Below are 144,179 nucleotides of genomic sequence, written 5' to 3'. Positions count from 1 at the left end.
ACAGATGTTACAAGGACTTTTTTTTGAGAGAGAGAGAGCACAAGCAGGGCAGAGGGAGAGGGAGAGAGAGAATCTTAAGCAGGCTCCATGTTCAGTGCGGAGCCCAACCCAGGGCTCGATCTGAAGCCCCTGAGATCATGACCTGAGCAAAATCAAGAGTTGGTCACTTAATCGACTGAGCCACCCAGGTGCCCGAAGGCCTTTCTTAATATAATGACTTTAAGTTTCTCAGAGATGGAAACATGAGAGCAATTTAAGACTACCATCGTTTTCCTTCTCAATGTTGTGTTAGAGACCTTGATGTGCAGAGATGGAGGAACAATGAGACTAAATAAACAACATCTCACCACAGCAGGAAAGGAAAAAAAAAATAAACAAATGAAAAAAGAAAAAAAAAAAGAAAGAAAAAAACCTCCAAAATTACAAAAGGAAAGGCAAGATATGGGGACTCAGAAGGCAGGAGCGGTGAGAAGCTACAAGCACAGATCCTGATTTGTGCTGAAGAAGATTACAGTTTGCTTGGGGCTTGCTCGGGGACAACAAAAAGTAACCACGTTGAAAGGAAATCACTGAACATATACAAAGCAATGGAAAACATTGAAGTGGTGAGGTGACACCAACGTAAAGGAAAAGAGGCTGCATATGATGGAAAGCATCAGGAGTCCTTGCTCACCGACCCCACGGCTGCTCCCTACCCACCAGATCACGAAGGCTGTCCGGCTGAAGCTATGCAGCTGATATGGTGAACATGTCAACGTGTGAAGTGCCACGTAGCTACAGCACTGGCCACAAATGTGTCTGACTAAAAGAGTGAATATATGAGTGAAGTTTGAAAGCTATCCATCCCGTGGATATTTTCTCACTTCTCAAGGCAGAGATCTTAACTTACGTAGAAACTGAGTTCCTAAGCTTCAGACTAAAGCCTTAGGACCCTAGCAGAGCCCAGACATCCCAAATTAGGGATCTTCTTTCTTCTAAACTACACAAAGCTGTAGGAAGGAGAATGCAAGGAGAAACGGCAAGCAGGGCCCAGGATGGGGAAGCGAACAGAACATCTCCTTCACTTACACTTAGGTGTAAATCCAACAAAATATGTAAGGGCATATATAAAGAAAACTACAAAATGCTGTTGAAAGAAATAAAAAAATGTAAAAAAAAAATAGAAGGGACATACTGTATTCATGGATTGGAAGACTCAACATAACAAAGATACTGGTTCTCTCCAAATTGATCTGTATGTATCGATGGATAGATCTAATGCAATTCCTATCAAAATTCTACCAAGGATTTTGGTAAACATAGAAAAGCTTATTCTAAAATTCACATAACAAAAAAAACAGGAACTAGGATATCTCAAAGAATTTTGGAAAAAAAAAAAGTAGGAAGACTCACTCTACCTGATATTATGGTTTCCTTATATGGCTGTGGTAATCAGGACTGCAGTACTGGCTGAGGGACAAACACATAGATCCCAGAATAGAGAACAAAGTGATGCCTACACAAGACCAACCAACTGGTTTCTGACAAAGATTAAAAAGCAATTCGATGGACGAAAGGAGAGTCTTTTCAAACAAATGGTGTTGGAGTAACTAGACGTCCATGGACAAAAACCCAAAAACCTTGACTTAACCCCTTTTACAAAAATTGACTTAAAATGGATCATAGATTTTAAAGTGAAGTGTAAAACTGTAGAACATTTAGAAGAAAACAGCAGAAAATCTTCAGGGCCTGGGCTTGTTGAACAGTTTGTGGATATGACACCAAAAACACTACTCATAAAAGAAAAAAAATCAATCAACTGGATTTCATAAAACCTTTGTCTCTATGAAAGGTCCTCTTAAGAGGATAAAAGTACGAGCTACAGACTGGGAGAAAATGTTTGTAGAACACATATCTGATAAAGAGCTCATTTCTAATATATATAAGGAGTTCTCAAACTTAATGGTAAGAAACAAACAATCCAATTAGAATATGGCCAAAATGCATGAATAAACATTTCATTGAAGAGGATATATGGAAGGAAAACAAGCACATGAAAAGATGTTCAATGTCACTTGCATTAGACACATTAAGATCACACTGAGATGCTCTTACAAACCTACCAGGACGGCTGAAATAAAAAGTAGTGGTCATACAAAATGCTGGCGAGGATGCAGAGAAAATGGGATGGCTCACACATTTGCTCATGGGAATGTAAAATTGTACGACCACTTTGGAAATAGTTTAGCAGTTTCTTTTTTTTTTTAAGATTATTTATTTATTTATTTGAGAGAGAGAGAGAAAGAGAGAACACAAGAAGGGAGTAGCAGAGGGAGAGGGAGAAGCAGGCTCTCTGCAGAGCAGGGAGCCCGATGCGTGGCTCAATCCCAGGACCATGGAACCCTGAGCCAAAGGTAGACACTTAACCGACTGAACCACCCAGGTGCCCCAGTTTGGCAGCTTCTTAACCCTGTGTCCCAACAATTACACCACTGGACATTTCTGCTGGAGAAACGAAAACTTATGTCTTCATGAAAACCGTTACACGATTGCCCATAGCCACTTTATTCATACTAGCGTGAAACTATGAACAGCTCAGACGTCCTTCAGCGGGTGAATGGTGAAAGAAACTGTGATAGGTCTATACTGTGAAATACTACTCAGCAGGAAAAACGAACAAACCAGTGATAAACACACCCACCTGTATGGAGCTCGAGGAGCAGCAGCTTTGTGGCCCCGTGCTGTGAGGTGCCCAAGGAGCACAGCTCTCCAGCCTCTGCTTAGGTCCGCTCAGCTTCACTCTCCCCTGCATGGACGGGATGGAACTCAGGCCAGGCCTCTCATCCTCCTCGTCCCAGGAGTGGCTCAAGCATGACCGCATGACCCAGTTCAGGCCAAAGACAGTTGCTGAGCAAGAGTCACAGCTCGCCTTTCTCCTGGCACTGCTGACTGGTGTCTTGGCTTCACGTAGCACATGACCTGGGGCAGCTGGAAAGGAACCACACTGGTTATACTGTTTGAGCCTCTGAAAGAGTCCATGCCTGAAGCTAAAACTACCCCAGACTCATGTGATAACTTCTATCTTCTATTAAAAGAACAAACTATAAAGAGTCCCTGGAACAATTCAAATACCAGGAGACAACAAGATGCCTCTACTCTGAATGAGGGAGTTGCTGAACTCCCAAAGTCTAAAGGAAGGGGGAGTATATTAGGGAAAAATGATCCTGTGTTACCTAAGCCCCGTCTTCCACCTCAACAAAAATGGGAGATCCCTAAATAAGTCAGAAGCTGCCCCTTTTTCTAACCTTCTTTTGTGTCAGTCTCATTAAGGAGTAACTTTTTAGTTCCAGCAGTGGAGCCAGAATAAAAAAAATTCTTTTTCCCCTAAAGAGAAAGCTCACAAAATACAGGTAACACACAACAATGTGTAATGCTTCCTCCCTTCCCTAGAAGCCACTGGGGGAAAGAAGTAGCGGGGGCGGGTCGCCAGCCCAAGAGAGGTTATAGTTTCTCACATTCCAAACAGAGCTCACTGGAGAAGCGACATGAATATTGTCTTAGCAGCTTCAAGGAAACTGGTCCTTCTTTACCAGCTCGGCATTTCTATTCGCAGACACCAAAGAAGTGGCAGGCTCCAGGGGCCCGGCTGTTGTTCCTGTCTGAGGGGCTGGCCATTGTGCCCTCATGTGACAGCTCACCTCATCTGGTCCAGGCTCTTAACAAGAAGAGTGAGACATTGAGGACATGGGGCCGGAATAAAGCACAAAGAACCCACCAATCACCTGGGCTGAAAGTCAATTCCCTTTATCCATGTGAAACTTAGTACTGGCTCCACATCCAAACTACTGTGTTATAACGAGCTGCATTAGCCAACTTTATAATTAAGGCCCATAGACTTCAACTACTCCAGCAGAAAATTTCTGCCAAATTCTCATTACAAAGTGACACTTTCTGTGAGATATTTCAGGAACCTCGGCAGAAAGAAGAAAGTGCCCCAAGATATCCTAACTAAATGCCTTTCGAATAATTGTAAAGGAAGTGCTTTTTCAAAAATACAGACTACATGAATTCCTTTATAACCACAGAAGTGCCATCGATTGAATGTTTGTGTCCCCCCAAAATTCGTATGTTGAAACCTAACCCTCAGCGTGACGGTATTAGGAGGTGAGGCCTTGGGGAGGTGATTAGGTCATGAGGGTGGAGCCCCTGTGAATGGGATTAGTGCCCTTATCAAAGGGACCTCACAGGGCTCCCTCACCCCTTCTCCCGCGTGAGGACACAGCGAGAAGACAGCTGTTGATGAGCCAGGAAACGAACCCTTACTAGACATCGATCTGTTGGTGCCTTGATCTTGGACTCCCAGCCTCCAGAGCCGTGAGGAGTCAGTGTTGTGTTTCTGAAGCCCCTCGGTCTGTGGGGTTCTGTTACAGCAGCCCGAACAAACGGAGACAAGAGGCAGGATTGAAGATATGCCTCAGCATGTACTTGTTTATCAGTTCATTTATTTACTCAATGAAAAGGCTTTTTCTTTTTCTTAAAAGATTTTATTTATTTATTTGACAGAGAGAGACATAGCAAGAGAGGGAACACAAGCAGGGGGAGAGGGAGAGGGAGAAGCAGGCTTCCTGCGGAGCAGGGAGCCCGATGCGGGGCTCGATCCCAGGACCCTGGGATCATGACCTGAGCCGAAGGCAGATGCTTAACGACTGAGCCACCCAGGCGCCCCTATTTTATTTATTTTTTATTATTTATTTATTAAAAAAAATTTTTTTTAAAGATTTTATTTATTTATTTGACAGAGAGAGACACAGCGAGAGAGGGAACACAAGCAGGGGGAGTGGGAGAGGGAGAAGCAGGCTTCCTGCGGAGCAGGGAGCCCAATGAGGGGCTTGATCCCAGGACCCTGGGACCATGACCTGAGCCGAAGGCAGGTGCTTAACGACTGAGCCACCCAGGCGCCCTGAAAAGGCTTTTTCTTAAGTTGTGAACATGGTAACTTAATTTTTTACTTTAATTTCTCTAATAATATACTGGTTTTGGTATTATTGCCACTGTCTTCTTTCAAGGTTGAATTCGATTTTTACCTTTCTTTCAAACCTATTCCACTAATCAAACTAATATTGTATCTCTATTCTCTCAGCTCCAATAGCACTTCACAGTTTAGCACTTAATTACCTATTATCTTCCATTGCTTTCAATTTATTTCATGTGTGCCAGGCCTGTCCTCACAATTAGATTTTTAAAAACTGTGGTAAAGGGGCACCTGGGTGGCTCAGTCGTTAAGCGTCTGCCTTCGGCTCAGGTCATGATCCCAGGGTCCTGGGATCGAGTCCCACATCGGGCTCCCTGCTCAGCAGGAAGTCTGCTTCTCCCTCTCCCACTCCCCCTGCTTGTGCTATCTCCCTCCCTCTCTCTCTCTCTCTCTCTCTCTGTCAAATAAATAAATAAAATCTTTAAAAAGAACACATAACATAAAATGGGCCATTTTAACCATTTTGAAGTGTACAGTTCAGTGATATTAATTACATTCATAATGTTGTGCCGCAGATCTGAGAAGTTTTTCATCTTGCAAAACTGAAACTCTGTACTCCCCACTGTCTCCTCCAGGAGCCCCTGGCTACCACCATTCTATTTGCTGTCTCTCTGAATTTGACAGCTCTAAGTCCCTAATATAAATGGAGTCGTGCAATATTTATCTTTTTGTGACTGGCTCATTCTCTTAGCATGAAGTCCTCTAGGTTCATCCATATTGTGACATGTTAGGATCTCCTTCCATCTTAAGGCTGAACAGCATTGTACTGTTTGTGTACAGCTAATGGGTGCAGCCAAGTCTGGCCTTACAGTGTGCGTGATTTCCCAGTGAACACACATAGTGGAGCTCTTCAAAGACCTTCTGACACCTGACTGGGGAGATGGAAAGGTCTCATTGGCACAACTCATGGACTGAGCTAGGAGTGGAAAACTCAAATGAAATATGATAACCTTCACTGTGGAAAATCAAAAGTAAAAACAAACTAGCAACTCTTAATTACTATTTGGTATAATAAGAAATACATATTTGATCTTTGTCCCCAGTTCCTGGCACAGAGCTCCTAAAGCCCTTAGGATTTCCTAGGAGATAAGAGATGTAAGAGTGCTTTTGTTTGTAATAAACCTCTTTCAACCATACCTGAGCTTTTTTTTTTTTTTTTTTTAAAGATTTTATTTATTTGACAGAGAGAGACACAGCGAGAGAGGGAACACAAGCAGGGAGAGTGAGAGAGGGAGAAGCAGGCTCCCAGATGAGCAGGGAGTCTGACGCGGGGCTCAATCCCAGGACCCTGGGATCATGACCTGAGCCGAAGGCAGCCGCTCAACCGACTGAGCCACCCAGGCGCCCCGCTTATTTTTAAAAAATTTTAAAAAGATTTTATTTATTTATTTGAGAGCGAGCACAAGTGGTGGGCAGGGGAGTAGGAGAAGCAGGCTCCCCACTGAGAAGGGAGCCAAACACAGGGCTCGATCCCAGGACCCTGAGATTATGACCTGAGCTGAAGGCAGACACTTAACCAACTGAGCCACCCAGGCAGCCTGACCATGCCTGAGTTTATGCTAACGAGGTGGCCCTTGGAGGCCAAGGATGGCTTCGGGAAGCAGTTGGTTGCCAGGGGAAACACCGCATGATTAGATGGTTGGAACTTAGAGCTCCCGACCTCTGGGGCAGGGAGAGGGGCTGGGGATTGAATTTGATCACCAATGGCCAATGATTTAATCAATCATACCTGTGTGATGGGATCCCTATAAAAATCTCTAAGCAGCAGGTTCTGGAAGCTTCCCAATCCATGAACACAGTGAGGTGCGGCGAGGGAGAAGGTATGGATGTTCCATAATAGCTCCAAATACCTTTAGGCTATTCCTGAGTTGTATACATCTCTTCCATTTGACTGGTCCTGAATTGTATCCTTCATAATAAGCTAGTAAACTAAAGTGTTTTCCTGGGCGCCTGGGTGGCTCAGTTGGTTAAGCGACTGCCTTCGGCTCGGGTCATGATCCTGGAGTCCCGGGATCGAGTCCCGCATCGGGCTCCCTCCTCAGCGGGGAGTCTGCTTCTCTCCCTGACCCTCCCCCCTCTCATGGTCTCTTGCTCCCATTCTCTCTCTCAAATAAATAAATAAATAAAATCTAAAAAAAAAAAAGTGTTTTTCTGAGTTCTGTGAGTCATTCTAGCCAAGTATTGAACCTGAGGAGGGGGTCATGGGGCCCCTGATCTGTAGCTTCTCCATCAGAAGTATGGGTGGCCGGGACTTGCAATTGGCATCTGCAGTGGGGGTAGTCCTGTGGAAGTGAATCCTTAAAACTGTGGGGTCTGCTGCTAACTCTGGGTAGTTAGTGTCAGAACTGAATTGAATGGAACTGTTGGACATCCAGGTGGTGTCAGAGAGAATCCAAGAGTTGATGCTAGAACCATAATGACAGGCAGGCATTTTCTCTGGCTCCCAAACGAGGCATATGTGGGAAAGGAGCCTAGGCAAGCAAGCATGCTCAGTGCATCTGGTGCATATTAGGAACTCAGCACCTGTAGAAGAAATGCTTATTTAAAATGAATATTACTGACATGCCTTGCAATATGGGGACATCTGGGGTATTCTAGTAAAAGTTATGGGACATTTACTAAAGATTCTGATTTGAAGTTTATTTATTTATTTATTTTTAGTAATCTCTACACCTAATGTGGAGCTCGAGCTCACAACCTCTAGATCAAGAGTCGCAATCTCCACCAACTGAGCCAGACAGGAGCTCCTGAAAATTCTGATTTGAAATCATTATTCTATGCTCTTCACTTTGAAGTTAGTCCCACATGCCAGGAAAGGTCCAGCTTCCCAATCTCACTCTGTGTTTGTGAAGTATAAAACCTGTATTAAGAAAAATGCTGTTTCCTCAATTATTTGCAACCCTCTCCAAATCATACACAAAAATCCTCATGCAACCTGCATGGAGAGAAGTGTGTTAGCCAGAGAGAGGGTGAAGAAGTAGGAGGAAGGTAAAGAAGACAGCTCAGAACAGGCTGTCTCTGCTTGATGGCTTTTCCACCTAGTGCAGTGAATATCATCAAGGAAAGTTCTCCATCCTAGACCCACTCCGTCAGTGACTCCTGGACAGGATCTGGAATCTCTAGCAACACATTCCCCAGGGGATTCTAAAGCCACCAAAGTTTGAGAAGCATTGGTTTCTTGTATGGACTGAATTGTGTGTCTCCCCCACCCCCCAAATTCATATGTTGAAGCTCTAACCCCCAATGTGACTATATAGAGAGCTTATAGAGATAGGGTCTTTAGGACACAATTAAGGTTAAATGAGATCATAAGGGTGGGGCACGTCTGCAAGCATGAAGAGAGCTCCCAGGAACAAAATTGGTTGACGCCTTGATCTTGGACTTCAAGCCTCCAAAGCCGTGAGAAATAAATTTCTGTTCTTCAAGCTGCCCAGTTTTTGGGGTACTTTGTTACGGCAGGCTGAGCTGGCTAAGGCCGCTTCAGGGGTCAAAAATGACCAGTCTATTGTCAGCTCCAAAGAAGGGACCCTCGCTCTAGACCTGGAATCTCTGGTGTGAAGAGCCAGGTGTGTGGTTATCCTGGGCTGGAGGCCCGGATCAGTGGCGGAGAGGGGGCACGAGGGCGCTCCTGAAATATTGGCAACGCTCTGTTTCTTGGTTAGGGTGTGATCACACAGAAGGGCGCACTTTGTGAATCCCTATTAGGCTGGATACTTAGGATCTGTGTACTTTACTGTATGTATTTCTACTTAAAAAAAAAAATGACAGTATTCAAATAAAAAGTTCAAAGTTTTACCTCTTAGAACTGTGAGGATTAAGAGATCACAGATGTAAGGCGCCTGACCGTTTTTTAGCACGCAGGACACACTCATTAGTTATTTCCAGCTTTTGTCAGCTCATTAGGTGAAAGGCCAAATGAATATGCAAATGACCAAACTGGGTGAGGACAGAAAGACTCAGCAGTCCACCACCGCCACCGAGAGAGCAGAAGAGGGCAAGGAGAAACGCACAGATGTGGGGTTTGCGTTTCGGCTTCTCCACCTCCTGAGCAGGTCCCTTAACGTCTCTGAGGCTCAGCCTCCCAACTGGCCGACAGGTGTGCCGCCAAGATCAAACGTCGTCGTATGCAAAGGCCCTGTCCTCACGTTCTGCCTGTATGCACCGCAGAGCTCAGTGAGTGCTAAGCATGATGCCGATGACCCAGGAGCTGGGATGTGGCCACGTCCCCACGCTCCTGCAGTCTGAATCTCGGACAGGCAGGAGGATCAGCAGGCAGCTTTAAATACAGGTTCTCCAGTGGCCATTAACCCCTAAGCATCTGTAGACGAAAGCTTTCGATGTTGCTCTCGAAAGTTAAACTTTCCAAGAAACGCTGTTCACAATTTACCTTCAAGGAAATCATTTGCAGTTCCACATTAAGCTTATTGCTGGGAATGACTGAGCCAGACAGTGGTGCCAAATACAGCCTTCCTGAGTGACCTTAAAAAAATTAAGCTAATGGCGATTTGTTTTATGGAAGCTCTTCCTGCCTACTAACTGCCAACAAGAGCCAATCCTGGTGTCCTGTGCCTACATCTCAGCCTGGACATTTCAGGAAACTCAGCAGGAAATGATATCAGTGCAGATTAAGATGCCTCTTAGCTGTACTGTGAAGTTTAGGAGATAAAGCCATACAACTAAGTGCTTGTGGAAACATGATTTATTTTTTTAAAGATTTTATCTATTTATCTGTCAGAGAGAGAGAGAGCACAAGCAGGGGAAGGGGCAGAGGCAGAGGGAGAAGCAGGCTTCCCGCTGAGCAAGGAGCCCGATGCGGGGCTCGATCCCAGGACCCTGGGATCATGACCTGAGCCGAAGGCAGACGCTTAACCGACTGAGCCACTCAGGCGTCCCTGGAAATAATGATTTTAAAATTATATTAACATGCATGGTAATGATCGCTAACCCCTACTCAGGCCCTGCTGATGTGATGGCAGCCATAATCACATGTTACGTCAACAACAAGTCCCAGTATTTACTTACTCATCAGAGGTGAGGAGGGGCATCATCTCCTACAGTCCCTATTCTCTCTCCTGCCACGTTGGCCCTGCAAAGGCTTAAAGGCCACACGTTATAGTTTTCTAGGTATACAGGGTCCTTATAATACACTCATAGAATATATACATCAGAGATCAAGAATAAGCAGACGCATCTAAAGCCTAGAGCCAGACAAATGTGCTGCAGAGGAAGTGACATTTGAGCAAATACCTGCGTTCTGCCTCAGCAGACCTGCTCTTCTGAAAGCAGGAGAGCCTGTGGACAAGAAGAAATTTGTGCTTCCTACACAGAAAGGGGGAAAGAAAGGTGCTCAGAAGGAGTGGCTTTCTGCCACTGTGCACAAGGTAGGTTCAGAGTAATTGCTCCTGAATGTTCTGGGGGAAACACTTGTTTGGCTAACCTCAAGGCCCATGCTAACTTGTATGAATATTTCATATCCAGGCATAAGAGAACTTAATATTTAAAAAAGAGGGCAAATTAGGAGCTCAGTGTTTTGTTTTTCTTGATATGAGATGATAACATTAAGGTATTAGTAAATGGTTGCTAACATGATGGTGAACAAAAGGGAAGTAGCAGTGAAATTGTTAGGAAAACCAGGCTAAAGGGAAACCGAGTGATAATCAAAAGGCTAACTAACATCCACGATGGTGATAGCCTAATTGCAAATCGATAAGAAAGACCAAAAAAAAAAAAAAAACCCCAAAGAAAAGTCGACCATAATAAATAGGCAATGCATAGCATACATAATACAAATGGCTAATAAACACAAACTAAAATGATCAGTTCTACTGGCAATTAGGAAAATGTAAGTTAGAACATGTTTCCATCATTAGGCCGGTAAAATGTAAAAATTATTGACCCTTTCCAGTGTAAGTGAGTATGGAGAAGCAGGGACGGTGCTACAGCCTTTTGGGAAGGCGACTTGGCAGCACCTATCAAAGTCCAAAATCCAACCTCAGTCTTGCTTTTTTACCATATAGACACTGAGATATATTTCTATGCGTGTGTGTGTTTCTCTGTGTGCTTCTCTATCTTCATGCCACAGCCGGGAAGAAAGACTGGAAGGATACATAGCAACGGTCGGCGGTTTCCTCTGGAGAGCTGCCGTTTGTCAGAGCCCTGTTTCTAGGTACCAGGCACATGGGCACAAAAACACAAACGCAAGGGTGTGCAGCATTCTTTATGAAGAAAACAGAATGTCTGCTACTAATTTCATCATTAGGAAGGATGAATCCAGAATGCACTATAAGTGAGTTCATATAATAAAAAACATGCAGCTGGGGGTGTGCCTGGCTGGCTCGGTCAGTAGAGCATGCGACTCTTGATCTCAGGGTCATGAGTTCGAGCCCCATGTTGGGGGTAGAGATTATTTAAAAAAAATAATAAAAAATTTAAAAACCAAACCGCACCAACTAACCAAACAAAAAACCATGCAGCTGGGAAAAATTGCCTGATGGAGATCTATGCCCAATAAAGAAAACTCTCTAGGGGTGCCTGGGTGGCTCAGTTGGTTGAGAGTCAGGCTTTTGATTTTTGCTGGACTCTTGATTTCAGCTGGGGTGGTGATCTCAGGGTCGTGGGATAGAGCCCTAGGGAGGGCTGCGCACTCAGCAGGGAATCTGCTTCTCCCCCTCCGTCCCTACCCCGCTCACATGTGCACATGCACTCTCACTCTCTAAGATGAATAAATAAATCTTAAAAATAAAAAAAAGAAAAAGAAAACTCTCTAAGGAATTATGAAGTGAAAAAGCCACCGACCTAAAAATCACTGTGATAGGTCTCTGAATATGCTTATCTGTCTGCATGTCACTCTGTGGAAAAGAAGATGGGAAGGGTACACACAACGGTTAACAGTAGTTTCTTATGCAGAGCAGAGGGGGAGGTGGAAGGGCAGGAGGAGAGGTGAACGTGGCTCTTGTTTTCTTTCCTTCTGGAGACTCACCTGAAAGGTGGGGTGGACAAACGTGGATTCCTCACATCAGTGGGAAGCCCACTCTTAGGGACCTATTAGCCAATGCTGCTTTGAAAGCGTTTACCCTTTAATAAGATAAAATTAAATACTACTAGTATAGGGGCACCGGGGTGGCTCAGTCGGTTAAGGATCTGCCTTTGGCTCAGGTCATGATCTCGGGGGTCCTGGGATCCAGCCTGGAGTCAGGCTCCCTGCTCAGCGGAGAGTTGGCTTCTCCCTCCCCTTCTGCCCCTCCCCCTCCCCTCCCCTCCCCCTGCTCGTGAGTACAAGTTCTTGCTCTCTCTCTCAAATAAATAAATAAGTGAAATATTGCTAGTATAAATTAATGTATACAATTTAAATAAAATATTTAGAATTGATACTAATTTTTATTAAATTAAAGAAATAAAAAGATTTATAAAAGGAGAGAGGGAAACTCAAAGCTCAAATATCGGTCTTGTTGGCCATAACCACACACATCTGTATCTATTACAGAAAGAAACTCTAATCCAGGGGCGCCTGGGTGGCTCAGTGGGTTAAGTGTCTGCCTTCGGCTCAGGTCGTGATCCCAGGGTCCTGGGATCGAGCCCCGCATCGGGCTCCCTGCTCAGTGGGGAGCCTGCTTCTCCCTCTGCCTGCCGCTTCCCCTGCTTGTGCTCTCTCTCACTCATGGTCAAATAAATACATAAAATCTTAAAAAAAAAAAGATTCTCTCCTTCTCCATCTGTCCCTCCCCCCTCCCCCCCCAGCAGGCTCTTTCTCTGTCTCTGTCTCTAAAAAATAAATAAATAAAATAAAGTGTACAATTCATGGGACACCTGTCTGGCTCAGTCAGTAGAGGCTACAACTCCCTAGGTTGGATGTAGAGATTGCTTAGAAATAAAATCTTTAAAAAAGTGTACAATTCAGTGGTTCAGAGTTGTACAACCATCACAATTGATTTTAGAACATTTTCATCACTCCAAAAAGAAACCCCATACTGGTTAGCAGCCCCTTCTCATTCCTCCTTCCCCCAGGCCCTGGTGACCACTAAGCTACTTTCCATCTCTAATGGATTTTCCTCTTCTGGAGAGTTCATACGAATGCAATGATACAACGTGTGGTCTTTGTGACTGGCTTCTTTCACTGGGGATCATGTTTTCAATGTCCCTCCCTGCGGGAGCATGTATCAATTCTGCCCTTTTTATGGCAGAATAACAATCCACTGTGTGGATATAATGCATTATGTTTGTCCACTCACCAGTTGACGGACACTGGAAGTGTTTCCACTTTTCAACTATTATGAATAATGCTGCTGTAGCATTTGTGTACAAGTATTTTTGTGTACATTTGTTTTCATTTCTCTTGGCTGTCTACTGAGCAGTGGGTTTGCTGGGTCATGTGGTAAGTCTAGCTTTAACATTGTGAGGAACCGCCGGATTGTTTTCCAGATTGGCTGCAGCATCTTACGTTCCCACCAGCCATGGAAGAGGGTTCCAGTTACTCCACATCTTTGACAGTACTTGTTATTGTCCGTCTTTTTACCTTGTGGCCGTCCTACTGGGTGTGAAGTGCGATCTCACTGTGGTTTTGATTTGCATTTTCCTAATATCTTCTAATGTGTATGTCCTTGATTTGTGTGTGTGTATATATGTATATTTAGCAATATCAAAATCAAGTCCTTTGTCCATGCTTTAATAGGGTTGTCCTTTTTATTATTGGGTTATAAATATTCTTTATATACTCTGGATACAAGTCAGATACATGATTTGCAAATATTCTCTCCCAGTCTGTGGGTTGTATGTGTCCTTTTTGTAGCTGGAAGTTGCTTGGCACCACACTTTTCCTCACAAAATGGGTTTGGCAGTTAGCTGCAGTTTAATACTTGAGATATTATTTCTATCTCTCACCCTAAAGTGCTGGTAGAGCTACAGGTAGTGTTCAATTACTGACGAAAAAAAAAAAAAATCCAAAGGGGGCACCTGTATGGCTCACTTGGTTGAGCATCTGCCTTTGGCTCAGGTCATGATCTCGGGGTCCTGGGATTGAGCCCTGCATCATCTCATCGGGGTTCCTGCTCAGCGGGATGTCTGCTTCTCCCTCTCCCTCAGCCCCTCCCTTCCCGCTGCTTGTGCTTTCTCTCTCTTTCTAATAAATAAATAAATAAATAAATAAATAAATAATCTTTTTCAAAAAAATCCAGAGTTCTCAGTTTTGAGAAAGAAATGGGGCATGTATGAATGTGTCCTGTCATAGTTGATAGGATACATTCTTCCTTTTGTTCTCACTCTTAAAGGAAATAAAGGTCTCATAAAGGCCAAGCTAACGAGGATAATTCTGGTAGGAATAGCCCCACTTGGGGAATGGGAGTAAACTCCTTTATGCCTAACCCACAAATATGGCTTTTCTATCGTAAGTCTCATCCGTAAGCACAGAACAAGTTAATGAGAATGGGCAGGTTTCCGAGTCACGTGAATGCCCTAATTGCTGTATGCATAGCAGTCCCCAATCAGGACGGGTTTTCAGTTTCAAATGACAAAAATCCACTTTGGCTGCTTTAGGGAAATAAAGAACTTATGGAAAAACATGGACATCTTTGGAGAGCTGGTGAAGCAGGTTGGCTACCAGGCTGTGCAGGAAAACCACAGTCACCACAGGTCCTGTGAGGACAGCAAGGCTGTCACTGACCAGTACAAGATCTGAAGCTAACCCCCAGACACAGTGCTGCTGGCATTAGCATCCCAGGAGGGGCGGTCTATTTTGCAATGGCTAGAGGCGGAAGACTCTCTACCATTCCGGACCTTTTGCATCTTAGAGATGTACTTCAAGTCCAAGGAAGGCAGATCTGACTGACCGAGCCACGTCGTTTGCCATGGTTGATCCTTCTAGAACTTGCCCACACCCAGTCCTCCTTTCCTGCCAGGGACATTACACTTTACATTTTCTTATCCCCTTGCAGTTAAGACAGGGCAATGGGCTGTGAGTCAGATGGGCTAGCCAAATGGGTGTGAGTTAAAGTGACAAGTCTTACGTCTGGGCTGAAGCATTTTATTGCCCAGTGATCACCCTCCAGCAGTCTATTCCCCTAGGGTGTTGACATGAGGGCCAGGTATTTCCAGGGCTGCAGCTACAAGATGGTGAAGCTCTGTCGGTCTAGGGCTCAAGGTGAGTGTGTAGCACAGAGCCCTGGGACAACCAGTGTTAGATATATAACCTAAGCAAGGAATAAACTTGTGCTGTTGAGCCAACAGATTTTGGAGTTGTTCGTTCCTGTAAAACAGTCTAACCTAGAGCCATACTGACTATGTCAAAAAACATGTATATAGAAAACAAACTCAAAAGGCAGAAGGAAGGGAAGAGGAAAGTAGTTTAATATTTTTCTCCTCATCTCTGAAAGAAAGGACTCAATTTTCTTTCTTTGTTTATAACATTTACATTCTATTCAAACCATATTTTTCCTATTGTTTTATCTTGGTTCTATATTTAAGTTGATTCACTTTTCACTTCCAATTCTTTTACCTTCACCTCTCTGGCGTCACATTCTTTAGTTGGACTCTTTCTTGTTTGGCTAGATTTCACCCTTGTGTACCTTTTTCAGCAGTCTGTCTGTTTCTTTTGTATTTGAATAGACATTTTGACTGTGTGTAAAAGTTTTAGGGCAGTCTTTCCCTTAGAGTTTAGACATTGCCTTATAGTCACTGAATTTGGCACAGTGAAGTCAGGTGAGTCTTATTTTTGAGGTCTTGAAGAAACTTTTTTTTTTTAAATAGCTTTACTGAGATATAATTTACATGCCATAAAATTCACCTGTTAAAAGTGTATAACTTAATGAATTTCCGTATATTTACAGAGTTTTGCAACCACCACCATACTCTAATTTTGGAACATTTTTATCACCCCAAAGAGAAACCTCCTATCCGCTCCCCAATGTCTCCTCCCTCCAGCCCTTGGCAACCATTGATCTATGAATTTGGCTGTTCTAGATATTTTGGTATATATGGAATCATGCAATGTTTGGTCTTTTGTGTCTGGCTTCTTTCACTCAGCATGTTTTCCAGGCTCATTCATGTCATAGCATATATCAGTAATTCATCCCATTTTATGGTCAGGTAATATTCCACTGTATCACATTTTGTTTACACAGTCAACAATTGATGGATATTTGAGTTGTTTCCACTTTTATTTTTATTTTTTATTTTTTTAAGATTTATTTATTTGAGAGAGAGAGAGAGCACTTAAGCGAGGGGAGGGGCAGAGGGAGAGAATCTTCAAGCAGACTCCTTGCTGAGTGCAGATCTTGTTTCAGGGCTCCATCCCACACCCTATGAGATCATGACTTGGGCCAAAACCAAGAGCTGGACGCTTTACTGACTGAGCCACCCAGGCGCCCCAGATTGTTCCCACTTCTAGGCTATTATGAAAGTTCATGATCAAGTTTTTGGGTGGACATACGTTTCAATTCTAATTGCTGGATCACATGGTAACACTATGTTTAACATTCTGATGAACTGTCTGTTTTCCAGAGTGGCTGCACCATTTCACATTCCAACTTGGAGTGTATGAAGGTTCCAGTTTCTCCACATTGTGAACAGCACCTGTTAATTATCTTATTTATCACAGTAATGCTAATTGGTATCTTCTTATGTTTATTTGCATAATTAATGATGTTAAGCATCATTTCAGGCACTTAACTGGTCATTTACACATCTTCTTTGAACAAATGTTTATTCAGATCCTTTGCCCAAAAAAAAAAATTGGGTTGTCTTGGGGCGCCTGGGTGGCTCAGTTGGTTAAGCGACTGCCTTCGGCTCAGGTCATGATCCTGGAGTCCCGGGATCGAGTCCCGCATCGGGCTCCCTGCTCAGCGGGGAGTCTGCTTCTCCCTCTGACCCTCCTCCCTCTCATGCTCTCTGTCTCTCATTGTCTCTCTTGCAAATAAATAAAATCTTAAAAAAAAAAAAAAAAAAAATTAAAAAAAAAAAAATTGGGTTGTCTTATTATTGAGTTGCAAGAGTTCTTTAAGTATTCTAGATACAAGTCCTAAGCAGATACAAGATTTATAAATATATTCTCCCATTCTGTGGATTGCCTTTTCATTTTTTTAGTGATGTCATTTGAAGTACAAAAGCTTTACATTTTGATAAAGTCCAACTTATTTTTTTCTATTGTCACTTATGCATGGTTTTATAGCTAAGGAATTATTGCCTAACTAAATATACTGTTTTCTTCTCAGAGTTCTATGATTTTAGCTCTTACATATAGGTTTTTTTGCCATTTGGATCCAATTTTCACATACAGTATGAGGTAAGGATCCAAAACCATCCTTTTGCATGTGGATATCCAATTGCCCTAGTATCATATGTTGAAGACTATTCTTTCCCCATGGAATTGTCTTTGAATAGAGGCTTGCTATTTACGCTTAGATGTCTGAAAGAATGTTTATCCTAACAGTTCAGAAACATAACCAAATAGGGTCTTTTTTTTTTAAAGATTTTATTTTTAAGTAATCCCTACACTCCACATGGGTCTGGAACCTACAACCCTGAGATCAAGAGTTGCATGCTCTACCAACTGAGCCAGCCAGGCACCCCAAGTAGGGTCTTTATGGTAATTGTTCTATATCACTTTTTCTTTGTGCCTGTCTCTGTGATGTGCGATTTAAGTATGTTCACTTCAGGGAAAACCATACTATATAGGTATACCGTGGAAATATTGCAGGCTTGGTTCCAGACCACTGCAATAAAGTAAATATTGCAATAAGAGGGCCAATGAATTTTTTGGTTTCCCAGTGCATATAAAAGTTATGTTTACACTATACTGTAGACTACTAAGTGCGAAATAGCATTATGTCTAAAAAACTATGTACATAATTTAAAAAACAGTTGATTGCTAAAAAATGCAAACCATTATTTGAGCTTTCAGTGAGTCATAATCTTTTTGCTCGTGGAGGGTTTTGTCTCAATGTTTATGGCTGCTGACCAGGGTGGTGGTTGCTGAAAGAGGGGGTTGCTGTGGTAATTTGTTAAAGTAAGACAACAATGAAATCTGTGCCATCAATGGATTCTTCCTTTCATGAATGATTTCTCTGCTGATATGCGATGTTGTTTAATAATATTTTACCCACAGTAGAACTTCTTTTAAATTGGAATCAATCTTCTCAAACCCGGCCACTGCTTTATTGACTAAGTTTATGTGATATTCTAAATCCTTTGTTGTTATGTCAACAATCTTCACAGCATCTTCACCTGGAGCAGATTCCATCTCAGGAAACCACTTTCTTTGCTCATCCATAAGAAGCCACTCCTCATCTGTTCAAGTTTTATCATGAGATTGCAGCAATTCAGTCCCATCTTCAGGCTCCATTTATTTTTTTTAAGATTTTATTTATTTATTTGAGAGAGAGACAGAGAGACAGCATGAGCAGGGGGAGGGGGGAGGAGCAAAGGGACAAGCAGACTCTCCGCTGAGTGCAGAGCCCTACGTGGAGCTCAATCCCAGGACCCCAACATCATGACCCGAGCTGAGGTCAGACACTTAACCGACTGAGCCACCCAAGTGCCCCTTCAGGCTCCACTTCTGATTCTACTTCTCTTGCTATTTCTACCACATCTGCAGTCCCTTCTTCCACTGACGTCTGGAACCCCTCAAAGTCATCCACGAGGGCTGGAATCACCTTCTTCCAAACTCCAGTTAATGTTGATATTTTAAGCTCTTCCCATGAATCATAAATGTTTTTAATGGCATCTGGAATGGTGAATCCTTTCCAGAAGGTTTTCAATGAACTTTCCCCAGGTCCATCAGAGGAATCACTATGGCAGTTATATCCACGAAATGAAATAATAAGACTTTAAAATTAAAATTACTCCTTGATCCATGGGCTGCAAAATGGATGTTGTGTTAGCAGACATGAAAACAACATTAATCTCATTGCACATACCCATCAGAGCTCTTGGGTGACCAGGTGCATTGTCAATGAACAGTAATACTTTTTTTTAAAGATTTTATTTATTTATTTGAGAGAGAGAGAGAGAAAGAAAACCGGGGTGGGGGGAGGGGCAAAGGGAGAGGGAGAAGCAGACTCCCCACTGAGCAGGGAGCCCGATGCAGGGCTTGATCCCAGGACCCTGAGATCATGACATGAACTGAAGGTGCCACTAGGTGTCTCTGAGCAGTAGTATTTTGAAAGAGATATTAATTTCTGAGCAGTAGGTCTCAACAATGGGCTTAAAATACTCAGTAAACCATGTTATAAATAGATGTACTGTCATCCAGGCTTTGTTTTTCCCATTATAGAGCACAGGCAGATTACATTTAAACATAATTCTTAAGGGCTCTAGGATTTTCAGAATGGTTGTGAGCATTGGGGTCAACTTAAAGTCACCAGCTGCATTAGCTCCTACTAAGAGAGTCAGCCTGTCCTTTGAAGCTTTGAAGCCAGGCATTGACATCTTCTCTCCAGCTGTGGAAGTCCAGGATGGCATCCTCTTCCAATAGAAGGTTGTTTTGTCTACACTGATAGTCTGTTGTTTAGTTTAGCCATCTGCACTAATGATCTTAGGTGGATCTTTTGGAGAACTCGGTGCAGCTTCTACATCAGCACGTGCTGCTTCACCTTGCAGTTTGATACTATAGATTCAGCTTCTTTTCTTAAACCTTGTGAACCAACCTCTGCTAGCTTCAGACTCTTTTCCTACAGCTTCCTCACCTCTCTCACCCTTCAGAGAATTGAAGAGCATTAGGGTCTTGCTTTGGATTAGGCTATGGTTAATGAAATGTTGTAGCAAGTTAGATCTATCCAGACCACTCAAACTTTCTCCATATCAGCAATAAGGCTGTTTCATTTTCTTATCATTCATGTGTTCTCTGGAGTAGCTCTTTTAATTTCCTCTAAGAACTTTTTCTTTGCACTCACATCTTGGCTGACTGTTTGGTGTAAGAGGCTTAGCTTTTGGCCCGTATTGGCTCCTGACATATCTTCCTCACTAAGCTTAATCATTTCTAGTTTCTTATTTAAAGTGAGAGATGTGCGACTCTTCCTTTCACTTGACCACTTAGACACCACTGTAGGGTTATTGTCCTAATTTCAGCATTGTTGCATCTCAGGGAATAGGGAAGCCTGAGCAGAGGGAGGGAGACAGGGGGACGGCTGGTCAGTGGGGCAGTCAGAACACACACATTTATCCATTAAGTTAATCATCTTACATGGATGTGGTTTGTGGCACTCAAAAACAATGACAATAGTAACATCAAAGATCACTGATCACAGATCGCTGTAACAAATATAATAATAATGAAAAAGTTTGAGATACTGCAAGAATTAGCAAAATGTGACACAGAGACACGAAGTGAGCAGATGCTATTGGGAAAATAATGCCAAGAGACTTGCCCAATGCAGGGTTGCAACAAATCTTCAATCTGTAAAAAATGCAGTATCTGTGAAGCACAATAAAGCTAAGGGCAATAAAACGAGGTTTGCTTGTATACTAGAAGAGTGTAGGGGAGGAAAACTTCTCCTTCTTCTCTTCTAGTTTCTTTGGCTGTCTTAATAATTAAACTGACATAAGACAGATTAACAAGAGAAAAACAAATTTAATTATACATGTACAGGAGCCTTATGTGAATACGAGGTGCATAGGCAGTCAGGCAATTAAGACATACGCTGTCCTGAGCAGAAGAGAAGGGGTAGGGGCCTGGGACTTCAAAGGTGGGGAAGAAGAAAATGTATGGGAAAACAGGAAGAGCAGATGTTTGGTAAACATGTTTGGCATGCTGGGCGCCTGGGTGGCTCAGTTGGTTAAGCGACTGCCCTCGGCTCAGGTCATGATCCTGGAGTCCCGGAATCGAGTCCCGCATCGGGCTCCCTGCTCAGCGGGGAGTCTGTTTCTCCCTCTCCCACTCCCCTCTCTTGTGCTCTCTCTCTCTCTCTCTCTCTCATTCTCTCTCTCAAATAAAAAAAAAAATCTTTAAAAAAAAAACATGTTTGGCATGCTTTGTGAAGACAGTGGGACACAGAGGAATTTGATCTCCAGTGTCCCCCGCCAGTTTACCATGCCTACTCCATATTCTTTGTAGTTATTTCTGGTGATAGTTTAAATAGACCAGACCCTCTATCTAAATTCTTTCAGGCAGTTAAAGGGGAGGTAAAAAGCTTTTCCTGAGTCTTCTGGATCTTGATTGACCTCAGCTCACAATAATCCACATGCCAAAGTGGTAGATTAGCATATTCTGCTCCCCTTCAAGGGGGAGTTTCAAAAAAGAATTAACATCTCTTGTACCAAAACTCAGTAATTCCCTCTATTTCGTTTTAGTTTTTTGGTCTTTAAATTTAAGCAAAACAAAATTTAATGCTGTCATATGCAACAATATGGATAAATCTTGAGGACATTATACTAAGTGAAATAAGCCAGTCACAGAAGAAAAAATACTGCGAGTCTACTTGTATGAGGTATCTGAAATGGTCAAACTCATAGAAGCATAGAGCAGAAGAGTGGTTGCCAGGAGCAGGTGGGTAGGGGAAATGGGGAGTTGCTAGTCAACAGGTATAAAGTTTTAGTAACACAAGAGGAAAAAGTTCTAGAAATCTGCTGTACAACGTTGTGCCTATAGTTACCACTATTGCTTTGTACAATTGAAAATCCATAAAAAGGGTAGATCTTATGTTAAGACTTACCAAAATAAAATTAAAATTAAAAAGAAAAAAGTATAAGTCATGACTTCAAAAATTTACCATCTTAAATTTTTCAAACACCTTTCAAAGCAATTTCATTCCTTAATATCACTGCAATGTTGCACTTTATTTTTTTTAAGATTTTTATTTATTTGTTTGACAGAGAGAGAGACAGCAAGAGCAGGAACACAAGCAGGGGGAGTGGGAGAGGGAGAAGCAGGCTTCCCGCAGAGCAGGGAGCCCGATGCGGGGCTTGATCCCAGGACCCTGGGATCATGACCTGAGCAGACGCTTAACGACTGAGCCACCCAGGCGCCCCTATCACTGCAGTATTGCTCTTTAATCATCTTTTCCCCCTAGATTTATAGAGATATGACTGAAATATAAAATTGTGTTAGTTTTGTGAATACAATGTAATGGTTTGATATATGTCTATACTGCAAAATCATGAGCACAAAAACTCTAGTTAAATCCATCATTTCACAGTTATAATTTTTTTCCTTGTGATGAGTACTTTTAAGATCTCTCTTAGCAACTTTCAAATTTCAAAAAATTCAAATAGTGTTGTTAACTGCAGTCACTTTGCTACACATTACATCTCCAGGACTTATTATTTTTTTCTTTTTTTAAAATTTATTTGACAGAGAGATAGCACAAGTAGGCAGAGCGGCAGGCAGAGGGAAAGGGAGAAGCAGGCTCTCTGCTGAGCAGGGAGCCCGATGTGGGGCTCGATCCCAGGAGCCTGGGATCATGGCCTGAGCTGAAGGCAGACGCTTAACCGACTGAGCCACCCAGGCGCCCCATCCAGGACTTATTTATCTTATAACTGGAAGTTTGTACCTTTTGGCCACCCTCACCCATTCCTCCCTCCCCACTTCAACACTTTACTCATTTCTAGAGATCCCTCACTTCTGATATTCATCACTGTCTGAATGCCGGCCCCATGGTGCTGTCTTAAAAAAGGCTTCACACAGAATGTTCCATTCAACCATCTCATCAACACCTCAGAAATAGGAGCTATTATTACCCCAGTTTAACAGATGTGGCAACTGAGGCTTCGGGATATTCATGAGCTCACCCCAGGGGACTTGAATAAGTGCCGGGGGGGTGGTGGCGGGGAATCCTAGTTGGTGCCTTTAGTGTCCTCCACTTCCTCTCCAAGCCCCTTATAGTATTCTCAGGACTCTCAAGGTTATGTCACAGTTATGTAGCAAGACATACAAGGCCCCAAGACTTGGTCTCTGGCACATGTTTGTCATGATCTCTCTCTTTCGTTCTTCCTCTCACACCCTGCCTTGTCGTTTCTTTTTTTTTTTTAAGATTTTATTTATTTATTTGTGAGAGAATGAGAGAGAGAGAGAGAGAGAGAGCACAAGAGGGGGGAGGGTCAGAGGGAGAAGCAGACTCCCCGCTGAGCAGGGAGCCCAACACGGGACTCGATCCCGGCACTCCAGGATCATGACCTGAGCCGAAAGCAGTCGCTCAACCAACTGAGCCACCCAGGTGCTCTGCCTTGTCATTTCTTGTCTTTCCCTTCTTCTGCAAAGATATTTTTTTTTTTTTTTAAGATTTATTTATTTGTCCGAGAGAGAGCGCACAAGCAGGGGGAATGGCAGGCAGAGGGAGAAGCAGGCTCCCCACTGAGCAAGGAGCCCGATGCCGGACTCAATCCCAGGACCCTGGGATCATGACCTGACCTGAAGGCAGATGCTTAACTGACTGAGCCACCCAGGTGTCCCTGCAAAGATATTTTAAACCTCAGTTACCTGGCAGACTCCTATTTATCCTTTAAAATTTATGGGATTTCTCTCTTCTGTATTCTTTCTTCAATGCACCAACATTTTCCCCCAAAGATTTATTTATTTATTTGAGAGAGAGAGCACATGCACGGGTGGGGGAGGGGCAGAGGGAGAGAAAATCTCAAGCAGACTTCCTGCTGAGAATGGAGCCCCACAAGGGGCTCAAATCTCATGACCCTGAGATCACAACCTGAGCTGAAATCAAGAGTAGGACACTTAACCGAGCCTCCCAGGCACCCCAGTGCACCAACTTTTTAATCTGCCCACATTTGTTTGGCTCAGGGTTGTTTCTCCCACCAGACCGTACATTCCTGGAAGGCAGAGACCGTTTGATTCATCTTTCTGGCCCCATAGTGTCACATAGGGCTTAATAAATGTTTGCTCAATTCCATGATCAATTTCAAGATCCAGTTCATTTGCTAACCCCCTCTGTCACTCCTCTCCTGTGATCATTTCCTTCTCTAAACCTGAAAGCACTTTTATTTTATACTTCTGGTTTACTGCTTAACACATCTGCTGTCTATTGCCACCTTTCCGCTTTATGTACACAGTCTACAATAAAACAGCCAGGAAAGTACAAACCATGCTTTGCTTGTCTGTCCTCAGACTTAGCCTAGGCCTTGTTCACATCAGACATTCAAGGCATGATGATGTTGAAGTCAGAAGAGAAAGCGGCATGTTTTCCAAAATATAATTATGTTACACACTTAAAAACAACTGCTCTTGGGGCACCTGGGTGGCTCAGTCAGTTGAGTGTCCGACTCTTGATTTTGGCTCAGGTCATGACCTTGGGGATGGGAGATCGAGCCCCGCATCGGGCTCCACACTCAGTAGGGAGTCTGCTTGAGATTCTCTCTCTCCCTCTCCCCCTCACTGCCCCCTGCCACTCCCTCTCTTTCTCTCTCTCTAAAATAAGTAAATAAGTATTTTTTAAAAACCTGCTCTTAAATCCACCTATAGTAGGCAGAAGTCTAAGATGACCCTCAAGATTCCTGCCCTTGGTGTACATGGTCTCTATAATCTACACTCTGAGTGTGGGTGGGAATGTGGATACGATAGGATTTCACTTCCATGATTTGGTTTCGTCATATGGCAAAGCTGAAGGGATTTTGCAGATGTGATTAAGGTCTATAATGGGTCAGCTTTAAGTTAATTAAAAGAGAGAACTTAAGGGAAGGGGAGGGAGGGGCGGGCACCTGGGTGGCTCAGTCGGTTAAGCGGCTGCCTTCAGCTCAGGTCGTGATCCCAGGGTCCTGGGATCAAGTCCCGCATCAGGCTCCTTGCTCGGCAGGGAGCCTGCTTCTCCCTCTGCCTGCAGCTCCCCCTGCTTGTACTCTCGCTCACTCTCTCTCGCCTATGCTCTCTCTAGCAAATAAATAAATAAAATCTAAAAAAAAAAAAAAAAAGAGGAGAGGAAACAAAGATATTTTCTTAATATATATATTATATATTTTTATATGTGTTTATGTATATAAACACAAGTGTATTCAATACAAAATAAGGAGGAAATACTCATAGCAATTACAGTCCTCATTTCTGTAACTGGCCATGTGGTCGCAGCTGGTATTTATAACCACCTTCTTCTACTAACCATTTTGTATTCACTTTGCCTTCAGTTGGTACCTCAGCTGGTCGTGGTTCTTTACCTGGTGGGGTGACTCAAACCTCCATTTCTGAAGGGTCTGGGTCATTACTAGTCCTGCCTGGATTACATTAGACTGCTTCCATCATGGAAGGGACAGTGTTTTGTTCTTACTGGAATAGACACTCTGGATATGGATTTGCCTTCCATGCATGCAATGCTTTTGCCAAAACTACCATCCGTAGAATTACAGAATGCCTGTTCCACCATCATGGTATCAACCTTAATAACAGGACATGGAAATACTAAGAGACAGCCTGAGGGTGTCCTGAATTCCAGATATGCTCTTCTTTTCCTCCATCATGGAGTACTTCAATTTCCCCTTGGTAGTCAGGACCAATCACCCCAGTAACCCCCTTCCTTGCCTGTTGATATTGAGGCATGAGGAGCCCAAAGTAGCTGGGTGGCAGTCTTCACTTCCATTTCAATGGAATCTTTGTTGTGTCTCCTGGTAGAAGCATCCCTTCCTTTGGAACTAAGATTTCTAGGCCAGGAAGAGTATAAAGTCATAGGAATAGGAAGCAAACATTTTGCTTGTGGATAACAGTGAGTGGTGTCACTCCCATTTCTACCCCTTGATTCCTAGACCCCTGAATCCTGGCTCGGGGAGGAATAGCTCCATATATTAGTTGCTGTTTTACAGCATATACAGCCTTTTGGAGAACCTTGCCCCAGTCCTGCAAGGTACTGCCACCAAGCTGGGGCTGTAACTGAGTTTCCAAAGCCAGCTACTTCAGGATGGTGGGGACCTGGTAAGAGTGAATTCCACGAGCATGAGCCCATTGCTTCACTTCTTTTGCTGTGAAGTGAATTTCTTAAACTGTGGCAATGCTGTGCGGAATACCATGATGGAGGATAAGGCATTCTGTAGTTCTACGGGTGGTATTTTTGGCAAAAGCATTGCATGCATGGAAGGCATATCCATATCCAGAGTGTCTATTCCAGTAAGAACAAAACACTGTCCCTTCCCTGATGGAAGCTGTCTAATGTAATCAACTTGCCACCAGGTAGCTGGCTGATCACCCTGGGGAATGGTGCCATATTGGGGGCTCAGTGTCGGTCCCTGCTGCTGGCAGTTTGGGCACTCAGCAGTGGTCACAGCCAGGTCAGCCTTGCTGAGTGGAAGGCCATGTTGCTGAGCCCATGCATAACCTACATTTCTGCCATCATGGCCTCTTCGTTTATGAGCCAGTTAGACGACACCAGGGGTGCCTGGGGAAAGGCTGACTGATACCCATAAAATGGGTCATCCTATCCACTTGATTATTAACATCCTCTTCTGCTAAGGTCATTCTTTGGTGAGCATTCACATAGGACACAAATATATTCACGTTTTTTTTTTTACCCAGAGATGTTCTTTTCACATACCTGTTCCCCAAATTTCTTTGTCGCCAATTTTCCAATCATATTCCAGGTCTTTGATCATTGAACCAAATCATTGGCTCAGACATGAATCAGTGTATAATTGCACATCTTGCCACTTCTTCCAAGAAAAGTGAACAAGCTGGTGTACTATCTGAAGTTCTTCCCACTAGGAGGATTTCCCTTCACCACTGTTTTTGAGGGATGTCTCAGAAAGGGGCTGCAGGGCTATCACTGCCCACTTCCGGGTGGTGCTTGTATATCATGCAGAACCATGTGTAAACCCAGGCCTGAGTCTTTTCTTCCTCTGTTAGTTTATCATAGATAACTCCCCATGAGGTAACAGGTGCAGGATGGAGGCAAGAAGGCCATGTAGTAGGAGTGAGGACCATGGGCATTGGGCCACTTCCTCATGTAATTTACTTGCATCTCAGGGCCTGCCTGGGTTTGATCACATATATACCACTTTCATTTGGTGCTGGAGTGTTGCTGTGCATGCCCAACTTTACGGCTTGGTGGGTCAAGTAACACTCAGTTCATGACGGGCAGCTGAGGTCACACATAATTTGGTGGCCCATAGTCAAGCCTTCAGTCTCTTCTAGGGCCCAGAAGCAGGCCAAGAGCTATTTCTTGAAAGGAGAGTAGCTATCTGTAGAGGATGGCAGGGCCTTATTCCAAAATCCTAAAGACGTGCAATGCAATAAACCTATAGGGGCCTGGGGCGCCTGGGTGGCTCAGTCGTTAAGCGTCTGCCTTCAGCTCGGGTCATGATCCCAGGGTCCTGGGATCGAGCCCCACATCGGGCTCTCTGCTAAGTGGGAAGCCTGCTTCTCCCTCTCCCACTCCCCCTGCTTGTGTTCCCTCTCTCGCTGTGTGTCTCTGTCAAATAAATAAAATCTTAAAACAAAAACAAAAACCTGTAGGGGCCTGTGAAAGGCTCCAGGCAGCATCCCTATCTGCTGCTGCCACTTCAAGCACCACTGGACCTGGGGGTCATATGGCCCACGTGGCAGAGCAGCTTGCACAGCAACCTGGACTGTTGCAGAACCTTCTCTTGTTCTGGGCCCCAGGAAAAACTTGCAGCATTTTGGGTCACTTGGTAAATGGGCCAGAGTAACACACCCAAATGAGGAGTATGTTGCCTCCAAAATCCAAAGAGGTTGGAGAGTTGATATCCTCCTAAGATAGGACAGTGCAGGTGTATTGCTGGTCTTGCCAGCTGAAGGCTGGCTCTGGTGGGCTTTATGGGCAGGTATGGAGAAAAAATCATTTGCCTGATCAATAGCTGCATACCAGGCACAGGGGATGTTAATTTGCACAATGATGAAGCCACAGCTGGTACAGGAGCTTCACCCGGAGTTACCACCTGGTTTCGCTTGTGATCATCTGATGTTATTTCCTAAGACCCATCCATCTTCTGCATAGCAGAGCACAATGGGTCCCTCCAGGAATGCCGAATGCTTTTGATATGCTATTTTCCTAGGTTTGTACAGTTATAATGGTTTCCACTTGGCCTTTCCCACCGTAATAGACCTCACTGCACAGGTTGGAGAACAAATATGGGGATTCTGTCAGCTGCAAGTTATGTCTACTCCAATTATGCATTCTGGAACTGGGGAAATAACCACAAGATGGGCTTGGGGGACCCACTGGGCTCACAAATGAGATGGACCGGAGTTAAAACTCCATTGATCACCTGGCTCCCTTGAGCCCCTACTCTGACCAGAGGGCCACCATGACATTTTGGATCTCCTGGAGTCAATGCCTATTCACAGCCAGTGTCCAGTAGTCCCTGAGAAGTCTGATCATTTCCTTCTCCCCACTGCAGTTATCCTGGTAAATGGCAGTAGGTCCTTTTGGAGAAGGCCGGGAGAAAGATTAAGAGTATAAATTTTGGTAGAATACTGGGGTCCTTCCTCAAAGGGACCCATTTCCCCTGTTCATTCCAGGGGTTTCTGATCTGTGAACTGGCTCAAGTCTGGGAATTGATTGAGGGGCTGTGACTCTCTATTTTATGATTTCAATTAGACTTTTGTTCCCTTGACCTAGAACTTTTCTGCTTATATAGATCAAGTAAGAATTTGGTAGGCTTCTTATTGATTTCATTTCTAGGAGCACCATCATTAACCAGCTAGTGCCATAGGTCCGTGCCAGTCAGACTGTTCTACTTGCTTTGATCTGCTGTCCTTTGTGGTAACTACACCCACCTTCCCTTTGATGTTGTAAAGCCAGAAAAGCACTCCTTGGGCCTTGAAAAGGCAAGTAACCTTGAGTTCAATAGGAAATGAATCCTGCCAAAAACCTGTGAGCCTGGAGGAGGACTCAGATGAGCTCCCAGCCCTGGCTGATACCATGAGTGCAACCTTGTGAGACCCTGATTAAGGCTGTAGCTATGTTATACTGGACTCCTGAAGCATGGAAACTGGAATGATAAATGTTTTAACCTAAGTTTTTTTTTTTTTTAAGATTTATTTATTTATTTTAGAGAGGAGAGAGAGAAAAAGAGGGAAAGACAGCGTACATGAGTGGGGGGAGGGGCAAAGGGAGAGGGGGAGAATCTCAAGCAGACTCCCTGCTGAACATGGGTTCAATCCCATGACCCTGAGATCATGACCTGAGCAGAAATCAAGAGTCAGATGCTTAATCGAATGAGCCACTCAGGCACCCCTTAACTTGCTAAGTTTCTGGTAATTTGTTACACAGCTTGGAAAACGAACAATGAAAATACGGATAGATGTAATGAGAAGAAAAAGCAGGAATGATTCACATCCCAAATGCAATAATTGCAGCAACCTGCTACCCAAAAATCCGTGAGTGCTTTAAAAATACCAATCCCGTGGGCGCCTGGGTGGCTCAGTTGGTTAAGCGACTGCCTTCGGCTCAGGTCATGATCCTGGAGTCCCTGGATCGAGTCCTGCATCGGGCTCCCTGCTTGGCAGCGAGTCTGCTTCTCCCTCTGACCCTAACCCTTCTCATGTGCTCTTTCTCATTCTCTCTCTCAAATAAATAAATAAAATCTTTAAAAAAAAAAATACCAATCCCATGCTACTGAAATGATAAAAGTTAATATATGTGAGACTTTTAAAACACTTGTGTGCCAGTTTGAATGAAAAACATATATATACAATTTTTGGGCAAAGTATCTATTTTGTTTCTTGTAAAATAAAAAGGTAAACTATATGTGAATCAAGAATTTTATTAAAGTCAGTCAAGCTGAGAGTCAACTATGAAAGGTGTGGGCAGACCATTAGTGATACACTAGAACTGAAATAATATTGTATCACTGAGGCCTTCTTGAGAAATCTACCAGAGAGCAAGTTCCAGACAACAAAATGACTAAGGCACTGACATAAGGACTGGTGGTGAGCATTAAATACACAGTTTTTTTCTAGAAATTAACACTAATTGAAGGTTAACAGGGAGAGTATGCTACCTACTGTCAATATGCTCTGGTATTGTAGGTATAGCACAACTATTTAAAAAATGGGGGGCCCCTGAAGGAGGTGGAGCTTAATTCCCCACCCCCTGAATGTGAGCCATATTTTGTGATTATAGAAAGGAGGGAGGGAGGGGTAACTTTACAGTGGACAAACCTGGTATGTCTGTGTATCTATCTACTAAAGAGTCCTAGCAACAATTACAAACCCAAAAAGCAATGACCATGCCCCACTGCCTAGATTGTGCTATTAAAATACTACTTCCCAGTAAATAAAACCAGGGATTCTTGGAGAAATGACCAAAGAGCAGGAAACATATAAGATGTGTCTAGAATATTCTTGCCATACCGGATAGCAAAATCATATCAAAAAGAATCAAGAGCCAGCCTAAGGATGCTCCTACAAAAAGATACAATCAACCAATAAGTAACTCCTAATGAAAGAACACGATACCATAAGTAGTCTTCCAAAATAAAAAAAAGTCAAATATGAGCTAAGCAAGACTCTGAATCCAGAGGACAGAGAATCATGTTTGAACTATAGTATTAAGTACAATCAGCAAAAAATCAGACTGCAGGAAACTTCAAGTTAAAGGATTGAGTGTCTTTACAAATAAGTTGTAAGAAAAAAACAAGGGCCACCTACAGACTAAAGATTTTTTTTATTTTTTATTTTTATTTATTTATTTTTTTAAGATTTTATTTATTTGACAGAGAGAGACACAGCAAGAGAGGGAACACAAGCAGGGGGAGTGGGAGAGGGAGAAGCAGGCTTTCCGCAGAGTAGGGAGCCCGATGTGGGGCTCGATCCCAGGACCCTGGGATCATGACCCGAGCTGAAGGCAGACGCTTAACGACTGAGCCACCCAGGTGCCCCTAAAGATTTTTTTTTTTAAGATTTTTTATTATTTATTTGAGAGAGAGAGAGAGAGCATGAGAGGGGGGAGGGTTAGAGGGAGAAGCAGACTCCCTGTTGAGCAGGGAGCCCGATGCGGGACTTGATCCCGGGACTCCAGGATCATGACCTGAGCTGAAGGCAGTCACTTAACCAACTGAGCCACCCAGGTGCCCTAGACTAAAGATTTAAAAGGTGTATCAAAGACAATAAGAAAACAGGCAAGATAAACTGTAATGTTAAGAGAAATACACTTGGTTCTTAAAACTATAGAGAAATTTTAAAATGTGATTACTATAAATGTCAGGATAGGGACTTCCATTAATGGCAGAGTAGCTTTACTAAGATAAATCACATTCTGGGCCATAAAATACATCTTAACAAATTTAATACTAAAGAAATTAGTAACAGAAAGATAGCTGGAAAATCCCCAAATACTTGGAGATTAAACCACACACTTTTAAATAGCATATGGGTCAAAGAAGAAGTCTTAAGAGAAGGTAAACATTTTGAACTAAATGAAAATGAAATACAAAGTTCCAAATTTGTGGAATTCAGTGAAAGCAATGTTTAGAAGGGAATTCATGGCCCTAAACACATATAGTAGAAAAAAAAAAGATCTAAGAATAAAATAAAGTAAGCTTCCACTTTAGGAAACCAGAGAAAGAATAGCAATTTCAGCCTAGAGCGAGGAGTAGAAATAATTAAAATCACAATGGAAATAAATGAAATTGACAATAGGAAATCAATGGAGAAAATCGATAAAACCAAAAGTTGATTCTTCTTTTTTTTAACAGTGCAGGTTTTTTAAAAAGATTTTATTTATTTATTCGAAAGAGAGAGAGAGAAACAGCACAGTCTGGGGGAAGGACAGAGGGAAAGGGAGAGGCGGACTCCCCACTGAGCAGGGAGCCTGATGCAAAGCTAGATCCCAGAACCCCAAGATCATGACCTGAGCTGAAGGCAAATGCTTAACCAACTGAGCCACGAAGGTGTCCCCAAAAGTTGGTTCTTTATTTTTTAAAGATTTATTTATTTCAGAGAGAGAGAGAGAGAGAGAGAGAGGGAGAGAAAAGGTGGGGGGATAGAGGGAAAGAGAGAGAGAATCTCAAGCAGACTCCCTGCTGAGTGCAGAGCCTGACAATGTGCAGCTCAATCTCACAACCCTAAGATCATGACCTGATCAAACGAAGAGTCAGATGCTTAACCAACTGAGCCACCCAGGCACCCCAAAAGTTAGTTCTTTAAAAATATCAATCGGGGCACCTGGGTGGCTCAGTCGTTAAGCGTCTGCCTTCGGATCAGGTCATGATCCCAGAGTCCTGGGATCGAGCCCCACATCGGGCTCCCTGCTCGGCGGGAAGCCTGCTTCTCCCTCTCCCACTCCCCCTGCTTGTGTTCCCTCTCTCGCTGTGTCTCTCTCTGTCAAATAAATAAAATATTAAAAAAAAAAATCAATCAAGGGGCGCCTGGGTGGCTCAGTTGTTAAGCGTCTGCCTTCAGCTCAGGTCATGATCCCAGGGTCCTGGGATTGAACCCCACATCGGGCTCCCTGCTCCACGGGAAGCCTGCTTCTCCCTCTCCCACTCCCCCTGCTTGTGTTCCCTCTCTCGCTGTCTCTCTCTCTGTCAAATAAATAAATAAAATCTTAAAAAGAAAAAATCAATCAGGTGTGCCTGGGTGGCTCAGTTGGTTAAGCAACTGCCTTTGGCTCAGGTCATGATCCTGGAGTCCTGGGATGGAGTCCCTCATCGGGTTCCTGGCTCAGTGGGGAGCCTGCTTCTCCCTCTGACCCTCTCCCCTCTCATTCTGTTTCTCAATCTCTCTCTCTCAAATAAATAAATAAATAAATAATATCTTTAAAAAATAAAAATATCAATCAGATTGGTAAAACTATAACTAGGCTAACAAAGGAAAAAATAGAAATCACAAATTACTATTATCAGAAATTAAAGAGGGGACATTAAACTATCAACACTACAGAACTAAAAAAGAATCATAAGGGAATACTAGAAACAACTTTAAGCTAGAAAATTAGATAACGTAGATGAAATGGATGAATTTTTAGAAAGACACAAACCATCAACACTGACTCAAGAAGAAACAGATCTGAATAGATCTATAGTAATTAAACAGATTGAGATAGAAATAAAAAAAAGTTCCCACAAAGAAGATCCCAGGATCAGATGACTTCACTGATGAATTCTGAGGCATTACCCTGATACCAAAATGGAGAAAGATACCACACACACACACACACACACACACACACACGTACAGAGCAGTATCTTTCATGGCTATATACAAAAACAAACAAATAAACAAAAAAACCTAAAAACAAAAATTAGCAAATGAAATCCATTTATAAATAAAAAGGAGTATATATGATCATCAATGGGATATATCCAAAGGAATGCAATGCTGATTTAACATCTGAAAATCAATTAATATATCACATTAATAGGATAAAGAACAAAATCCACATGGTCATCTCAATAGATGAAGAAAAAGCATTTGACAAAATGCAATATCCTTACATGATAAAAACACTCAACAAAAGAGAAGGGAACTTACTGGATTCATAAAGGATATCTATGAAAAACCCACATCTAACACCACCCTTAATGGTGAAATACTAAAGGTCTTTCCCCTAAGTTCAGGAAAAAGACAAGGATGTCCTCAATACTTTTATTCAATATTTACTAAAAGTTATAGCTAGAATAATTAGACAAGAAAATGAAATAAAATGTGTCCAGACTGGAAAAGAAAAAGCAAAACTCTCTCTTTGTAGATGACATGGTCTTATATATAGAAAAATCCTAAGGAATCCATTAAAAAAACATTAGAATTCATAAACAAGTTTTGCAAGTTTACAGGACCCAAGATGAATATACAAAAATCCACTGTAGTGACATCAGGGAAGATGGCTAAGTAGGAAGATTGGCAGGAAATTGCCTGAAAAATTAGACACTGGTAACTCTGGAGTATGTGAAACATTTGCAGCATCCAGCAGAGAGTTTGATGAGGAGGCTGGCAAATTTTCTCAATTGCAACTTTGGTGAGAAAGGGGATACCATTTCCCATCCTCCAGCCCTGGAGCAAGCAGCTATAGGGTCAGCAGCCCATGGTCCTGGTGTGGCTTGTTGGAGCTAGAGTGGGCAGGAACAAGTTTGTTCTCCAAAAGTCAGGGTTGTGCATTCTGATTCTATTAATGATCAGTGTGTGGCAGGCATGGAAGTTGGTGGTTGTTTCAACTCCCATGAGCTGAAGTGCCTCCCAGCCATGAAAGAATTTAAAGACAGGATGTATTTCTCTCTCTCTCTCGGGAGTCACATTTAAGGAAATCTTTGTCAGGTCACTGGATGACTATAGAGACAACAGAAGGGAAACGTCAATGAACACATACAACAAAAAATACACACTTTGCAATACCATATGGAAAAGCCACAAAGGATCGTTTCAGCCATCAACAAGCAAAACCCAGCAATCCCTGATAAATGGGAGAATTAGATTTCCAGAATTACCACAACATGATGCTCAGAATGTCCACTTCTCAACAGAAAATTACAACACATACAAAGAAATAGAAAAGTATGTTCCATCCACAGAAAATAGAGTTTGACAGAAATGATCCCTGGAGAAGCCCAGGAATTAGAATTATTAGTCAAAGATGTTACATCAACAGTCTTAAATGTGTTTGATGAGCTCAAGGAAACCATGGATAAAGAACTGAAGGAAATCAGTAAGATGATGTCTGAACAAAATGAGAATATCAGTAAAGAAAGAGAAATTATAAAGAGCAACCAAAAACAAAAATTCTGGAGCTGAACATCACAATAACTGAAACGAAAAACTCACTAGTTGGATTCAATAGTAGATTTGAGCAAGTAGAATAAAGGATCACTGAACTTGAAGATTAGACATTAATTATCCAGAAGAGCAGAAAGAAAAACAAAATGAAGAAAGTGAATAGTCTAAGGAGCTGAGAGATACCACCAAGCATACCAACATATCCATTATAGGAATCCCAAGAGAAGAGAAAGAGAAAGGGGCAGAAAAAATATTTGAAAATATAATGGTTCCAAACTTCCCAGGTCTGATGAAAGACACATCCAAGAAGCTCAACAAACTCCAAATAAGATAAATTCACAGGGATCCACACTGAGATACATGACAGTCAAGTTGCTGAAACTCAAAGACAAAGGGAGAATCTTGAAAGCAGCTAGAGAAATAACTCCTCAGGTACAGGGGATCCTCAACAAGGTTAACAGCAGATTTCACATTAGAAGCCATGAAGGCCAGAAGGCAGTGGGATGACATTCTTAAAGTGCTAACATAAAACATGTCACCCAAAAATTCTATATCTAGCAAAACTTCAAGAATGATGGAGAAATTAAGACACTTCCAGATAAACAAATGCTGAGGGAGTTCATTATAGTGTAGCAGCCCTATAAGAAATGCTAAAATGAATTCTTCAGGCTGAGATTATAGGACACTAGAAAGCAACTCAAAAACATCAGAAAATATTGAAGAACACTAGTAAAGGTAATTTCATAGGTAAATATAAAAGCCAGTTATTATTGTACTTTTGGTTTGGTTTATGTCTCCCTTTTTCCTGTATGATTTAAAAGGAAAATGCATGAAACAGTTAGAAATCTATGATAATGGTATACAATGTATAAAGATGTAATCAGTGACCGTGACAGCATAAAGAGGGAAGGATGGAGATGTGCAGGAGCAGAATGCTTATATACTAATGGAACACACTGATATTATCCAAAGCATATGTTCATAAATTTAGGCTGTTAATTGTAATACCTAAGGCTACTCCTAAGAAAATAACCTAATATATACAGAAACTGAAAGAAGGTGGGAATCAAAATGGTACACTACAAAAAATCAACTAAGTACAGAAAAGGGCAGTAACCAAGGAACTAAAGGAACACAAACCATAGAACACACACAAATAAAATAGCTAACTAACAGAAGTAAATCCTTCCTTAACAGTAATCACATTAAATATAAGTGGATTAAACTCTCCTATTAAAAGATAGTGTTTGGCAGATTGGATTAAAAGACAGAATCCATCTGTATGCTATCTATAAGACACTTACTTTAGGTATAAAGAAACACAGGTTGAAAGTAAAAGGATAGAAAAAGATATTCCATAAAAATAGCCAGCAAGAAAGTTGGGGGGGGGGTGCTATATTATAGTCAGACAAAAATAGACTGTAAATGAAAAAGGATGAGAAGAGACACAGGAGGAACATTTCATATTGATAAAACTTTCAATACAGCAATAAGACATAACAATTACAAATATATCCATACCTAAGGAGCTCCAAAATATATGAAGCAAAAATAGACAGAATTGAAGAGGAAAATAGACAGTTCAACAATAACAGTTGGAGACTTCAATACCCACTCTCAACAATGGATAGAAACAACCAGACAGATGAATAAGAAAATAGAGAATGTGAACATCATAAACTGATTAGATCTAATAGACAGAACATTTAGCAACAGAATACACATTCTTCTCCAGTACATATGGAACATTCTCCAGAATAGTCCATATGTTAGATCACAAAACAAGTCTCAATATATTTAAGTAGATTGAAACCACAAACAGTATCTTTTTCTTTTCTTTTCTTTGTAAAGATTTATTCATTTTAGAGAGAGAGCACACAAGAGAGTGAGCACGAGTGTGTGTGTGGGGGGGATAGAGGCAGAGGGAGAGGGAGAATCTCAAGCAGACTCCCTGCTGAGTACAGACCTGAGATTATGACCTAAGCCGAAATCAAGAGTTGGATATTTAACTGATTGAGCCACCCAGGTGCCTCCACAGTATCTTTTTCAATCACAATAGAATGAAACTGGAAATGAAAACAGAAAGAAAACCAGACATTTTACAAATAGGTGGGAATTAAAGAAACACTCTTAACCAACCAGAAGAAGAAATAACAAGGGAAATTCAAAAGTACTTTGAGACAAATGAAAACATAACATAGCAGAACTTAAGGAATGCAGCAAAAGCAGGGCTCAGTGGGAAAGTTATAGCTGTAAATGTATATGTTGAAAAAAGGAATATCTCAAATCAGTAACTTTCATTGTACATCTTAAGGAGCTAGAAAAAGAAAAGCAAACTAAACCCAAAGCTAGCAGAAAGAAGTAACAGAACAGAGATAAATAAAATAGAAAATAGCAACTCAATGAAATTCAAAGCTGGTTCTTTGAAAACATCAACAAAATTGACAAACCTTTATCTAGATTGACTCAGAATAAAAGAAGATTCAAATTACTAAAATCAGAAATGAATGTAGGGACATTACTATCAATTTTACAGAAATAAAAAGATATTCTACCAAAAGTAATGCAAGAAGAAATGGAGATATGCAAGGGTTGCCATGAGAGTGAGAAGGTAGTGTTGAGGCCTGCTGGGGGAGAAGGCACCCGACACAATTCTATGGCTGGGTATAGACACTCCTATCCTTTTAAGGTAAAAACTTCAGTGGGAACCTTTGTCTGTAAAGATGGAAACAGTGTGGCCCTCTGAACAGACACTAAAAATAGCTCTCATCTCAAAGAACCCAGCACTTGTGTAACAATATGAGAACTTAGATGCTGGGGAACAGCATTTGGTGAATGAATCCTTCCAGCCAGAGAGAGTTCTCTCTTTGGACTCATCACCTCGCATTTGTAATCAGATTGGATCACCTCCCATCATGACGCCCCTGACAAGAGTTCTTCAATGAACCTTATAGTAAGACACCTTCCCCAAAGAAATGCAGTATCCATATACAGTCCATTGGTATATACTGGATCTTCAGGGAACACTACCATTACTAGTGAAGAATATATTAAATGGCTCAAGGGTTACTATGGAGCATTTTTCTATGGCTTCACAGTAAAACTCCTAGAACCACTTCCTGTTTCTGCAACTAGGTGTTCCTTTAGAGTCAATGATAATGCACAAAATCCACAAATGTATGCAAGGCACATCCTGAAGGTTTAAACAAAAAGAAACCTGAAGATGTGTTCTGTTGCGGGGATAACGACAATTGATCTTTTTCTTTGGACAGGCCTCTTTGATAGATGGTATGGAAATATTCAGCTTTGCCAGGTTTCACAGTGATTTTTTTATAGCTCATGATATGAAGAACAAATAGGCTCCAGAAAACATCTTCCAGTGACCATCCAATTTCTGATAACTATTGTATCCCTAAAATGACTAGTATTTTGCTGCTTCAATCTTATTAAGACTTTAGCCAATGAGAATGAACACATATTAAGACTGCAACACTGCCAGGAGCTTATATGGCTAATGTGAGGCTCCAACTACTTAGAAAAAGCCAACTACTGCCTTCTAAATCTTTGCCCCATCAATTTACCCAAGTTGCAGTGCGCTGGCTTCAACATATTGTAAAAAGATGCAAAGTGCTGGTGAGGTGGATTGATGGTGAATCTACTCACATGCCTGGATTCACTCCAAAACATAGTCATGAGGATAATGTGAATTTGCCAAAACTTGTGGAAACCTTTAAGGGATGGAAAGAGTAGGTAATAAAATGCCTTGCAGTCCTCCAAAACTAAGGACCTTCAAGTAGGAGTAATTAACCAAATACTTGCACATAAATAGAAACTCCGAATAGACTTATGCTATAGACTTGATGTTTCTGTCCCCTCAAAGTTCATATGTTAAAATCCTAGCCCTTAATGTGATGATAATAGGAGGTGGGGCCTTTGGGAGGTGATTAGGTCATTAGGGTGAACCTCCTGAACAAGATTAGTGTCCTTACAAGATGAGACACCAGAGAGCTTATGTCCTCTCTCTCTCTGTTCTCCCCCATGTGAGGATACAACAAGAAGACCGTCATCTGCAAACAAGAAAGAGTGGTCTCATCAGACGTCGGATATGCTAGCACCTTGATTGTACTTCTCAGCCTCCAGAACTGTGAGAAATAAATGTTTATTCTGTGGTATTCTTGTACAGCAGCCTGAACTAAGATACCTGTAAGTGGTGAGATTGAAGTGGTGATGAAAAATCTCACAACAAAGAAAATCCTAGAACCAGGTGGCTTCACTGGTGAATTCTGCTGAATGTTGACATAAGAATCATTACCACTTATTTGCAAACTCTTTCAACAAACTAAAGAGGAGGGAATACTTCCAAACTTACTCTATGAGGCCAGCATTACCCCGATACCAAAACTCTACAAAGGCACTACAAGAAACTAGACAAAAATTCTCTATGAATATAGATGCAAATACTCAAGAAGATACTAGCAAATCAAATTCAGCAGCACACAAAAAGGCCATCCCATGACCAAGTGGGATTTGTTCCTAAAATGCAAGGATGGTGTGACATATTAAAAAACAATCAATGCAGTAAATCACATTAATGAATGGAATAAAAGCAACAATCTTCTTGATGCAGAAAAAGCATTTGATAAAATATATAAAAACACTCAATAATCCTGGCATAGTAGGGAAATTCTTCAACATGACAAAAGCCCTGAATGAAAACCCAGCAGTTAACATCATACTCACTGATGAAAGACTGAAAGCTTTCCCTCCAAGGTCAGGAATAAAGCAAGTGCCAGCTTTCACCACTCTTATTCAACGTAGTTCTGGAAGTTCAAAACCAGAGCAATAAAGTAAGAGAAATAGAAGGCATCCAAATTGGAAAGGAAGATGTAAAGTTATCTCTGTACATAGATGACATGGCTTTACATGTAGAAAAACCTCATGATTCCACAAAAAACTGTTGGAGCTAATAAATGAATTCAGCAAACCTGCAGCATACAAAATCAACACACAAAAATCACTTGTATTTCTGTGCCCTTGCAATGAACAAGTCAAATGCAAATTTAGAAAACAACTCCAGGGTGCCTGGGTGGCTCAGTCAGTTGAGTGTCTGACTCTTGATTTGGGCTCAGGTTATGATCTCAGGGTCATAGGCTCTGTGCTCAGCAGGGAGTCTCTTTGAGAGTCTCTCCTTCTCCAGACTCTGCCCCTTCCTCCACTCGCATGAGCATGCACTTTCTCTCTCTAAAATAAATTAATAAATCTTAAAAAAAACCAAAATTCCATTTATAATAGCATCAAAAGAATAAAATACCTAGCAATGTAAAATGGTATAGTTGCTATGGAAAATAGTTTGGTTGTTCTCAGAAAGCTAAACACAGAATTATCATATGATTCAGAAAGCCCACTCCTAATATATATCCAAAATGAAGTAAGGTACTTGAACAGATACTGGTATGCCAATGTTCATTAAAATATTATTTGCAATCCAAAAGGTGGAAACAATCCGAGTATCCATCAGCAGGTAAATGGATAAAATGTGATATATACATATAACAGAATATTACTCAGACATAAAAAGAAATGAAGTTTTGATGCATGTTACAACCTCACTGAACCCTGAAAAGCTTATGCTAAGTGAAATAATCCACACACAAAGGACAAATATTGTATGAATCCATTTACATGAGGTACCTAAAATAGGCAAATCCATAGAGAGAAATAGTTTAGAGACCACCAGGGGTTGGGGCAGGGGGAATGAGGAGTTTTTGCTTAATGGTTACAAAGGGGTAATGAAAACATTTTGGAAACAGATGGTGGTGTTTATATACTGTTAATGTAATTAATGCCACTGAATTGTATATTCAAAATGGTTAAAGTGGCAACTTTTATGTTTATATATTTACTGTAATTAAGAGATAACGTAACATATAAAAAACCACTGAATTGTATACTTTAAATGGGTCAAACTTATGGTATGTGAACTATATTTCAGTCAAGCTGTTTCAAAATAAATAAAAACCATATTTAGGGCACCTGGGTGGCTCAGTCAGTTAAGCGTCTACCTTCAGCTCAGGTCATGATCCTGGGGTCCCGGGATCCAGCCCCACTTCGGGCTCCCTGCTCATCGGGAGTCTGCTTCTCCCTTTGCCCCTCCCCACTGCTCATGTTCTCTCTTTCTCAAATAAATAAAATCTTAAAAAAAAAAAAAAGTATCTGAGTTTAACAAATGAAAAATTTTGAATACTATAGAACACTGTTGAAAGAAATTAAATTAGAACTAAATAAATGGAGGGGCGCCTGGGTGGCTCAGTCGTTAAGCGTCTGCTTTCGGCTCAGGTCATGATCCCAGCGTCCTGGGATCGAGCCCCGCATCGGGCTCCCTGCTCCGCGGGAAGCCTGCTTCTCCCTCTCCCACTCCCCCTGCTTGTGTTCCCTCTCTTGCTATGTCTCTCTCTGTCAAATAAATAAATAAAATCTTAAAAAAAAAAAAGAACTAAATAAATGGAAAGACGTCCATGTTCACAGATCAGAAAATTTATTTTTTGCAGAAAATTTAATATTAAGGTGGCAAAATTTCTCAAAATTATATAGATTCAACATAATACCCATCAAAATCCCAGATGATTTATTTGCAGAAACTGACAGGCATCTTAACATTGACGTGGAAATTCAAAGGACCCAGCACAGCCAGAAAAATCTTGAAAAAGAACAAAAGAGAACTCACACTTTCCAAATTCAAAACTTACTAAAAAGTTTAGGTAAGATAAGACAGTGTGACCTAAGTTTAGACATATAGATCAATGGAATAGAATTGAGAATTCAGGGGCTCCTGACTGGCTGAGTCAGTAAAGCATGTAACTCTTGATCTCGGGGTTATAAGTTCAAGCCCCACATTGGGTGTAGAGATAAGTTAAAAATAAAAATATATATATTTTTAAATTTTATTTATTTGACAGAGAGAGGGAACACAAGCAGGGGGAGTGGGAGAGGGAGAAGAAGGCTTCCGGAAGAGCAGGGAGCCTGATGTGGGGCTCGATCCCAGGACCCTGGGATCATGACCCGAGCCGAAGGCATACGCTCAATGACTGCGCCACCCAGGTGCCCCCAAAATAAAAATCTTACAAAAAAATTAGAGTTCAGAAGTAATTCTTCACATAGTTATATATCAGATATATATATATATATATATATATCTTTGACAAAGATTTATATCAGATATATATATACACCTTTGACAAATTTCCAGGACAATTCCATAGTGAACTAATAGTCTTTTTAACACTTTTTAACACATCACAGCATATAAGGTTAATAGTATATAAATTTTGCCTGCTTTCCTATATACTACCAGTGAACAATTGGAATTTGAAATTAAAAACACAGTACCATTTACTTTATTTTATTTATTTTTAAAAGATTTTATTTATTTGTCAGAGAGAGAGAGAGAACACACAAGCAGGGGGAGGGGCAGACAGAGGGTGAAGCAGGCTCCCTGCTGATCGGGAGCTGGATGCGGGACTCAATCCCAGGACCCTGAGATCATGACCTGAGCCGAAGGCAGACGCTTAACCGACTGAGCCACCCAGGTGTCCCACACAGTACCATTAACAATAGCATACACACAAAATGAAATACTTAGGTATAAATCTAATGAAATATGTACAAAATGTATATGAGGAAAATTACAAAACTCTTTTGAAAAAATAAAACACCTAAATAAATGGAGGTATCCAGATTTATGGACTAGAACACTCAATATCATTAAGTCAATTCTTTCCCAATTTACTATAGATTCTATGTAATCCTAATCCAAATTCCAGGAGGGTTTTTCATAGCTATTAACAGATTCTAAAATTTATATGAAGAGTATAGCTAACACAACAGTGAAGAACAAAGTTGGAGAACCTATACTGCTCAACTTCAAGACTTCCTATAAAGCTAGTGATTGAAACGGATTGGTAGTGGTGAAAGAATAAACAAGTATATCAAGAGAACAGAATAGAGAACCCAGACATAGTGCCACACAAATACAGTTAACTCATCTTTGACAAATGATGCAAAGGTAACTTAATGGAGATAGTCTTTTCAACAAATCGTGCTGGAATAATTGGAAACACACACACACACACACATACACACACAAACATGTACACAGACCTTACCACTGTCATAAAAATTATCTCAAAACCAATCACAGACCTAAATGTAAAACACAAAAAACTTCTATAACAAGACAGGAGAAAATTTAGATGATGTTGGGGTTGGCAATGAGTCTTTAGATATAATCCAAAAGCACAATCCACACACAAAAAGATATTGATGTTGTACTTTATTAAAATTGAAAACTTCTGCTCTTCAAAAGGCACTATTAAGTAAATGGAAAGATATGCCGCAGACAGCAAGAAAGCATTTGCAAAACGCTTATCTTTCTGAAAAAGGACTGGTATTCTAAATATACCAAGAACTCTTAAAACTCAGTCAGAAGGGTGCCTGGGTGGCTCAGTCGGTTAAGCGTCTGGCTTCGGCTAGGGTTGTGATCCAAGGGTCCTGGGATCGAGTCCGCATTGGGCTCCCTGCTCTCCCCCTCCCTCTGCCCCTCCCCCCGCTCGGGCTCTCTCTTAAATAAAATCTTAAAAAAAAAAAACTCAATCAGAAAACAACCTAATTAACATATGAGCAAAGATCTGAATAGACACCTTACCAAAAATGATATAAAGATGTCATATGAGCATATGAAAAGTGCTCAGCATCATGTCATTAGGGAACTGCAAATAAAAGGGAGATACCACTACCTACCTATTAGAATGGCTAAAATCCAGAATGTGAACTAAACTTTGGAGAGCATGTGGAGCAACAAGAACTGTCATTCATTGTTAGTGGGAATGTAAAATGGTACAGCCACTTTGGAAGACAGTTTGGAAGTTTTTTTGGTAGTGTTTTGTTTTTAAAGATTTTATTTATTTGACAGAGAGAGAAGACAAACAGGGGGAGCCTAAACAAAGGGAGAGGGAGAAATACTGCTGAGCAGGGAGACCGATGCAGGACTGGATCCCAGGACCCTGGGACCATGACCTGAGCCGAAGGCAGTCGCTTAACTGACTGAGCCACCCAGGGGCCCCAGTTTGGAAGTTTCTTACAAAACTAAACATAATTTTACCTTATGAGCCAGCAATCACATTCCTTGGTTTCTATACAACAGATTTGAAAATTTATTTCCACATAAAATCTGCATGCAAATGTTTATAGCAGCTTTATTCACAATGGTCAAAAACCAGAAGCAAGCAAGATGTCCTTCAATAGGAAAATGAATAATCTTGCCATTCACACAGTAGACTACCACTCAGCAGTAAAAGGGAACAATTTGATACATACAACAAATGGATGAATCTCAAATTAAGACACAAATAAGTATGTACTCTATGATTCCATTTATATGAAGTTCAAGAACAGACAAAACTAATCTGTGATAATAGACAGATCAGTGTTTACCTTGGTAGGGGGCAGAGGGGGGTTGACTACAAAGGAGCACTCTTTCTAGGGTTATGGTAATCTTACATATATCTTTATTTGGATGTCAGCTAAGGGTGTATGTATTTGTCAAAAAGCATAAAGCTATTAAGATTTGGGTATTTTGCTCTACGTAATTGTATCACAATAAAACTGGTTATTTGAAAGAGAAAGTCAAAATAGTGGCTATTTTGGGGAAGGTAGAGTTGTGATTGGGATGGAGCAGTTGTGGGGCTTCTGAGGTGATTGTTTAACAAAGTTCTATTTTTCACCCTGGGTGGTAATTTCAAAGTTGTTCTTTTAAAAAGTTATGAAGCTATACATTTTTTCCATGTAGTTTTCTGTATCTGTGCTGCAATTTACAATAAAAAAGTACAAAAAAAATACATCCTTTCAAAGGTGTCCATTTTTTCAGATTGAACTGTATAATCTTTAACTTTTAATCTCTAAAATTGTGTGATTCTATATTATTACTGTAATAAAATCACTGAAAATGAAAATACTATAAGGTATTTCCCTATTTAATGAAGTTTTGAAATATCCAGGTTTTAAAATATATATATATGAAAGATTTTCTAGACAAAGCAGATGGGTTAAAACTGTTTTTCTCCCAGATTTATGTTTGATTTTCCACTGTAGAGAAAAGAAGCCAAATCCAAGTCTTACCTCAAATATATTTCCAATTCTTTCTAATCTTTAAGTTTATGAATGATACTTTTCTGGACCAAAAGTCAGTTGGTCTCTGGACTATCTCCTGTTTATAAATCACTGGAAAGCACAATGTAATATCAGCAATTAAAAAGTTATGTACAAATACACGTCCATATAAAGAACATAAACGTACAAAAGAGTTATTATCTGTAATAACCCAAACCTGCTAACAGCCTGAATGTCTTTCTACAGGTGAACGGATAAACAACTTGTGGAACATCCATGCAGTGGAGAGCTTGGTACTCAGCAACAAAAAGCAATTAACTCTACAAATGGATAAATCTCAGGATAAATTTCCATTATGCTGAGTAAAAGAAAGCACATTCCCTCTCAAAGAATACATTGTATGACTTCACTAAAATACAATTCCAAAAAATGCAAACTAATCTAGTGACAGAAAGCAGACCAATGTTTGTCTGAAGGTGGGGGGCAGGTAGGGGCGAGAAGGAAGAAATCAGAAGCACCAGGAGAAACTTGGTTCTGATGGCGATGTTCATGACCTTGACCACGGTGATGGTGAAATGGCCATGCATGTATGTCAAATCTTATCAAATTGTATACTTTGAGATGTTTAGTTTATTGTAGGTTAGTCCTCAATAAAGCTGTTTTAAAACAACATAGTATACACAGACAAGACTCTCCCAACTTCTGACTGTGTAAGGCAAGGAAATACTGAAAACGCTATTGTTCCAACCTGCACTGACAAGCTTCCTTTGATGAGTTGTCTAAGTTTTGTTCAAATTGTGGTGACAATACTTTTGGAGAGAACAGGTCTGTAATGTAGGATCCCAAGTACCTGAATCATAGCTAGCACACCACGAGATCACTGGGGCAGTATGTGCACAGGAGAAACTGAGGCAAAGGAATGTTCTTCTAACACAGTCTAGCAAACTATACTGGTGTCTAGCAAACAACCAATAATACCTTTTAAAGTTGGTTCCATGAAGCAGCGGTGATTATTCTGAGGACTTCTTAGCCCAGGCTACACAGGCCTATGTGGCCTAAGCAGAAGCCTGCTTTGCCTCTTCTCCAGTGCTATTCCAGATGAGAGCTTACCATTTCAACTGGAGGAAGCCTGTTGCAGGTGAGGCAGAGCGTTGGTCCCAAAGACCTGGTCAGAACTGGCACAGACTCCCTGTCTTAAATCTGTTCAGGTCAGGGCAAAGAGGAGAGCTCCAGGCCCACGCTGGCAACGCAGGTCCTCAGGAAAGAGAACATCCAGCTAGAAGGGAGAGAGATGCTTGCTTGTATTCAAAGGAAGCAAGCCTAACTACTATACCATTCAGGCGGCTCAGAGGAAGCAAGAGCAACCTTGTGAAGAAAATCCACCTTCCATGCCAGTTCCATCCCAACTCCTAATTATTCTATAATTTGACAAATTTATACCTGCAATGGGACAAAATATAGTCTTGTATTTAAGATAACCAAGAGCCAACAGACTTTACCATGGTGACATCTTCAAAATACCAGAATAGGTGGAACCCATTTATGTGGAGTAAAACTTTAGCAGAGTAGACTCTCAACATTGTGTAAGAAATTACAGTGGGACACACACTCACGTGGTGATCAGCATGGCACTGACTTACTTTATAAAAAGATGCAAACTGCTCATGTACAAAAACCTCTTTGAGTCCTTTATTAACATTTGGAGATGTGCGGTACATACAATTAACAGCATCACACCAGCTACAGAAGTACAAATAACCGAGAACGTACTTCAGAACAAGGATCTCAGAGCAACTTCAGATGTTGCCTGCTCTGAACCTCCACAAAAACCCAACTCTGACACACGCGGGACAGACACTATAACAATTTCACTTTGAAATGGTTCTTTAAAAAAAGGACAAGAATTAATAGTTCAAACCCTTTAGAGTGTGAGATGTGGCAAGTCTCTTGGTGCCATGGCACTGCTGTAAAAGGCCGGCTCAGGCATCTGAAGGTCAGACAGAGTAAGACCCGGCTGGGATGAGGGGAAGAGGTTTGATTTTCAGTGTAGAGCGATAACAGATGGTCCAAGTGGATACTTTCAGTCCAGGCTCAGTATGGGTCCTGCAGGACTCCACCAGATAAATACAGTTTATAAACCAGAAGGCTGAAAACTGCCAGCCGTTCATTTGTGTCACTGATTCTAACTGGCAGACACTGATGCATCAGGAGTCATTTATGACACAGCAAGTTTAAGAGGGATATGCCTGAAAGAGAGAATGGAGTTCACTGCGTCAGAATAGCTCTGATCCATTTGTGCCACTGGGTACCATGGGTCCCTCTGCTTTCTTGTGTGAATTAAGGAACACTTCCTTTATTTCAATGTTCCACTTTGAAAATAACCAAAACCCTCCCCCCACCCCACCATCATTCTTCATAAATTCTGTTTCCAAAGTCCTGATTCTTCTGGGTCTAGACTTTTTCCTTTCGCTTCAATTTTGACACCTTCTTGACAGTCCCGTTCTTGTTTAGAAGCTTCAGGACACGGTCTTTATGATCTAAAACCTTAAGCATGGAGTCTCTGGCCTCACTGATCTGGTCCATCACAAGTTTACACCGCTGCATATTTCCCTGCAACAGAAGACATCATCAACAATCAGTAATCGGGAAACCACCAGGCTTTCAAATAACTTTTCACCTATGGACAGGCCATTTTGAGGCTTCCACATAGAAAAAATGTTTTAGTCTTTCTTGGTAATGCACGCTAAAGTAAATAGGTTTTTCTTTTTTTAAGATTTATTAATTTATTTGAAAGAGAGCGTGTGCGAGTGGGGGTGGGGTGGGGTGGTAGGAGGAGCAGAGGGGGAGGGAGAGAGTCTTAAGCAGACTTCCTGCCGAGCACGGAGCCCAACGTGGGGATTGATCCCATGACCCGTGAGACTGTGACCTGAACTGAAACCAAGAATTGGACGCTCAACCAATGAGCCACCCATGCGCCCCAAAGAGTAGGTTTTTACTACAGATATTAGTGAAAGAGGGAGGGAAATGGGAGAAGTAAGACTGTCTAGTGACAACCCCATAAACTGGATGATCAGAGGGAAAGGGCTATGTCAAACCTGTATCAGTTCATTTATTCGGTGTAGATCATCATCAGTTGCTGCTTTTTTCTTTGGGATAATCCCTTCCTGTAGGTTGGTGAGTCTTTCATAAACATCATGTTCTAGATTTGTCTGCAACACACAAGAGGATGGGCATCATGGCCTCAGAGATACTTTTCCTTGGTAACCTCAGGCAAATGCACCCACCTTGAATCACTTCTGTAAACTGGGATGAGAGCTGTTTGGGTGATAGAATCCTTTCTCCCGAGGACTAGGGCACTAATGTACAGCAAGGGAAATTGATCAACAACGATTAATAGGACAATCTGTCATAATTTAGGGCCCATCTTCAAGGATAACTTTTAAATACTGCCCTGAATTCACAACTGCTCTAAAAAAAGTCTAAAGGTTTCACAGAAACATGCTTTTCTAAATAACAAAAAGTAGCCATGGAACTACTTTTTTTTTTAAGATACTCATAATAGACATTGTTCTTCAGATCACAGCTACTCCAAAGATGGGAAAACTTCATGAGGTTGTTGTTTTGATTGCCCCCCGCCCCTTCACCTCCTTGGTGAAGGAAGGATTCCCGCCCTAGGGTTATGGAGACGGACAAGTAACACCCGCCAACACTGGACACAGGAGATCAATAGCAGTTTACTAGTCAATATACTCACAGCCCAGGGGAGGAGGACACCACACACCACGCAGGGCCACGCAGGGGCTGCACTCAGGAACAGAGTGAACAAGCAGGGGCTGTAGGAGGCAGGCTTTGTAGTATCGAGAGGGAGAGGTGTTCCCTGGTTACCATGGGGATTGTGACAGCTTATTTGAACAATATTGCAAACTGGCAGGGAACTAAAGCCCACTGATCAGGAAGAAGTGGGAGTTGAGCCTGGTCCCTCTGATAAGGAGCGTTGTGGGGAGCAAGGACTTACAGTTAGGCCATTTGAAGCTGTTTCAGATTCACAGCAACACAAAATATGGAACCTTAACTGTAGGTCTTATACACAGTTGTTCAGTGTATTTTGGTTCTTGGTACCAGACTAAGATATGTTCGAATTATATCTTTGGGATAAATATAGTAATTACAATATTATATCATATATTATACATAAAAATTCTGCATGACCCATGCTAATTGGGAATGCTTCAGAATTACTCAAAAGGAAACACTCTATGAACTCAGATGCCTCCAGCATCTGTTCCTCTCTTCAGCAGGACGTAACAACTACTAGAACTCTACCCACCAGCTGTAGCAACTGAGCAGCACAGAGGTGAACTTTCCAGCCTTGAGCACGACAGGATACCCCTTTCTGGTTAGCTATTTCCTGCAGCATAGCTTTCTTCTCTTCTGGAACCATAAAAAAATAAAAATAAAAAGTATATTTCAATTTTTATAAAGTTAAAATAATTTGGGTTCAAGCTACCGATGCACTACTATTTTATCAAGAATTTCTTTACTTAGGGGCGCCTGGGTGGCTCAGTTGGTTAAGCGACTGCCTTCGGCTCAGGTCATGATCCTGGAGTCCCTGGATCGAGTCCCGCATCGGGCTCCCTGCTCGGCGGGGGGTCTGCTTCTCCCTCTGACCCTCCTCCCTCTCATGTGCTCTCTCTCATTCTCTCTCTCTCAAATAAATAAATAAAATCTAAAAAAAAAAAAAAAAATAGAGCCCGCTTTTTTAAAAAAAAAAAAAAAAAAAAAAGAATTTCTTTACTTAAATATCTTTAAATAATTAGGAACAGAGGTCACAACATGAATAAAAGTTTCTCCTTTTGTTCACCCCAAAAGAATGCTGTAAAGACGTACTCTGCTAATCTAGTGAGTTTGAAAGAGAGCGAATTAATATTCTAATCTCTTAAAGGAAGGGAAATGGTCTCTGGTGGTCTGGAGCCTTGCTCATGTGTGATGTTTGCAAGCATGTGGAGAATTGGGCATGAAGTTTTAGAAGCTTTTTGGTGTTATCTAGATCTTGGAGAAATGAAAGGAATCAAATTTGAATAGCATTTCACATTTGGATAGAAAAGTCCAGCAACCAGAAGTGTAGTAAAATAAATATGAAACGTATCATTTGGATTGGGGAGAGGGAAAGTAGGATTGAAGGGTACTTGTCAAAGGTGAGTTGAGCTGTGTATCTGAGGTTTTAACTACTGTTTAACTACAACTTAAAATGTATTTATAGGGGCACCTTGGTGGCTCAGTCAGTTAAACGTCTCCCTTTGGCTAAGGTCATGATCCCAGGGTCCTGGGATTGAGCCCCGCGTTGGGCTCCCTGCTCCTCGGGAAGTCTGCTGCTCCCTCTGCTTGTGCTCTCTAATAAATAAATAAAATCTTAAAAAAATGTATTTATACATTAATTAAAAATTTAAATAATAAAGATTATTTAAAAATATTTTTAAAATTTTACTTTATTTAAAAATTTATTCTTGAAAAGACTATATATTTGTCAAAACGCACAGAATGTAGAACACCAAGACTGAGCACTAATGTAAGTGATGAACTTTGGGTGATAATGATGTGTTGGTGTAGGTTCATCAAATGTACCAAATGTACCACTGTGGTGGGGTGTTGATAGCTGTGCATGTGTGGGGATTGGGGGTACATGCGAAATCCCTGTACCTTCTATTCAATTTTGTTGTGAAACTAAAACTGCTCTAAGAAGTTCATCAATTAAAAAAAAACCCAACCCCTTCTAGTAGGCAAATATTAGCGTGCATATGATTTAAAGATAACTTCTGAGGTAATTGGAAATTCACATACAGTTAGCTGTAGGAAAGAACACAGAGATCCTAAGTACCCCCCCTTTTTTAAAAAGATTTTATTTATTCATTCGAGACACAGAGATACAGAGAGAGAGCACGAACAGGGGGAGAGGCAGAAGGAGAAGCAGGCTCCCTGCTGAGTCAGAAGCCGGACGTGGGGCTCAATCCCAGGACCCTGGGATCATGACCTGAGCCGAAGGCAGATGCTTAACCATCTGAGCCACCCAGGTGCCCCAATCCTAAGTACTCTTTACCTGACTTCCGCCAATGGCAGCATCTTGTAAAACTACAGTACAATACCACAACCATGATGATGATGCAGTCTGACTATTCAGATTTCACCAGTTTCAGATGTACTTGTGCATTTCATTTTAAACATTTGAAAAAACGTTTTAGTTTGACATAACGATAGATTCAGAAGATGTTGCAAAGATGGTATAAGGATATATCTGATAAGAGACTAACAAATGAAAAATTCCTATAGCTCAATAATAAAAAGAAACCAATTAAAAAGGGCAAAGGATCTGAACAGATATTTCTCCAAAAAAGATATACAAATGGCCAATAAGTATGTTCCAGTTTCTGCCTATTCCAAAAAAAGTTTCTATGACCAGCTGTGTACAGATTTTTGTGGGGACACAGGTTTTGATTTTTCTGGGATAAATGCCCAGGAGTATAACTGTTAGGTCATATGGTAAGTGTATGTTCTGGTTTTTTATGAAACTGCCAAACTGTTTTCCAGAGCAGCTAGCTCAGCAAAGTACGAGAGACAACTGACCTGTGGCATGACAGCGCTCTGCTAACCTGCTCTCCAGTGAAACTGGTGAAAATTTTAAAAATAACTATTTAGACCTATGGAAAGGCTCCTAAGGGGAAATAGAAAATCTATTCATGCAATATCTATTCAAGCAAATCTGTGGTAAGAACAGTGAGTCCAGGGCGCCTGGGTGGCTCAGTCGTTAAGCGTCTGCCTTCGGCTCAGGTCATGATCCCAGGGTCCTGGGATCAAGTCCCACATCGGGCTCCCTGCTCAGCGGGAAGCCTGCTTCTCCCTTTCCCACTCTCCCTGCTTGTGTTCCCTCTCTCGCTGTTAAAAAATAAATAAAATCTTTAAAAAAAAAAAAAAAAAAAAAAAGAACAGTGAGTCCATGGTATCTGAACCAAGACCACTCCCTCTTTTCCTCTCCCAGCTCAGTGAGGTGGATCTCCACGCAGACTGCTGCAGCCCAGAACATGGCGTTCCCTCTCCTCCAGCTGCCAAGTGGAAGGCTATCTTCCCAGGAGGAGCAAGTCATCAGCATTTCCCATCCTGCTCCCCCCTACTCAGGCTAAGTCCTAGGTGAGTACAACTGAGATGCAGGGGCTCTCTTCTGTTCGATCCCTAGTCTAGAATGGAGACTGTACCTTAGGGCAAGGTGTGCGGAGAACACTGTGAAACTTTGTGAAGTGGTGGTTTTATGCTAGGAGAGGCAAGCCAAGAGGACCCCATGCTGCTCACTCCTCTTCCCCTCCACTTGATGCTCACATCCTAGAGTAGGGTGTTACTTAGAGAGAAGGCTGCCATTGTCCTCACCCCACCTCCAGAGGCTAGCTCAGAGATTCTGCCTGGGGGAGAAACAGCCCATATAACAGGTAGCTTCTAATCCTTTCCTAAAGGAACTGACTCCATTTGCCACAGACTATGAAGCTGAAACCTAAAGGTGCTCCTAAGGAACAGTGGAGGTTGTAGTGAAAGGCAATTGGGAGATTTGCAGATCAAATGAAGATACAGCCGGGCGCCTGGGTGGCTCAGTTGGTTAAGCGACTGCCTTCGGCTCAGGTCATGATCCTGGAGTCCCCGGATCGAGTCCCGCATCGGGCTCCCTGCTCAGCGGGGAGTCTGCTTCTCCCTCTGACCCTCCCCCCTCTCATGTGCTCTCTCTCTTTCTCTCTCTCAAATAAATAAATAAAATCTTTAAAAAAAAAAAAAAGAAGATACAGCCTAGACTGTGGGCTGACTAGTTTGTAGGAGAGAACAAAGAGTATGATGGCTGAGAGGAGTCCTCTTGGGGGCAGAACAAATATCAAACAATGACTTCAGTAACTACTCTGAAAGGAGCTATGATTTGACTGGAATAGTTTGCAGAGGAATGTAATTTGTGTTCCAGAGCACATTCCGGTACTGTGTTCTGGTACAGCAAACAGCACGCAATTAGCAGGGCTAATTAGCTGGGTGTGGTCAGGAAAAGAGCGGGTGAGAGCTCTCCCAGTGCCACAGTCATCCCAGGATGACTGCCGGCATACCTGGAGCTATGCCTCCCTAAGGAACAACATCAAAGGCTCAACACTCCTGGTGGTGGTGGTGATGAGACTTCACTAAAATAATCTAACCAGTCACTACACAAATAAACAAGCAAATAACAATAACAAGCCTGGGGTGGGGTGTGGAAAGACTAGTATCCAGAGTTATCTAGAATGTCTAGTTTCCAACAAAAAATTATGAGGCATGCAAAGAAATAAAGAAGTGTGACCCATACATGGGGGGAAGAAAGCAGGCAACAGAAAGAGCAACCAGATGTCAAATTTACCAGAAAAAGATTTCAAAGCAGCCATTATAAAGAAATACACTGAATGGAAGGGATGTAGGAGTGAAGAAGGAAGGTATGATGATCATGTCAAGTTAAGTAGAGAAATCAATAAAGAGACAGAAATTATAAAAAGAAAGGAACCAAATGGAAATTCTGGAGTTAAAAAGTAAAATAAAATACTTATAAAAAATTCACTTAGAGGAACACAACAGTAGACGGGAACTGGTACAAAAGAGAATTAGTCAAGTTGAAGACAGACTGATAGAGATTATGCAGGCTGAAGAACAGAGTAAAAAGAATGAGAAAAATAAGCAGGGCCTCAGAGAAATGTGAGACACTATTAAAAGCCTCAACACACAGGTAATGGGAGTACCAGAAGAAGAGAGAAAGAAATACTCAAAGAAAAAACATGGCTATGTCCCCAATTTACTGAAAAACAATAACCCAAATATCCAAGAAAGTCCAGGAACTCCAAGTATGAGAAATGCAACCATCTCAGAGAATCAACAGTTGACTTTTAAGGAGAAATGAGGGAGGCCAGAAGGCAGTGTGACTACAGGTTCAAAGTGCTTAAAGGAATGTACAAGAAATCTAGTTTCTCTGCATCCTCACCAGCATTTAGCATTATCAGTATTTTTGTTTCAGCTGTTTTGATAGGTGTGTAGTGACACCTCAATTTCAATTTCTTTAATGGCTAGTGATGTTGAACATTTTCTAAAAAATAAATTTTATGGTCCAGGACCCAACGAAAATAAATACAGTACATTTTACTTGTTATGTCTCCTCCGACAACTCTTGGCTTGATGGTTTCTCAGATGGTCCTTGCTTCTGATGACCTTGACAGTTTTGAAGACTACTGGTCAAGTAATTTTGCAGGCTGCCATTCTATTTGGATTTGCCTGATGTTTCTCTCAGGATTAGAGTGTAGTTATGAGAGGAGACACAGAGGGAAAGTGCCAAAGTGGGTATATACTATTTTTTAAAAAAATTCCAGTGTACATATTAGTTTCAGGTGTATGATATAGTGATTCAACAACTCTATACATTACTCAGTGCTCATCATAACAAGTGCACTCTTAATCTTGTTCACCTATTTCACCTCTGGCCCCCACCCACCTCCCCTCTGGTAACTATCAGTTTCATCAGTTCATTCTCTAACTATAGTTAAGAGTCTATTTCTTGGTTTGTCCCCCTTTTTTCCTTGTTTTTATAACTCCACATGAGTGAAATCATATGGTATTTGTCTTTCTCTGACTTATTTCACTTAGCGTTATACCCTCTAGATCCATCCAGGTTGTTGCAAATGGCAAGACTTTCATTCATTTTTATGGCTGAGTAATATTCCCTTGTGTATATATATCACATCTTCTTTATCCATTCACCTGCCAATGGACCCTTGCGTTGCTTCCATAGTTTGGCTATTGTAAATAACACTGAAATAAACAAAGGGGTGCATACAGCTTCTCAAATTAGTGTTTTCAAATTCTTTGGGTAAATACCCAGTCGTGGAATTACTAGATCATATGGTCATTCCATTTTTAATATTTTAAGGAGCCTCCATACTGTTTTTCACAATGGCTGCACCAGTTTGCATTTCTATCAATAGTGTGTGAGAGTTCTTTTTTCTTCACATCCTTGCCAACACCTGTCGTTTCTTGTGTTTTTGATTTCAGCCATTCTGACAGGTGTGAGGTGCTATCTCATTGTGGTTTTGGTTTGCATTTCCCTGAGGAGTGATGCTGAGCATTTTTTCATGTGTCTGTTGACCATCTGGATGTCTTCTTTTGAGAAATGCCTCTTCATGTCTTCTGCCCATTTTTAAATTGGATTTTGGGGTTTTCTGGTGTTGAGTTTGAGAAGTTCTTTTTTTTTTTTTTTTTTAAGATTTATTTATTTGACAGAAAGAGAGAGAGCACAAGTAGGCAGAGCAGGAGGGAGAGGGAGAAGCAGGCTCCCTGTTGAGCAGGGAGCCCGATGCGGAGCTCTATCCCAGGAACCTGGGATCATGACCTGAGCCAAAGGCAGATGCTTAACTGACTGAGCCTCCCAGGCGCCCAAGTTATGGAAGTTCTTTATGTATTTTGGATACTAACCCTTTATCAGACAGGTCATTTGCAAATATCTCCTACCGTTCAGTAGGCTTTTAGTTTTGTTGATTGTTTCCTTTGCTGTGCAGAAATTTTTATACTGATGAAGTCCCAATAGCTTATTTTTGCTTTTGTGTCCCTCGCCTTAGGAGACATAAATAGAAAAATGTGGCTGCAGCTGATGTCGGAGAAATTACCGCCTGTTCTCCTCTGGGATTTTTATGGTCTCAGGTCTCATATTTAGGTCCTTAATTCATTTTGAGTTTACTTTTGTGTATGGTCTAAGAATGTGGTCCAGTTTCGTTCTTTTGCATGTTGCTGTCCAGTTTTCCCAATACCATTTGTTGAAGGGACTTTTTCCCAATGCATATTCTTGCCTCCTTTTGTCAAAGATTAAGTGACCATATAATCGTGTTTATGTATGGGCTCTCTATTCTGTTCCAATGATCTGTGTCTGTTTTTGTGACAGTACCATACCGTTTTGATTACTACAGTTTTGTACTGTATCTTGAAATTTGGAATTGTGACATTGTGACACCTCTAGTTTTTCTTTTTCAAGATTGCAATGGCTATTCAGGGTTATTTGTGGTTCTGAACAAATTTTAGGATTATTCATTCTAGTTGTGTGAAAAATGCTGTTGGCATTTTGAAAGGGATTACATGAAATCTGTAGATTGCCCTGGGTAGTAATGACATTTTAACAATATTTGTTCTTCCAATCCATGAGCACGTAGTATCTTTCCATTTGTGTCATATTCAATTTCTTTCATCAATATTTTATGGTTTTCAGAGCATAGGTCTTTCATCTCCTTGGTTAAGTTTATTCCTAGGTATCTTACTATTTTTGGTGTACTTGTAAAAGGGACTGTTTTCTTAATTTCTCTTTCTGCTATTTCATTAATAAGTATATAGAAACACAACAGATTTCTGTATATTGATTTTGTATCCTGCAACCTCACTGAATTGCATTCATTTATCAGTTCTAGTAGTTTTTAGTGGACTCTTTCAGGTTTTCTATATATAGTATCATATCATCTACAAATAGTGAAAGTTTTCCTTCTTCCTTCCCAATTTGGATGCCTTTTATTTCTTTTTCATGTCTGACTGCTGTGGCTAGGACTTCCAGTATTATGTTGAATAAAAGTGGTGAAAGTGGACATCCTTGTCTTATTCCTGATCTTTACGGAAAAGTTCCCAGTTTTTTACCATTGAGTATGATATTAGCTGTGGGTTTTTCAGATATGGCCTTTATTATACTGAGGTATGTTTCCTCCAAACCTATATTGTTTAAAGTTTTTTTTTATCATGAATGATGTTGTACTTTGTCAAATGTTTTTTCTGCACCTACTGAAATGATTGTATGGCTTTTTTCCTTTCTCTTGTTGATGTGATGTATTATGTTGATTGATTTGTGAATACTGAACCACCCTTGCATCCCAGGAATAAATCCCATTTGATTGTGGCAAATGATTTTTTTAAACATATTGTTGGATTGTTTGTTAATATTTCGTCAAGGATTTTTGCCTCTATGTTCATCAGAGATATTGGCCTGTAGTTCTTTTTTTGTGGTGTCTTTATCTTGTTTTAGTATCAGCGTAATGCTGGCCTCAGAATGAATTTGGAAGCTTTCCTTCCTCTTCTATTTTTGGAATAGTTTGAGAAGAATAGGTATGAACTCTTCTTTAAATTCACCTGTGGAGCTGTCTGGTCCTAGACTTTTGTTTGACGGAAGTTTTCTGATTACTGATTCAATTTCATTGCTGGTAATTGGTCTGCTCAAATTTTCTATTTCTTCCTGATTCAGTATTGGGAAGTTATGTTTCTAGGAATTTATCCATTTCTTCTAGGTTGTCCAATTTGTTGGCATATTTTTCATAATATTCTCTTGTATTCCTTTTTATTTCTGTGGTGTCAGTTGTTCTTTCTCCTGTTTCATTTCTGTTTGAGTCTTCTCTTTTTCTTTTGATGAGTCTGGTTAAAGGTTTATGAATTTTGTTGATGTTTTCAAAGAACAAGCTCCTCGTTTCATCGATTTGTTCTATTAAGTTTCTATCTCATTTCTTTTTTTTTTTTTTAAAGATTTATTTATTCATTTGAGAGAGAGAGAGAGAGAGCAAGCAAGAGCATGAGCAGGGGGGAGGGGCAGAGGGAGAAGCAGGTTCCGATGCGGGACTCGATCCTAGGACCCTGGGATCATGACCTGAGCTGAAGGCAGACGCTTAACTGACTGAGCCACCCAGGCACCCCTCTATCTCATTTATTTCTGCTCTAATCTTTATTTCCTTCCTTGTACTGGTTTGGGGTTTGTGTTAGGTTGTTTACTTCAGATTTTTCTTGCTTCTTGAGGTTGGCCTGTATTGTTACAAGCTTCCCTCTTAGAATACCTTTTGATGCATCCCAAAGATTTTGGGTCACTGTGTTTTTTCAGTTGTCTCCATGTATTTTTTGATTTCCTCTTTGATTTCTTGGTTGACCCATTCATTGTTTACTAGCATGTTATTGAATGTCCATGTATTTGTGTTTTTTCCAGATTTTTTCATGTGGTTGATTTCTAGTTTCATAGCACTGTAGTCAGAAAAGATGCATGGCTGTTTTCCCGTAGCCAATTGAGCAGTTCTATTAATGACAAGACTAGTTATAAGGACAAAGTTTCCATGTTTCTTTTTCTTATAAAATTGGAACCATCAGCTGGTGGCCTCTTAGGGAGCAAAACCAGGATACCTAGCTATTATGTAATGTGTCTAGAAGGTGACATGAACAAAAATCAGAAGCACAGCCACTTGCATTTTATGAACCATTCATATGACAAATATCATATTTTGCTATAACTTTTGACTAAATTGAAGAAAAGATGGATTTAATGAGACAAATGAAAAGTTATTTCACATACACGTTAGAACATTATACGCTGTTATGCTTTGGTGCTTATTCTCTAGCACTTGGTCCTCATAGTAGATTCAGGTATATTTTTAAAAGTCTGTAACCTTTTCCTAACAATGGTCTTAATAAATATTGTTCTTGATAAAAAAAAAAATAAGAAAAAATGCATGGTATGACTTCAATCTTTTTTAATTTATTAAGACTTGTTTTGTGACCTAACAGGTGATCTATTCTGGAGAATGTTCCATGTGCACTTGAAAAGAATGTGAATTCTGCTGTTTTGGGATAGAATGTTCTGAATATATCCGTTAGATACATTTGGTCCACTGTGTCATTCAAAGCCACTGTTTCCTTGTTGATTTTCTGTTTGGATGATTTATCCATTGATGTAAGTGGGGTATTAAAGTCCTCTACTATTATTGTATTACTATTGACTATTTCTTTTGTTTGTTATTAGCTGCTTTATGTATTTGCATGCTCCCATGTAGGGTGCATAAATATTTACAATTGTTACATCTTCTTGTTGGGTTGCTCCCTTTATGATTATATAGTGTCCTTCTTTGTCTCTTTGTTACAGTCTTAGTTTTAAAGTCTATTTTGTCTGATATAAATATTGCTACTCTGGCTTTCTTTTCACTTCCATTTGCATGATAAATGCCTTTCCATCCCTTCACCTTCCATCTACATGTGTCTTTAGGTTTGAAATGAGTCTCTTGTAGGCAGCATACAGATAGGTCTTGCTTTTTTTTTTTTTATAAAGATTTTGTTTATTTATTTGTCAGAGAGAGAGAGAGAGAGCGCGCACAAGCAGGGGGAGCAGCAGAGGGAGAGGGAGAAGCAGGCTTCTGGCTGAGCAAGGAGCCCGATGTGGGACTTGATCCCAGGACGCTGGGATCATGATCTGAGCCAAAGGCATATGCTTAACCAACTGAGCCACCCAGGCATCCCTAGGTTTTGCTTTTTTATCCATTCTGTTATCCTATGTCTTTTGGTTGGAATGTTTAGTCCATTTACATTCAAAGTAATTACTGATAGGTATCAATTTGCCATTTTGTTAGCTTATTTTTTTTCCCAGAGAGTGAAAGCATGCACACGAGGAGGGTGGTGGGAAAGGAGGGGCAGAGGAAGAGGAAGAATCGCACGAAGGCTTGATCTCATGACCCTGAGATCATGACCTGAGCCAAAATCAAGAGTTTCACACTCAGCCGACTGAGCCACCCAGGTACCCGCTGTTACTTGTTTTATGGTTGTTTTTGTGGTTTTTCTCTGTTCCTTTCTTCTCTTGCTCTCTTCTCTCATGGTTCGCTGGCTTTCTTTAGTGATATACTTGGATTACTTTCTCTTTATTTATTGCGTATCTATTACCAGTTCTTGATTTGTAGTTATTATCAGGTTTATATATAAAACACCTTACACACATAGCAGTATATACTGACAGTTGCTTAAGTTTGAACAGAAGGGTATACTATTAAACATGATCTTTCACTATTCATATTGACCTTGAACACCTGGCTGAGGTGGTGTTTTGTCAGGTATATCCATTATAAAGTTACTCCTTCACCCACCAAATTAAACTCTGTAAGAAAGTCTATGTGCAGACCACACTTAAGGCCTGGAAATTTCTATTCCCTTGAACATCTTGTGCATGTCATCCAAGTTATCCTCTTTGGTGAAATGTCTTTTCATGCCTTTTTGTCCATTTTCTAATTGGATTATTGTTTTTATTTACTGTTAAGTATTGAAAGTTCCTAATACATATATTCTAGATATGAGCCCTTTATGAGATATGTGGTTTGGTAATACTTTCTCCCAGTCTATAGTTTGTCTTTCCATCTTCCTAACAGGATCTTTCAGAGATAAAAAGTTTTTATTAAGTCCAGTTTATTTTCCTTTCCTTTTGTGGACAGTGTTTTTGGTGTCATGTCTAGGAACTGTTCACCATGCCCTAGGTCGTGAAGACTTTATCTTAGGTTTTCTTCTAAAAGTTTAGTAGTTTTACATTTCATATTTAAATCTATTATCTGTTTTAAAGATTTTATTATTTATTTGACAGAGAGAGATAGCGAGAGCAGGAACACAAGCAGGGGGGGAGTGGGAGAGAGAGAAGCAGGCTTCCCGCCAAGCAGGGAACCCGATGTGGGGCTCGATCCCGGGACCCTGGGATCATGACCTGAGCTGAAGGCAGACGCTTAACGACTGAGCCACCCAGGCACCCCTCTATTATCCATTTTAAGTTAACTTCTGTATAAGGTGTGAGGATTAAGTTAGGGTCTTTGGCTCTCTTTTTTTTAAACTTATGGATATCCAGCACCATTTGTTGAAAATAAGACTCTCCTTCCTCCACTGAATTTTTTTTTCATTGGGTCAAAAATCAGTTGAGCATATTTGTCTGGGTCTATTTCTGCATTTTCCATTCCACTCCAGTCATTTATATGTAAATCCCTCTGCAAATACCACCCTGTTTAAACTACTGTAGATAAACTATGCTTTAATATCAGAAAAAATGATTTCTCTTGTTTTTCAAGGTTATTTTAACTATTCTACTTTCTATATAAAGTTTAGAATAAGATTTACTATGTCTACAAAAACCTTTCTGTGAGTCTGGTAGAACTGTATTAAACCTATTGATCAATCTAGGGAAAACTTACATCTTTATGTTGAGTTTCAAATCCTTGAACATTGCATGTCTCTTCATTTATTCAGATCTCTTTTATCAGCATTTTGTAGTTTATAGCAAACACATCCTGTAATGTTTTGCTAGATTTATACCTAAATAGGTCATTTCTGGAGGATCAACTGCAAATGCCATTATGTTTTCAGTATCAGTTTGCACAAGTTCATCCCAAATATCTAAAATTAAAATTGATTTTTGTGTGCTGACATTGTATCCTGTGACCTTGCTGAACTCATTTATTAGTTCCAGGAGTTTTTTTTTTTTTTTTTTTTTGTGGAATCCTGGAGATTTGTATGTAGACAGTGATGTCATCTGCAAATAGAGACAGTTTTATTTATTCCTTCCCAACCCATATAGTCCTTTATCTCTTTCTTGACTTAACGTGGTGTCTAGAACTTCCAGTACTAACGCTGAGTAAGAGTAGTGAGAGAGAGATCAGAGGACAGCCTAGTCTTTTGGCTAATCTCAGGTAGAAAGCATTCGGTCTTTCACTGTTAAGTATAATGTTAGTTGTAGGTGTGCTGCAGACTTTTTATCAAGTTAAGGAAGTCTTCTTTCCCTGTTTTTGAGAGATTATGAAAAAGTATTGAATTTTGTCAAATAATTTTTCTGCATCAGTTGATATGATTATGTTTATTTTTCTTCTTTAGCTTTTGCTATGGGTTGAACTGTGTCCCCTCAAAAGACATGCTGAAGTCCTAACCCTTGTACCTATAGAGGTGACCTTATTTGGGAAAAGGGCCTTTGCAAATGTAATCGAGTCAAGAAGAAGTCATACTGAATTAGAGGAGGCCCTAAATGAATGACAGATGTCCTTGTAAAGAGACAGAGAAAGAGATGAGACACAGAAAAGAACGCTATCTGAAGATAGAGGCAGAAACTGGAATGATGTAGTGACAAGACAAATAATACTAAGGATTGCTGGCAACCAGCAGAAGCTAAAATGAGGCAAGGAAGGATTCTCTTCTACAGCCCTCAGAGAGCGCATGATTCTGCTAACACCTTGATTTTGGATGTCTAGCCTCCGGAACTCTGAGAGAATAAATGTGTAATTTTAGACCATTGAGTTTGTGGTACTCTGTTATGGCAGCCCTAGGAAATTAATACAGCTTGTTAATAATGGTGAATCACTGATTTTCAAATGGTGACCCAGCCTTGCATAACTGGCACAAACCCCACTCAATCAAGGTATAAAATGCTATTTATATGTTGCTGTATTTAATTTACTAACATTTTGTTAAAAGATTTTTGCATCTATATTCATGAAGAATACTGATAATTAGTTTTCTATATTTGTACTCTCCTTGTCTGATTTTTGTGTCAGGAAAATACTGGCTTCATAAAATTAATATGGAAATGCTTCCTCCTATATTTTAGAAGAGATTATAGAAACTGGTGTTGATTCCTCTTTAAAAGTTTAGTGGAATTTCCCAGTTAAAGTATCTGAAAATAGAGATTTCTGTTTGGAAGCTTCAAAACTATGGGTACAACTTATTCATTGGTTATGACTAACCAGATTGTCTATTTGCTTCTGGTTGAGTTTTGGCAGTTTGTGTGTTCAAGGAATTTTTCTGTTATCTTTCTCTTACTGGTTTTTAGTTTGATTCCATTCTGGTCAATGAAGATACCCTGTATGATTTCAATTCTTTTAAATTTGTTGAAGTTTATATTTTATGATCCAGGATATGATTTATCTTTGTTTTGTAGGCACCTGATACAACGTGTATTCTGCTGCTGTTGGGAGTGTATTAAAGGTCTGTTAGATGTGGTGGTGTGTAGTCCTTGCTGATTTTTTGTCAAGTAGTTTTACTAGTTGCTGAGAGCAGGGTGTTGAAGTTCTAACTACCACTGCTCATTTGCCTACTTCTCCTTTTAGCTGTCCTATTCTTGCTTCATATATTCTGAAGCTCTTCATTTCTGTTCAGTACTTTATTAGTATGTCCTTCTTTGTCTCTAGTAATTTTCTCTCCTCTGAAGTCTACCTGATTTGACATTAACACAGCCACTCTTGCTTTATTTTTGCATTCTATGTATCATTTCCATCCTGTTACTGTCAATCTACTTGTCACTGAATCTGAAGTGGGTTTCTTAAAGACAGAATGGAGCTGGATCATTTTGTGGATCCACTCTGCCAACTGGCGTTTTAATTGGTATGTTCAGACTATTTAAGGTAATTACTGATATGTAAAGCTAAGTCTGCCATATTATTATCTGCTTTCTGTTTATTTCCTGTATTTTTTGTTCTTCCGTTTCTCTTTTCTTTCCTTCTTATGAAATTACCTAACCAATTTTTACTATTCCATCTTGATTTATATGAACATGATTTTAAAGCTTGGGCAAAGCAGATCAATAAAGTTTAATAGTCGGGGCACTTGGGTGGCTCAGTCGTTAAACGTCTGCCTTCAGCTTAGGTCATGATCCCAGGGTCCTGGGATCCAGCCCTGCATCGGGCTCCCTGCTCCACGGGAAGCCTGCTTCTCCCTCTCCCTCCCCCTGCTTGTGTTCCCTCTCTCTCGCTGTGTCTCCCTCTGTCAAATAAATAAAATCTTTAACAAAAAAATAATAAAGTCTAATAGTCAAGAGCCTATTTGTATCAATACTTTCAGCTGTCATATTACCTTTCCTGAGATAGTTTTTGAAGAGTGAGTCCCAGAAAGCCGTAACAATCTTTCAGAATGGCTTAAAATGTTACCAGGCAATACTTTAAAACACTTTCCCGGTATGATATGGAATTCTTGTGATGTGAAGAGACGTTTAGTAGCCCATGTCCTTCTTCCATTAAAGGCCACCACTCCCTGACCTTTGGAAATCTAGCTTGTTTTCAGAGCTCAAGGTATTTCATGAGGAAGAACTGCTGCAAGGGCAGCCACCTTGGTACTTCCATTCAGAGACTAAATTGTCAGAACCCTCACTCCCCCTTGCAGACATTAGACAATGCCATCCAACTCTGAGTCATCTTGAGGCTTCAAGGAAACCCTCAGAGAAATTTCCAAGTAGAATTTATGCGAGGGAGTGGGGAATGTGACCAATTCTCTGAAAACTTACACTTCTCTGTGCAATTACATTTGAGATTAATGATGCTTAAAGCCTATCAGTAGAAATATTTGTAGATATTTGCAAAGGACGATCAGCTATTTTTACTATATGTGGGTTTATTAAAATGTAATTCTCTGGGGAGCCTGGGCTGCTCAGTCGTTAAGCGTCTGCCTTTGGCTCAGGTCATGATCCCAGGGTCCTGGGATCGAGCTCCGCATCAGGCTCCCTGCTGTGCAGGAAGCCTGCTTCTCCCTCTCCCACTTCCCTTGCTTGTGTTCCCTCTCTCGCTGTGTCTCTCTGTCAAATAAATAAATAAAATCTTAAAAAAAAAAAAATTTAATTCTCAAGCACAACAACAAAACCATTTACTGAGTGTTTGCCCTGGACTATTTCAAGAGCTTCACATATGTGAAACAAAAGGTCTTTTCGAAAATAAACTTCCTGGGGCTTACAATGTATGTACATCTGACATCCTCGGGACCAGTGTGGACTATGTCAAATAATAATCTAGCACAGCTCTTCCACAACTACCCTGGGTGCTAAAGAGGTCATCCTGTCACCACTTGGGTTTTTGGAAACTAGAAAATTATAATTCTAGCTTCCTATTCTACTGTGATTATAGTCAAATGAAAGACCAATTTCATGCAACTAACCTTTAACCCGGACATCACTGTACCGCTGAAAGTGGTGGTAAGCAGCCTTCCAGGGGTTCCGATAGTGACGGAGCAAAGTAATGGGAGGTCTTGGACGCACTGGGACATACCTCACACCTTCTTCATCTATTCAGAAGAAAAGAAAAGAAGATACTAAATAACTTATCATATATTGTCAAGAATCCTCCCAGTATAACTCCAAGAAGTGATCCCTAAGTGAAACCCAATTATGTAAACAGCCTCAGCGATAGACTCCTGACTTAAGTGGGAAAGCCTCACACGATAATAGCTAGCCCAAGTGACCATTACCAATATACTCCTTGGGTGGAGACTTGCGTTTCTCAGCCTTGACCAAAAGACTCTTGGCCGTGGACTTCTCATCATCAGTGCTGTTTGTCTCCATCATATCCCCTTCTTCTGTTGAAATCACGTGCTGTTGCTTTCGAGGCTTCTTCCTTGGGGAGGCACCAGGTGGTAGGTCACTTGTAGGCATGGACAGGTTGTTAGCCAGCAACGCAAGAGATGGAGACACAGTGCTGGTAGCCAGGGGAGGAACTGCTGTCATAGGAAAAAGAGTACATACATGTATGAGAATCCCAAAATAATGGAAAGCTTCACTTGATTTCCAACCAATGAGAATGGTTAAGAAGACAGAAAAGAGAACTACCACTTACTGAGTCTTCCTATGTGCCTGGCACTGTGCTAAGCACTCTACTTAGGGCAGAGGGTGCCAACTGCTTTCTAAGATACCACAACTTCACCATCCTTAGAATGAGGACCCTCACATTTGGAGATGGACACACTGCCATTCAGCTGAAAGACTCTATTTACCTGCCTCCTTTACAGATAGGTGCGGCCATATGAAAACGGAAGTGTGTTGTGGCACTTTTACTAAGTTACCTTAAAAGAAGGTGTGACCTTCTGTTCCTTGTCTTGTCACCCTGGAACTCAGATATGATAGCTAGAGTTCTAGCAGCTATCCTGAATCAAAAGCATGAGGGTCAAACTAGGGGTGGTAGGAGCCTGGATCCCTAATGATTTTATGAAGTCCACATCCCTGGACTGTCTACCTGAACTGTCTTTGCTATTCTGAGCATACTAGGCATGCTCCTGAGGCCTGGAATGTTCTTGTTCCAGATATCCTAATGACTAGCACTTCATCTTTTTTAATGTCTCTATTCAAAGATCACTTCCTCAGTGAGGCCCTCCCTTTAAAGCTCTTCTTAAAATCACAGCCCCAGCCCTAACTTTCCCTTATAGAGCCATACCTCACTTGATTGTGCTTCGCTTCACTGCACCTCGCAGATATTGCATTTTTCAAAAACTGGAGGTTCGTAGCCACCCTGTGTTAAACAAGTCTATCAGCACCATTTTCCCAATAGCATTTTCTCATTTCATGTCTCTGTATCACATTTTGGTAATTCTCTCACTATTTCACATTTTTTCATTATTATTATACTTGTTATGGTGGTTGTGATCAGTGATTATGACTCACTGAAAGCTCAGATGATGGTTAGCAATTTTTAGCAATAAACTTTTTTCAGTAAAGTATGTACATTGTTTTTAAAGACATAATGCTATTGTACACTCAGTGGACTGCAGTATTGTGTAAACATAACTTTTTTATGTACTGGGACATCAACAAATTCATTTGACTTGCTTTATTGTGATATTCACTTTATTGCAATACTTGCTTTATTGTGGTGATCTGGAAATGAACCCACAATCTCCCTGAGGTATACCTGTATTTTGTCACTGCTTTATTTGGCGGTTTCTCTCCCTTGGTAAAATGTAAGCTGCAAGATGATGGAGATGTACTTGTTTTGTATAAGGCTGTATCATCAATACCTGGCGTAGAGCCTACAGTTTAAGGTGTGATTACTGACAACTTCCTAGCACAGAGAGGTTAAGAGGCTATTGAAATCAAGAGAGAAGAACAGTAAAATTGAAAACATTTCATTTCCCCTCCTGGGTTATCCGTGGTGTCTTTCAACGAAGTGCTGAGGCTAAATATGGGTAAGATAGAAGAATATTTCAGGGCATAATGAATGAAAACAAACAGCAGGTTTAACAACTGCAGACACAGCACCACCACACCTCTTACTGAACAAACAGCACGGGGTATGGTAAGAGGGCAGTGCCGGCTAAAATGACTTGCCTTCCACTTTGGCCTTATCTGTATTTCATAAATTTTGTTCATTAAATGCTATTTTTGTAGTCAGGGGAAGGAACATTTCTCAATAAATTACTAACATATAAACAAACAAAAAGAAAACCTCCAAAGCGACCTGCATTTTACACACTGGAAGTTTAGAATTGAGGAGAGGAGGGAAAGAAAGCAGTGAGGAGTTTTACGATTTTACTAATCACATGTAAGTTTATGAAGTTTCAACAACATAAATCTTGCTTCACTGTGTAACAGGGCAACAAAACTTGGCAGGGAATAAATCGTAAATAATCAGCACTTAGCTATGATCTTATTTTGACCCTTTTTTCTATTTTTAATTTTTTTTATACTCTAAATGCTTATAATAAATACAGAAAAAAGTTCAAATAAACAACTTAACATTATACCACAAAGAACTAGAAAAAAAAGAAACTTAAATGAAATTTAGTAGAGGAAGGAAATAACAATGAAAAATCAGAAAGAGAGACCAGAATAAACAATAACGTAACACTGAAAGTAATAACCAGTTTTTCCAAAACGAAGCAAAACAGGGAATGCTTTAACTATATTAACTAAGAAAAAAAGAAGACTCAAAACCAAAATGAGAAATAGAAAACAATATAACCACAGAAGCTTTATTTAAGGATATTCTTGGGGAAATGTTAATCTCTTTTATGATTTTGGTAAGAAATAAAATTGATACTAAAAGGGCAGCAAAAATGGTTTTAGTTTCCAAAGGAGCCTAGCAGTCCCCTTCTTAAAATGAACGACATGCAAATTTACAACGGGCACTAAAGGGTCAGGCTTCACAACTGAGGGTCACGCAAGAGTCTGGCCCTCGAGGAGAGTCGGGTAAAGAGGAAGCAGCACGTGCCAATGAAGAGAACTCCATGAATGAACCTACCAGAGACCGGCCTCATGATGTCCATTGGTTCCACTTCCTCTTTAACTTTTATCTCAGGTACCGGAGGGCCCAACACAGAAGAGAGACTGCCAGCTACAGCAGCTGATGGCGGAGGGGCAGCCGCAATGGTAGTGACGGGGGGAGTGACGGGGACCGCTCCCGGAATGGTTGAGAGGGCGACAGCTGGCTGTGATGGGGGGCTTGTGGCTGCGATCATGGTTGGGATGGTCGGTGGAGGCTGCTGAGCCGTGGGAGGGACTGCAATGGTGGGCTGATCATTATTTTGACTGGACACAGTTTCCATGGACACAGTAACTGGAGTGGCCATCGATACGTGGATCTCTGACTTAGGCTTGGCACTGAAACACAAAAGCAAAGATAATGCAGCAAACATCTCAGAGGGCGGGTGTTTGTCCAGGTCTTTTTGTACAATGTGTAGCACAACTTAGACTCTACTACTTGATTCTAGAAGTTGAACTTTAAGGTAAGCTTTAAAGGAAATTTAAGTTTTAAAAATATCCCTTCCTTGTGCCACCCCCACCAAATTTTATAAGCAGTAATAAAATTAACTTAGAAAATAACATTTTAACGAATTCACTCAAAGTCACGTCATCAAAAGGCAACCAATTTTCACTGTGATAGTGTCTTTTTTTCTCCCAGAATTCCTTAATGCATATGTTGTCTTAGGAAATTTATTATTTTTTAAAATCACAATTGTATTTACACTCTGTAGTTTCTCGTAAACCTATTTCTTATAGAAGAGGAAACTCACATACATGGCAAAGACCAAAAGAAAATAAACTGAAAATAATTTTTCTCCACTTTACACACCCAGCCCTCTACCCAGAGGCATCGGTCTTACAACCTTCCAGTGTATTTTACCAGAATACTCTAGGTATCTAAAGTAGCTACAAATTTAATTTTAAAACTGTATATCTGGGGCACCTGGGTGGCTCAGTTGGTTAAGCGGCTACCTTCGGCTCAGGTCATGATCCCAGAGTCCTGGGATCGAGCCCCATGTCGGGCTCCCTGCTCAGTGGAGAGCCTGCTTCTCCCTCTCCCTCTGCCTGCCTCTCTGCCTAGTTGTGCTCTCTCGCTCTGTCAAATAAATAAATAAAATCTTTAAAAAAAAAACCCAAAAAACTGTATATCCTTTTTTTTTAGTTTTATTGGAAGTATTCACTCATGTCATTATAAATTATTCTTAAACCTTTTTTTCAGTAAAACATATATATGTATATATATGTATATATATGTATATATTTTTAAAGGTTTTATTTTTGTGGCACGTGGGTGGTTCAGTCAGTTAAGTGTCAGACTCTTGGTTCTGGCTCAAGTCATGATCTCATGGGTTGTGAGATTGAGCCCTGGTTCGGGAATCTGTGCTCAGTGGGGAGTCTGCTTTAAGATTCTCTCCCTCTGCCCCTCCCCCCACCTGCACACTGCACCCCCATGCGTGTGCATGCACTTTCTCTAATAAATCTTTTTTTTAATAAAGATTTTATTTATTTGAGAGAGAGAGAGTGTGCGCAAGAGCATGAGTGGGGGATGGGCCAGAGGGAGAAGCAGACTCCCACTGAGCAGGGAGCCTGCCGTGGGGTTCCATCCCAGGACCCTGAGATCATGACCTGAGCCAAAGGCAGCCGCCCAACTGACTGAGCCACCCAGGCACAGCCTCAAATAAATAAATCTTAAAAAAAAAAAAAATTTTATTTTTAAGTAGTTTCTATACCCAACGTGGGGCTTGAACTCATGACCCTGAGATCAAGAGTCACATGCTCTACTGCCAGGCAGGCACCCCAGTAAAATATTTCACTTAATAGCTGTAAAGGCTTACCTACTTATAGCACGGATTAGTAATCCTAAAAATTCAGGATAGGAAAAGCAATACAAAACAGTACCCCTCAAGTTCAAGGCCAAGAACAACTGGATTTCCATAGGCAAAAAATTCAACATCAAACCAAACCTCACACCACACACAAAAATGAATTCAACACAGGTCATAAATCTGAGTGTAAAATGTAGAACTATAAAAGTTTTATAAAAAATACAAAAAACCCGTAGGACTATGTAAAGAGATCTTAGACATGATACCAAAAGCACAATCTAAAAGAAAAAAAAATGATAAATTGGGTTTTATCAAATTAAAAACTTTTGCTTTGCTAAAGACAATTTCAAGAGGTTGAAAAGACAAGGCGCAGATTGAAAAAAAAAATTTGTGAACACATTGTTAGTTCCATTTATATGAGGTACCCAGAATAGCCAAATTCATTGAAAAAGAAAGTAGAATAGTAGCTCCCAGGGGCTGGGGGTAGGGAAAATGGGAGTGGTTGAATAATGGGTAGAGCTGCAGTTCTGCAAGATCAAAAAGATCTGGAGATGGTTGCACAGTAGTGAGAATATGCTTAACACCAATGAAATGTACACTTAAAGATGTTTAAGACAAACATACAAACCAAAACATATATATATGATAAAAGAATTATATTCACAACACATAAACAACTCTGTAAACTCAATACTAGAAAACATACAATCTCGTCAGAAAATGAGCAAGAAACATGAACAATGAACAGACACTTCAATAAAGAAATATCCAGGAGACAAACAGGCACATGAAAAGATTTTCAAGGGGGTGCCTGGGTGACTCAGTCGTTAAGTGTCTGCCTTCGGCTCAGGTCACGATCCCAAGGTCCTGGGATCGAGCCCCGCATCGGGCTCCCTGCTCCACGGGAAGCCTGCTTCTCCCTCTCCCATTCCCCCTGCTTCTGTTCCCTCTCTTGCTGTGTCTCTCTCTGTCAAATAAATAAATAAAATCTTTAAAAAAAAAAAAAAGAAAAGAAAAGATATTCAATACCAGTAGCCATTAGAGACATGCAAATTAAAGCCTCAATGATTTGCTACCATACCCCTATCAGAATAGTGAAAAGAAAATTTAAAAACTTCGTAACAGCAAGCATAGGAAAGGATGTGGAGGAACTTGATCTACAAAAAACTCCTAGCACTAATAAACGAGTTTAGCAAGGTTTTAGAATAAAAGGATCTCACATGCTGCAGGTGGGAATTTAAAATGGTACAGCCACTTCTGCAAAAACGGTTTGGAAGTTTCTTACAAAATAAAAAATATATGTAACTTAGCAACTGCACTCTTGGGATTTTTATCCCAGAGAAATGAAAATGTATGTCTATCAAGAAAGTTGTACATGACTGTTCGTAGCAGCTTTATTTGTAATAACCTCAAACCAGAAATAACCCCCATGAACTTCAATAAACAAATGGATAAGCAATTCTGGTACATCCATATGATGTATCATTACCCACTCTAAAAAGAACAAACTACTGATACACGCTATAATTTGGATGGATCTCAAAAGTACTATGTTGGGTGAAAATAAGCCAGCATCATTAGGTCACTGTGTAAGAAATATGTATTTATATAATTACAAATAATTATATAAATAAGTAACTCATGAGATTCCATTTACACAAAAGTCTCAAAATGACAAAATTCTAGTGGTGGCACAGCTAAATGACAAGGTGTTAGGTTTGGGGGAAGGGTATTTTTTTTTTTTTTTAAAGATTTTATTTATTTATTTGATAGAGAGACACAGTGAGAGAGGGAACAAAAGCCGGGGGAGTGGGAGAGGGAGAAGCAGGCTTCCCGCTGAGCAGGGAGCCCGATGTGGGGCTCCATCCCAGGACTCTGGGACCATGACCTGAGCCCAAGGCAGAAGCTTAATGACTGAGCCACTCAGGTGCCCCTGGGGGAAGGGTATGGTTGTAAATAAGGGAATGTCTTTGTGGTAACAGAACAGATTCACATTCTGATTATGATAATGGTTACATAAATCTATTCATAGGTGAAATTTCAAAGTAGTGTACACGAAAGGAAAAAAAACTGGTGACATTTTAATAAGATTTATGGTTAGTCAATAGCATTGTATTAATGCCAATTTTTTCTTTTTAATAATTTTAGTTGAGAGAGTGCGCACGTATGTGCGCATACACACACACACACACACACACACACACACACACACACACACACACACAAAGCAGGGGGAGGGGCAAAGGGAGAGGGAGAAGCAGATTCCCCGCTGTGCAGGGAGCCCACATGGGGCTCCTTCCCAGGACCCTCGATCCCAGGACCCTGAGATCACAACCTGAGCTGAAGGCAGATGCTTAACCAACTGAGCCGCCCAGGCGCCCCGCCAATTTTTTCATTTTGAAAAAGTACAAGGGTTATGTAAGATGTAATCATTGGGGGGAAGCTGGGTAAAGGGTACATGGGAACTTTCTGTATTACTTTTATAACTTCTGCGAGTCTTAAATTATTTCAAAATAAGTAAATAGGGGTTGGGTACAGGTTAGGATTATTCTGGAATTAAAGAGAATTAAACGATAAAACAACCAGAAATATTAGCAAAAATGCGGCAGTAACAATCTCTGAAAATTCTCTTTCATAAAAGCAAAACGGACAAAAATGCCAGAAGCAATGTTTTCAGAACTCTGGAAATTAATAATCTGGCAAAATTAATCAAGAAAATTAGCTGAACCTCAGTAAGACCAGTAAACTCTGAGGGTTATAACTTGCTCTATTTCTGTTCCTTCATCTCTACCACCATGATAGGCATGCAAACCAAGAGTCCATGCTCACAGTGAAAACCAGCAGCCTGGCAGCTACCAGAGGGATTAGAGCCCCTGCAAACCCTCTTTACCAGAGAACTATCATTATATAACCTGTCTGGTTGTTTCCATTTGCAAGACTGTCTTATTTGACCTGGCCTGTCCAGTGTAAACAGCTTTTTCCTTACAATTTGCTGGTACCTAACTGATCAGTTTCCCAACTGACTGATAGGATGGTAATAGGTAGGGCAAATAATAAGCTACCCAAAAAGCTTTAAAAGAAAAATTGGAGAATGAAATGTCCACAGGTGCTTTGAAAAGCTCCAATGTATTTCTGGCAATTTAGGAAGCAACATATACTTGTAGGACTATGTGTATACCCTGGACTGTACTTATGCCCAGAAAAGAACTGAGAGGGACCCAAGTTCTTACTTCTGGCTGAGTGTGAGGCTCTGTGCAAGCAGGAAGAAAAAAAGTTAAGACAGAGATGTAAAACTGCCTGCCTCAGTGTTGATGGGCCATCCCAAGACACACACAGAGGCCCTTGGCAAACATGGGAGACTTGGGGCACCTGGGTGGCTCAGTCATTAAGCGTCTGCCTTCGGCTCAGGTCATGATCTCAGGGTCCTGGAATCGAGCCCCGCATCGGGCTCCCTGCTCAGTGGGAGCCTGCTTCTCCCTCTCCCACTCCCCCTGCTTGCGTTCCCTCTCTCACTGTGTCTCTGTCAAATAAATAAATAAAACCTTTAAAAAAACAAAACAAAACATGGGAGACTTATTGGTTCCAGACATTCAAGGAAATCTGTTCAATCATTAGCTGACTACAAAACTAAGAGAATTCAGTGGTCACGCTAGACAAAGATAACGATTTTAAAGAATTATTTTATAAAAGTCCCTAAACAAACAACCACAACTACAAGCAGCAACAAAAAACCTGGGGGGGGGGGGGTGGGAATCTGATTTTCAGAGCTGCTACATTATACTGTTCAAAATGCCCAGTTTTCAACAATAATTCCTAGGTATGTAAAGAAACAAGAATGCACTGTTCAAACACGGGGAAAAAAAGCAAGCAATAGAACTGTCACCGAGGATGCAGAGATGTCAGACTTAGTAGTCAAAGAATTTAAGTCAGCTATTATAAATATGTTTAAAGAACTAAAGAAGATCATGGCTAAAGAACAGCATAAAAATGATGTCTCAGCAAATAGATTAATAAAGAGATAGAAATTATTAAAAAAAAAAAAAAAAAAGACCAAAAAGGAATTCTGCATTTGAAAAGTTAAGAGCAGAAAGGAAAAAAAAACTGGACTCAAAAGTATATTTCAGGAGCGCCCAGCTGCCTTCCTTAGTCGGTAGAGCACCCAACTCTTGATCTTGGGGTACTCTGAGCCCCACATTGGGTATAGAGATTACTTAAAAAAAATATGGCAGTTTAAAAAAAAATGTGTATTCCAGCAATCTTAGAAGGAATCAATAAATTCAAAGATAGGTCAATTGAGATTATCCAGTCTGAGAAACTAAAAAAAAGAGGGGGCGAGGTGTACAGGAAGAAAAATAAACAGAGCCTCAGAGATCTATGCGATAGCAGTAAGTGTACCAACATACACATAATGGGAGTCTCAGAAGCAAAGGAGAGAGAGGGGCAGGAAGAATATCTGAAGAAATATTGGCCAAAAACTCCCTAAATTTGATTAAAAACTTCAGTCTGTTTATCTAAAAGTTCAACCAACTCAAGTAGGAAAAATTGGAAGAACCTACACCTAGAATACATCGTAATTAAATTGTCAAAATGCACAAGAAAGTATTTAAACGTAAAATTCTGTAACTTAATTACACCAAAAAAGGTAATATATGGCAAAATATTAAAAATTAAATCTAGTTGAATACTGTTTCCTCTATTTTGCTATACATTTACAGGTTTTCATATTAAGAACTTCAGAAGAGAATGCTCTAAGATAAAGTTGAAGATATCACCTACAAAGAAAAAGAGATTTTTAAAAATTAAGAGAGAGAGAGAGTGAGTGAGCATGAGCAGGGAAGGGTAGAGGGAGAGGAAGAGAGAGAGAATCTCAAGCAGACTCTGCACTGAGCCCAAAGTGGGGCTCAATCTCACAACCCTGAGATCCTGACCTGAGCTGAAATCAAGAGTTAGACCTTTAATGGACTGAGCCCACCCAGGCACCCTGAAAAAGAGATTTTCAATTTCAACTTCTCCCAGCCATTGTATTATTTGTGTAGGTAGGAATTTTATTTATGGAAAGATGGCACAGACCTACTTTTTCCTGTTCTTTCTGCTAAGTATCGCTGAAAATCATGAGTATTATATATAAAACAAACAAAACAGCTGTTGAACGAAGACAGACTGGCTAGGGACCTCAGGACCAAAGGAATGACACAGCAGGGAATTCCTTGGGTTTCCTTTTTGCCTCATGTGTTCCAGACTGGGTCCTGGAGAACCACAATACAGAAATGTCAAAGGGCACAGACAAAAGTCCTAAGAAAAGTCTGCTCAAAGAACCAAGACAGGAGCAGCTCAGCAAGATGGAAAACTTTTAAACAGTAACTGCTCTGCCCCGGAGAAACACCACAGAAGCAATCATGGTCTCATCTCCATTCTCTCTTGCAAATGCTGTGGAGACCCCAGGCGTCCACACTTGCCAGGCTATAATGGGGCACCTCAATCTTCTCTCTACCATCTCACCACTGAAGTGGTGTCAAAAGAGGCCAAGCAGGGAACCTGGACTTCAGTCCCCCACTTGGCAGTAAGGAGGCAATGCTTTCTCTTCCTTAACTGGGGTCGTCTGTGAGGAGAACTGCTAAAACATTAGGCTATAAATAAATTCCAGGGTCTTCTAAGACCATAAATGTTCAGGTCCAAACAGAAAACCACTCATCTAATCAAGAGCCAGGAAAATCACAACTTGAATAGGAGATGAATGATGAAGGTATTATCAGATAAGGACACAGATATCATAAAAGTGCTTCAACAAGCAATGACAGATTCACTTGAAATAGATGAAAAAATAGAAAAATCTGAGCAAAGAAATCAAAGTTATAAAAAGAACCAAATGTAAGTTATAGAACTGAAAAATACAATTGACCAAATAAACTCACTGGATATTGTCAGTAGTAGAGTGGAGACAGAATCAGTAGGGTCGAGGACAAATCAATATAATTTACCCAATCTCAGCAACAGAGAGAGAGTGGACTTAAGAGTGAATGCACTCCACAGTGTTTGAGCTTGGAGTTGAGGCTACTGATCGATGAACTCACAAGTGTAGGTAGTGTGCTACCTGAGGGGCAAGTCTTTCACTAACACCGCAAGGGTCTCTGGCTCAATGAGTGGAGTTTGATAGTAATTCTTGCTATAAGTAAAGAGTGAGGGCAGAATAAAGCCATTATCTGATATGCAAAAAAACCCTGACATCTTATGTACTCCTTCTCTGCCACAAAAGACATGCTCTAACAAATCAGAGAGTAAACCAAGGAAAAGGAAGTATACAGGCACCAGGGATGAGTTGAAGGGAATTCAGAGAATGATGGACAAAGGAAACACCAGGGATAATAGCTGGGCACCAAGTCCAGAGAGTAACCAGTGCAGACTGGAGTAGGTAGAAGCAAGGCTTCAAGGAGGGAGGGATATAATCAAGAAAAAAATGGAACCGAGAGATCTGACAGATCTGCCTGTATTTGGAGGATTTCTTTTAAGTTTGGTGGGGAGTATGAGGATGAATTAGTGACTGACAGAAAACACCTAAGCATACATAAATAATAGCCTTGTAGTATTATGTGACTTCTTTTAAAATTCAATTTTTAAATTTATTTGAACAGTTTTTGGATTTACTTCCTAAATCTATTTTGTTTTATAATATTTTAACTTTCCTTATTCTTTTGGCTTTGAATTAGTAATATATTCATGTTTCAAAAGATACACTGAGAAGTCTCCCGCCCTCCCTTTACCAACCCCCTACTATCTCCAAACAACACCACTCAACTTCAGTATTTCACTGAATCTAAGCTGCCAGTAATTATACACCAAATTTTGTGTACCACTTAAAAATACATTAATGATAATATTAATGTGTCCTCAATTTTAAATCACATATTGGTTTCTGAGATGCTGACATGTGTATGTTAGATCTTACTTGTATCATAGTATGTTCTACATGGTTTTTACTTCTTTTTAAAATTTTGCTCACTTTTTTCATTTCTATCCTCTATGTCTATACTGTTTTCTATTTTAATTTTACCTTCATTTTGTGGTTTCTTCTAGGTCTTTACTGAGTTCTGTCCCTTCACGTGTCACCCCTTTATGTTCTGTCATTTAGTCTTGGGAGTCTGCATTTCATCTTTGTGTGTTTTCCTTCACTGAGGTGGTGCTGACTTCATTAAGTAATTTGAATTCACAGTCAGATTTTTAAAATAAGTTTCATCTGTCCTGCTTTTCTGGTAAGTGTTCTTACTGAACAAATGAGTATATTTTGTTGCTCTTTTTCTACTTTTTAATTTTAGTTGTCTTCCCACGAATATCCTTTTATTACTCATCAGTGAATGAGTTGGGCTATTGCTAAAAACAGCAATTTACATGAGATTCCTTTCACTTGGGCGTGGGAGTGTGGGGAGACTGCTCTGATTTCAGCTAGTTATTTATCACAGTCCAAATGCTCTCTTCTTTCAGGTGCCACAGAAACAGACTGCCAACTGCAAGTAAGGCCAGCTGGGTGCCTGCCTGTGCAGGGCCCTACCTCCACAACCTACCTTGGAACCATACCCAGTCCAGGGAAGACTCTGCAAATAGCCCCTCCTCACCCACGTTTCTGCACATATTGCTGCTTACAAGGAATATACTTTTGTACTTCACAGAGTGCTCCTCACCTTCAGGAACCCTATTTTTTCCTAGCACCTTAAAAGTAACTCTAGTGCTACTTAAAAACAAAACAAAAAAAACAACATTTAGCAATGAAAGGTAATGTATTAAATTTATAAAATTTATTATCTAATGTTGGCAACAATGTGGAGAAATTGGGAACACATTTCATGAGGATATAAACAGGTACAGTGATTGGATATCAGAATTTAAACTCTACATGTAATTTGACCCAGTAACGCTACTTCCAGAAACATATTCCAGAGAAATGTTTGCAAAGGGGCTCAATGATAAAAAGATCCACTGCATTACTTGTTTATTATAGTGATAAATGGAAATACCTTAAGTGTTCACTAATGGAGGACTAATTATGGCACCAACACATCTGGGAACATCACATAGTATAGGAATACAGTCTCCTTTTCTAGTTTTTCATTTTCTTGATCTCCTAAAATGACATATCCTAAGGCATGGTCTTTGTACCACTTTGTACCACTTCTACTATTTATACTATCAGTGGACTTTCTTCCACTCCCATGGTGTTAAAAAACATATATCTGCTTGTAATTCCTAAAACTTAATCCCCAGCATAACAGATCTCTATCTTCAATTCTAGAAATGTACCTACTCTGGAATTTTTTAGGCAGCTATACACTTGACATCTCCACTTGGCTGTGTCTAACCACTTGGAGATCCCAAAAGTAAAATATTTAAAACTAAACTCTTATATTTTTTTTCCCCTTGTTATTCCCATAGGCTTCCTTACTTCAGAAAGGATAATCTCTATCTACAGTTGCTCATGCAAAACCTCTCAGCTATCACTGGCTTCCTTCCCTTCTCTCTTATCAGAAAATTCTGTCAGCTGTACCTTCGATACATATCCAGAATCTTAACTCTTTTTATGACTTTTACTACCTCCATTCTGGTCCAAGCCTCTACGATAGTCTAAGGTTCCATCATCTCTCACTTGGTCTCCCTGCTTCCACTTTTGCTTTCTTGCAGTTTTATTCCTAGCATGGTAGCCAGAGTAATCCTTTTAAAAATAAGTCAAATCATGTCACTCCTATGGCTGAACCCTCTGACAGCATTCAGTCTCACCCAGAATAAAATCCAAAGGATTCTGAATGGCCCACAAAGCCCTACATCATCTGGCCCTCAGTTATATCTCTGAACCATGTTGTGCAACTCTCCCCTTGTTCTAGGTTGGTTTCTCTTGCTGTTCCTTCCTTGTGTGTTCCTAACATATAGGCAGTCCTGACTTTGTAGATCCTGATATGTGTGAATTCTACTATAGTGTATAACTGTATTACACTAGTCCCCCACCAACTCTGTTCAAATTTCAGTTACCACTGTACATTAACTGTGAGTAGTTACATAAACTTTATGCAACTTTATGCAAACTTTGCTGCTAGCTTCTCAGTCCACAAATCACTATGTAACTAATAGCTATGCATCATGATCTATGACCAATCACATCATTTCCTTTGAAGTATGTCCGTGAGTGGTCAATGCATATCTGTTATTCAGTTTATGCAGACGGCAAACTGTGGAGCTGTACTGTCTCTTGTTTCTCAACTGATAAACCCAGGTGAAATTTTACAACAATGGATGAAAGAGTGAGAACTGGCCAACAAAAACAAAAATGCAGGAAAAAACAGTAATTCTGGAAGTAAAATTGGATGTAATTAAAAGACTTGGAACAAGCAACAGCAAAGACAGGATGAGCCCTAGGCTTGTGTGAAGATATGGAATGGACCATGTAGAGAGAATCCAATGAATATTTAAAAAGATGGTAAAGTCATCTCATATCATCTTTTAGTTGAGACTGCACTAGGAACACAAAGCCACTATGGTGAAATGTATTTACTTCTCCTTTGGATTGATGACTATTGAATGAATGAATGAATGAATGAATAAATCCCAGTCATTCAGGCCAAAGTGTTAAAGCTAGCTGCCACACTGAAAGGAAATGGCCACTTACAAGGAGAATGAAAAACAACAACAAATCCTTTTCTGGCCAATAAAGACTGGTTTATTTCAAAAGTTAATAAATTAACTTTGATAAATGGATGTTAAGCTATCTGGTGAAGCTACTAGCACAGTTAAAAGATGCTGCGTGAAAGGGGTACGTGCACCCCAATGTTTATAGCAGCAATGTCCACAACAGCCAAACTATGGGAAGAGCCAAGATGTCCATCGACAGATGAATGGATAAAGAAGATGTGGTATAGATATACAATGGAATATTATGCAGCCATCAAAAGGAATGAAATCTTGCCATTTGCAATGACGTGGATGGAACTGGAGGGTATTATGCTGAGCGAAATAAGTCAAACAGAGAAAGACATGTATCATATGACCTCACTGATATGAGGAATTCTTAATCTCAGGAAACAAACTGAGGATTGCTGGAGTGGTGGGGGGTGGGAGGGATGGGGTGGCTGGGTGATAGACATTGGGGAGGGTATGTGCTATGGTGAGCGCTGTGAATTGTGTGAGACTGTTGAATCACAGATCTGTACCTCTGAAACAAATAATACAGTGTATGTTTAAAAAAAAGAAAAAAGAAGATAACAGGAAGGGAAAAATGAAAGGGGGGAAATCGGAGGGGGAGACGAACCATGAGAGACTATGGACTCTGAGAAACAAACTGAGGGTTCTTGAGGGGAGGGGGTTGGGGGGATGGGTTAGCCTGGTGATGGGTATTAAAGTGGGCACGTACTGCATGGAGCACTGGGTGTTATATGCAAACAATGAACCATGGAACACTGCATCAAAAACTAATGATGTAATGTATGGTAATTAACATAATAAAAAATTTTGAAAAAAAAAAAGACTGTCTGGATAAACAGGTTATGTAGACCTACCTACTTTCAGAGATGTTTTTCTTTTCCTTAACTTTTGCTTAATAGGTCCAAATATTTCACCTAGAATTATAAAGACTTGTTTGCACAACCCAGCATATTCTTTCTATGCTGGTAACCAATCAAAAATGAAAACAGTGAGATGTTACCTACCATATAGACAAAACATCTGGAAGAATGGTCACATTATTTTTATCCAAAAAGCCTGAATCAAGCAAAATATGCACTGTGACACTTAGTTTTAGTGTATTATTTTCAGGTTGGATAGAAACATTTTTCGAACAGAGCAGATTCCTTCAGATTGTAAATGCAATTAAGTTTCCACTTGGAATGATGTAATGTATGGTGATTAACATAACAACAACAACAAAAAGATGCTGCGTGAAATGTGCACCCGGATTCCACGCATTAGTTAGGGCAGAGGGTTTTGATGAAAAGGATGAAGATGTCCTTAGAAGTGATGCTGGCAAAAAGTTTCACATTAAAGGAACTCTTGGAGATAATTTGCCACCATTGAAAAGACAAAGGATAAAATGTCAGAAGCAGATCCAAACTTAGAAAGGAGCATGACAATTCAACAATGCATGGAAGGACTATTGTGCTCTTCATCATTGAATTATACAATGTGAAGGCAGCGAGCACTGTTCCAACTCCTCTTTTTATTTTTTTTTTTTAAGATTTTATTTATTTGACAGAGAGAGAGATAGCGAGAGCAGGAACACAAGCAGGGGGAGTGGGAGAGGGAGAAGCAGGCTTCCCGCTGAGCAGGGAGCCCGATGTGGGGCTCGATCCCAGGACCCTGGGATCATGACCTGAGCCGAAGGCAGACGTGAAACGACTGAGCCACCCAGGCACCCCTGTTCCAACTCCTCTTGATTAGTTTTTAGAAAGAAATAAAACTTTAATTCTCAGTGTTTCTCATGTTTAAATTACAGTGCACCAAATAAATATTAATTTTACTACTTTTTTCACTTCTCTATATATGGTAACTGACGATAAGAGAGTTTTGAGTATTTTCATAATGTTTTAAAGGTCAGAAAATAAGCACAACCCCCACCCCCTAAAATTAAGATCATTTTTCACAGCTTCCCCTTGCATGGTTATTTTTACTTTTCTGCACTAATGTGCAAAGTAACGACTGCATGTCCTCCTACATCAAATTCTTGGCCCCTGCTCTTTCCTCGGCCTGATGCAGTTGGACGTCAGGAAGCATGTGGCTGTTCCTTTGTGCTCTTAAACCTCTGCTCAGAGAAGGCTTTCTAGACAGCATCATCTCTTCCTCCTATTGCCTTACATTCCTTTCACACTGCCTTCTTTTTCTTCACATATTGATTTCTCTACATCTACTAGAAAATAAGCTTAAGGAGAATGGACACTTCGTCTTAGTCACTCTCCTATATTCCCAGATTCTAAAACGTTACCTAGCCCACACAGGGCAATCATAATTTTTTCTTGAATGAAGTTTTATGATGGAGTTGATAAATACATCATACCATGGCAAGCTATTACCAATATAAGTAAAAACTGCAAGATGTAGAACAATCTAATCAGCAAGATCCTGTTTTTAAGACTCAGTCTACATGTGTACATAGAGAAAGACGTGTGGAAAGATACTTAACAAAACTGTTACCAATCAATATGATTCTGGCTAGGGAGACTGGCAAGGTGGATAGAGAACAGGATAAAGATTTTCACTTTACACTTTAAATATTTTTCTATTGTCTCTCTCTTTCCCAAAATAACATTACTTGTGGAATTAAAAAGAATAAAGAAAACAGCATATATTACCTACTGTCATGATGCCATTTTTTTTTTTTTAAAGATTTTATTTATTTGAGAGAGAGAGCATGAGCAGGGGGAGGAGGAGAGGGGGAAAGAATCTCAAGGAGACTCCGTGCTCAGCGCAGAGTCCAATGCAGGGCTCGATCTCACGACTCTGAGGTCATGACCTGAGCCGAAACCAAGAGTCGGTCACTTAACTGACCAACTGAGCCAGCCAGGAGCCCCATGATGCCATTTTTGATAGCAATAATAACTGGGGATTACTGTGAGGCAGGCTCTGTCCTCTTTAAATGCATCATTTCATTTAAATACATAAGAATTCTATGAAGCAGATGTTATAAGTATGGCTGTTTCATAAATAATAATCAGAGAGGCTGAGTAATGTCCAGGTCACACAGCTAGAAAGTGGATGTAAAAAGATGCACATAGGCAAATTATCTAAGATTTGTCACATGTGTTAGGCTTTTTCCTCCCCAATAACGTGCAGTTGGAAGCAAGAGTGATAACATTTATGTGCTCACCCTGCAGGCCTAGGTGACCCGGATGTACTTCGCATAGAGCTCTCCACTCGAGGGCTAGCCACTTCAGGAGGCTGAGGAGGAATGAGGGTTTTCCGAACTGCCATTCTGAAAGAGACCAGACAAACCCAGAAAACAACAGTCCGAGGGCATTAAAGGATAGGAAGTACATAGTTGCTAGGCATACCTATGGCAAAATAAAAGCACTACATTGGCTAAGCCATTTTTTAAGTGGATTTCAAATTTTATCAAAGTAATATAGATAGATTATTGAAAATGCCAAATCGCACTAAAAAGCTTTTAACAAAATACAGCAGGTCCCCACCCCAGCCCTCCCCATTTCCTGCCCATCTCTCTCCAGGAAGCAACCGCTATGACTCTTTTAGCTGATGCTTCTAGTATGCCACATCTCCTTTCTACTCATTATCAAACCTGAAATCCATATTACGTGTTCATGATTATTATTATGTCTATATATGTATGTATGTATTTAAAGATTTTATTTATTTGACAGAGAAAGAGACAGAGAGAGAGGGAACACAAGCAGAGGGAGTGGGAGAGGGAGAAGCAGGCTTCCCGCTGAGCAGGGAGCCCGATGTGGGGCTTGATCCCAGGACCCTGGGATCATGACCTGAGCCGAAGGCAGACGTGAAACGACTGAGCCACCCAGGCGCCCCTATGTCTATGTATTTATATTGACCTGAGAAAGTTCCTGGAAGTCAAATGAGAAAAGTTGATCAAGTTAGTTAGTGTCAACTGTGCCATGCAGTAGAGGCCACATACAGCTCAGACTGAGAACCACTGGGCTCAGCAATGTGGAAGCAGTGAGTAATCGTGACATGTTTAGTTTTGGCAGAGTGGTGGGAGCAAATGCTAGACAAGAGTGGGTCGAGAGAAAATGGCTAGAATCAGAATATACCATTTTGCAAAGCCTAATTAATGGATCTAGATAGTAATCATCAAGTCTGCTAGCATCTCAAAAAGGGTGACCACGAAACATCATTTTAATTTATAAAGTGCTCTTGCCAAAAAAAAAAAAAAAAAAAAAAAGATACACGAATCTAATCAAGCTTTAGATTCAAGTAACAACTTAAGAAAAAATGTGTGGAGGAGACAAGAACAGCAAAACTTCACTACAGGGGTAGTGGGCTGAACTGTGGTCCCTAAAAAGATATACAAGTCCTAATCCCTGTATCTGTGAATGTAAAAAAAATAGGGTCTTTGTGAAAGTAACAAGTTAGAGATCTCAAAGTAAGATCCTTCTAGCTTTGGTAGGCCTTAAATCCAATGACTGGTATCCTTATCACAGAAAGGAGAGGGAGATTTGAGACACAGAGACACAGAAGAACATGTGAATATGGAAGCAGAGATTGGAGTGATGTGTCCACAAGCCAAAGGTTTGTCAAGAGCCACTGGATGCTAGGAAAGAGGCATGGAATGGATTCTCGCTGGGTGCATTCAGAAGGAACCAACTCTGTTGACATCTTGATTTCAGAACTTCAAGCCATCAGAACTGTGAGAATAAATTTTTTTTTTTTAAAGATTTTATCTTTAAGCAATTTCTATACCCAACATGGGGCTCGGCAGAGTCACAATCCCGAGATCAAGAGTCATACGCTCTGCCGACTAAGTCAGCCAGGCACCTCTGTGAGAATAAATTTCTGTTGTTTTATGCCACCAGATTTGTGGTAATTTGTTATGGCAGCTCTAGGAAACTAATAAAATGTGGATGCAGTTGAAAAAAATCCAGGGAGGGAGAGGGAAAAGTCTACGGGACAAAAGACCAAGCTTCTTCAACAAATAAATCTCAAGGAAAAAAAAGAGATGAAGGAAACCTACAGAAGAGTCTTAGGAGACATATCAACTGATCACAATGTGGGCACCTTATCAGAATACTGATTCAAATCAACAAAAATTTTGTGACATTTGAGGCCACTGGAAATTTGAACAATGACTAGATATTTGATGATATTACATGGTTATTATATTTTTTAGTGAGTACCTCAATAGACACATACTCACATACTGAAATATATACAAATGAAATGATGTGCTCTCTGGAATTTGCTTCAAAATAATATGGAGAAGGGGGTGGGTAGGCATGTAGATTAAACAAAACTGGCCATGAGCTGATAAACTGATAAATGAAATTAAATGATGGGTATTCATATGTTCAAAATTTTATTGTTTCAAGTTTTCCATAATAAAAAGTAAAAAATAAGACCAACTCCACTAACGCCCCAGAAAACAAAGAAAATAAACCTAATGAGATACACCACTACACAGCCACAGAATAACCAAACTTAAAGAATGTCAATAACAAGTGTTAGTGATTATGAATGCAATGATGATCCCCACCTGCTGCTTAGAGTGTACAAGGGTATAAACACTGGAAACACTGTTGCCAGTGTCTACCAGAGCTGAACATATGTAGAGCTTACAACTCAGCAAATCCCTCCTAGGTATGCATTTACCTATGTATTAAAGGTCATACACGAAAACATTCAGAGTAACATTACGGCCCCAAACTGGAAACAACCCAAAGATCTATGGATAAACTATGCTATCCTTATACAATGGTGTTTCATACAGCAATAAAAAAATTACAATCACATGCAATAAAGTGGGTGCATTACATCAAATCAAGGTAGGGAAGGTGAACTCACACAAAAACGTGTAATATATGATTCAGCAGAAGTTCAAAAAGAGGAAAAGCAAATCAACAGGGTCAAAAAAACTGGTCAGCTGCCTTTGGGAGAAGGTGTTGGTAATGTTCTTTCTCTTGACGTAGATAGCGGTTGCATGCTGTGTTCACTTGTGCTAATTATACCATACATGCATTACCTTTGCAGTTTTCCATATCTTAGTGAAAATGCTGAGAGAGAAAGAAACTGGAAGAAAAACCGGAGTTAGCAAAAACACATAACTCCTTTATTTTCTTTGAAAACAGGAGCAAAAAAATGGGGTAGGTAGTGGAGCAAGGTGACTTAACAGAAGAGTTTTAAGATGGAAGAAATAACTGCATGTTTATACCTGCTATGTGAATGATACACTAGCGAGAAAACGCTGATTAAGTAGGAGAGAGGGAGAAGCACTACAGCACTGTTCTCAGCAGGTTAGAAAGGCTGAGGTCAGCGAAGCACCGAGAGTCCATCCATAGGAACAGATGAGATGAGTAGAGCATGGGATACAGATGCTGGCAGGTAAGGAAATGTGAAAGCTAGAGTTGATGGAAGTTCCATTTTTCTCAAAAAATAGGGAACAAAAATTCATTAGCTGTTGGCGAACACAGATGAGGAAGTGTGGAAGTTTTGAGAGGAGCAGAGGTAAAAAGCTATCCAGGAGAGAGGCTTAGGAAGCATTCTGTGTTGGTCCCCTGTGAGATCCTAGTGGAGGTGTGTGAGGTTAAGCAAGGCCAGTCAACAAGGTTGTTTACCCCACCACAGTCTGCTGCACAAATTCAGCGGAAAGTTGGATTTGACTGTTTCTGACAAAGTGAAGGGTGGGGGCAAGGAAGTGGGGGCTGTATGCAAGGAAGTGATTGTAATGGACCACAGAAACTAAGTCAGGAAGAACAGAGAAAGGCCATGAAAAGCAGTGAGGAATAACGCAAAGGTGGTAGCATCAATGGATCGAAGGTTCCCCCCCAGTGGGTCGTTGCAATACCACTGCCCGTGAGGTAGGAAGACAGAGGTAGGCTGTGGGACAATGGAGGACAGAAGAGGTCAGGGAAGCTTGCGCTTATGGGTGTGTGCTGCTGATAGAGGGGGGAGGACAGGGAAGCATTTAAGCAACCGAGAAGCCAGAGAGCTGGGAAATCATTTTGGAGAGAATAAGCGCCAGACGTTATGGACCTTCTGAAGGACATACAAACATATGCGCAAATCAACTGGAATCTGATCAAGCCTCTTGAGCTGCCCTGACCAACAAGGTAGCCTCTAGCCATATGGGGTTACAAAGCACTTGACTGGTGGACTAGGAGCAAAATTTTTAATGGTAGTTCATTTAAATAATTTGAATTTAAAACTGTTATCTGATTCAGTTATTAGAAAACGTTGCAGTGTGCCTGGAATAACTTGGATATGTGAAAGTACTTTTTCAACTGCAAATTTTATGAAATCTGAATATAGACTGAGTGCTTTCCAAGAGGAATGGCATGAAAGTGGCAGTGAGGCACAAAGAAGACATCAACCCCACCACCAGGCCCAGTGACAGAAGGATGGGGAGGAAAGACAGCCACTACTTTGGAGAGAGTGCGGGAGCCAAGACCCCATGGGAGAACCAGATTCTAGTTAAAGAAGGCAGGCACACAGGGGTTAGAGTCTGTGGCAAATGAGAGCAGTGTGCCCCACGGAGGAGGCAGCAGCCAGACTCTACCTCGGTGACTTCAAGCCCTCCAAGTCCACACAAAAACGAGCACCATCCAGTGGCAAATAGGCAGATTCTCTACAAGGCTCTTCCTGGAAGAAGAAATGTGAATGTGTTCCTATAGCAATGCAGACTACAGAGAGAAATCACAACCAGGACTGGGGTTGAGGGAAATGCAGGAACTTGTACATGTGATAGGGGTGTTAATTCATGGTTTGTTTTGGAAGGCACTTCGGCAATATCTGTCAAAACTAAAAATGCACACACCCCTTGACCCAGAGTTCCCTCTTCTTGAAATTATCCTAAAAGCTACCATGAGTCCACAAGGACTGTTGGAGGATAATGTCTGTCTCGGCAATGTGTGTAAGAGTGAAAAATGGAAAACTATCCAAATGGTTTATCAGTAAGGCAGTGATTACGTACACATATGATGGTCTACCTTTGTATTTAAATATTATGCATTCTTTAAAAAGAATAATGTAGATCTATGTGTAGTGATATGAAAAGACGTCTACTTTGTATGAAAAAAAACTAAAATCACGTGTAATATTCCATTTTTCTAGAAAATGTGTATAAATACATTAAAAGAACTATGTATCACCTAAATACATTATGTATCACCAAAAAAAAAAAAAAAAAAAAAGGGGAAAGCAGGTACACTCAAAGAAGAAGGATACAGGGAATTCTGATGATGACAGAGTCAGTTACCGGGGCACAGCAGAAGGGTTGTAGGGAGGTGATGAAGTGTAGGAGAAGGGGGAAGATCTTTTTACCTCCAGGGTTGTGAAATTTCAAGATGTTTATCTTGGTGTCAATTTATCTGTGTCCACAGCGTCTATTGTGCTGGGCATTTCGCAGTTCTTTAAATCAGGAAACTCATGCCCTTCAGGTTTGGAAATTTTCTATTAATTATTTTTAAGTCATCTCCTTCCTTTTCTCTGATCTCTTGCTGAAACTCCTTTACTTGCAGGTGGGCCCTCCTGAACTGATTCTTTTAATTTTCTTGTCTTTTCTGTTTATCTTTTTGTTCTTTTTAACTCTACTTTTGAAAGATTTCCTCAACTGTATTTTCCTACTCTTCTACTGAGTTCGATTTCTACTCCTGTGGTTTAAATTTCAGGACACACTCTTTTGTTCTCCAAATGTTCCTTTTGTGTAGTGCTGCCTTCCTGTTTCATGGATACATCTTTTTTTGTCCTTTGAAGACAGCATTCACAGTTTTGGTCTTTATTTGCTTTTGCTTTTTGTTTTTAGTTTTACTCTCATTGCTTAGCTTCTGTATCTTCCAGGCTGCGTTTTTCAGTACGTCTCAAGGTTTGTATCTTGCATTGTTAGAAGGCCCCTCAGGTACTTGGTTATCCCTGATTGCGTGTTCATGATGAGGACTGGGGGACTAACGCTGGTTAGAACCTCTGAACTTGAAGAACTTGCCTATTTTTTTTTTTTTTTTTTTTAGAGAGGCAGTGAAAGAGAGAGAGAGGAGTGGGGGAGGGGCAGAGGGAGAAGGAGAGAGAGTAAGACTCCACACCCAGCACGGAGCCTGATGCGGGGTTCGATCTCACAACCCTGAGATCATGGCCTTAGCCAAAATCAAGAGTCGGATGCTTAACTGACTGAGCCACCCAGGCACCCCAGACATTGCCTACTTTAAGTTTCACTGTAGGGTGATCTGGTTCCTGACCTTACGAAATCCCTAGTGTTGGTATCTTTGCATCTTTCCTCCTGGGCTGGATGATCCTTGAAAGAAAGTGGAGTCCTCATCTCACTTTTTGTCTACAGCATTCAACTGCCAGGGTCCTGCCAGCTAAAAGGGAGAAGTGGACTGGTAGTTGGGAGAAGTGGACTGGTAGTCTCAGCACTCTGCAAATCTGTGTCTGGTAAAATACTCCTGGCCCTCCTTATGCTGACTGATCCCAGTGGACCAGCTGCAGAATTTAGCCCTCTGGGTACATGCTGGGGTTGGGAGGAGCAGTGTATGACAAACTGTGGGTAGCGAAGGGGATGCAGGGCTCTAACCTTCTCAAACACATTTCAGCCCAGCTTCCTTCCACCCCTTGTTCTTCCTGTTCCTGTTCCTTCTGAAGCTTCAGCAATTTAAATGAGGATGCCTCTCAACATTCTCTACAGACTTAAAATTCAGCTTTCTCACAGTTAAGTGAGTGATCACTCACCTACCTGCTTTCCAGCTTCAAAGTTTGGTTGCTGTTGTCTTCTCCTATTCTCCCCATCCTTGTGTGTTTACATCTTTTTAAAAAGCCTCTCTGCTAAAAGTTCTATAGGGTTTTGAGGGGAAAAGAAATTTAGAAGTGTGTGTTCAGCCTGCCATGTTAAGCATGAGCTTTGTCTTGCATTTTCATTGATAAGGTTCCTTTACCACAGACTGACTTATCTTTAAAAGATGCTCTGGTTGAGGCAAAGTCCTACACATCTGGAAACCCCGTACAGACCCAGCAGCTTATGTTCTCGCTATGCTTTAACCTTTATGATCTTCTGCTGTTGAAGCACATGAGCTCGGTGGAGCCAAAGAAATGCTGCTCTCTGAAGTGTGACTGCCCATCTTCCACCTCCCAAGTTTTCAAGTGAAGTTTCAGGGCACAGCACATACCTTCCTGCCCATGACCCACACCAACTCAGAGGTCCTATGACGACACAGTACACTTGTGCTACTAAATATGACCCTTACTTAATACACCTGGGATATTATTTGCCCTGAGCAACAATTCATGCTGGCCAGTAAGGAAAAAAAATACATAGTACACATTAACGTGCCTACCCGGACAAGCCTGAAGGGTCTATTAGAAGCTACTCAGAGAGTCTAGAATTAAACTCCCAAAAACTAGAGAGAACTCCTAAAACAGTATGCAACGGCTGCTTCTAAAACTGACCCCCCCGCCACGACTCATGGATTCTTACTGTCCTAGAGTCTTTGCTTGGCAAGGCTCTACTGAATGAGCCTGTGGTCAAGTTATTTTGAAAGATTAAAAAATGCTATAGAAGATGAGAGCTTAAAGTCTGCTACCAGCACTGGATGAGCGCCTACTATTTCTACTAATTATATCCAGAATTAGAGGTGGCGTGTGGCACTACTGGGTCTACCTACCCATCCGTGGCGGGTTTCTTCCGGAGGATACTTGGCCGGGGGGATGAGCCCTGGGCTGGAGCGTTGGTGCTAGCACTCTGGCTGTGGGTCTGCACCACTGTTGTTGCTGCGGGAGCAGCGCTGAATGGATTGCTAATAGGGTTGGCCACAATTGTGGCTCCGTCTGCCAACACCACTGCTGGAGGACAGGGAGGGGGCAGGAGAGAACAACGAAGAAAAGGATACAAAAGAAACATTACTAAAATATCACATAAGACAAAAAACAATTAGACCTCCAGAATTAGAGTACCCATGCTATGACTGTCCAATTTCAAGAAAGTAAGGAATGAGCACAATGTTCATCTGTCTCAAAGCAGATGGCAAAGTGGAAGAGGTTACTGAGTCTACTGATGCACATTTTTCTTTGCTGTATAATCATAACTACTAATAAATCAAATAAGATAAAGTATGTAGCATACCTCAAGAAATAATCTCCTACAATTTTTGTGAAATACCATTGCCTCTCAATCCCTAAATATGATACATTAATTTTACAGCTTTACATACAAGTCGGAAGAAAATCTTAAACAGAATCAGAACACTATAATAAAGGTGAATTTGCTCTCTCAACTTTACAGAGTGCTTCTTACCACATGCAAACGCACATTAGGCTGTTGATGTACATAATTTTTAATGTTTACAATGACTCTGACAGATAAATTCTATGTTAAAAGAAGAAACTAAGGCACAGAGAAATTACTCAAGACCACCAAGCCTGTAAGTGACAGAACCAGGATTTAAACCTAGTATATCTCTATCCTCTACACCAACTTCCATGCAAAAAACTCAAATTACCTGAAGTCTTTCCTTCAGGCTGAGGCTGCTGAGTACCCATTGGTGCAGGCTGAAGTCCCTGTGTGCTGATTGGGGTTGCTGAGTGGATTCCCTGTGTGCCCATTGGTGCTGGTTGTATTCCTGGAGTCCCAATGGGGGCTGGCTGTATCCCCTGTGTACTGATGGGTGCTGGCTGGATCCCTTGGATATGTCGAGCATGAGAAGTATCCACTGTCATCAATTGCATGGGGTTTAGGTGGACTGTGGAAGCCACCCCAACGCCAGTTTGAGCTGTGATGGCAGAATTTGGAGCCTGAGCAGAAACTGAAAATGATGCAGAAAGTGACTACAAGAATGTTAGCTCTGATTAGACATAGTCCACGTAAAGAGAAAAACACTAAAACGAAAATAGAATATTCCACTGTAAAAGACCTAAACCCTCAGTTTTTATGGGTGGTTTTTTTTTTTTTTTTTGAGAGGGAAAGAGAGAATCCCAAGCAGGCTCCACACCCGGCTAGGAGTCCGACATAGGGCCTGATCCCACGACCCTAAGATCATGACCTGAGCTGGAATCAAGAGTCGGATGCTCAGCTGACTGAGCCACCCAGGCGCCCCAGTCTTTTTTTTTGTTTTTTAAAGATTTACTTATTGGGGCGCCTGGGTGGCTCAGTCATTAAACGTCTGCCTTCAGCTCAGGCCATGATCCCAGGGTCCTAGGATTGAGCCCCACATCAGGCTCCCTGCTCAGCAGGAAGCCTGCTTCTCCCTCTGCCCCTGCTTGTGTTCCTTCTCTCGCTATCTCTCTGTCAAATCAATAAATAAAATCTTAAAAAAAAAAATAAATAAAGATTTACTTATTTATCTGAGAGAGTGAGCGCATGAACACAAGTGGGAGGGGCAGAGGGAGAGGGAGAAAGAATCTCAAGCAGACTCTGTGCAGAGCACAGAGCCTGATGTGGGGCTTTATTCCACAACCCCAAGATCATGACCTGAGCCGAAACCAAGAGTTTGATGCCCAACAGACTACGCCACCCAGGAGCCCCATAAAACCTTTTTTTTTTTTTAAACAAAGTACTACATAAAGCTCTATATATATTGGAGTTTTTTCCCTCACTTCCTATCAGTGTGATATGATCTTGCTGCAGATTACTAGAAAAGCATTAAAACAAGAAAAAGGAAATCATCTATTAAATTCCAAATGTGAGCCCGGCAACTGTCCTAAATAATTAAAATAAAACTTCTGAGATCCATCCATGGCTCCCAGGTCAAGAATCTTTGCTCTAATTGATGGAACCACCATCACAGGCATTTTTGATATACAGTAGTTATGAATTTTAAATTCCATATATGCGCTAAAGAGAGAGAACAAGCAAGTGTCCTTTTTTGCTACTGTGTATAGTAAAAAAAACTAACAACAACAAAACTGAAAACAGCAGCATTCCCAGGAAGCAAAAGAGAAGGAATTTCTATTTGTGGAAAGAAGAATACAAATCATGTTTCTTCTCAGTCATCAAAACAATCCAGAAAAAGATATACGCACCCCATATGCACTGAAATGTTATTTACAATAACAAAGATATGGAAACAACCCTAAGGGTCTACTGATGGATAAAGGGATAGAGAAAATGTGACATTTATCTCTATAAACACACACACACACACACACACACACACACACGGAGAGTATTACTTAGCCTTAAAAAAGAATTAAATCTTGCCACCTGCGACAACATGGATGGACCCTGAGGGTACTATGCTAAGTGAAATAAGCCAGGCAAGGACAGAAAAAAACCCATATGATCTCACTTATATGTGGAATTTAAAAACAAACATAAACAAACCAAGTTCATAGATACAAAGAACAGACTGGTGGTTGCCAGAAATAGGGAATGGGGGATGTGAGACATGGGTGAAGGGGGTCAAAGGTATAAACTGTCAGTTATAAAATAAATAAGACTTGGGGATGTACTGTACAGCATGGTGACCATGGTTAATAATATTATATTGGATATCTCAAAGTTGCTAAGACAGATCTCTAAGTTTTCATCAGAAGATAAAACAATTTGTAACTTATCTGTGGTGACGGATGTTAACTAGACTTATTATGGTGATCATTTCATGATATACACAAATACCGAATCATTACGTTGTCCACCTAAAACTAGTATGTCATGTTAATGATATCTCAATTAAAAAAAGGGGAAACAATGATGTAATTTAAGTTTTATAAACCATATAGTGGTTTAAAAAGGTAAATTATTATTATCAATGAGAAAAATACAACAAAATATTAGTACATGTAAATTCATAGTTACTGCTACACTGCAATTCTTCCCTTGTAAAAGAAAGAGAGAAAAAGAAAAAAAAGAATCAACCCGACAAAGCTATTAGCTTCTTCCTGAGAAGTGGACAAACCTTTGTTTCTGTTCACTAACAGTTGTGGGCACCTGACTGAACATGCAGTCTAGTCACCACCCCAAGCCTCTCAAGATCCAATCTCATTCCATGTGCTGCATCCTCACTCACACTACATTCCTGCCAAAACCAAACCACTCTGTTCTGAGTGCATATTCTGTGTTAATACTTTATTCACACACAGAAAAGTGCTTTCCCCCAATGCCTCCCTGTGGTTCTGTCCTGGGCATTCTAAGAGGCTTTCCAAATGTCACTTCCTTTAGGAAATCACTCCTGACCTCCAATCCTACCCTCTCAAGTAGAAATAACCTCTTTTAGCTCAGAAGTAGGCTGGCTTTGTTCAAGTTTCTTTTATTGGAACTTGGCACTTTCTCTCTAGTAAGAGCTCTTCATGTCTTATCTCCCTATGAGGCTCTAAGTTTGTTCAAAGTGAACTATTTTAAGAGTCAACTTTACAAATAGAGCCTAACAGGGGCGGCTGGGTGGCTCAGTCGGTTAAGTGGCTGCCTTTGGCTCAGGTCATGATCCCGGGGGTCCTGGGATCAAGCCCCATGTCCAGCTCCCTGCTTGGCGGAGAGCCTGCTTCTCCCTCTCCCTCTGCCTGCTGCTCTATCTCTGTCAAATAAATAAAATCTTTAAAAAAACCCAAAAAACAAAACAAAACAAAAAACAAATAGGGCCTAACATAGGGCCTTACATACAATAACAGGGTTTCAATAAATATGAAATTAATAAATGCATGAATGAGGGCACCTGGGTGGCTCAGTCGTTAAGCATCTGCCTTGGGCTCAGGTCATGATCCCAGGGTCCTGGGATCGAGCCTCGCATTGTGTGTCGGCTCTCAGCAGAGAGTCTGCGTCTGCCTCTCCCTCTGCCCTTCCCCCCTGCTCGTGCTCTCTCTCTCTCTCTCTCAAATAAATAAATAAAATCTTAAAAAAAAAAATAAATGCATGAATAAATGAATGAAGTGGAAAACATCTCTGAAGCAAGTGAAATTTCAGGAGCAATCTGAGAGGGATCAATTACTTGTGAACTATAAAAATTATGTATATATATTCATAATTACATGTTTATATCTATATCTAATACCTAATGAACCAACAAGATTCCATCTTTATAAGTAACCAGAGCCCATGAACAATTGGTCTAATCTATCATAAACTATGTATTACAGTAATCTCATATTTGGCCCATTATATACAAATTTTCCTGTCCTCTTCCTGATTGGAAAACATCTGCTTTAATATCATTTAAAAGGAGCCACTTGAAAACAGGACATTGTAAGCTGATTAATAAATCATTCCTTCAGTTGTGTCCATCCATGCATGTCTGAGAAATAACACATTACCCGTCATCTGCACCAACAAGGGACAGTATTGGTATTGGAAGAAATAAATTGCTGTTAACTGGACTATTCATTTTTCTGTGTTTCTATCCATCAGGACTACTGTAGTGGTGAAAGAAGACACTTGGAAAAATAATAATGTAGAGAAACAGATGGTTGGCAGGATCCCCAATACTTCTGACAGTGCTCTTACAATGCATTTTTACAAATAAATGTTTATCTAAAATGATAGTGTCTGCATAGATTGTTCTAGCTCAAGAGAGCCTCTGCAGGTCCTTTTCAGTTGGATGGCATTGAGAGAAATACATATTGGTCATGAGTTACCTACCCTAGAAAGGCAACATGACTGCATTGTTATAGAAGTATCAACTGGCAGAGGTAGATGAAGGAACCTGAAGGAAGTGCTGTTACTAAGAGACTTAAGAATTTTCAGCAATTAGTGTAACAAACACACGAAATTTACTTCTTAATTGTCAACATGGTTCTACCACACTTTTTGACCATAATTAAACATGGTTTTATCTTCACAGGATTGTTAATAAAGAACAGTTATAAGTTTCCTTTAAAAAGATGTTATTACTTTGATGTACAGCAAAACAGGACAAAAAATTCAGAACAATTCATCAGCTACTTCCCCACATTAAAATAAACCTTGGAGAGGGGCGCCCGGGTGGCATAGTTGGTTAAGCATCTGACTCTTGGTTTCGGCTCAGGTCATGATCTCAGGGTTGTGAGAAACCCCGTGTCTGGCTCCATGCTCAGCGCGGAGTCTGCTTGAGACTCTCTCTCTCTCCCCCTGCCCCTACCCCTTGCGTGCTCTCTCTCAAGTAAGTAAATAAATCTTCAAAAAAAAAAAAAAGAATACATAAACCTTGGGGAAAGTTTTATGGGGAAAAAAAAAAACCAACAAAAAAACCCAATGCAGTGATTGAGGAACCTGTTTCCAAAGCTATTTAAATACCTTAGAATTTGGACGTTTTAGACCAACGCTGTCCAATGGAAATATAAGTCATACATGCAATTATAAATTTTCCAGTAGCCATATTAATAAAGTAAAAAGCATGCCAAATTAATTTTAATGATATACTTTGTTTAACCCAATATATCCTAAACATTAAAATTTCAAAATACAATCATTATAAAAATGAATAGTAAGATATTTTACATTCTCTTTTCCATACTATGTTATTTTGAAAATTCAGGGTATATTTTACTAATAAAACACGTTTCAAATCAGATACTGAGTTCAGTTTTTATCAGGTAAATTTTTATCGGAAATATTTTATTGGTATTTTGACTCAATATAATCTACAATTTTGAAACAGTAGTTGCATATCACTAAGTTGTTCCAAACATACTAAAAATTTCTCTAATTTTAATTAAGTAAAACAAAAAAAAATCAGTTATTCATTTGTGCCAGGTCCCCCTTCAAGTGCTCAATGGCTCCACGGAGCCCTGGCTGCAGTCCTGTTTCGCACAGAAGGGCAACGCCCAAAATCTGGACAATTTGGCTCTCTTTTGCCTAAAGTGAGCTGAGGGTCTCATAGGAAAAGAAAACACAAACCCTGAAGATTAAGGATTTTTTTTCTGGATTGGCAAAAAGAACATTATTTACAAGTCAGGATGGTAAGTGTTGAGCATAACTGGACTAATACTAAAAACACAACAGATATCCACAAAACAATAGAAGCCCCATAAAAGTATGGATTTTACCATTTTAACTGTACTGCCATTTTAAGGTATAACAAATTGTTAACATAATTATCTTCAGGGTGGGATAAAATCATACAAATATACTAATAAGTAGCAACCTTTTTATAGATCACAGAGATGTGATCTAAAACCTTAAAGCTTCAGGTTTTAGCCTTATGTGAACCTGAAGATTGAAGGTGGAATAATTAAATCCACACTACAAAGACTCACTGGTCAATTCTGATCTCATTGCTTGCAAAAACTGGAATGTTAAAAGTCCTCTTAACAGCAAGGCTCATACCTGGATACTGTCGGATGGTGGACACGGAGCTGGTGATTGGGGTGTATGTGTGTGCAGCCAGTGGATATGCAGAAGGTGGGTATGTTGGCAAAAAGTACTGGAACTGAACAGGAACAGACGGTCTACAGATAGAAGACAGATAATATGAACCAAAATGGGTTTACTTTCTTCTTCACTTTCAAATGATCCTATCCCCCAGATCGTCTTCATATCCTTATATGCCATACTAACATTTCCCCAATTGTGTCCCAAATAAACTTAGATCAAAGGACACACACCTAGAGAGTAATATTTGTAAAAATAAATGGGTACTATCAATACATCCATAAACATAAAAATATACAGTAACAATTACCAAAACCAATGTAAAAAACCTCAGTAATCAAAGGTTTTCTCTGCTCAATTCCACTTGAAAGACTTTAAGTTTACACTGGCAAATCTTATCAAATACAAGTAAAATAGATAATCCCAAACTTATACAAACTGATTCAGAAACCAAAAAAAGAAGAAACAAGATCAAACTTAACATAGCCTTGACACCAAAACTAGATAGGGAGAATAGGAGAAAAGATTATAAACAAATCTCATTCTCTACATCAACACAAAAATTTCTAAATAAAATGGAATTAAATACTGTATAAAACAAAATATATTATGATCAAATAAGGTTTACCACAGGAAGAATGATTCAATATCAAAATTTCTATGAATGTTTTAGATTCTTTAAAAAATTAAGAGAACAATCATTTGAAATATCACAAAAGATATACAAAAATATTTAATGGAGACATAATACTATAGATTAGCTATATTAGGATTAAAAAAAAATTACTTCCCCCTCCAAATTTTTATAGCATTCAATACTTACTCATGATATAAATAACTGAAAAAGAGGAATGGAAAAAATCTTTGTTCCTCAATCTGAAAACAGCATGTACCAAAATCTATTCTGAAATTTCCCAAGAATTCCCATTTAGGTCAGGAATAAGATAAGACCGTTCACTATCTTATCACTATTCAACATCATACTGGAAGCTCCAGGTAACAAGAGAAACACAGGTATGAAAAATGGAAATGAAAAAAATCCCTCATCCTTCAAAAAATTGTCTTATTTTTAGACAAAATAAAAACCTACATAGGAAATCCAAGAGAATCTACAAACTTTCAGGGCTAACAGGTGTGTTCAGCAAGGTGAATAGATAAAAAGACCAATATATTAAAACCTATAAGCATTCCTACACACCATAATACTCAAACAAGAACATTTAAAAATGATCCAATTCTGAAACTACTTCATATGCACTGTACCAGATTCTCACTGGGAGAGAAGAGATACAAATATGGAATGGGGGAGGTAATGGGGTTGAACTAGAAGGATCAGCATGTACTAAAGAGTTGTTGTTGTTGTTTTTTTAAAGATTTATTTATTTTACAAAAGAGTGAGAGAGCGAACTGGGGTAGGGGCAAAGGGAGAGGAAGAGAATCTCAAGCAGGCACCCCATTCAGCATGTAGTTTGATCGGCGGGGGCTCAATCCCACAACCCTGAGATCATGACCTGAGCTGAAACCAAGAGTCAGATGCTTAACTGACTGAGCCAACCCTGCGCCCCTAAAGAGTTTTTATGACATCACATGCTTCCTATTTCTGTCAGCTAAAAGAGCCTGGAAGAAATGACAATCAAGTAGCAATAAACAGAGCTAATGCTCTGGTTTCTAAATGATGAAAAGGAACCAGGGCTCCCTGGAGAAATGGTAGCTTCCAGGGCTCAAACAATATTCAGGAGAAACCTGGAATATTTTGTTGTGGTGGGAAGTAAGGAAGGGGTAGACTGTATGGGACATGGAAAACCCACAGGAACTGGTCTGAAGAAGCTTCCAGAGACGATCTGAGCATCAAAACAGAAGACAATCATGAGTTATAATAATGAATAAACTAAATCCATGAGTCCATGCTCATTTAAAAAAATAAAATATACAACAAAATAAATGGGGATAGGTAAAATTTATTTACATAAACATGTCAACTGATAAATGTGGAAGAAATGGTGAAAAAGTCACTATCTTGCAACCATCATACTGCAACCATCAACTGATACGGCCAAGAATCCTCAACAGATGCTAATGCCACTGAGTGAAAGTTTATTGACGAACAGGGTATTTATAGGCTCCAAGTATTTTCACACAGATTAGTGGTTTACAAAGGAGAAAAATAGGGGCACCTGGGTGGCTCAGTCGGTTAAGCGTCTGCCTTTGGCTCGGGTCATGATTCCAGGGTCCTGGGATCGAGCCCCACATTGGGCTCCCTGTTCAGTGGGGAGCCTGCTTCTCATTCTCCCTCTTCCCCTTCCCCCTGCTCATTCTCTCTCTCAAATAAAATCTTTAAAATTTAAAAAAAAAAGGAGAAAAATATACCTTTATAGAAAAATCTGGCAAACATCACCTTTACTAGGTAATTAGTGCTGACAGGGCTAACAATGAGACATAGGGGCGGCATGAGCTCTCTGATGTAGTAACTGTGAGAAGACTGCATCACCTAAGTGGTATTTGCTCTAAAAATGCATAACCTGAATCTGACTTTGAGGAAACAATCTACAAGCCTAAGCTGAAGAGTATTCTACAAAAACAACTGGCCTATCTATACTCTTCAAAAATGTAACTGTATGAAAGGGAATGGAAGGCTAAAGAATCATTTTGGATAACTGCACTGTGGTTTCGAGAAGGTCTTTGTTCTTTCAGGATGAAAATGAAAGTACTTAGGGATAAAGGGTCATGACGCTGCAACCATACTCTCAAACCAGCTCAAAATAAATCAAACACAGAAACACACCAAATGAAAAAGTAGATACCAGGAGAACATCCATCAAAAGAAGAATGGCTAAATAAACATAGCACATTTTCATAAAATGAAAAATAAATTACACACGGTATTATTTTCAGGAGGAAATCTGAAAATAAGAATAACTATATATATACTGTATTTCTCGGACATTTTGTGTTATTGAAAAATCAAAACAATTAATGACACAATGGGGCAGTGTAACTGGCACATTCCCTCCTACCTATTATCACTTCGGGTTTCCATGGCCACAGGATTTGGAGAGGCCCGATGACCTGAAATGGGAATCAGGCTACTCCTCTCTGCAGGGTAATCAGGCTGGATCCGAGGAGAAGTGTGTGTGATCTGCTGAGGCACCACCTTAGCTACAAATGCAAAATCCAATCATATTACCTCTCATATGCTTTTATTGGCATGCCAAAACATTTTTGGCCAGCAACAATCTTAGGAACGCAAGTAGTAATAAGAAGCCTGGATCTTTAGTTTTCATCAAAATAAAAAAAGAAAGATCAGTACATAAGATTCAACTGAATTATTTCAAGCCAATAATCTACCGATACATTCATATGTTCGTACTGTTATTTGCCAAAGCAGGGTTCACCATCAATACTTTAACAAAAATACCAGCAATCAGGCCCTTTCTCCCTGACCTGTCTTCCTGGAGACCTTTTTTTAGAAGGAGAAAAAATTTTAACAACAATAAAAAAAATCAACAAAATTTTGAATACCAACATGGCAAAGACCTTAGCTTCTACTGCAGCATCCATAGCTAATTAGTAATGAATCAATCATTTTAATCTCCAAGTCTCAGTTTCCTCATCTATGGGAAGGCCTTCTTTAGATAATCACTTTATTTCTAAGATCCTTTGAATGTCTTGTGATTTTGCACAATACTTCATAGCAAAATCAAAATGACTACAGAGTTTTCAAATCTAATCTGAGGTTCAAAGTTTGCTCTCCTTTAGCATTTGCAATCAAGTTTTGTTTAGAAGGTAGAGCTGAACTGGTACATACTTTAGTGTTCTTACAGACCTCTCTGTTAACTCTAGGAGGGAGTATTTGGAAAGAAAAGCTGCAACCTATATTAGATATATAGAAGGACAGCTACCATCTGTGTAAGACCCCAGTTACACCAGTGACAGGCACATAAACACTGGAGACTAGGATGACACCACCACATTACCCAAAGTGCAGTGCACTGAACACCAAAGGTAAGCAGCACAAGCCCACCATGATTCCCAGCTATTTCGTGAGGGAGGCAGCTGGAGAAGTTTCTGCAGGATGATAGCTGGGATGCCCAATTCGACCACTGATGGTGACTTGGCAGAGAGAAGCTGCCATGAAACGTTCTCCGTCAGTACTAAGTAGAGAGGGAGCTGAATGGGAAGCAACTAAGCCTTATTTTTCCACTGTGCCCAATAAAAGGTAGGAGAAAAGAATGCTCCCAATAGGAATGCAGCTGTCAACTGGCAAAGTGGCTAACTACTTGTTGGTAAACCATACACACGCCCATGAATTTATATCTGTACTTTTTTCTAATTAAAAAAGCCACACATTGTCAATTATCAAAAAAAAAAAAAAAAAGAAGACTTAAGGAAAAACATAATGCAAAAATCGTTAAGTTGAACATAATGCCACCTCCAAAGATGATCCCTGTTTTCTGAATGCTGTGATCATCTGATTCTGCTTTTTAGAATTCTGACACCACTGTCATATGTGGGCCAGAGCATGGAGAAAATAAAGACGGTATTCTAATGGAAATGAGCATTCATTAAAGGCAAAAACTCTATGCTTATGGTTAATCAGGCTTTTTCCCCCTGACTAAAAAATGGTTGAATTCAATATTTAACCTCACCTGGAGAAAGCAAGTGTCACTTGGAAAAAGCTACTTAGGTGATTTTAATATATCCACTAAATGCCCACTTGAAAATCAGTGCTCTAGGGTTAATATCAGGTATCCTTTCTCAACTGAGGTACTTTTGTACAGGGATCCTATAGTGACGTAACAAAGAAATACTTGGCTTACTATGAAAGAAGAAGGGAAAACCAGGGCATAAGCCTGATGGAACTTAGATAAAATCTATCACATTAAGTGGCGGATGTTAAATCTGTTTGGACACTTCTGTCAAATGATTTTCACAACTAGAATTTAGCAAATGGTTAAAAATCAAAGATAAAAGAGCTGGGAGATACGGAATATAATACTGTAACTTAAGACAAGTAAAAAGTTGATAGTCTTAGCCAAATGAATGCACATACTTCTGTCTCCTGGTACTCTGAGTTTACTTCCACAGTGTGATCTCCCAGCAAGATACAGTGACATAAATAAGAACTAATCTCTAAATAATTCTTTACAAAGGTGATTCAAGATGAAACCAGAGAGCCCCTATAGGGTACACTGTCCTCCTTTATAGGTCTAATTTTCTCTCTAGCTATAGTGAGACTCTCCACTATAAATATGGCAAGAATAAGCCTGGTTCTGTTGTTACAGTGCTCAGGATAACTGATGACACTGTTAGATATAGTTAGAAAATGGTGTGAAGTGAGAGTTAGGGAACAAGCAACAATCTTTTTCAACAGAAGTTCATCAACGCTAAAATCACACACACACTCCCACCCTCCACCCCACTCTTCTTTTCACAGGAGGGAATGAACCACCTTCACCTCAGGGGGGTAAGAAAGAAGTGTGCTCTCTCTGATGCCAAGCTGCCACGAGCAGTAGCCTGAGAAAGAGCCAGCAGCAGTGTTTTCACTGCTAGAAGCCTACCGTGGGGCTTAGTACCAATTTAAGGACGGGCATGGCTGAGTTATCTAAGGGAGGAGGAAGAAGGTTTCCTGGACTCCACCATCATTCCAGCAAAGTGTCCTCCAAGTTTGCGCAGAGGGACGTGAAGCTGTCTTACATGGGAAGGAAGGAACTACCGCAGTGCTGGGACGTAGCAAGTGGGGAAGCAATACTTCTATGTCTGGTCACCAGATTTCTGACAGTTAAGTATGTCAGTGTGTCATCTTACAAAAAGCACTCTTCTAAAAGTTTATGAAAAATATGGCAGCTGTCCCATGTGTCTGGGAGTAAACAGTAAGATGGCATGCTTATTGTCATACAACCAAGGCAAAGCTAATACCAGAAACTAAACCTGGGGCTTGTGAACTAAAGAAAGCAGCACTCTGCCTCAGAAGCCAGTCTCTGCTTTGGAAGCTGTGACAATGAGACACAGCCCCTAGGACAGGTGTCGGCAAACTGTGGGCAAATCCTGCCCGATGCCTGTTTCTGTACGGCCCATGAGCTACATGTGCGTTCATACTTTGGAATGGCCGGGGGGAAAAAAATCGAAAATTTCACGACACATGAAAATTATATGAAATCCAAATTTCTGTGTCCATAAAAAGTTCTACTGAAATGTAGCCACACTCATTTGTTTACATATTATCCACAGCTCAGCAGTTGTGACACGGACCTATGAAGCCTGCAAAACCTAAAATATTTATTATCTGGCCCTACAGAGAAGGTTGTCAATCCCTGCTCTTTATGACTCTTTGGCCGCCAGAAACTTTTCAAAGATTTTTAAAAAATATTCAAAGCATATATTTAAAAGGGGAATAAACAAAGCCTAGAAGAAATTTTAGGATGTTCGTGAAGTATCTTGGGGTAGCAGTCAGATGAGAACTGAGGGTAATCAACCCGAGGGTTATCACCCTTCCTGCTGTGCACTGCCCAGAGAGTTTTCCTGAACAATCCATCAATGTACAAGTTCTCTTCATTCCAGATCCTTGCTTTTTCTGTGGATCTCATCTAACTATGTCAGTGAAGTTAACTTCTCTTTAAAAGGCACACACAGGAGAGGTAAAATCTGATGAATGAAGAGTCAAAGCTGTGTTAAAATAACATTTACTTTCAGCTCTCGAGGATTATTACCCTCTTTTCCCCACTACGGTCAACACCAAATCTGTATGACAAATATACAAAAATCGAATTCAGTGTTGCTTTGAAAATCAACAATAATTAAAAAAAAAAAACACACCCAATACTAGCCCTCAATATGAAGACCTCGTCAGAGGGGCTGAAAAATCCCTTTTAAGCTCTGTGTGAAGGCTGCAGGACACTTACCAACTGGGATGTTTGAGGTGGTCACAGCGGTAGCATGGGATGAATGTGAGGGCATTGTCATGGTAACAATTGTACTCGTGGGAGCTTGTGTGTGTGACACAGATCCTGAAATTGGAGAAAAAAAGTCTTCAACAGTGGCCTCTCTACCCACACTACAGATTCTCAAATACCCGAGGAAAGCTCCTGGGAAAAGAGAATTCACCCTATTCTTTTTCTCTGACTGAAGCTGAGAATTGAGAAATTAACTTACCACTCATGCCTCACACCTCCTTAGGAGGAAAAGCAGGGCTGCCAACTTACCGGCCGTGGTAGCTGAAGGAATGGTGTTGGTTGCCAGTATAGGTGCTACTGTTGCTGCAGCCACTGGTGTGCCAGTGCTGAAGATCGTTTTCTGGGGGGGGAGAGGAGGGGGGAGGGGGGGAGGGGGGATATCCCATGACACAGTTATAAACAAGAACATTTCCCCCTCCATCCAGTCTATTTTATTTATTTATTTATTTTAAAGATTTTATTTATTTATTTGACAGAGAGCGAGAGAGGGAACACAAGCAGGTGGAGTGGGAGGGGGAGAAGCAGACTCCCCGCCGAGCAGGGGGCCTGATGCGGTGCTCGATCCCAGGACCCTGGGATCATGACCTGAGCCAAAGGCAGCTGCTTAACGACTGAGCCACCCAGGCGCCCCTCCATCCAGTTTAAAAGCAATCACTGCCTTCAATATTACTAGGTTCTCGGAAAGTTTTGCACAAATCTGGTTTTAACCCACAGCCTCCAAAGATGGGTTGACCTCTGGCTTTACCTGCGCCATGGTATGAAGCTGTTGCTTTGGCGTCCCCAGAGCAGGATGAGATGGCAGTGTGATTCTTGTGGTTACATCCCGTGACTGTGCAGGACGCTGAATACTAATTGCTGCAGACGGTGGATGCTGGATAGACAAAGTTGGCCGGCTGAAATAGACAGAAAAGACATGATTTCTCACTTGTCTCTAAACACAATGCAGGCTGTCCAGGCCATTTACTATCTTGTACTAGACCATCATCATATGGCTGTAGTTTTAGGTCTGTGACATCCACAGGTGAACCAATGAAGTAAATGGCCTGTCAAGTTTCTCTTCTGTAAGTCCCATAAACCTTTTTCCAAAGGTATCAATATGTGCCATGAACTGAATCAATTAATCCTTAGTCATTTTCAGCACTCTCAGTGTAGTTAACCAACACTCTAGGACAATCTTGAGTGAGCATTATTATAATCAATACACTTCACTCTGTGGACAAAGCTGGAGATACACACTAAGGTTTTCACATTACGAGGCAGGATTACAGACAACCCTGATTAACAGTAGCCCACCCCATTGCCCCCAAAGCACTAACCCGCTCTCAATTTCCTATCATTCCTTACCATATGATTCCTTCAAAAGTTAGTTATGATTGTCTAATGATTGAAAGGGATATCAACACAGAAACCATGTCAAATTAACTGGCAGCAAGTTACTGGAATTGCAGCAGTGGCAAGAAAACTTGACATTATAACAAAGTTGGCTTCTCAAGTCAGAGGGGGAAGAATGGACTATTTAATAAATGATGTTGGGAAGACTAGGTAGCCCTTTGAAAAAAATAAAATTGGATCCATGCTTCATGCATTACTACGCCAGGATAAATAAGAGGAGGATCGAAGATTTTACAGCAAATTAAAAAGTACATGAAGAAAAGACAGAAGAATTCTTTTATAACCTCAGAATGGATGAGAGCTTTTTAACTACTGAAAGCTTTCAAAATCCAAAAACTACAGATCAAAAAATTTACTCTGTGAACAAATAAGCAAACCTACATAGCAAAACACACAAACACACTATAAGCATGGTCAAAAGACTCAAACTAAAGTGTAATCCTCTTAATATACTAGGAGCTCCTTGCAGTCAATGAGAAAAATAACAGCCCAATAAAAAACAAGCAAAGGATATACATAGCCAGTTCACTAAAGAGAAAACACAAGTGTCTCTTTAACAAAGAAATGATGCTCACTCGTACTCATAGGAAGAGAAATACAATTTAAAATACACAGAGATATCACTGTTCACCTATCAGATTGGCAAAAACCCCCCAAATGGACAGCATAATGTTGTTCAAGCTGCAAGGAAATAGGCACTTCTAAACATTCTGGAAGGAGTGCAAACTGGTATAAACCCTAAGGAAGGCAATTAGTAGGTATTGAAATTATAACTGCATATACCTTCTGATTACTTTTGGGAATTTATCCTACAGGTATTCTTGCACACATAGATAATGACTGAAGTATAAGGTTATTCACTGCAATATTACTTATGATGGTCAAGTACGAGAAACAACCTCAAACCCATGCACACGTACGATGGATCACTGTGCTGGTACTAAGAGAACAATGAGGCTGTCTAAGTAATGAAATAGGAAACTTTCAATACATGTTGTTATATTTAAAGAAAGTAAAGAGAATGTATGAGTTAATTTTGGGTAGAAAGGATAAAAATAAGAACTGCATTTGAATCTGACTATATTAACACTGGAACGACATCCAGTTAGTTATTATCAGGTAACTTAGAAAAGGTAAAAGGGAAGGAACCAGGATCCTGGTGGATGGGGGACAGAGGAGAGAGTGACACTCCCTACACATCTTTTTATGCTTTTATATTTTGAAACCATGTGAATACAAATTAAAAAGAAGTGAATAAGCTGAGCTTGTAAGGATAAAAACTTCGAGACTGCATGTTTCTAAACTAAGCAATGGTTTCATCATAAACATCCTCTCTCAAAATGCTTTAAAAACAGACAGGACAGGATATCTGTGAATAAAGTGTTCAAACTGAATGAAGGATGGTCTTCTCTCTGAAGAAAGAGAGCTAAATGCTTTATCATTTGAGTTCAAAGGAAAGCTGAAAAACTGGCCACGGATACAACTATGGAACTTGGTGGAACTCACTGAGGAGAAAGCCTACTACTGGAGACTGGATCTTTATGCTTTCCAGGATGAGCCATTTCCCCAGGCCCATTCCCTATGTTCACCCAAAATGTAAAGGACCCCAAAAGATTTCCTTAAGTGACTCTCATGTTCTCAAGCCAGAAAAAACCTAGAAACCTAAAAACCTGGATAATCCTAAAAAGTCCTTCGGTCATTCTTTTTAAGCCTTTCTATTATGCCTCTTCCACTAGTCATTTTTAAAAGGCTGGGAACGAGGAATGGATGTTCTCTGGTAATTTAAATGACCACTTTGAGATTTTGTTTAGGTTTCATTCTCTCTCCACATTATGGCAGAATCCACTTTTTATTATGAATAACATAGCCCAAAAGTTACATCCAGAAACACAAAGAAGAAAAATACAAGCTCTGTGGCTATTCCACAGTTAGCCTTATCAGTCACCACCAGGGCAGCAGCACACTGGTAAGATGCCTGGACTAGGTTAGCCGGTATGTGGTAGGCCAATTCTGACCAGGACCTCCACTATCACACTGAGAGTTGAAGTACCTTTATGGCTCCTGAAATTACTGAAGATGACCATTACACCAGTTGTCGTGGGAGTTCAAATGCATGGTGCAGCGTCAAGTGTTTGGTACAATCCCTGTGGAATCAGCCTGAGGATATTACTCTTGATGTGGCAAGTGGAGACGCAGACCTTGCTCAAAGTAACAGGATTCTGAACACCACTGGTCCAGTCAGTGAATAATAATTAGGACTTTGTTTTGCAGCCTGGCTTCTTCCTTGTATGGCTTTCACACCCTACTGAAAGGTGACTTTAGAATAACATGAGAAGAATGATATTTGCCGACATAGACCACCTGCATAAACTCGTCACTGCAACTATCAGGATGTCTCTGGAGCTTTAACAGATAAAAATCCATTTTGGAGACTGGAGTTTTAATAGTTGACAATGTACTACGCTAAGCACAGTGCCATGTAAGACACCTGCTCCCAGCATTTATGATGAAAACCATTCAGAGAGATATATGTATATATAATTAAAACAATGACAAAATTTAGGACAGATGAACTTAATTATAAAAATAATTTTGAAGACTCTCATAACAAAGAATAATATCAACATTCAAATCACCAGGAAAGGGTCTCCTCAATTCACCTTAAACATACTCATATTTAAAAGGTCTGCGTCATAAAAAAAATAGCCAGAAAAGAATATTTATATTAAGTATTTAAATATCTTTTTAAGTGCTTTTGAAAGCACAGACTATAGTACATGGTAGTCTTTGACTTTCATTTACTCTTAATGAAAAAAAAAAAAACCACGAACATGTCTATAAAGTATATTACATGTTAGGCATATTTTAATTCCTTTACATATATTAATATAAGCACTCCTTATAATGACCTGTGAGGTAGGTAGTATTATTGCCATTTTCTTTTTTCCCCCACAGATTTATTTGAGAGAGAGAGAGAGAGAAAACACATGCATGAGCCGGGGAGGAGCAGAGGGAGAGGGAGTATCCTCAAGCAGACTCCCTGTTGAGTGTGGAGCCAGACGTAGGGCTTGATCCCAGGACTGTGAGATCATGACCTGAGCCAAAATCAAGAGTTGGACACTCAACTGACTGAGCCACACAGGCACCCCGATTATTGCCATTTCTAGGTGACGAAACTGAGGCATTTACTCTTTGGCCTAGCACTCCCACTTCCACAGATCTTGAAAGTACACCATCACGAATATGCAACAGCACATGCTGAAATGTCCATCAGTACATCCATAAGCTGGGGTACAACACAGCTAAAAATAAAGAGAATAAATATCTCTATGTACTGATCTGGATCATCTCCAGAATATATTAAGAGAAAAATACAATATGCTGTATTTTCTTTGAAAGTTACGTCTTTTTTTTTTTTTTTTTTTTTTTTAAGATTTTTATTTATTTGAGAGAGAGAGAGAGAGAGCCAGAGAGCAAGCACAAGCAGGGGCAGAAGGAGAGGGTGAGGGAGAAGCAGGCTCCCTGATGAGCAGGGAGCCCACCATGGGACTGGATCCCAGGACCCTGGGATCACGACCTGAGCTGAAGGCAGACACTTAACCGACTGAGCCACCCAGGCGCGCCCCAGCATGCTATATCTGAGGGACAGAGAGGAGAGTGATATTCCTCACTGTATAACTTTTTGTATATTTTTATTTTGGAAATATGTGAATATAAATTAAATAACAGAAAATGTTACTACATATCCCACAGAGAAAACGATCACTTCAAGTGACCTCTGAATATATTCTCACTCCGTTTTGTGGGATCTAGTTTGAACACAAAAGAACGGGGAGGAAGTCTTAAACTTCACACTCAGTCTTATTGTTAGTTTAATCTACAGAAAATAAGGGGCTGATTTAAGACATGTGAACTTGGGACTCTGAATTGTTACTTTGAAACTATTTTTTTTTTACATTATGGACCAAAAAACCAAGTAATTATGTTAATGTCTTGACAGAAGATTTGCAGTGTAAGAGAAAAGATGTATAAATATAAAACTGAAAAAAGAAAAAAACCTGTAATGTTAAATTTCATTTGGAAATATCAGTATGAAGACATGACTGTGTTTACTGTATTGATTACCTCTGTCCACAGAAAGAGTCCAAAAGCAATGATAACCCAGGAGCAATGTATACCCTTAGCACCCAGATCTTGGGTTCTAATTACCATTCTCCACTAAAAAGAACCAAGAATTGTTGGAGAAATGGCTGATTTCAAGACTAGGGAGACAGAAAAATAAAAAAGGGCCTAATTTATCATGTACCAAAAAGTAGAAAGTACTCAAAGTCCAAGAGGAGTTATCAAAATGACACTCAAACCAGTTTGAAGGGGTTCTCACTAGCCGAATCTGGGGCAACTGGGAAAAAAAAGGATTTTCATTAAAATACACTGAGTAAATAAAACACCCCTGAGTCCATAGTGGCAACTCACCCCTACACAAAAAAGATCAGAGATTAAGCAGCGTCACTCAGCTAGAAAGTGCTCCCACGTCTGTTGTCTTAATCAATATACCCCTTCTCCTAGTGATGAGATTTTCTTTAATGGTCTCAAAGGCTGCTCTAGGGACAGAGACCCAATTTAGAAACTTGACACAGAAAATATGGGGTTAATTTACAATGAGTGAACCTGTGACCATCCTCCAGAGTTGAGCTGGATCTTTGTTTGACTTCTTTAAAGTGGGGACAAGAAGTATTGCAGGCAGAGACTGCAGGTTTGGGATTTTCTCCTCCTCTCAGAGAATAGTAACAAAACAAAGAGGAATGCAGTCCCCATCTTTGGCAACATTAAGAGACATCTGAAACCTCAAACCACAGAAGAGGTAGCAGAACTGCCAAGGGCAGTGATACCCAAACAGCGACACAGGAGTCAATGCACACAGGATCTCTGCAGCTACAAGTTCAGTAACAAATCCAGTCAAGTATAATTCTCCAAAGTGAGGAGTGCACTCTGACACAGAAAACCAAAAACTTGTGTTTGTAACAGTAGGAGCTGTCAGTGAAGCAGGACCTGGACACAGACCAGTTCCAGTATCCAATAATCAACAACGTAGGGCTGAACTAAGAACCACACATATGGATAAGCGCCATGTGAAAAACAGCATGTGGTGAAGGGTGCCTGGCAGGCTCAGTGGGTAGAGCATGTGATTCTCGATCTCAGGGTCATGAGTTCAAGCTCCATGTTGGGCGTAGAGCTTACTTTAAACAAACAAACCACACACACACACACAAAAGACCCCAGCATGTGGTGAGACCCAAAGAAAAGAGAAATTGCCATCTGGGGCAGTCTATCTTCACTGGCAGGAGAGAAGTACAACCAAGAAAACACGAACAGAGTATCCTGAGTCATTAGGAAAATTTCCCCTAACCCAGTACACAGCCCAGCCTACAAGAACCAATTACAAATAGCTGATGCAGAATAAGTTCAACTCCACTCAAAGATGAGTACTCAGAAAGCAACCAGCACAAGATCTATTTCATGATGCTACAAGAAAAATGGTGGACAGAAAAAGGGGAATTTTACTAGAAAGGCTTTCACTAAGTAGATGAAAATTGTACCATGAATGAAGAAACGTAATGAAATAACTCCTTCCACAAAATGAAAACACAAAGCAAAGATGTAAGAGCTCACTGGACAAAAGGATAAGACAACAGGAGACAGGCATAGCTCAATAAATAGGCATAGCTCAAGACAGAAACAGAAGAAAATATCCAGCTGCGTCAGGAATGAAGGCAAAACTAAAAGTAGAGCATGACAGACAATGCTGGAAACTCAGTAAGAAACAGAGAAGACTGTGAGAAAATTAAGCAGAATCAAAAGGGAAAAAATTAATAAAGCTTAGATAAGGAAGTTGTGCAAAAAAGATTCAACAAATACGTAACTGGGTGCCCCCCTCACTAAAATGGAACAGAATGAACATACAAAGATACAATTCAATAAAACTGTTCATAAATAGTTTCATGTTGCAGATTAAAAAGGTACACCATGTTTCAGAACAAAACGATACATAATGGTCACTACAAAACACATCCCAGGAAAATCACTGAAATTCAAAGATAAAGAATCTTAGGCAATCAGGCAAAAATATCAAGATCCTTTTAAGGGATTAAAAAAAATCAGGCTGGCCTCAGACTTCTGTACATTATCCAGTTCTAGAAGGCAGAGGAAAAATAGCGATAAAATACTCACAGAAAAAAATACAGAAACCAAAAGAATTATCACCTAAACTACTGCTTAAGTATAATGATACCTGCAAAATGATTCTGAATATGTGAAAACGCAAAACACTGGTCCTCTAAGTCCTTCTTGAAGAAAGCAGCAGAGAATAAATTTCATTCAACCAAGCAATGAACAACAAGAAATGATAAAAAAAAACCTGGCACACAGGATTACTCTATTTAACATAAAGAGTAAGACCACTTTTTTTTTTTTGGAACCTTCCTTCATTTTTATGCCTTGAACCAATTTAATTAATATTGGTTTCTCTGGTCTTTGAGAGTTTGGTAGAATTCAATGAAACTGTCTGGGCCTGGTGCTTTTCGGAAGATACTACTTTGAAATTTTTTTCTATTTCTCCAGTGGAAATTGGTCTATTTAAACTTTCTGGGTCCAGAATTCAAAGGGAGCTAGATATTAGAAATTTATCATTGTTAATAGATTTAAGTAGAAAAATCATCTGGTCATTAGGGTTTCTGTCTGTTTAATTCACTAGTGTAGTTCTAGTGCCCAGAGCAGTGACTGCCACAATGCTGAAAAGACATCTGACAAAATTCAACATCTGTTTTTATTAAAAACTCAATACACTGGAAAAGACAGATACTTTGATAACATGGTTTAAAAAAAATTAACTCATTTTCACTGTATACACATTCGTAACTTTTGAATTTCTTCATACCATCTCAATATATACAGGTAATATAAAATTAAAACAAACAACACAGTCTACTTTATTTTGGGCAGTTGTGTCTCTTTGTACCTCAGGCAATATTTTCAATTACCAGAAAGTGTCCTTATTCTACTGAAGAGGAGACTAAGGAGCAGGAAAGTTGAGAAACTTGCCTAATGTCACACAGCTAGTGAATGATAGAGCTAATGGTTAAATATAAGTCCTAGGTACACTTCTGCATATAAAAGTTAACTTTCTTCAGAGTTCCGTTCCAGGCCCTCTTCTTATTCATTCCCCCTGGAGAGACTCAGATTACCTCAAAGCTTTAACTGTAGCCCACAGGTTGATGACTTCCAAACCCATTCATTATCTCTGGCACCAACATCTCTTCAATCACCTGCTGACAACTGCCACTTGATTGTTCCATGGATAAACTCAGTATCCTGAAAGTCAACATTCTTTCTAAAACTCACTTTCTTTCCCTTGTTTCCTTTTTATTTACTTGGTCAAACAAGGAAGAAACCAGGGAGGCATCTAGACTTACCACTCTGCCCTGCCTCCAACTGGCAATTGAGAGTTATGGATGGTCTCTGGTCTGACAGCTTTAGTCTCCACGCCTACTACCCCTTCTTCTGTTCAGTGAATCTCTTCTTGTTTATATTGCCAAAGGCACCACATAACCAAACACATGAATCAAAAAAGACCTCCTGGCGAGACTCACATCCCACTGTCTCCCCCCAACTTTCATAGCCTTACCACAATATGGCTTGGGATCAGAAGGAGAAACATGTCTTCACCCAATTGTGTCATTTCTAGGAAGCATCACAGATCATTCCCTCATCAGCCAGACTATCCCTGTACGGCTCTATAGTTCTCTCCCTTTTCAGATACCCAACCCTTCTGTTGCAGCCTCTGAACTTACAGTCCATTTAGCAAAATCCCCTACATCCTCAGTCTCTTCCCTGAATATATCCTTTACCTCCCTGCCCTAATGAATCTGGGTTCTCCCCTGAGAACACTGCTTCCCCCTCCAGCCCTCTCATCTAGGAGACATTTTTTCTCTCATAAACCTCTTCCCCATCTATACAGTCTTCCTAAATAATCTCCTTCATAACTCTCCCCTGGACTCCAAACTTATCTATTAACCAATCTCATCATCTCTACTTGCATGCTCAGAAGTCAGCACAACCTTCCAATGCCCAAGACTAGTCTGGAATTCCTCCCCAAAACCTACTCTTCCCACTGTCCCTCATATCAAGTTACTTGATACGAGGATTTCAGAAGAATTACGTAGGGGCAGTGAGAGAACAACCTGACTCCTCTTGTTCTCTCACTGCCCCTACGTAATTCCTCTGAAATCCTCAACCAACTTCAAAAATCTATTCTGAATCTAACCATGTCTTGCCACCTCCAGCAATGATCTCTTCTGGATTCCTACATACCTTTCTAAACCATCTCTCCATTTCCAACTTTGCCTCTCCACAGTAGCCAGGCTTCAGACCATCACGCTGCTCTGCTCAAAATTCTGCTAAGGCTTCCCGTTGCACCCCAGCAAAGTCAAAACCTGTAGAGGGCTTCCGAAGGCCCGAATCTGGAGACCCTGTTACCTCCTAAAATAATCTCTTGCCGCTCTCCTACCATTAGCCTCTTGCTTCTCCTTACTATGGCAAACACACTCCTGTCTTGGGGCCTTTACACTTATTGTTCCCACTGCTTGGAATGCTCTTATCCCACACAGCCACATGGCTCACTTCAATACATCTTTCAATTTTCTGCTCCAATCTATTCTTAACAACAGTGCTCCCAGATCACCGTACAGGAAATAGTAAGCCTGTACTGCCTAACCTGTCACTCCAAATCCCACCCTATCTAATTTTTCCCCAAAGCACTTTTCACCATCTAAAAAACTTCATTTTTTATTTGTATGTCTCCAGCGACAGGCTTTATCTCCAGCATCTAGAACACTACACAGCTCATAAAAAGCGCTCAATAAGGATTTACTGAATTAAATGAAAAGAAAGGAAAAAGGGAAAGGAGGAGGGCCTGATCTCCAAACCCCCAAATATACCTAAGTGCTGAATCAGTAGCATGTGCTGCAGTTGTAGTAATGACTGGAGACTGAGCTCTGGTGGCTGAGACAGTTGCTACCACAGCAGGAGGGATGGTATTAGAGGTGGTCACAGGTGGACGAGACTACCAAGAGAAGAGAAAAAATATTTCATTTAAAACAAGAAGCAAAATAAAATACAGTAAGCCAAACAATGAAAGTATAATTTGAAACTTGGGCCTTCAAACAAGCATGTTTGTGTCCAAATGAAAGCAAATTCTCACCATTCTGATTAAGGAATTCTCTTTTCAGATAGGTAATTTTAACACCCAAGAGACAGAATTACCAAAAAATATCCTATTTTGGCTGGATGGACTATATAAATTCCTCCTTTCCAAGTAGGACTGGATGAAACATTTTGTCCCATTAGTAGGAGTTGGGATCCAACCCTTCAGATCTAGAGTGCCCACAGATTTGTTGGTCCTGGTGTAGACATTTTACACTACCACACAACCAAGTGCTTTCCACAGGGGGATCTAAGCCGTTGGATGGAACTGCTGGCTCTCAGTCCCTCTAAGCCAGCAAACACATGAAAACAGCACTTGCCTGCGGAAGATTCAGGGTGCCCAGATGTTCTCTGGCTGTTTTCACATGGAAGTACTTCCTGTACCTTCCCCTATACTACATCTGTGTGTAAAATCTTCACCAAACGAGTTTTCCACCCTGGGCTTCACCTGCTTGTCCACCATCAATTCTTTCCATCATCTGAGCTCTCCTGAGTAGTCCCTTTCTTGACCCTAATACACACAGTTAAATTCGCAAATGCTGCCCATTCTGGATCTACCTCTCACTTCCAGACCTTTTACCTGTTGTGCCTGCTGTTACAGCTTGTTGTCGCACAGGAGGATCGTCACACTATCTTTACTGAACTCCTTGTCCTGGTTCTTTCTCTAATCTCTTCTGTATACCATTTACACTCCAGGGGCCTAATGAGTCTCCAAATGTGTTTTATTAGCCAGCAAGGTCTCTTATTTTGTTTTAAATTGAAAACTCTATGCTGGACATGTGCTACCCTGTGTCCTACTCAGCACCCTTCCTTATTGTCTTAAATCCTGCTGTTCCACATACATTACCAGTCTGGCCCCCAAAAGTATCTGAATTTTCATCTCCTGTCTGTGATTCAGCTCATTAATCTTTCAAGAGTATTTCTTTGATCGTACGTTACTGTGTTCAAAAAACTTAGTGGCTCTCTGTTGTGTACAAAATCAAATTTACACTCTGTATCTTAGAGCTCTGAATTTAGAGACATTACAATGTCACATCACAACACACTATATCTCAGTAGTACTGAGCTCACAGATTTCCTTGAAAAAAAGTTGAAAGGCACAGACCGTCTTCCTTGAAAAGCATGCACACTTGCATAACGTGCACAGAATACGCAGGGGCTCATAAATCCTGGTCTGAACGAAAAACTCTTCAGTTCTGGCTCGCCTCTACTAAACCCTGTACGTAACCATCACCATTCACAGTATTGCTCCCTTTCACTGCCTCTCCACTTCTCTGAATCCCTGTTACCACACCCATCCCAGCGAAAGCTTCCCTTACCACAGCTCCTCTAAATCCCGACAGCTGATCACATCACAATGTATAGAACTCAACTTTCCCGGCCGCCTCTTGGCAACTACATCAAAAGCCACTTGAGGTCAAAGGACTCTTCCCAGGCTCTAGCAGAGTCAAGAACTGAGTAGGCACCTAGTACTTGCAAGCTGACTACCCACAACCTGACGTGCCTGGATTGGTTGGTGAATGATGTGCTGTACTGCTGGCTGAGCCGTAGCAGCGTTTGGCAACTGGGAAGTCGGCCTCAGGACTGTGGTTACTTTAGAACTGGACATCACAGCAGCAGCAGCTGCTCCTGGAAAAAAATTGTTTGCATTAGTATGGCGTAGGGGCTCACGGTTTACACCGTTCCAATTATATGCCCTAGGAAAATAGTGTGAATCGTTTCTAAACCTTGGTAAGTCAGTAATTTAGCAGAGATGCTGTATGTGTATTTCCCTTCCCTCACGCAGAAAATTAGAAAAATGTGCACTCAAGGGTTGTGATTTGATAAGATTAATAACCTGTCTTGCTTTTTCAAGGACATTCTTAAATGAAACCTGCTGTTGTTTTTTTTCACTACAAGTATGTAGAAGAGAAGCACACACTGAATAGCAGAGCGTGGTGCCACCACCTTCATTTGGGCCAAGGCTCCAGCAGCATAACCACCAGGGAGGGTTCACCTGAACCACCACTGCCTTTGTATTGTCAGCGCAAACATCAACATGGTACGACAGGCAAATGAAATCTTAGTATTTCCATGAAAGTAGTTTTGACCTAACACAGACCCCCTTGCAGTCTATGAACTTCACTCTGAGAACGACTGAATTATGTTACGACCAAGTAAACCTGGTTTTGTACTTGTGAGCCTGATTTTGCCAACAATGATTTAACACTTGCCAATAGAAGGCTACAATTTCTGATCAAGTAGTTGAGAAAACTCATTAAATTTAATATGTGACAACCTATTAGAACTTAATTGTAAGAATAAATTCATCTTATGGCTATGTTACTCGAGTAACCATCATCACTAAACTTTAAGAATAGCCAGTATGTGTATTTCTGACTTTCTCATTAACAACAAAGACCATTATGGACTATCACAGCTTTGAGGAGTTCCTCATTACAAAGAACAATCTTTAGACCGTACTAAAAATTTGAATTGCTTTAAGTTTACGCACACAAGCATACACACGCTTGTTGAAATGCAACTATAATTTGCATATACTAGATCACACTTAAAATGTGTATTGTTCTAAGTTTATTTCTGTTGTCCTGTAACTTTAATAAGATGATTCCAGATACATTTTTTGTTAACGGTAACAGAAATCTCTTACCAAACATGTATCTGCCACAGCACTTTGAGAATTTCAACAGAATGTGCAGTTTTTACCTCGAGGTAAATGAGAAGCTCCGATGTGAAGAGGGGGCCCAGGAGCGTTGCTGCGGATAATAGACATCTGTACATTTGTGGTCATGATGTGGTGCAGGTTACTGGGATGTCCCTGCAAGAAACAGGATGTAATGTTATTTTCATGCTTGGTTTTAGCCATTGATGCTTAGCCACTGCTTCTAGGAGGTCAGTTGCCTCCAAATGTGGGTCAGGGTATTCCTTTTAGACAGTGAGTATCCCAAGGGAAAGGACATTTCGCTTTTTTTTTACACAACATACTGCATGATGACCTGTGCCAGCAGGCATGTGGTGACTGTGAGGACCCTTCAATGCCTCAAGCCTAGCTAGGTGCTAGATCTCTAATAGATGGACACATTTGACTGTCCACTTTGGGACACTCTCATCTTCAGTATTAGTTTTTCACACTTGTTTTCTCTGCCTTGGCCAAAAGCTTATTTTTTCCTATCCTATTTTCTTTACATGCCACTGCATTCCTTTATGCTATGCAGGACTTCTAAGTAAATGTCAATTAGTACCCAGCAGGTACTCCCCTACGAGTTCTTCAGCTCCCCGCTTAGCTGTCCCTTCCTCACATGCTCCCAGCCCTGACACCAGTGTTTCCCAGGTGGGGGTTCCAGTACTGCTGGGAGTACTCAGCAGTACGATAGAAGAAAGAAAACATAGTGTGTCTTCTTGGAATACCAATTTTTTCTTGAAAACTTGAAGAGAAAGGTTTTAGATTCAGGTTTTTTCACTCTCAGTAATTCAAAATATTTAAGTAAATCACATACACGTTACAAAGTAGGAGTAGAATTTCAGGAAAAAATTTAAGTTAAAACATGAGACTATGAATAAGTGTTCACGACTGGTGAGCTACTTGAGGGAACCTGCTAGGCGCCCAAGAGATACACATTCATTCTCCTCAGAGAAAATCCTAGAAATGCACTACTGTCGTGAGGCTATTCTCAATCCCACACAACTGGACTCTGAGCACCTCAAGGATACAGAATGTCTTATCTAGATTTGTATCTCACACTGAGGGTGGTGCCTCGCACACAGCAGATGCTCGATACATACTGGCCAAATGACAACCACCACTGTGCATGTTGGTTTTACTTCCTGCAGATATCCTTCTCTCTCAAACCTACTATCTTCCCCTTCCAGATATCAGTGACCATTTAATTTTTTATTTAGTACAGTGCCTAATGTACTGCTGGCATTCAATAAATAATGATCAACAGTTTGGCATCTCAGTTTGAAAATCAGCAAATTAAGAGGAAAAAAACCTGTTGTCCACTGATTGTTGCCACAGGAATGGCTGAAGCTTGAGGGATGCTACTCTCCATGGTAACGGTAACCTGCCCTGGAACCTTGGGGGGAAGTGACAAGGTAGAAGGTGGAGCAGGAGCAATGGGACGGCTAGGCATGGTGGGCTTCGGGGGCGGCTGCAAACAGAAAACCACACGAAACATATCAATAGCTTTTTACGAGTGATGCATTTCATTCTATAGTTAAAAGTACACAAATCAAACCTGGAGAGTGCCAGGAAAGATCCAGAAGCCTTATATATTTTATCTCTTAGCATCACAGCTTTTCCACTGAAGTACCAGCATTTCCATTTTACAGATGAGGAAACATACAAAGCAAGGCTATGTCACCTGCTCAAAGCCATGCAGACAGTAAAAACGAACTGGGACAGAGGCCCAGATCTGCATGGCTCACAGCCCACATTCTTTCTTCTATACAATGCTGCATCCCACTTTTGGGCGGAAGTAAACAAAACTCCCAGTAACTGAACCATAGCCACGAGGTAATATACAAGGCGATATTCTCAGATATCCCCGAATTAGCAAGCTTTAAAACAAAACCTTGGAGAAGAGTGCCACTCCAAGATAAAATTGAGTTAGCATGCCCATAACTTGAATAAAATCAACGTCAAAACGGATACTAGAAAAGATCCTGTGATGCCAACTGCCCAGCGGCACAAGACTAGGCACTGCAGAACAGCAGAGCTCTAAGTGACAGAGAAGAGCTGAACTGATGGGTCAAAAAGAAAACACTAAGATCCTGGATACAGCCTAAGACTTTGTGAAAATTGTCAGGAAGATTAGCCAGTCTTTAGCTGTGGTTTAATGTGAAATTTTAAACCTCTCCATTACCTTCATAAGTCCCTCGGAAAAGGAGAGTGGCACTGCTGGCGTCAGATGTGCTGGTGGGGCTGTCACTGTGACGGGTGTGCCCGATGCAACAGCATGGTGTGTAGACAACATCTGCACCTGTGGATAGGGCCTTACCACAACAGGCTCTTGCTTCTCTTCGCGGGACTGTAGGGAGCTGCTGGAACCCATGTGCTCCCTGGCAGTGACTTCAGCCTCTCGACTAGATTCATCGTTGACTAGTAAGGATATTAAGGGAGAAATAGCATGTCATACGCTTCCAATATTAATATTAATGAAAGGCACAGCACACACAAGAGTGGCACTTGCAACTAAGTTTCAGGGTTGATAAAGTGACCCTTTCCTTGTGAGATTTTCTTCAGGAGAATCTGGGCATGAGGTTCCCCTAACAGATATCAAACCCAAGAGCCACACCTATGGAACACAGGACTGACTTTGGCTATTCCGACTTTTCCACTCCTATGAACAAAGGGCCTGATAACTATCTAAAACGAACTCAAGGGGCGCCTGGATGGCTCAGTTGGTTAAGGGTCTGCCTTCGGCTCAGGTCACGATCTTGGGGTCCCGGGATCAAGCCCCACGTTGTGGTCCCTGCTCAGCAGGGAGCCTGCTTCTCTCTCCTCCTCTGCTCTTCCCCTTGCTTGTGCTCTCTCTCAAATAAATCAATAATCTTTAAAAAAAAAATGAATTCAGAAGAGCAAAACTAGATATGATGCTTTCATTTAAGGTATTTATTTAAAAAGTTATAAAAACCTAACATTAAAACAATAATTTAAATACAATTCTTTTTTTTTTAAATTTTACTTATTTACTTGAGAGAAAGAGCGCACGCATGTGCACGACTAGGGGTAGGGGCATAGGGAGAGGGAGAAGCAGATTCCCCACTGAGTGTGGAGCCTGATGTGGGGGGCTTGACCCAAGGACCCCAAGCCAAAGTCAGACAGTTAACCAGCCTAGTCACCTAGATGCGCCTAAATACAATTCTTAAGTCTAAGAATTACCCATTTTACTGTTAATAGGTTTTCAAAACAAATTTCCTACAAAGCAAACATGGAAATCTCCATCATTATGACAATGCACACAGCCTTTGAAACTCAATAATTCCACTTATAGGTATGTATCCTATAGATATATGGCATATGTATAAAATGACTCATGTACAAGATTATTTGTTTCCCCATTTTTATTCCAGTAAAGGAAGTTTTAAAACCTACTTGTCTATCAACAGGGGACTCACTATATAAATTATGGTATACTCCCACAAGAGACTACCATGCAACTATAAGAATAAAACAAGGAAGCTTTTTAGGTACTCTCATGAAAAAACTGATAGTGAGCATTATGCAAAAATATCTAAGAATATATAGATGAAAAAAGCAAGGTACAGAACAGTGAAAAAGTAATGAAATATACACAAACATATATGTGTTTATTTTCCTATGTAGAAACATAACTCCCAAAGCATCCTGATTTCTTGACAGGAAATAAAGTGGATTCTGGGATAACAGGGATAAGAGAAATACTTTTCACTGTATACTTTGGGAATTTTGAACCATGAAAACATGTAACCTATTTAAAAACTAACTTAAAAAATCAAGGACCTAATTTAGTAAAAGAGAGTTTGTGAAAATATTATCTCATACGTGTCTATCATTTCCCCAAAATAATATTAGAAAATAGAGATTACACTTATGTAAAAAATTTTAAGTATCTGTAAAACTATGAAGAAAATAAAGATGCTCCCAAAGTCTAACCAAGAGTTAATACGTTGGTAAAACCTTGAGACATTTCTTACCTCTTTAATTTTGGGTGGGTTTTTATTTATGCAACTTTTCAGTGAACTATAACTTTCATGAAGTGCACAAATGTTAATTGTATAGCTCAACGAACTTACACAAACTGAATACACCTGAGTAACCAGCACCCAGCTCAAGATGCAAAACATTCCCCAGAAGCCCTCTGTTCAGCTGGATTCCTCAATATCCCTTCTAAGGATACTCACTATCCTAACCCCTAGCACCACAGATTACTGTTATCTATTTTTGAACTTTATATAAATAGACTCATTGCAAATGTACCCTGTTGTATCTTGCTTCTTTCACTTACAAGTATGAGATCCATGAATGTCATTGCATGTAGCTGCACATCTTTCATTGTCAGTATAGTAGGTCATTGTGGGGATCAACTACAAATTACCCATTTTACTGTTAATAGGCATTTAGATAGTTTTCAGCTTTTTGCTATTATGAGTAGTAGTGCTAGTAATACTCCCACATATCTTTTGGTGAACTATTTACCATTTCTCTTGGATATATACCCAGAAGTGAAATTGCTGAGTATTATTGAATATATACTACCTCATTAAAAAAATGCTAAATGAAATTCCATTGCATAGATATACTATAGCTTCTTCTTCTTTTTTTTTTTTTTTTTTTTTAAGTAGGCCCCACGCCCAGCATCGAGGCCAGCGTGGGGCTTGAACTCACGACCCAGAGATTAAGACCTGAGCTGAGATCAAGAGACGGACGCTTAACCAACTAAGCCACGCAGGCACCCCAACTATAGCTTTTTTAACCATTATATCACCGGTGGGCTTTCAGGTTATTCCTAAATTTTTTGCTATTATCAACAACTCAGATAAAAATCTGTACGTACTTTGAGTCCTTGTTCAATGATTTCCTCAGGAAAAAAAATTTTTGAAAATACATGTGCTGGGTGAAAAGACTGATCTATATTTTACATTTTGTTATATACTGATTATTCTCCCTGATCATTCAGATTTTTTTTAAATTTTTATTTTTAAAACCACTTTATGGGTGATGGGTATTAAGGAGGGCAGTTGTGATGAGCACTAGCTATTACATTTAAGTGATGAATCCCTAAAATGTACACCTGAAACGAACATTACCCGATGTATTTTTTTTTTTTTTTTAAAGATTTTATTTATTCATTTGAGAGAGAATGAGATAGAGAGAGAGCATGAGAGGGGGGAGGGTCAGAGGGAGAAGCAGACTCCCTGCCGAGCAGGGAGCCCGATGCGGGACTCGATCCCGGACTCCAGGATCATGACCTGAGCCGAAGGCAGTCGCTTAGCCAACTGAGCCACCCAGGCGCCCCTACCCGATGTATTAACTAGAATTTTTTTTAAAACTTGAAATCAAAACAAATAAAACCACTTTATTGATGTACAATTTACATACAATAAAATGGCTATTCTAAGAGTGGAGAGTTCAACAAGAGTTTTTTTACATTCTTACCAACAACTTAGGAGCAGAATGGCTGGGTCAAATGATAAGTAAATATTTAACTTTATGAGACTGCTGGAATACCTTCCAAAATGGTTGTACCCACGTTATGTTCCTGTCAGCCAGTGTATTAGAGTTCTGGCAGCTCCTCATCCTCCAATTCTTGATACACAGATATTCTAGTGGGTGTACAGTGGGTCTCTCATTGTGGTTTTAATTAGAATTTCCATGACTAGTGATGTTGGAAATCTTTTATGTGACCACAGGCCATTCATATATATCTTCCTTTGTGAAGTGTATGTGTCTCTCTTTTGTCCGTTTTTTAGTTAATCAGCTTTACTGAGATACAATAAAAAACCCACTAATTCTTTATATAAAATTAGATAAAAGTTTACAAAAGTAGACAGTACTACAGGGCTCCTGCGTGGCTCAGTTAAGCATCTGACTCTTGATTTCAGCTCAGGTCATGATCTAAGGGTTGTGAGATCGAGCCCTGCGTTGACATTCTCTCCCTCTGCCCCACCCTCTAAAAAAAAAAAAGTATACAGTACTGTAACTACAATAAAATCACGATACAAAACATTTTCCATTATTCTCACTGGTTCATACATGCCCCTTGGCAGGCAATTCCCTCCCTCCCACCCTCCTATCCCTCAGAAACCACTAATCTGCTTTCTAACACTACAGCTTTGTGTTTTCTGGAATTTCATGCAAACAATCATACGATATGTGGTTCTTTTTTTTTAATGATTTTTTTATTTGAGAGAGAGAGCACGTGTGTCAGCGTGTGGGGGTGGGGAGAGAGAGAAGGCAGAGGGAGAGAATCCCAAGCAGACTCCCCACTGAGCCCAAGGCAGGGCTTAATCCCAAGACCCTGAGACCATGACCTAAGCCGAAACCAACAGTTGGGACGCTCAACCAACTGAGCCACCCAGGCGCCCCAGTACAATATATGGTCCTTTGTGTCAGTCTGCTTCCCTCTCTTAGTACAGTTGACCCTTGAGCAACATGGGTTTGAATTGCATGGCTTCACTTATATGTCGATTTTTTTTTTTTTTTAGATTTTATTTATTTGGGGGGGGGAGAGAGAGAGTATAAGCGGGGTCAAGGGACAGAGGGACAGGAAGAAGCAGACTCCCTGCTAAACAGTGAGCCTGATGGGGGTGCTCAATCCCATGACCCTGGGTTCATGACCTGAGCCGAAGGCAGATGCTTAACCAATTGAGCCACCCAGGTGCCCCTATGTTGATTTTGGTTTTTTTTTGGATAAATACAGTACAGTGCTATAAATGATTTTCTCTTATGCTTTTCTTAATACATTTTCTTTTCTCTAGCTTACTTTATTATAAACGTATGGTATATAATATATATAAAATATAAATATTTATTGATTGTTTATATTATCAGTAAAGCTTCCATTCAACAGTAGGCTATTAGTAGTTAAGTTTTTTGCGGAGTCAAAGTTACACTCAAATTCCTGACTGCACAGAGGGTCAGTGACCCTAACCCCCAGGTTGTTCAAGGGTTAAGTGTATATGTTTTTGAGGTTCTTCTATGTTGTTCTATAGACCAGCTGTTCGTTCCTTTTTAATGTTGAGTAGTATTCCATTGTACATATAAACCAAACTTTATCTAGTCACCAGCTAATAAATTCTGGATTGTTTCCAGTTTTTGGCTATTATGAATACTGCTTCTATAAACACTGAAGTATTGGTCTTTTGACATATATTTTCATTTATCTGGGTAAATATCTAGGAATGGGACTGCTAGGTTGTATGGTAAGTTTATATTTAACTTTATAGGATACTGCCAAACCGTTTTCCAAAGTGGTTAGATTATTTTGCATTCCCACAAATAACGTATGACTTCTACTTGTTCCACAAACACATCAAACTTGGTATTTTTAGTCATTCTAGTGGATGCCTACTATTTTCTGTGGTTTTAATTTGCATTGCCCTGAGGATTAATACTATTGAGTATCTTTTATGTGCTTATTGGACATTCAGATAGCATCTTTGGTGATGTGTCTATTCAAATATTTTGCCCATTTAAAAAAAATCAGGCTGTCTCATATAGCAAAAGCTACTGAGTTACATGGGTTCTTTGTATATTCAGGATATAAGCCCTTTGCAGATATATTTATTGCAACCATCTTCTCAATTTGTGGCTTGCCTTTTTATTTTGTTAACAGTGTCTTTTAAAGAGTAGACACTTTTAATTTTAATAAAGTATAATATACCAGTTGCTGTTGTAATTAGTGTTTTTTGCAACCTAAACAATTTTTGCTCACCCCAAGGTCATAAGCAGTTCCCATGTTTTCTTCTAGAAATTTTAAGTTTTACATTTAGATCCACGATACATGTGAGTTAATTTTTGTGTATGGCGAAAGTAAAGGTCAAGGTTCATTTTTTCCATATGGATATTCTGGTGTTCAAGCACTATTTTGTTTAAAAGACTATCATTTCCCCATTGAATTATCTATGTACATTTGTCAAAAATCAATTGACCATTATGTGTGGGTCTATTTCTGGATCCTCCACTTTCAGTGATCTATATTTCTATCTTTATGCCAATATCACATTGTCTTGATTAATGTAGCTTTACAGCAAGTCTTGAAGTAAGGTAGTAGAGTCCGCCAACTTTCTTCATTTTTTTTTTTTAGGGGTCAAAATTGCTTCGGCTGTTGTAAGTCCTTTGGCTTCCATATAAATACAGATTCAGCCTGACAATTTTTACAAAAGGACATAATAGGATTTTGATTAGAATTTTTTTTTTTTAATTTACAGATCCCTTTGGGTAGAACTATTATCTTAAAAATACTGAGTGTTTCAAAAGATGAGTATGATTGATCATTTCATTTATCTAGGTTTTTAATTGTTCTCAGTCACGTTTTTCATAGTTTTCTAACCCCAAGTCTTACATACATTTTGTTAATTTACCCTTAAGTGCTTTGCGGGGTTTTTTTTTGATGCTATTGTAAATGACATTTAAAAAATTTCATTGTTCATTGCTAGTACTAAAAATAACTGGTTTTTATACACTGAACTTTTATCCTGCAACCTTTACTAATTTCACTTATTAGCTCTAATGGCTTTTTCAATATATGATCTTTACAGATGATCATGTTGTGAACCTTCCCTGTTGTCCAAACAGATTTTTCCCAATTAAATTTTTAAGGGAAATGGACAATTTCGTAACTTTCCCCCAAACCTATTTGTTCAGGAACATTTTGATTTTTGACAATTTCATTATAATATAATTTACTGACTATTCCGTTAAGCTCTTTTTAGAATCATTTAGAACCAAAAGGATCTTGAAAGAATAGTTAAGAAAACTTGTTGTAATCCATACTTCTGACCTTTGAACATGTATTTGAAATTCTGATATGCTTAGGATCCCAAATTAGTTCTTCTAATAAAAGCAATTGGAAATATAGAGAAATATTTAACTCCTTACGGAAAAACTTTTCTTTCTCAGAGTCACTGAAGGAAAAAACATACACGCTATTCAGAAGTAAAATTACAAACAATTTTGGTCTAAGTCAATGATTTCCTTCTCAACAAAATCTGAGGGCAATTATTGCTAATTGACACCCTTTTTTGTTTTGTTTTTAAAGATTTTATTTATTTATTTGACCGGTGGGGCGGGAAGCAAGCACAAGCAGGGGGAGCAGCAGGCAGAGGAAGAGGGAGAAGCAGGCTCCCCATGGAGCAGGGAGCCCAACTCAGGGCTCGATCCCAGGACTCCGGGATCATGACCTGAGCCAAAGGCAGATGGCTAACCGACTTAGCCACCCAGGCACCCCTGACCCCGTTTTTAATAAGCAATATAATTCTTTGTAAATAGATGTTCAAAAATATTCTCTTTAAGCTATACTTCTTTAAATTATTCTATGAATTTATATCAAAGACAATTCGTCAAAAATATCTGTTTAGTAGCAAAGAACTTTAAGTAGCTCTATAAGGACTTGTTGGCCACTATTTTTGTGCCCTACAATGTAGCAAGTATAGCACATACAAAGGTACACAAGGTTCCAAGTTCCAGAACATGATTCCAGCCTTCAGGTCCTACCCCTGACTCCTGTGGTCTAGTCACAAAGACCTCCTAGAGAAAGTGACATCTGAGATGAAACTCAAGGAAGGACAGGAATTAACCAGATAAGTGAGTGTGTAAAGGAAGAAGGAAGATTGTGTATAAAGACTCAAGGTCAAGAATATTGGGAACTTTTTGTCATTCGTTTAGAAAACAAGTAGTTACTATTAAGCAGGAGACAAGAAGTAGCTTAAAATTACTTCAAGTCTAAAGAGAACTCAGATAAATTTGTAATAAAAACTAAGTTGGCTGGAGGGAAGCAAAGGGACAATGAGGCTGAAACATCAGACAAAGGTCCACAGCTCACATATAAGAGCCAGAGACAGAGCAGTTAAAGATGATGCCCGTGTTCCTGGTTTGAGCAATGAGCAGACAGTGATACCATTTACCATGATAAGGAACTTAGGAAGCAGACGGTGAAGAAAAAGGAATAGAAAAAGGAATACTTTACTTTGCAATGTCATCTTTTTACTTGATACATATATAGAGAGAGAGAGAAAGAGAGAGAGAGAGAAAGACTACTTGAAGGAGTACCTCAACTTTAGCACTGTTGACTGGACCAGATACTTTGTTGTGGAGGGCTGTCCTGCCCATTTGCGATGTTTAGCAGCATCCCTGGCCTTTAAATATCAGATGCCAACAGCACCCCCTACTTGTGACAACCAAAAATGTATCCAGACAATGCCAAATATTCCCTGGACTGCAAAATCATCCCTGCTGAAGACCACTGATCTACAGCACTCAAAGGGCATACCACTAAAAACTAAGTGCATATATGTGTATATATTCAGTTGACCCTTGAACAATGCAGGGGTTAGGGGTGATGACCACACCTGCAGTTGAAAATCTGCATATAACTTTTGACTCCCCAAAAGCTTAACTACTAATAACCTACTGTTGACTGGAAACGTTGCCTGTAACAGTCAATTAATATGTATTTTGTATGTTACATATATTATATATTCTTACAATAAAGCTACAGAGAAAATGTTACTAAGAAAATCATAAGGAAGACAAAATACATTTACAGTACTGTACTATGTTTATCAGAAAAAACTCACATGTAATGGACTTGTACAGTTCAAACCTGTGCTTTACAAGGGTTGACTGTACTTTTTCTTTTAAACCTTCTTTCCTAGCTCATAGGCTCCTAAAAGGCAAGAACTATGCCTTAAACACCTTTGGACTCCCCCATGGCACTATTATACCTCTGGGCCTTAAAGGAGAACACATTAATGTATTTAAAATATAGTTCTCATAGGCATGCTTCGCTGTAAGTTTCACGTATACTCTAGTATACGTGAAAGGATTAAAAAAGGAATTAAAAAAAAAACCTTGTTTATTTATAAAGGGAGGAGGGGCAGAAGGAGACGGAGAGAGAGACTCTTAAGCAGGCTCCATGCCCGGCGCAGAGCCTGACGTGGGGCTCAATCTCACAACCCTGAGATCATGACTTGAGCTGAAATCAAGAGTCAGACGCTTAACCAACTGAGCCACCCAGGCACCCTCAACAAACCTTGTTTAAATTAGAACTGTAATATATCCTTTCTCCAAATTCAATAACCTAGTACTTACTAAAATCCCACAAGGAATTTGCTAATTTTTAAATGAAAAAAACTGGCAATATTCTTAAAGCAAGAAGCGATAGAGAAGACTGTCACACATCTCACCTGTGGCAGCTGGGTTTATCAATCCTGCAGAACCACTGTTTGCAATCTGTGAAGGAGCTTGGCTTAGCCCAGTGGAAGGGGTTCCTAACCGAGGAAACTGCTGAGAACTCATTTCCACCTGCAGTGCATACAGTCACATGGTTATTACTAAATTCTCACATTAGAATCAATAATGAGAAATTAAAGCATCTCCAGTACCTATACTTTCCCTTAGAAAAGCAAATGCAGCTTCATGCACCTAAAACGATTACTTGTGATCAACATACGGTGCAGAAATGGTCTAAATTCTGTAAGTTTTTAAGGGACATGGATTCAAGTAATAGTAAAATCGTTTGCGTGGTGTTGGGGTATACTATGACACTCCGGAAATACAGATTACCACTCTAAAAAATCAACACTGAATTCTGTACAACAGCCATATAATGGGTATTAACCCAATACATAGATATCTGTATAAAGTTCTATGGAAAACAGCATATTCCTTTGAAAGACTGAAGCTCACACCAAGGTGAACACAACTGTCATCAGTATGTCATAGCAGGAACCCGGGGGGAGATGCCCTGCTCTAAGAAATCGGAAAGCTTACATCAAGACCTAATCCAAAAGGAACTCTCAAATGGTTTTCTGCACAGGCCTCCATTTACCGATTTCCTCCCCCTTTTCTCATAGACCCCCTACTGAGCCAGAGGAACCAGAGACCTTCGCCACTTTCTCTACAATCGACCCCCACTTTTCCCTCAGGAGCCAAGCTCTACCGATATTCCCAATTCGCACGCAACCCCACCCCCACCCCGAACCCCACCGCTGATATCGCAGAACACAGGTTTCCAGAGACATTTCGGGTGTCTGAGACTTAGTCTTGGAGGGTGGGGGAGGACGGCGTTCTGGGGAGCCCCAGGACAAGCGGTGTGCCTCTTTACCTGCAGCCGCCGCCCGCCGCCCGCACCTCCGGCTTCCATCTCGCCGGGCTGGGGGTGCCGCGGAGGGCCCATCTCGGTGGCAGCGCTGGGCTCCTGGGTCGTGGAGAGGGCTCCTGCCGGAGCGCGCCTTGGGCCCGCGGCTGTCCAGCCCCGCCGGCCCCGCTCACCCCCGCCACCCGGCCGCGGCTCCTCTCCAGTCTTCTTCCCCCGAACCTGCCCCTACCTCCCCCGCCCGCCCATTGGCCCCACGCCGGCCGCGTCACTCGAGGGCCCGCACCAATCCGCGGAGGCCTGCACGCTCTGATCCCGCCCCACCCTCCCGCCGACTCCCAGCCAATCAGGCGCGAGCCTCGCAGGGGCAGCCCAAACCCCTCGAGGCTGAGCCAATGGCAAAAGAAGACAAGCGCTCCCGGCGAAGGGGGCGGGGAGGTAGGAGGCCCCGCCTCAGTCGGGGTCTGAAAGCGGCGGGCGCAGGGCCCGGATGTGGAGAGTCACTTTAAACTGCTCCAGGAGCCAAAGTCCCTGGGCCGCCCGCCCGCCGGCGCTTCCCCGGCCGCTCCACTTCCCCGCCAGGGCCCACGCCCGCCACGCCCCCAAGCCCGAAACAGCCCACCCCTCCTGGAGCCTCTCCCTTCCTTGCCGCAGGACACCCGGTCCCTGCCGCCGGCCCAACCGCCGTGCCCAGCTCGTGAAAGAGCCTAGGTCTGAGCCGCAGCAGACGAGACACCGCTGCCCTTCCCCAGGGACGCACAGCGGGACGGACGCTGCAGCCCGGCTCGGCCGCCCCGCCCCCTCGTCTCCTCCCCTCTCCTCCCCTCTCCTCCCCTCCCCTCCCGGAGCCCGTCCCGCCATTACCTGGGTGCTGCGCCGAGGGGCCGCCGCGCCGCCTCGAGCTCGCTCCCGTGCGCTCTCCGCCTGTGGGGCCGACGTCCTCGGGCTCCGGACCCGCCGCCGCCGCCGGGGCGCTAGCACTCTGTCCCCCACCCCTCAGCCCAGCGCCGCTGCTTCCGCCGCCGTAACGAGCCTCTCACCTATTGGCTGGGGTAGGCCCCGCCCTCCTCTGGGGAAGCCAGTCACCGCTCAGTATGAGCGGGAGAGCGGACGGGCCTGCCCCTTGGGGCCGCGGAGGCCTCTGGGAAATGTAGTCCCCTGTGTCAGGAGGGCGGGCCTGGGCGGGACCTCCAGGCGACCCGGCCGGTGCAACACACCCCTTTGCTGCCTAGAGTGGGTTCTGCCTTTTCTCTTTGCTTAGTGAAGAGGTAGTGGATTCCCACCCTTCTGCCTCAGCTGATGGCACTAGGTTTCATTTTACTAAGGGAGGTGCGGCACGGGAAAAGGGTAATGGAGGCCGACTGTAGCGGGACGAAGAGGCCGCAGGCAGGGCCGAGGGTTTTCCTGACTATGCTCACTTCCCCGCGCCGCGTTGTGGGACTTGATGTCACCACCGAAGGCGACGGCCGGCAAAGCTTAAGCATCGTTGGAGAATCGGGTGCGCTGAACTGGAGCGATTCTGTCGGGTTTGCGCCGAGCGCGCCGCCTCGAGAGCTGCGCACCGGCCTTGGCAGTCTCAGAGCCGGGCTCCCTCTGGTTAAAGCAGACTGACTCAGAGAGGGGCTCTAGGAACAGGACTCGGGCACTGTGCACTTATTCAGTTTTTCCAGATTACAAAGAAGAGAAGGGGGATGGTGTTGCTTTGTTGTTGTTCTGTTTGGGGTGGAGGATTGGAGTTTGTACACCTGTGGAAGTCTTAGCCAAAATTGGTGAAGCAAAATTTGGATCTGTTAATAGATTACGTCCCCCTTCTCCTTTTCAGATGGTAATTTAGGCCTGGAGTTTTGTAACTAGTTAGAAATGGGGGGGGGGGGAGGAGGTCAAATCCCTCCTTCCTATCCTGCACAGCTGTGTAAGATAACTGCTGCTAGGAAGACAGTAGCTCATAGCAACAAGGATGAGTCTCAAGTACCCCTCTCCTTCCTCAAGCCACTTTCTTTTCTCACTTTCTTCCCTTCTCAAATTTCTTCTAAAAGTAACTGATGTGACACATTGTAGCCTCCTCTCTCCTTAAGCAGTCTATAACCCTTGTCGGATTCTGCTCCTGCCACCCTTCTCAAACTGCTCCCCAAAAGTTGCCAGTGACCTACTTCACCCAGTGGTCCTTGCTTAGCCCTCCTCATGTCTAGCTTACCAACAGTAATTCCTCCTTAAAACGTTCTTCCCTTTTCCTCTATAACCACACTCTCTCCTGGTTCTACTCCTATCCGTATCAAGCTCCATTATACCCTTTTTTTCTCACAAATACAGCATTCTCCAAGGCTCCTACCATCTTATAATGCTATACTATCTTCCTAACTGGTTTAAGCACTCTCACATTTTCAACTATCATTCTTGATAATGACTCAAAATCTTATCTACACAATGACTTCCCTCTGAGTTGTACACCTACAGTTCCACGAATATGTCTTACAACCCCTGGATGGTAACAGATTGAACACCTTTATTGATTTGCCTCACCTGTGAGCTCCTTCTGATTTCTGGGTTTGATGAATGACATCACCATCCTCTCCAGAGGCCTTTGGTTTTATTGTTGTTTTCCACTTTTCCATCTTCCAGTGTCACCATATGTACCTCTGTCCCCCCTTTCCAATGGCTTCCATCGCCTTGGCTCAAGCTTTCACGATTTCTTGTCTGGATTATAGTAGTGCTGTAATTGAGTGCCCCCACCTGAATCTCTTCCTACTCCCAATCTGTCCTCTACAGAGTTCTTTTTTTAAAACATTAATCTGAGTCCATTCTTCCCATCCACGATGTTCCAATAACTTCAGAATAAATCTTTAAATCCAGTATTCAAGGTCTGAATACTTCAGTCCCTCCTACTCAAACATAGAGTAGTCTGTCAACAGTAGTTTCCACTAATTCTCCACACAGTTTGACTTCCAGGACTTGGCTCAAGGCTGATGTGCCTTCTATACGGCCCCAACGTTCAACGATCATTTGGTAGAGTTCTGCCGATTCTACACTACCTACCTGGAAAGAAAATTATTTCTCTTCTCCTGCAAGCTTTCCTTGAATTCCTCTCCTCCCCTCTCCCCCCACAGGATACTTCCTAGAACTTCTTCAGTACTTCTAATACAGCACTAATCTGTCTACTCTGTATTACTCCTGGAGTAGGCAGAGAGAGAAATTACTCATCTTTAGATCTCCAGTCAACAGGAAGGATTCAATAAATGTTTGCTGAGTATAGTCACAGACACATCATAATACATGGATGAAATCTGAGTTTTCCTTAGTTATTAGGGACAGTCTCTGCTGCTTTATTCGTATGTCTCCTGTCCTTCATATCATGGATACTTGAAGGAAAATCCGTGATTATGTTGCTAGGTTTTAGAATCCCCATCCACTGAGCTTGGTGTGCTGAAGACACACCAAGACACTCCTTGTGCCCCATCTGGGCTGAATCTTCCATACATCTCAGGTGTTTAAGCCCCCTGTCAGTTTCAGGGGCTTATTAGTATCTTGGGTCTTGATAATGATGTTGCTCACATAAGATAGTTTGGATGGATTGAGCAAAGACACCAACAGGTACCAGAGCTGCTGGGTGGTTATCTACAGTTAGGCAAGTAACTACTGCCCTTTTCCAACAAAGAGGACAGGTTCTCAATGTAAATGTCCTGTGGTGGTCAGTCAAGTGTCAGTGGCCAGCCTCTAAGTGTTGGTGAATCTGTAGCAGGCCTTTGGACCTTCAGTGGCTCTCAGTCTGTAAGAGCCTGGGTGGTCTAATGATACTCTTTGTGGTTCCTCTAAGTCCAGATACTCCCCTTGGCCCAACTCTTCAGCCAGAGAAGAATAGTCCCTTCTAGTTCACTCATCTGTAAAGCGAGAATACCATTACTTATCTCCATCCTGTATAGATTAAATGAGCTACAGATATAGAGGGTGTAATGCTTTTGAACTTTGTCATATCCATTTTTTAATTTTTAATTTTTTAATTAACATATAATGTATTATTTGTTTAAGGGTACAGGTCTGTGATTCATCAGTCTTACACAATACCCAGCGCTCACCACAGCACATACCCTTCCCAATGTCCATCACCAGCCATCCCATCTCTTCTCCCCTCCAGCAACCTTTAGTTTGTTTCCTATGATTAAGAGTCTCTTATGATTTGTCTCCCTCTCTGGTTTCATCTTGTTTCATTTTTTCCTCTCTTCCCCTATGATCCTATGTCTTGTTTCTTAAATTCTGCATATCAGTGAGATCATATGATAATTGTCTTTCTCTGATTGACTTATTTCGCTTAGCATAATACCCTCTAGCTCCATCCATGTCATTGCAAATATCAAGATTTCAATTTTTGATGGCTGCATAATATTCCATCACACACACACACACACACACACACACACATAATATTCCATCACACACACACACACATAATATTCCATTACACACACACACACACACACATACCACATCTTCTTTATCCATTCATCTGTCGATGGACATCTGGACTCTTTCCATAGTTTGGCTATTGTGGACATTGCTGCTAGAAACATTGGGGTGCACGTACCCCTTCGGATCACTACATTTGTATCTTTGGGGTATATACCCAGTAGTGCAATTGCTGGGTCATAGGGTAGCTCTATTTTCAACTTTTTGAGGAACTTCCATACTGTTTTCCAGAGTGGCTGTACCAGCTTGCATTCCCATTCATTGTTTTTATAACCTTCATTCAGTTTATTACTCAGGCAGTCTCAGCATCTATTTCCTCCTGGTACCACATTCTGTGCCACTGTCCCTACCCCAAATGCACCTATTCCAGGTGTGGTGGATAGACCCTAGGATGACCCCTCGTGATCCTCCTCCTGGTGTTTCTTCCCTTGTGTAATTCCTTTCCCTTGAATGTGAGCAGGACCTGTGATTTGTTCTAACTAATAGAAAATGGCAAAGGTGATGAGATGTCACTTCCCTGACCATTTTATGTTCTTTGAGACTGTCTTGCTGTCAGACTTGCTCTAGAGGCTCCCACCTGGCCTGATGAAGCAACCATGTGACATGGCAAGGAACTATAGGTGGTCTGTAGGAACTGCAAGCAACTTCTGGGATTTGAGTGTGGCTTCCAGAAAACATCTGCAAGAGTTTGGACCCTCAGTCCTACACACCAAGGAAGTGGATTCTACCAACAACTGGGTGAGCTTGGAATTTGATTCTTCCTTAGTCAAGCTTCCAGATGAGAACCTAGACCAGTTGATACCTTGATTGTCACCTTATGAGACTCCAAGCAGGAGACCAAGCTAAGATACACCTGGACTCCTGACCCACAGAAACTATGAGATAATAAATGTGTGTTGTTTCAACCTGCTAATTTTGTGGTAATTTGTTAACATGCAGCAATAGCTAACTAGTACCCCCAGAGTAGGGTGGCATCTGACCCCAGGGCATCTATTCTATATAGGCTGTCTTAAAGGAATGTTCTGTCCAAACTAGAAGGAATATAATTACCCAACCTTTTCAATTCTCTCCAGAATTTGAAAGTAGAATTTGAAATATAGAGAAGAAGAGAAGGAGCAGAAGCTGAAAAGCCTGAGCTTCATGGAAGCCACAAGAAAAGCAAGCCAGAAATTGGCTGAAACCATAGACAGAAAAGAGCAGCATGGAATTCCTGAGAACCACGGGTAGTCAGGGGAAACCCACAGAAGTAGAAACACATAGGGGCCAATTTAACAGGCGGTGGGTGGGAGATGGACAAACACCTCTTAGAAAGCCAGAGCAACCAGCTAAGTCTCTGGAATTGACCAGGAGCCTTGTGGGTCTTCATCTGCAGCCCACTCTTTATGAGCCAGAGTGAACCCATCTTCTTCACAGCCATTCACAACTTGTTGATAAATGCACGTTAACTTGAGTGAGTCTCACCATGGCTGCCAAAAGCTGTCAAGGTGAAGTGTGAAGTCTGAAGGTAGGCAGTGCAGAGTGGATACAGTGGTTGCACCATCTATAAAGATCCAGATTACTGTCTCCTGCTCTGCCACATTTCATCTGCTGCCTCATGATCCAGGTTGGCAGCACTGGCGCTAGCCATCTACTACTCTCTTTCCACTCCAACCGGTCTCATGTTAAGTGGACATTAGATACAAGTGAATTGTGACACTAACCACCCAGTAAGTGCAAGGCTCACAGGTTGAGGGCAGAGTCCACCACAGGCTGTCCTCACTTCTGATGCCAGCCACAAGTCTCAGGGGCCCCCCAGGCCACCTGAACTTCTGACTGACTGGCTAGAAATTCAGGGGTTCCCATTAATTTGTTTAATAATTCACTAGGATGACTCACAAAACTCAGGAAAGCACTATAGTTACAGCTACTGTTTCATTATAAAGGATACACAGAGGGGGAGATCTGAGAGGAAGGGCAGATCTTCCATGTCCTCTCCTCATAGAATTGGGGTGCATCACCCTCCCAGCACATCAATGTGTTCACCAACCAGGAAGCTCCTCTGAAATTCAATGTGCAGAATCTTTATCATTGTTTCATTACATAAGCATGACCAATTAAATCATTGCCCACATGACTGAACTCAATCTCCAGCCCCTTTTCCATCCCCAGAGCTGAAAGTCCCTGCCCTTTGCCCCCATCCTTAAAGCTATCTAAAGGCCCACCAGGAGTCACCTTATTAACATAACAAAATCACCCTCATCATCCAGGAAATCCCAAGTGTTTTTGAACCTTGATGCCAGAAACCCAGCAGAAAGACCACAGAAATTATTTATTATACCACAGCATTACATCTGTATTTTAGCCAGGAGTAAGGAGCAAAGAAGGCCCCATCCTTTCCACTTGAAGACACTTACTGGAAGCTGCACAGGACTATTCCACTAATAACTAGTGGATGGAACACGGACCCCGTGTTGCAAGGGATTCTGGGGACTGCAGGCATTTTCCTTAACAGTAATGTGAATAGCTAAAAATTGAAGATACTATTTTTAGGAAAGAAGGGAAGATTGGTGTTTCAGTAGGCAATGGGTGGTATATGCACATAACTCATGCAAAGGATGGAGAGAAACACAAAAGGCAGAAAGAAAGTTTTTTCATTTCAGCCTCTGTGGGAAGTTGAGATGTCAAAGAGCCACTAACACAGCTGTGAACAGTTTCCATGGTAACAGATGCCAGTGTCCTGGCCCCCAACCCTGAGATCTGGCAGTGGCTGCCAGGAGCAGAGCTGTGAGTGTGCCCACATGAGAGGCTAGGTTACTGTCTACGGTGTCAGGAAGGACAAGAAAGATCACAGCAGCAGCCAGAGGCGAAGAAAATGGCACACATCCCATGGAACAGACAGGAAGAATGGACCACTCATTCCACCAATAGACTGAGTGACGGGCACTCTGCAGAGGCTGGTTATGCAGAGCCCAATGAAATATATCCATCACCACCCTTGGAGAGCATGTATAAATACAATAAAACTTCCCTGCAGAGGGGTAGAGGCAGAATCACAGAACTAATAGGTGGTGACCGTTATTATGACAGTATCTTTACTCCCAGGCTTGTGTAGCCATAGAAATCCCAGTGAAGAACCATTGTTCAAATACTTTTCATAGAAGAATGTGAATGAACACTGCAATGAGCAACTGGTGTTTTGGCTGATCCATAGTCCTTTCTTTTAGGAAAGACTCATCTCCACAACCCCACGTTTAGTGATGACCATCACATGGCCCTGTCCCCTGACCTCTAGGATGGGTGTGGGCCCTGCTGGAAGAGAGAATTCTCTCCCTCAAACTGGAAACTTGTGTGGAGACATGCAGAGATTGAATGAGAATGGAGCCCAGGCACCTCATGGCAGCCCTTCAAGGTTCTGGTACACAGGATGCCAGAGATGCCTGGGCTCCCACCCTTTCTGGAATCTGCTCCTTGGACTCTTCTTTGAGCTATCGGAGCTTTTCAGTATGTATCTGAATTAGTTTTCTATTGCTGTTATAACAAGTTACCACAAACTGAAAGAACCCACGTTTATTGTCTTAGTGTTCCACAGGTCATCTGTCCAATGGGAATCCCACCTGGTGTCAGGCAGGCTGCTTTCTCTTCTGGAGGCTCTAGTGAGAATCTACTTCCTTGCTCATTTGGGTTGTTGGCAGAATTCAGTTCCCTGTGGTTGTAGGACCAAGGTCTTGTTTTCCTGCTGCTGTCAGCTGAGGGCCCACATTTCTTGGGCCTGGGCCCCTTCCTCCATCTTTAAATCCAGCAATACAAGTTGGGTCCCTCTCATGTTTCGAATCTCCTCTCCTTCCATCTCATCTCTCTGAGCAAGCCAGGAGAGGTTCTCTGCTTTTAAAGACTCCTATGATTAAACTGGGCCCACCAGGATAATGCAGGATAATCTCCCCATCTCAGGGTTTCTACCCTTAATTACATCTGCAAATTCTCTTTTGCCATGTAAGTTTCTAGGGATTAGATAGATGGTGGGCATCTTTGGTAGGCTGTTATTCTATGTGCCATGCTACCTGTCTGATTAATTCCTGGGGGTCAGGGATCTGATTTGTATCCTGACTCTGCTTCTAGTCAGCTGTCTGACACTGGACCAGACACTTCTGTCTTTATGCTAGCAGGTCACACCAGGAGTTCCTGTCTCGGTAAGCCTTGTTGGCAGAGCTGCCATACAGGCTGTCGCAGGGCAAATGTAACAGGTCAGTTTCCTGCAGGAATCAGGGTAGATTATGAGGGTGAAAGCAGAGCTGCTCCTGAGGAAGAGAGCCATGGGGCCAACTGGAGAAGCCAGAGAGGAACAGAAGCATTGGAACTGGGGCTTCTCCACGAAGAAAGGAAGAGGCTGGGCTACCATGCCGAGTGGCAGCACAGCATGAATGGGAAGTCAGGCAGCAACAGGGCACAGCCAGGCCTACAGGGAGCAGAGCCAGATCTCACACCTACTCCCTGGCCCTAAGGCCTCTGCAGACTCCATGGGCCTTTTGAGATGCTCAGTCTGGCTCCTTTTGACTCTTGGTGGCCTTGTAGCCTCAGGCCCTCTGAACAGTTGGGAGGTGATCCCATTCCTGGACACATTCCCTACCTCCCTTTCCCCCTGCCACACAGAAGCCACGGGCCATATAAAAGTCCAGTGGGCACTCTCCCCAGGTGCTTGCTCCAGGTCTGCTCCCTGCCCCTTCTACAAAGCTTTGTTTGGCAAATCCCCTGGAGTTCCCCACTGCCTAGCTACTTCTACTGACCATACCTTTGGTCAGCTAAGCTATTAGTTGGAGTACAGCCCCTTCAGGAAGAAGGCAAGCCATGAGTAGACTTGGAGACACTGCAGCCCCTCTTGGATCTGGAATAGGGAAAAGCTCAGGTGGCTTGCCAGACCTGTCTGGGCCCTTTATTCCTTCTTGATCCACATATCTCAAAATCACCTGACTTTCTCTCATGCTAGGTTGAGCCATCCAGCTCAAAGATCACTGTTCTCGAGCCTCTTTTTTCCAGGAAGCTGGCCTTGAGAAAAACTCTCTGCTTTCGGAATAGGAAGTCCTTACCATAAAGGTCACCTTTGGAGGCTTGAATATCTGGGGTCCAGCATCCTTGTGAACAGTCCTTGGATGGCTCTAGAGCTGGCAGGCCTGCTTTCCAGTATTTGAGTGTATCTCACTATTTGCTTTTTTAATCACAGCATTTATAAACATTTTAATTCCAGTGTAGTTAACATACAGTCCTATATTGTTTCAGGTATACAATATAGTGATCCAACAACCCTATATATTATTCAATGCTTATCAAGATAGTGTACTCTTAATCCCCATCACCTATTTCACCCATCCCCCCACCCATCTCCCTTCTGATAATGATCAGTTTGTCCTCTATAGATAAGAGTCTGTGTTTGGTTTCTCTCTTTTTCCCCCTTTGTTCATTTCTTCTGTTTCCTAAATTCCACATATGAGTGAAATCATATGATATTTGTCTTTCTCTTGACTGGCTTATTTCGCTTAGCGTAATACACTCTAGCACCATCCATGTCCTTGCAAATGGCAAGATTTCATTCTCTTTGATGGCTGAATCATATTCCATTGTATATATAAACCACATCTTCTTTATCCATTCATCTATCAATGGACACTTAGGTTGCTCCTAAATTATGCTGCAATAAACATAGGGGTGCATGTATCCCTTTGAATTAGTGTTCTCATATTCTTTGGACGAATATCCAGTAGTTCAGTTACTGGATCATAGTAATTTTCGAGGAACCTCCATACTGTCTTCCACAGTGGCTGCACCAGTTTGCATTCCCACCAATAGTGCATGAGTGTTCCTATTTCTCCACATCCTCGCCAACACTTGTTGTTTCTTGTGTTTTTAATTTTAGCCATTTTAACAGATGTGAGTGATATCTCATTGTGGTTTTGATTTACATTTTCCTGATGATATGTGTCTTTTCATGTGTCTGTTGGCCATCCGGATGTCTTTGGAGAAATGTCTCTTCATGTCTTCCTTTTTTTTTTTTAAGATTTTATTTATTTATTTGACAGAGACACAGTGAGAGAGAGAACTCAAGCAGAGGGAGTGGGAGAGGGAGAAGCAGACTTCCCGTGGAGCAGGGAGCCTGATGCAGGGCTCGATCCCAGGACCCTGGGATCATGACCTGAGCCGGAGGCAGACACTTAATGACTGAGCCAACCAGGCTCTCCATGCCTTCCATTTTTAATCAGATTATTTGTTTTTTGGGTGATGAGTTGTATGTTTTTAGTATATTTTGGGTACTAACTCTTTATTGGATATGTCATTTGCAACTATCTTCTCCCATTTTGTAGGTTGCCTTTTAGTTTTGTTTGTTGTTTCCTTCACTGTGCAGAAGATTTTTATTTTCATGTAGTCCCAATAGTTTATTTTGCTTTTCTTTCCCTTGCTTCAGGAGACATATCTAGAAAGAAGTTGCTATGGCCGATGTCAAAGAGGTTACTGCCTGTGTTCTCCTCTAGGATTTTTATGTTTTCAGGTCTCACATTTAGGTCTTTACTCCATTTTGAGTTTACTTTTGTGTATGTTGTAAGAAACTGTCTCTTTGTTGAAGAGATAGTCTTTTTCCCATTGGATATTCTTTCCTGCTTTGTAGAAAATTAATTGACTGTATATTATGGGTTCATTTCTCAGCTTTCTGTTCTGTCCTATTGATCTGTGTGTCTATTTTTGTGCCAGTACCATACAGGTTTGATTACTACAGCTTTGTAATTTAACTTGAAGTCTGGAATTGTGATACCTCTGGCTTTGCTTTTCTTTTTCAAGATCGCTTTGGCTAGATGGGGTCTTTTGTGGTTCCATACAATTTTAGGATTGTTTGTTCCAGTTCTGTGAAAAATGCTGTTTTTTGATAGGGATTGCTTTAAATGTGTAGATTGCTTTGGGTAGCATAGACATATTAACAATATTTATTCTTCCCATCCATGAGCATGGAGTGTCTTTCCATTTCTTTGTGTCATCTTTGATTTCTTTCATCAGCATTTTACAGTTTCAGAGTATAGGTCTTTCACGTCCTTGGTTAGGTTTGTTCCTAGGTATCTTATTGGTTTTGGTGCAATTGTAAATGGGATTGATTCCTTAATTTCTCTTTCTGCTACTTCATTATCGGTGTATAGAAATGCGACAGATTTCTGTACATTGATTTTGTATCCTATGACTTTACTGAAATCATTGATCAATTCTAGCAGTTTTTTGGCGAGTTTTCCAGATTTTTTTAATATAGAGTATCATGTCATCTGCAAATAGTGAAAGTTTTACTTCTTCCTTCATGATTTGGATGCTTTTGATTTCTTTTTGTTGCCTGACTGCTGTCGCTCGGACCTCCAGTACTATGTTGAATGAGTGGTGAGAGTGGATATCCCTGTTTTGTTCCTGACTATAGAGGAAAAGCTCTCAGTTTTTCCCCACTTAGGATGATATTAGTTGTGAGTTTTTCATATACGGCCTTTATTATGTTGAGATATGTTCCCTCTAAATCTACTATGTTGAGGGTTTTTTATCATGAATTAATGTGCTTTGTCAAATGCTTTTTCTGCATATATTGAAATGATGATATGGTTCTTTTTTTTTTTTTAATGTAACTAAACTTTATTTTTATTTATTTATTTTTATTTTTTATTGTTATGTTAATCCCCATACATTACATTATTAGTTTTAGATATAGTGTTCCATGATTCATTGTTTGTGCATAACACCCAGTGCTCCATGCAGAACGTGCCCTCCCCAATACCCATCACCAGGCTAACCCATCCTCCCACCCCCCTCCCCTCTAGAACCCTCAGTTTGTTTTTCAGAGTCCATCGTCTCTCATGGTTCTTCTCCCCCTCCGATTTCCCCCCTTCATTCTTCCCCTCCTGCTACATTCTTCTTCTTTTTTTCTTTCTTAACATATATTGCATTATTTGTTTCAGAGGTACAGATCTGAGATTCAACAGTCTTGCACAGTTCACAGCGCTTACCAGGGCACATACCCTCCCCAGTGTCCATCACCCAGTCACCCCATCCCTCCCACCCCACCCCCCACTCCAGCAACCCTCAGTTTGTTTCCTGAGATTAAGAATTCCTCATATCAGTGAGGTCATATGATACATGTCTTTCTCTGACTTATTTCGCTCAGCATAATACCCTCCAGTTCCATCCACGTTGTTGCAAATGGCAAGATCTCATTCCTTTTGATGGCTGCATAATATTCCATTGTATATATATACCACTTCTTCTTTATCCATTCATCTGTCGATGGACATCTTGGCTCTTTCCACAGTTTGGCTATTGTGGACATTGCTGCTATAAACATCGGGGTGCACGTACCCTTTCGGATCCCTACTTTTGTATCTTTGGGGTAAATACCCAGTAGTGCAATTGCTGGATCATATGGTAGCTCTATTTTCAACTTTTTGAGGAACCTCCATACTGTTTTCCAGAGTGGCTGCACCAGCTTTCATTCCCACCAACAGTGTAGGAGGGTTCCCCTTTCTCCGCATCCCCGCCAACATCTGTCATTTCCTGACTTGTTAATTTTAGCCATTCTGACTGGTGTGAGGTGGTATCTCATTGAGGTTTTGATTTGGATTTCCCTGATGCCGAGCGATATTGAACACTTTTTCATGTGTCTGTTGGCCATTTGGATGTCCTCTTTGGAAAAATGTCTGTTCATGTCTTCTGCCCATTTCTTGATTGGATTCTTTGTTCTTTGGGTGTTGAGTTTGATGAGTTCTTTATAGATTTTGGATACTAGCCCTTTATCTGATATGTCATTTGCAAATATCTTCTCCCATTCTGTCAGTTGTCTTTTGGTTTTGTTGACTGTTTCCTTTGCTTTGCAAAAGCTTTTTATCTTGATGAAGTCCCAATAGTTCATTTTTGCCCTTGCTTCCCTTGCCTTTGGCGATGTTTCTAGGAAGAAGTTGCTGCGGCTGAGGTCGAAGAGGTTGCTGCCTGTGTTCTCCTTTAGGATTTTGATGGACTCCAGTCTCACATTGAGGTCTTTCAACCATTTGGAGTCTATTTTTGTGTGTGGTGTAAGGAAATGGTCCAGTTTCATTCTTCTGCATGTGGCTGTCCAATTTTCCCAACACCATTTGTTGAAGAGACTGTCTTTTTTCCATTGGACATTCTTTCCTGCTTTGTCAAAGATTAGTTGACCATATAGTTGAGGGTCCATTTCTGGGCTCTCTATTCTGTTCCATTGATCTATGTGCCTGTTTTTGTGCCAGTACCATACTGTCTTGATGATGACAGCTTTGTAGTAGAGCTGGAAGTCCGGAATTGTGATGCCGCCAGCTTTGCTTTTCTTTTTCAACATTCCCCTGGCTATGCGGGGTCTTTTCTGGTTCCATACAAATTTTAGGATTATTTGTTCCATTTCTTTGAAAAAAGTGGATGGTATTTTGATGGGGATTGCATTGAATGTGTAGATTGCTCTAGGTAGCATTGACATCTTCACAATATTTGTTCTTCCAATCCATGAGCATGGAACGTTTTTCCATTTCTTTGTGTCTTCAATTTCTTTCATGAGTATTTTATAGTTTTCTGAGTACAGATCCTTTGCCTCTTTGGTTAGATTTATTCCTAGGTATCTTATGGTTTTGGGTGCAATTGTAAATGGGATCGCTCCTAATTTCTCTTTCTTCTGACTTGTTGTTGGTGTATAGGAATGCCACTGACTTCTGTGCATTGATTTTATATCCTGCCACTTGACTGAATTCCTGTATGAGTTCTAGCAGTTTTGGGGTGGAGTCTTTGGGATTTTCCACCTAAAGTATCATATCATCTGCAAAGAGTGAGATTTTGACTTCTTCTTTGCCAATTTGGATGCCTTTTATTTCTTTTTTTTTTTTTTCAAAGATTTTATTTATTTATTTGAGAGAGAGAGAATGAGAGAGAGCAAGTACATGAGAGGGGGGAGGGTCAGAGGGAGAAGCAGACTCCCTGCTGAGCAGGGAGCCCGATGCGGGACTTGATCCAGGGACTCCAGGATCATGACCTGAGCTGAAGGCAGTCGCTTAACCAACTGAGCCACCCAGGCGCCCTGGATGCCTTTTATTTCTTTTTGTTGTCTGATTGCTGTGGCTAGGACTTCCAATACTATGTTGAATAGCAGTGGTGATAGTGGACATTCCTGCCGTGTTCCTGACCTTAGGGGGAAAGCTCTCAGTTTTTCCCCATTGAGAATGATATTCGCTGTAGGCTTTTCATAGATGGCTTTAATGATATTGAGGTATGTACCCTCTATGCCTATACTCTGAAGAGTTTTGATCAAGAAAGGATGCTGTACTTTGTCAAATGCTTTTTCTGCATCTATTGAGAGGATCATATGATTCTTGTTCTTTCTTTTGTTAATGTATTGTATCACGTTGATTGATTTGCGGATGTTGAACCAACCTTGCAGCCCAGGGATAAATCCCACTTGGTTGTGGTGAATAATCCTTTTAATGTACTGTTGGATCCTATTGGCTAGTATTTTGGTGAGAATTTTTGCATCCATGTTCATCAGGGATATTGGTCTGTAATTCTCCTTTTTGATGGGGTCTTTGTCTGGTTTTGGGATCAAGGTAATGCTGGCCTCATAAAATGAGTTTGGAAGTTTTCCTTCCATTTCTATTTTTTGGAACAGTTTCAGAAGAATAGGTATTAATTCTTCTTTAAATGTTTGGTAGAATTCCCCTGGGAAGCCATCTGGCCCTGGGCTTTTGTTTTTTGGGAGATTTTTGATGACTGCTTCAATTTCCTTAGTGGTTATAGGTCTGTTCAGGTTTTCTATTTCTTCCTGGTTCAGTTTTGGTAGTTGATACATCTCTAGGAATGCATCCATTTCTTCCAGGTTATCTAATTTGCTGGCATAGAGTTGCTCATAATATGTTCTTATAATTGTTCGTATTTCTTTGGTGTTGGTTGTGATTTCTCCTCTTTCATTCATGATTTTGTTGATTTGGGTCTTTTCTCTTTTCTTTTTGGTAAGTCTGGCCAGGGGTTTATCAATCTTGTTAAT

The 144,179-nt window shown here is 40.8% G+C and overlaps 1 protein-coding gene, 1 non-coding gene and 1 pseudogene across 13 annotated transcripts; 2 read left to right on the top strand and 1 right to left on the bottom strand.

The window, feature by feature from the left end:
• Positions 1 to 34,406: 34,406 nt before the first annotated feature.
• Positions 34,407 to 38,372, top strand: LOC118531357 (archaemetzincin-2 pseudogene; annotated as a pseudogene).
• Positions 38,373 to 46,415: 8,043 nt separating this feature from the next.
• SAP130 (Sin3A associated protein 130) lies at positions 46,416 to 129,713 on the bottom strand. 12 transcript variants are annotated; one of them, XR_013447062.1, is made up of 22 exons: positions 128,708 to 128,881; positions 127,788 to 127,905; positions 118,763 to 118,998; positions 117,890 to 118,048; positions 116,604 to 116,715; positions 115,402 to 115,526; positions 113,633 to 113,757; positions 103,993 to 104,140; positions 103,497 to 103,587; positions 103,197 to 103,301; positions 99,312 to 99,453; positions 96,253 to 96,374; positions 90,521 to 90,823; positions 89,687 to 89,864; positions 82,222 to 82,326; positions 67,562 to 67,920; positions 64,800 to 65,048; positions 64,491 to 64,616; positions 49,081 to 49,184; positions 48,508 to 48,586; positions 47,849 to 47,962; positions 47,228 to 47,363 (listed from the first exon to the last, which is right to left on the bottom strand). XR_013447062.1 is itself a non-coding variant. In XM_078070633.1 (21 exons), the coding sequence occupies exons 2-21, from the start codon at positions 127,897 to 127,899 to the stop codon at positions 47,205 to 47,207; spliced, it is 3,174 nt and encodes a 1,057-aa protein (XP_077926759.1). In that variant the 5' UTR covers positions 127,900 to 127,905; positions 129,563 to 129,713; the 3' UTR covers positions 46,416 to 47,204. The 12 variants fall into 12 exon arrangements, 8 of the variants coding, with proteins under 8 accessions (XP_077926759.1, XP_077926758.1, XP_035941239.1 ...); XR_013447063.1 differs by having other exon boundaries at positions 47,328 to 47,363; positions 47,849 to 48,109; positions 128,708 to 128,882; XR_013447064.1 differs by lacking the exon at positions 47,228 to 47,363 and adding an exon at positions 48,038 to 48,109 and having other exon boundaries at positions 128,708 to 128,882.
• LOC118531364 (small nucleolar RNA SNORA62/SNORA6 family) lies at positions 75,411 to 75,560 on the top strand. The gene has a single exon (XR_004915141.1). It is a non-coding gene; the product is annotated as a small nucleolar RNA SNORA62/SNORA6 family (small nucleolar RNA).
• Positions 129,714 to 144,179: the final 14,466 nt, after the last annotated feature.

Source organism: Halichoerus grypus, chromosome 4 (assembly GCF_964656455.1).
Source record: "Halichoerus grypus chromosome 4, mHalGry1.hap1.1, whole genome shotgun sequence".
Classification (NCBI taxonomy): domain Eukaryota; kingdom Metazoa; phylum Chordata; class Mammalia; order Carnivora; family Phocidae; genus Halichoerus; species Halichoerus grypus.
Note: the sequence above shows the minus strand (reverse complement) of the source record. Positions and strands in the feature narration are given on the sequence as shown.

What these genes read in the sequence shown, in the direction of transcription:
- SAP130 (XM_036085345.2), bottom strand. Translation starts at nt 128,779, where the DNA reads ATGGGCCCTCCGCGGCACCCCCAGCCCGGCGAGATGGAAGCCGGAGGT. An exon ending in GATAAACCCAGCTGCCACAG is followed by an intron (nt 118,999 to 127,787) that starts GTGAGATGTGTG and finishes TATCCTTACTAG; the next exon opens with TCAACGATGAATCTAGTCGA. An exon ending in GGGTCACCTAGGCCTGCAGG is followed by an intron (nt 67,921 to 82,221) that starts GTGAGCACATAA and finishes TTTGTGTTTCAG; the next exon opens with TGCCAAGCCTAAGTCAGAGA.